Source organism: Ranitomeya variabilis, chromosome 2, assembly GCF_051348905.1.
Source record: "Ranitomeya variabilis isolate aRanVar5 chromosome 2, aRanVar5.hap1, whole genome shotgun sequence".
NCBI lineage: Eukaryota > Metazoa > Chordata > Amphibia > Anura > Dendrobatidae > Ranitomeya > Ranitomeya variabilis.
The window spans coordinates 1,060,209,616-1,060,353,794 of NC_135233.1; positions in this window are offsets into that span (position 1 = coordinate 1,060,209,616).

Consider the following 144,179-nt stretch of genomic DNA (forward strand, 5'->3'; position numbering starts at 1 on the left):
CATGCAGCATTACTGCTGTACAGGGTGGCTGGAAAACATACAAACGCCTGGGGGAGGGGGGACAGGTTCCCTTCAATTTCAGTTCTTGTGTCTGCGTGGCTTTTGCAGGACACGATGCCGGCTACACAGCAGGGGAACAGCTGGCGGTGCTGAACCCCACTGACACATTGGCTGGTGTTTTTCTCTGTGCAGCTAGCAGTACCGGGCACCAACTGGCGGTGTTAGAGCCCAGGGTCAGCAGGAGAAGAGGGAGCAGAGTGTAGGCCGAAGCCTGCACTGGCGGCAGCTTTGTGTCTGCGTGGCTGTTGCAGGACACGTTGCCGGCTACACAGCAGGGGAACAGCTGGCGGTGCTGAACCCCACTGACACATTGGCGAGGTGTTTTCCTCTGTGCAGCCAGCACTTCGGGGCACCAACTGGCGGTGTTGGAGCCCCAGCTCTGCAGGGGGAGCAGAGTGTAGGCCGAAGCCTAATTGAACCAATTTTAAAGGTAACCTTTAACCCCCCCTCAGGTGTTACAAACTAGAAGAGCCACGCCTTATGCAGCAGTAGTGCTGCACAAGTCAAAGGTTGCTCTTTTAATTTTGTTCCTTGCACAAGCTGAAGGAAACACGTACAACATTTTGGCCCTTATACAGTCAATCTGTCTTGGAGGCGGGAGTTCCCTTCGTAATGAGACGCAGCACAGCTGGCAAAAATACCACCTTGGTGCGGCCTCCTGAGCATCGCATTTTGAAGTACAGGAGTCTGCGTTGTTGCGTTATCCCTTGGCCATGCGCTGCCCGTCTTCTGACATCATTTCATGTTGGCTGGTGCGGTTCGCGATGCCCATGAATCCCAGCCCCGCAGTGTCTTTACAGTGTTTCACACTGCGGGGCTGGGATTCATGGCCTGGCGCAGTACATATGTTCGCCTCTCGCTCGTGTCTTTACACCTGCTACAGACTGTGCGGCGTCAGCTGATCCCTTATCGCATGCCATGGCCATGAAGCTGCACAGTCTGAAGAAGGCGGAAGGAGATGAGTGACAGCCTGACGAAGATATGCACTGCTCATGCCCGTCAATCACACCCTCGCAGTCAAAATAAATAAGACACCGAGGGGCATTGTGTCGGGCAGGGCGGCCGCAGAGGCGCAGCCAGCCAAACAATGATGCCAGAAGATGGGCAGCGCTATCAAGGGGGTTGCAGCGTGTCATTACAAATGAAAGTCAGACCTCTGGGACGGTTAAATGGTCACACAGAGGACACATTTTAGACGTGTTTTCAGTTCCACATGTGCGAGGAGAATAAGTTTATGAGCCACCTTGCACACATGCAGCATTACTGCTGTACAAGGTGGCTGGAAAACATACAAACGCCTGGGGGAGGGGGGACAGGTTCCCTTCAATTTCAGTTCTTGTGTCTGCTTGGCTTTTGCAGGACACGATGCCGGCTACACAGCAGGGGAACAGCTGGCGGTGCTGAACCCCACTGACACATTGGCTGGTGTTTTTCTCTGTGCAGCTAGCAGTACCGGGCACCAACTGGCGGTGTTAGAGCCCAGGGTCAGCAGGAGGAGAGGGAGCAGAGTGTAGGCCGAAGCCTGCACTGGCGGCAGCTTTGTGTCTGCGTGGCTGTTGCAGGACACGTTGCCGGCTACACAGCAGGGGAACAGCTGGCGGTGCTGAACCCCACTGACACATTGGCGAGGTGTTTTTCTCTGTGCAGCCAGCACTTCGGGGCACCAACTGGCGGTGTTGGAGCCCCGGCTCTGCAGGGGGAGCAGAGTGTAGGCCGAAGCCTAATTGAACCAATTTTAAAGGTAACCTTTAACCCCCCCTCAGGTGTTACAAACTAGAAGAGCCACGCCTTATGCAGCAGTAGTGCTGCACAAGTCAAAGGTTGCTCTTTTAATTTTGTTCCTTGCACAAGCCGAAGGAAACACGTACAACATTTTGGCCCTTATACAGTCAATCTGTCTTGGAGGCGGGAGTTCCCTTCGTAATGAGACGCAGCACAGCTGGCAAAAATACCACCTTGGTGCGGCCTCCTGAGCATCGCATTTTGAAGTACAGGAGTCTGCGTTGTTGCGTTATCCCTTGGCCATGCACTGCCCGTCTTCTGACATCATTTCATGTCGGCTGGTGCGGTTCGCGATGCCCATGAATCCCAGCCCCGCAGTGTCTTTACAGTGTTTCACACTGCAGGGCTGGGATTCATGGCCTGGCGCAGTACATATGTTCGCCTCTCGCTCGTGTCCTTACACCTGCTACAGACTGTGCGGCGTCAGCTGATCCCTTATCGCATGCCACGGCCATGAAGCCGCACAGTCTGAAGAAGGCGGAAGGAGATGAGTGACAGCCTGGTGAAGATATGCACTGCTCATGCCCGTCAATCACACCCTCGCAGTCAAAATAAATAAGACACCGAGGGGCATTGTGTCGGGCAGGGCGGCCGCAGAGGCGCAGCCAGCCAAACAATGATGCCAGAAGACGGGCAGCGCTATCAAGGGGGTTGCAGCGTGTCATTACAAACGAAAGTCAGACCTCGGGGACGGTTAAATGGTCACACAGAGGACATATTTTAGACGTGTTTTCAGTTCCACATGTGCGAGGAGAATAAGTTTATGAGCCACCTTGCACACATGCAGCATTACTGCTGTACAAGGTGGCTGGAAAACATACAAACGCCTGGGGGAGGGGGGACAGGTTCCCTTCAATTTCAGTTCTTGTGTCTGCGTGGCTTTTGCAGGACACGATGCCAGCTACACAGCAGGGGAACAGCTGGCGGTGCTGAACCCCACTGACACATTGGCTGGTGTTTTTCTCTGTGCAGCTAGCAGTACCGGGCACCAACTGGCGGTGTTAGAGCCCAGGGTCAGCAGGAGGAGAGGGAGCAGAGTGTAGGCCGAAGCCTGCACTGGCGGCAGCTTTGTGTCTGCGTGGCTGTTGCAGGACACGTTGCCGGCTACACAGCAGGGGAACAGCTGGCGGTGCTGAACCCCACTGACACATTGGCGAGGTGTTTTTCTCTGTGCAGCCAGCACTTCGGGGCACCAACTGGCGGTGTTGGAGCCCCGGCTCTGCAGGGGGAGCAGAGTGTAGGCCAAAGCCTAATTGAACCAATTTTAAAGGTAACCTTTAACCCCCCTCAGGTGTTACAAACTAGAAGAGCCACGCCTTATGCAGCAGTAGTGCTGCACAAGTCAAAGGTTGCTCTTTTAATTTTGTTCCTTGCACAAGCTGAAGGAAACACGTACAACATTTTGGCCCTTATACAGTCAATCTGTCTTGGAGGCGGGAGTTCCCTTCGTAATGAGACGCAGCACAGCTGGCAAAAATACCACCTTGGTGCGGCCTCCTGAGCATCGCATTTTGAAGTACAGGAGTCTGCGTTGTTGCGTTATCCCTTGGCCATGCGCTGCCTGTCTTCTGACATCATTTCATGTCGGCTGGTGCGGTTCGCGATGCCCATGAATCCCAGCCCCGCAGTGTCTTTACAGTGTTTCACACTGCGGGGCTGGGATTCATGGCCTGGCGCAGTACATATGTTCGCCTCTCGCTCGTGTCCTTACACCTGCTACAGACTGTGCGGCGTCAGCTGATCCCTTATCACATGCCACGGCCATGAAGCCGCACAGTCTGAAGAAGGCGGAAGGAGATGAGTGACAGCCTGGCGAAGATATGCACTGCTCATGCCCGTCAATCACACCCTCGCAGTCAAAATAAATAAGACACCGAGGGGCGTTGTGTCGGGCAGGGCGGCCGCAGAGGCGCAGCCAGCCAAACAATGATGTCAGAAGAAGGGCTGTGCCACCAAGGGGGTCGTTGCGTGTCATTACAAAGGAAAGTCACACCTCAGGGACGTTTTAATGGTCTCAGGGGACACATTGTAGACGTGTTCTGTTCCACGTGTGCAAGGAGAATAAGTTTATGAGCCACCTTGCACACATGCAGCATTACTGCTGTACAAGGTGGCAGTAAAACATACAAACACCTGGGGGTGGGGCGACAGGATCCCTTCAATTTCAGTTCTTGTGTCTGCGTGGCTTTTGCAGGACACGATGCCGGCTACACAGCAGGGGAACAGCAGGCGGTGCTGAACCCCACAGACACATTGGCTGGTGTTTTTCTCTGTGCAGCTAGCAGTACCGGGCACCAACTGGCGGTGTTAGAGCCCAGGGTCAGCAGGAGGAGAGGAAGCAGAGTGTAGGCCGAAGCCTGCACTGGCGGCAGCTTTGTGTCTGTGTGGCTGTTGCAGGACACATTGCCGGCTGCACAGCAGGGGAACAGCTGGCGTTGCTGAACCCCACTGACACTTTGGCTGGTGTTTTTCTCTGTGCAGCTAGCACATCTGGGCCCCAACTGGCGGTGTTAGAGCCCAGGGTCAGCAGGAGGAGGACAGGGGGAGCGGAGTGTAGGCCGAAGCCTAATTGAACCAATTTCAAAGGTAACCTTTAACCCCCCCTCAGGTGTTCCAAACTAGAAGAGCCACAGCTTATACAGCAGTAGTGCTGCACAAGTCAAAGGTTGCTCTTTTAATTTTGCTCCTTGCACACGCTGAAAGGAACACGTATAACATTTAGGCCCTTACACAGTCAAACTGATTTTGAGGCGTGAGTTCCCTTCGTAAAGAGACGCAGTACAGCTGGCAAAAATGCCACCTTGGTGCTTTGCGCGGCCTCCTGAACATCGTTATTTGTTGCACAGGAGTCTGCGCTGTCATGTTATCCCTTGGCCTTGCGCTGTTAGCGCTGCCCATCTTCTAACATCATTTCATGTCGGCCGTTGCGGTTTGCGATGACCATGAATCCCAGCCCCGCAGTGTCTTAACATTGTTAAAATACTGCGGGGCTGGGATTCATGGCCTGGCGCAGTACATATGTTCGCCTCTCTCTTGGGTTCTTACACCCGCTTCAGACTATGCGACGTCAGCTGATCCCTTATCGCATGCCACGGCCATGAAGACGCACAGTCCGAAGAAGGCAGAAGGAGATGAGGGACAGGCGAAGAAATGCACGGTTCATGCCCGTCAATCACACCCTCGCAGTCCAAATAAATAAGACACCGAGGGGCGTTGTGTGGGGAAAGGCGGCCGCAGAGGCGCAGGCAGCCAAACAATGATGCCAGAAGACGGGCAGCGCTACCAAGGAGCTTGTTGCATGTCAATACAAAGGAAAATCACACCTGAGGGACGTTTTAATGGTCGCAGAGGACTCATTTTAGACGTGTTCAGTTCAACATGGGCAAGGAGAATAAGTTTCTGAGCCACCTTGCACACATGCAGCATTACTGCCGTACAAGGTGGCTGTAAAACGTAGAAACACCTGGGGGAGGGGGGACAGGTTCCCTTCAATTTCAGTTCTTGTGTCTGCGTGGCTGTTGCAGGACACATTGCCGGCTACACAGCAGGGGAACAGCTGGCGGTGCTGAACCCCACTGACACTTTGGCTGGTGTTTTTCTCTGTGCAGCTAGCAGTACTGGGCACCAACTGGCAGTGTTAGAGCCCAGGGTCAGCAGGAGGAGAGGGAGCAGAGTGTAGGCTGAAGCCTGCACTGGCAGCAGCTTTAGGTCTGTTGTGTCTGCGTGGCTGTTGCAGGACACCTTGCAGGCTACACAGCAGGGGAACAGCTAGCGGTGCTGAACCCCACTGACACATTGGCAAGGTGTTTGGCTCTGTGCAGCCAGCACTTCCGGACAGCAACTAGCGGTGTTGGAGCCCGGGCTCTGCAGGTGGAGCAGAGTGTAGGCCGAAGCCTAATTGAACCGATTTCAAAGGTAACCTTTAACCCCCCCTCAGGGGTTACAAACTACAAGAGCCACAGCTTGGGCAGCAGTAATGCTGCACAAGTCTAAGGTTGCTCTTTTAATTATGCTCCTTTCACACGCAGAAAGAAACACGTATAACATTTAGGCCCTTAAGCAGTCAAACTGTTTTGGAGGCGTGAGTTCCCTTCGTAATGAGACGCAGCACAGCTGGCAAAAATCCCACCTTGGTGCTTGGCGCGGCCTCCTGAGCGTCGTTATTTGCTGTACAGGAGTCTGCGCTGTCGTGTTATCCCTTGGCCTTGCGCTGTTAGCGCTGCCCGTCTTCTGACATCATTTCATGTCGGCCGGTGCGGTTCGCGTTGACCATGAATCCCAGCCCCGCAGTGTCTTTACAGTGTTTCACACTGCGGGGCTGGGATTCATGGCCTGGCGCAGTACATATGTTCGCCTATCACCTGGGTCCTTACACCTGCTACAGACTGTGCAGCGTCAGCTGATCCCTTATCGCATGCCACGGCCATGAAGCCGCACAGTCTGAAGAAGGCGGAAGGAGATGAGTGACAGCCTGGCGAAGATATGCACTGCTCATGCCCGTCAATCACACCCTCGCAGTCCAAATAAATAAGACACCGAGGGGCGTTGTGTGGGGCAAGGCGGCCGCAGAGGCGCAGGCAGCCAAACAATGATGCCAGAAGATGGTCAGTGCTACCAAGGGGGTTGCATTGTGTCATTGCGTGTCATTACAAAGGAAAGTCACACCTCAGGGACGGTTTAATGGTCACAGAGGACACATTTTAGACGTGTTTTCAGTTCCACGTGTGCAAGGGGAGTAAGTTTATGAGCCACCTTGCACACATGCAGCATTACTGCTGTACAAGGTGGCTGTGAAACATACAAACGCCTGGGGGAGGGGGGACAGGTTCCCTTCAATTTCAGTACTTGTGTCTGCGTGACTGTTGCAGGACACGTTGCCGGCTACACAGCAGGGGAACAGCTGGCGTTGCTGAACCCCACTGACACTTTGGCTGGTGTTTTTCTCTGTGCAGCCAGCACATCTGGGCCCCAACTGGCGGTGTCAGAGCCCAGGGTCAGCAGGAGGAGGAGAGGGAGCAGAGTGTAGGCCGAAGCCTGCACTGGAGCAAGTTGAAAGGGAACCTTTAACCCCCCCCAGGCGTTTGTAGCTGAAAGAGCCATCGTGTACAGAACTAATGCTGGAAAAGGTAAACTTAGCTCTTTTAATTATGGTCCTTGCACATGCTGAACCTAACACTTATGAAAAGTGTCCCCTCCTACCGTGATACCATCTGGTAGGTGGAACTTTCCTTTGTGATGTGAAGCAGCACAGCCGTCATTCTCACCCCCTTGGCGCCGTGCGCCCCCTCCTCAGCATTGTTTGAATCTGTCACGGAGCCTGCGCTGTTATGTTATCCCTTGGCCAGGCACACTTAGCGCTGCCCATCTTCTGACATCATTTGGTGTCAGGCTGGCTGCGCCTGTGCGGCCGCGCTGGACGAGATCCCGCCTCGCAGTGTTGTCTAATGTAATCCCACCACGGGCCTGGGATCCGTGGCCATGCGCAGTGCATTTCCTCGCCTTTCACTCCCCTCCCTACGGCTTCTTCAGACTGTGCGGCGTCACGGCCGTGGCATGCTATTAGGGATCAGCTGACGGCGCACAGTCTGAAGAAGGCGTAGGGAGATGAGTGAGAGGCGGAGGTTCAGATATGCACTGCGCATGTCCATGGATCTCAGGCCCCCAGTGGGATGAAATCAGAAGACAATGCGAGGCGGGCTCTCGGCCAGCGCGGCCGCACAGGCGCAGCCAGCCTGACACCAAATGATGTCAGAAGATGGGCAGCGCTAAGTGTGCCTGGCCAAGGGATAACATAACAGCGCAGGCTCCGGGACAGATTTAAACAACGCTGAGGAGCCGGGGCACGGCGGGAAGGGGGTAGGAATGACAGCTGTGCTGCGTCATATTACGAAGGAAAGTCCCACCTCCGGGACGGTTTTACGGTATCAGTGGACACATTTTATAAGTGTTAAGTTCTGCGTGTGCAAGGAGCTAAACAAAAATAGCTACCTTTTCCTTGTGCAGCATTACTGCTGCACAAGGTGGCTCTTTCAGTAACAAACGCCTTGGGGGGTGGACAGGTTCCCTTACATTTCAGTTGTTGTGTCAGCGTGGCGGTCGCAGGACACATTGCCGGCTGCACAGCTGGGGATCAGCTGACGTTACTGAAACCCAATAACACTGGGTCGTATGTTTTGACTGTGCAGACGGCACTTCTGAGCCTCAACTGGCGGTGTTGGAGCCCAGGAATTTAAGTTCAGGTGGTAGAAAGATGAACACAACAGGAGACCTGGATAACGTAGACAGTCACCTAATTATTTAATCAGGAAGAGGAGTGGCAAATTCCTGCGAGATCCAGGCCTTGTTCATTTTCAGGAAAGTAAGCCGGTCAACGTTATTGGAGGATAGTCGCATGCGACGGTCAGTTAGTACACCACCTGCAGCACTAAAGACGCGTTCCGATAATACACTAGCCGCAGGGCAAGCCAGCACCTCCAATGCATACTGGCTTAGCTCTGGCCATGTATCCAGCTTTGAGACCCAAAACTTGAAAGGTGAAGAGCCGTCTGGGAGTACAGCAAGAGGGCAAGACATGTAGTCTGTCACCATCTGACGGAACCGTTGCCTCCTGCTGACTGGAGCCATCTGTGATGGTGTTGACTTTTGTGGTGGGCACAGAAAACTGTGCCACAGTTGGGCCATACTGCTCTTGCCTTGGGCAGAGGCACTGCTTCTGCTCCCTCTTTGTGCAGAGCCTCCACCACTGCCTGGACGCACTGAGCTGCTTTGTAATGCACTAGCAGCACTTCTCTCACTTGGAATGGAGAAGATGATGGAATTCACCAGTGTGTCTTGGTACTCCCGCATTTTTCGCTCCCGGTTCAACGGTGTGATGAGGCTTTCTACGTTGTCCCGGTAGCGAGGATCGAGGAGGGTGAACACCCAATATTCAGACATGTTGAGAATGTGGGCGATGCGGCGGTCGTTTCTCAGGCACTGCAGCATGTAATCCACCATGTGCTGCAGACTGCCAACTGCCCAAGAAACGCTGTCCCCTGCTGGAGGCGTGATCTCTGCCCGCTCGTCATCACCCCACCCTCGCTGTACACACTGAGTACTGGACAATTGTGTAACTCCCTCCTCTGGACGGATGTCTTCCTCCTCCATTGACTCCTCTTCATCCTCCTCACAAACTGTCCCCTGCCTACGCGTTTGTGAGGAACCACGTGGCGCTGACTGTCCAGAAGATGATGGAAATGTTGAATCCTCATCCTCCACCTCTTCCATAACATCATCCCTTAGCGCTTGCAGTGATTTTTCAAGCAGGCAGATAAGGGGGACAGTCATGCTGACTAGTGCATCATCTGCACTCGCCATCCGCGTGGAATAATCGAAGGGACGCAAAACCTGGCAGACGTCATTCATAGTGGCCCACTCTGTGGTTGTGAAGTCTGAACGGCGCGGAGTGCGACTTCTTTGCGCCTGATGCAGCTGGTACTCCATTACAGCTTGCTGCTGCTCACACAACCGCTCCAACATATGTAACGTGGAATTCCACCTGGTAGGTAGGTCACATATGATGCGATGTTCCGGCAGGTGGTGTCGGCGCTGCAGAGCCGCAATGCGCGCTTTTGCCGTGCTGGAACGCCGCAAGTGAGCACACTCTAGGCGGACCTTGTGCAGCAGTGCATCAAGATCCGGATAGTCCCTCAAAAAACTCTGCACGACCAAACTGAGCACATGTGCCAGACATGGGATGTGAGTGAGGTTGCCGAGGCCCAGAGCTGCCACCAGATTTCGGCCATTATCACACACTACCATGCCTGGCTGGAGATTCGCTGGCACAAACCACACATCGCTCTCCTGCTTGATGGCATTCCAGAGCTCCTGCGCTGTGTGGCTTCGATTCCCCAAAGAAATTAATTTCAAGACGGCCTGTTGACGTTTGGCCACGGCTGTGCTCATGTCGGTCGTAACAGGTAAACTTTCATCACGGGTCCATGTGGAGTTGGACTGTGACGGCTCCTGCAGCGATGATTCTGAGGAACTGGTGTAAGAGGAGGAGTCAATGCGTACAGAATGGATTCCTGCAATCCTTGGAGTGGGCAGGACACGTCCTGCGTCACTCGCACGATCTGTACCCGGCTCAACGACATTAACCCAATGGGCAGTGAGGGAAAGGTATCGCCCCTGTCCATGTTGACTGGTCCACGCATCTGTGGTGAGGTGGACCTTGCTACTGGCGGCATTCAGTAGTGCGTGTTTTATGTGTCCCTCCACATGCTTGTGCAGGGCAGGGACGGCTTGCCTGCTGAAGTAAAAGCGGCTGGGCACATTGTACTGTGGGACTGCCAATGACATCAAGTCACGGAAGCTGTCAGTCTCCACCAGCCTGAATGACAGCATTTCCAGTGACAGAAGTTTGGCAATGCCTGCAGTCAGAGCCTGTGCTCGTGGGTGGTTTGATGAGAAAGGCCGCCTTTTCTCCCATGCCTGTAGTACCGATGGCTGTAGACTGGGCTGGGAGTGTGTGGATGACTGGGAAAGTGGTGCTGCGGGTGGAATTACAGCGGGTCTCTGGACAACAGGGCCAGAGGTTCTTCCACGGCGATCCTGGGAGGAAGCCGAACCAGCGTGTGATCTGGAGGAAGAGGCAACATGAGCTGAAGAGGTGGTAGCTGCCGCTGTTGGTTGGCCTAGCTCTTCAGTGTGTTTTTCTAACAACGCCGCGTGCCTGGTCCGCACATGTTTCCACATGTTGGAGGTATTGAGGCTGCTGAAATTTCGACCTCTTTTGACTTTGTGATGACACACCTTGCATTTGACATAGCAAGTGTCATCTGCAACTGTGTCAAAAAAGGCCCAGGCACTGCAAGTCTTGGGAGCGCCCTTTTTGGCTTTTGGAAGAGACATGCTCCTAACGGGTGCCAAAGCGGAGGCTGCAGGATCCGCAGTCTTCCCCCTCCCTCTCCCTCTTTGGGCTGTACGGGGAATCTCTTCCTCAGAGCTGCTCCCACCACCTTCCTGTCCCTCATGCCAAGATGGGTCAAGGACCTCATCATCTACACTACCCTCTGCCCCCAACTGCTCCTCCTGGGTAGTCTCAGCAGCAGAGCACGCACCAGAAAGTGGCACCTGAGTGTCATCATCAGCGGATGCGGCCTGCGATGTGGTGACCGGAAGCACTGGCCCACCTGCCTCTTCAGAGGAAGAGAGAAAAAGCTGTTGGGCATCACTGCACCCTGCCTCTTCTTCCATTTCTCCAATGCTGCTTGGCTGGCCCCCTGTTTCCAAGCCAAGAGATTCAGAGAACAGAAGTAGAGACGGCTCCTGTCCTGGGCTCTCTGTCTGCCTGGACAATTTGGCAGGTGGTGAAGAGACAGATGGCTGCTCTCCAGTGCTCTGTGTCTGAGAGGATGTGGCACTAATTGAAGTTGATGCATTAGCTGCCATCCATCCGACAACGGCTTCAATTTGTTCTTCACGCAGCAGCGGTGTACGGCGCTCTGCGACAAAGCTGCACATGAAGGACTGTTCCCTGGTGAAAGTGGGTGCTGATGAGTCACCGGTGCCCGCAGCAGGCACAGAATCCCCACGTCCTTTCCCTGCTCCGCGCCCACGCCCACGTGCCTTACTCACTGCCTTCTTCATCTTGGTTGACTGATAAAGATAAGCAGAAAAGTACTAATGGCTTTGTGTGCTTATTCCTGAACAACTCCTAACAGGTATAAGAAACACTAATTTTATAAAGTGTGGACTAGACTTTAATATGAGCTAATGTGGCCTACACAAATGTTAAGTGGTGTCACTGGTGTGTTTGGTGAACTTTATTATTTATTTATTTTTTGGGGACTGAACTGACAACAGAGAGAGCTGCAGTTACACGGAGACCGTGCAGACAGCCGTAAACGGCGCTGCAAGGCCCAAAAACCCTCCTCTACGTTATCCTATGTAGTGTTTTTCCACAAGTTAGCTGGAGACGGGTGGAAAGACACTAATAGGAATTTTTTGAAAAAATGTTATTACGAGCAGGAACAAAACAAGAGTGGACCCTCTGGACCGTGGGGGAACTACCCCTGGGCGAGCGGACCTAGATAGGAAACCAACCCCTATACAGGGATCGTTTAGGAGCAAGCCCAGAGGTCTCTTACCCACGGTGGAGTACCAAGAGGGACGGCTCCAGGAAGGAAGACGGAAGAGGCTGGAGGAGAACAAGGCTGAAGGTGTTTTGAAAGGCTGGAAACCGGAGCAGGGAGACTGATGGAAAGAAACAAAGGAACAAAGACAAGGGAAGGAAGGAGCGGGTACTGGAAGGGAAAGGTGGGCAATGGTGAGACTAGACAAGGAACCAAACGGAGTAGGTACACAGCACAGTAGCGGAAGGGGCCAGACGCACAAGCAAAAGCTAATGACAATCAGGCACAGAGGAACAGGTGAAGCAGCCTTTTGTAGCAGGAGCAAGAACAGGATAGGATGAGAGAGACCCCATGACCTCAGGGGGCGGTGGCCGAGAGGCTGTACCTGCGTCCAGGAGGGAAGCTAGAGCGCCTGCATTGAGACAGGACACCAGCCGAGGACCTGGAGACCGGAAGTGCCGGGAAGGCAGAGGAGCGTGCAAACCGGGACGCAGCAGAGGTGGAATGAGAACGCAGGAGAGTGGCGGTTGTACCAGGCGCAACGCTGGAGAGGTGAGAACCGCGCCGCAGGAGAGTGGCGGTTGTAACAAATGTGCAGCAGCCTGCACTACTTAAAACAAAAGGAAAATTGATTTTACGGTATGACGCAGTGAAGAACCCTGAGCTGGAGACAACCAGGCTATGGCTGCTCACAGACCACAGAGCGAGCTGCAGTCACACGGAGACCGTGCAGACAGCCGTAAACGGCGCTGCAAGGCCCAAAAACCCTCCTCTACTTTATCCTATGTAGTGTTTTTCCACAAGTTAGCTGGAGACGGGTGGAAAGACACTAATAGGAATTTTTTGAAAAAATGTGCAGCAGCCTGCACTACTTAAAACAAAAGGAAAATTGATTTTACGGTATGACGCAGTGAAGAACCCTGAGCTGGAGACAACCAGGCTATGGCTGCTCACAGACTACAGGGCGAGCTGCAGCCACACGGAGACCGTGCAGACAGCCGTAAACGGCGCTGCAAGGCCCAAAAACCCTCCTCTACTTTATCCTATGTAGTGTTTTTCCACAAGTTAGCTGGAGACGGGTGAAAAGACACTAATAGGAATTTTTGGAAAAAATGAGCAGCAGACTACACTACTTGAAAAAAAAAAAAAAAAAAAAACAGTATGAGGCAATGAACCACCCTCCCTGAACTGAATACAACCAGCTATGGATGGCCTATGGCTGCTCTCAGACTAGAGAGTGGGCTGCACTCACACACACACACACACACAGACCTTGCAGATCGCTGTGAAAACAGCGCTACAAGGCAAAAGCAAGGTGAATAGTAGGTGAACACAGCGGTTGCTAAATTAGCCTTTGAAAAGCACAAAGAAGCAAATCGCTATCTCTAAACTGGCCCTCAGTCAGCAAACAGCGTCCTGTCACTAACTGAATTCACAGCAGAGTGAGCGCAAAATGGCGCCAGCGACTTTTAAACTGCATCATGACATCATTTCAGCAGCCAATCACAGCCATGCCAGTAGTTTCATGCCCTCCATGCTGAACAGGATGTGCCCACACTTGGAATCATTCTCATTGGCTGAATTTGTGCAGTTTGAATCTGGGAACTTCCGATTCCGGTATCCGATACGCGGCAAGTATCGGATCTCGGTATCGGAATTCCGATACCGCTAAGTATCGGCCGATACCCGATACTTGCGGTATCGGAATGCTCAACACTAGTGATTATATCAGATCCTGATACAGCATTAAGCAGTTTATGAAATTCTGACCATGAGAAATTGGTCCATTTTTGCACCTTATTAGATGTGTTTAAGGTTTTTGTACTTACATTTTATAGTTTTTATGGATTGTACATCAATAAAATTTATCAGATTTTAGGTGTGCGCATCAATATTGTATTTCTTTTTTGTGATAATATCGAATATCATTGGAGTATCTGGGTGCTAGGATATGCTCTGAATTTATCGAGCATTGGCTATTCCATGGATTGACCATTCTGATCACCGCCCTACATGTTTGGTGCAATAAACATGTACAGATTACCTTCACTATGGTGAAGACCAGAGACCTGTCGAAGGACACCAGAAACAAAATTGTAGCCCTGCAAAAGGCTGGGAAGACTGAATCTGCTATAGTCAAGCAGCTTGGTGTGATGAAATCAACTGTGGGAGCAATAATAAGAAAATGGAAGACATACAAGACCACTGATAATCTCCCTCGATCTGAGGCTCCACGCAAGATCTCACCCCACGGGGTCAAAATGATCACAAGAATGGTAAGCAAAAATCCCAGAAACACACGGGGGGACCTAGTGAATGACCATCAATAACACACTACGCTGCCAGGGACTCAGATCCTGCAGAGCCAGACATGTCCCCCTGCTTAAGCCAGAACATGTCCGGGCCCGTCTGACGTTTGTTAGAGAGCATTTAAATATCCAGAAGATTATTGGGAGAATGTCATATGGCCTGATGAAACCAAAGTAGAACTGTTTGGTAGGAACAAAACTTGTCGTGTTTGGAGGAGACAAAATGCTGAATTGCATCCAAAGAACACCATATCTACTGTGAAGCATGAGGATGGCAACATCATGCTTTGGGGCTATTTCTCTGCAAAGGGATTAGGATGACTGATCCATGTCTTTAAAAGAATGAATGGGGCCATAGATAAAGACCTTTCCCAAAACCACAAAAACTCTTTTCTTTATTGGACATCCCCCCAAAGGGCCACGGACCGGGTCGGGCCACCATGACATCCCCCGAACCGAAGGACCCGGTGCCGAGTACCCCATTGCCCTTACGTGGGGGCGCTCCATCCAAACTTTGGCATCATGAACAGGATCTACTTAAGCCTGAAAATCGGGTCATGTGCACCTAAGAACTGTGCCAGAACTGTATTTGAACTGTGATTTGCTTAAAGACTGTGTATTGCCATTTGCCGCCAAAATTCCTGCCAAAACCACTGCCATTACAGCGCCACGAGGAGCACAGGAGAAGAAGAAAGACGTGGAGTTGTGGGCGTGAATGAACTGAGAAGCGCGAAAAACAATGGCCGCCTAGTCTAAATATCTCTGTACCTTGAGGACGTGTCCGTCAGCAGCCGAGATCCGCCTCCTGATCCTCAATGGTGGGTGGAGACAAAGAAAACAAAACCGCCCAAGAAGAAGAGAGTGGGAAAAGGACCAGGAAGAGGCCAGCCATGTGGAGGATGCCATGGCGAGCCACCCAGGGCCAGAGTGTGGGGTCGGAGCAGAGGACTCCCCCAGCCACCTGGAGAGACACCGCGGCCAGGCATCACCATTTGGCCCTGACTTCCTGGAAGAGCTCAGTGACCAACTCCTGCGGACGCAGCTGTGCACTGAGGCCGGGTGGAAGAAGACCTTCATCGGGAGCCTCACCAGATGTCTGTTGGCAGCCTCGTCTGGTCCGGAGCAAGAAAGAAGTTCCAGCGCTCCGAAGCCAGAAAGCAAGGCCCTGCCGGAAAGCGAGATGCTGCAAGCAGAGATGACAACGCCGCAGCGCAAGGCTCTGCAACCAGCGTTCCAGACCCCAGCGGAGACGGAGCAGACCGGCACCGGAGGGACCGCATCTGAAGCAGGTATGAAGGACGACCCTGCCCTGACGACCGACACCACTCCAGTGACTGCTAGTGCCACAACTGCTGACTCCGTTCCAGTGACTGATCTTGCAGCAGCCGCTACCTTTGCTGCAGCAAATGTCCATTCTCAAGCTACGCAGACTTCCATCACTGTGCATGATCTGACAATCCACGAAAGACAGACTAATGGTGTTTTTCCTGCACCGGGTGTAACCCTGGATTCTGCCCTTCCCAGGCCAAGAAGGGTTGTGTGCCAGGTAAAGCCCTTGCAGTTATTCAAATAAACCTCGAAAACACCGACAAGAATGTACATAGTTAACTGTTCCTTCTTTGCTGCTTTACAATTACTGAACCCGTCTAGGGTTAACTCTTAATGGGGTCCCCTGTTTAAAGGGATCCTATGTTTTTGCACAAGTTTTTCTATTTCTTTTAATGAACTGCAGAATCATGGACTCTTGCATGATCGCAAACTGTCCTTGTAAATAGTTTGCACCTTCTTAAAGGTGCTTTCTACTGGTTTTACAAAGGAGGCTTTTACAGAGACTGCCTCTTAACAGAAACTGCTGTTAATTATGCTGTAAAAATAACCGCTTTGCCTTACAGACCTGAAGAAAAACCCCTTGGTGCGGCAGATTTCCGGGTCAGGATTACATGTCTTGTAGCCCACCCAAGACCAACGTTCGGTGTTCATAACGCGTCCCTCATTTTGCATCATGTCACCTTTGAACTGACTTGAATATTGATGATGTGATTTTTTGCCTTACCTCAGAAAAAGACTTGGGTTTCCTCTTAAAGGGAATGTTAGTTGTTGCACTTTCCTTAAAAGTGATAATGTTGCCTTGAATAGGTAGATAGTAATAATGTCTACATAGCTGATAGTATGTAGCTAAGCTGAAGAAAAATGCAGTGAGCCGGTAGGGGTGGATAGATAGTCCTGCATGTGAAAGAGGGAATAAAGAAAATGTTAATTGGTACTTTAAGGTTTTATGGTAGTACACCCTTAGAGGGTAATTGCACTAATACTTGTGTTTCATAGTCAGCTAACAACCGTTTTCTACTTGCACTTAATAGATAGTATACCTGTACGGGTAATAGTAATTTATAGTTATGCATCTGTATTGTCTGTATTAGTCATGTAAATATGTTATTGTTTGCAATGTTCAAGTGTTCTCACCTCCCATAAAGGGAAGCATAGCTATATTAATTTGTTTTATAGCATTTCAAAATTTTGCATGTCTTTTTGCTAATGTATTGTTGTTTTCTTTTCCCACTCCGGGGGTACAGGATTTAACGGGGGGGGGGGGTGCAGCACCCCAGAGTCCTGGTTGTTGCAGTAATGTCATTCTTCCACCAGAGGGGGTGATATTACATCTGATGGCAATAAAGGAGATCTTCCTACCAGGTATCACAAACCATACACCACACTTCACACTCCAGACTACCAGGGGGAGCCTTGCTCCTATCTACTAGGGCACTCCTCACAATAGGGTAAAACTGGTGGGTTGGATAGAAAGTTAGTCAGAGGCTGACTGGGCTTTGCCCAGGCAACACCTGTCAGGCAGACAGGGAGAGGAGGAACATCTGAGCTGCAGACAGAGGATCTGTCACGATCCATGTTTGGATCTGTGGCAGATCTGATTTCAACCTTTTTTCCTTTCTGGTCATTGGGGGTTAATGCAGTTCTCCCCCCGGTGGCCACTGGTGTTATTGCATTGCATTACTGCTGGGTCAGCTGATGTTTGTGACCACTCCCCTCATCCTTTATAAGGTCACCTGGTGCATCAGCTGACTGTTGGTTATACAGGTCCTTCTGGAGATCAACCTCACAGTAGAAGCTCCCTGGTGTCAGCCAAGTTTGTTGTTTGGAGCTCAGTTTCTGTACTTTCTGTGTTGTGGAGTCTGCAGCGACGTGCACAAACTATGTTCTGAGTTTTGTTACTTTGTAGTTTGTGCATTCACCTTTTTGTATTGTGTTCCCCTCACTCTCATATTGTTTATTCCTGTTTATTGCTTCGTGGTGCTGTTTACACTGTTCACCTCCTGGGGTGGGGGTTTAGTTCAGGGTTTATTAGGAGACAGGGACAGGTCGGTGACTTGGGCCTCCCTACCTTCAAGGGTACCCCAAAGTTAAGGAAAGACAGGGCTTCACTTAGCATGAGGGGCAGTTCAGGGGCCCAGATTCCTCATCTTCTGTTGTCCTGTTTCTGCCCTGTGACAGGGTCCCTGACAGGGGTAGGATCCTGTCAGAGGCCTAGACAGAAAGCTATGGAGCTGCGCCTGCCCCACGTGCGGCAGCATCCTAAGAAAGGACACAAAGAGAATTGTATTGTAGCGGGTGAGAAGCGAAGTCATAGCACAAGGAGATAAAACCAGAAGGAGTTCTGCCCTGTAATAGGCTGCCTCCTTCTGAGGCGCAGAAGCCGGTAGCCAGAACACCGAGGGAGTAATAGACTCTACGCTTTACTTCAGAGACTGGCAGGACAGTTAATTCCACGTTGGCTGCCTGACCTACACCCAGGAGGCATGGTGGCAACTTGTGGGGGCTGGGGCATCGTAGGGTCCCTGTAAAAAGCCTCAGGCCACCAGTCATACGGGTTTGTCCTATCCATACCATCTGGGGGACAGAGAGGAAGAGAAATCACATCTACAATAGTTGTGAGGACCTTACCGAGAAGCTCAGCAGGGGGGTACTACAACACACTGGCGCTAGAGGAAGGCTACTGATTTCCACCTGGATAAGGGGACTCTGGATTTGCCTTCAGACCGGCCGGACTCTGCCTACCCTGTGGTCTGTACCCTGGACTGTGGATGCTGAAGCCTTCAGTAAAGGTAAATGCAGCGCCCCAGAGTCCTGGTCGTTGCAGTACTGATGCTCCGCCGCTAAGGGGGGCTATGGTACGTCTGGTGGCACTGAAGGAGTTCACCTGACCAGGTATCACAGACACCAATACACTTCACAGTCTGGCCTCCAGGGGGAGCTAAGGGTGCTATGTATTAGGCCACTCCTCACAATCTGGTAAAACTGGGGGTTAGATAGGAAGTTAGTCAAAAGCTGACTGGGTTGGAACCAGGCAACATCCTGTGGCAGAGGGTGTTGCAGGGGAAGATTCAGGGGGGTCCCTGTCAGGGGTGGGATCCTGACAGAGGCCTAGCGAACTGAAAGAGCGTTACGGGACCGCACCTGCACTTCATCGCGGCGGTACCCCAAGAAAGGACAAGAAGCGAGGTTTATTGTGCTGAGTGAGAAACGAGATCAATGCAACAAGGAGAATCACCAGTAGGAGTTGTGCTGTAAGACGAGGCAACATCCTACTGAGGCGCGTAGCCGGTGGCCGGAAACGCCGAGGAAGTATTGAGCTCCAGGCCTTACTTCAAACCTACGGCAGGACAGTCAGTTATAGGCGGGCTGTCTCACTCAAATCACCTAAGAAGACATAGGGGGCAACATTTGGAGAGGGGCGACACTAGGGTCCCGGAAGAGCTCCGAGCCTACCCGTCATACGGGTGCGTCCTAGCCATATCATCTGGGGGACGAAGAAGAACATCATAATCGAGTTGTGAGGGAACTTCAGAAACAGACACAACAGTTGTGGGGACTATCCCGTAAGCACAGCAGGGAAGGTCCACAACACACAAGCGCTAGAAGGTAGGCACAGATTTCCACCTGCAAAGGGAACTCTGGAGGTGCCATCGGACCGGCCGGACTCAGGTAGCCCGGTTAACCGTATTCTGGACTGAGGATCCTGAAGCCTTCAGTAAGGAGGTAAAGAGACTGCAACCTGGTGTCCTCGTTATTCACCGCGACCTGCACCACACCACAACATCATCACGTTCTCAACTTTCACTGGACGCCCCTCAACAGGGTCACGGACCGGGTCTAGCCACCGTGACAACCCCAGAACCGAGACAGAGAGGCCCGGTACCGGGTACCTCTCGGCCCTGCGGCAGTGGGGGCGCTCCAACTTGGCGTCACGAACAGGATCTACTTAAGCCTGAAGAATCAGGTCATGTGTGCCTTGGAACTGTGACTTATTGCAATGACTGTGCATTGCCACTTGCCGCCAGAAGTTCCCACCAAAACCGCCGCCATTACAGCGCTAAGGAGAGCGCAGGAGAAGAAGAAGGGCGTGGAGTGGGCGTAGACAAGCTGAAGAGCGCGAAAGACGATGGCCGCCCAGTCTAAATATTATTGCACTGCGAGGACGTGTCCGTCAGCGGCTGAGATCCGCCTCCTGATCCTCAATGGTGGGCGGAGGCAGAGGAAACGAAACCGCCCACGAAGGAGAGAGCGGGAAAAGGACGAGGAAGAAGGAGCGGACCACGTGGAGGACGCCATGGCGAGCTGCCCAGAACCGGAGCGTGGGGTCGGAGCAGAGGACTCCCCCAGCTACCCGGAGGGACACCGTGACCAGGCCTCACCCGCTGATACTGACTTCCTGCAGGCTGGAGTGGATGAGCTCAGTGACCAACTCCGGTGGACGCAGCTGAGCACTGAGGCTGGGTGGAAGAAGACCTACATCGGGAGCCTCACCAGACGTCTGTCGGCATCCTCGTCTGGTCCAGAGCAAGAAAGAAGTTCCAGCGCTCCGAAGCCAGAAGGCAAGGCCCTGCCGGAAAGCGTAATGCAGCAAACGGAGATGACAACGCCACAGCGCAAGGCCCTGCAACCAGCGTTCCAGATCCCAGCGGAGACGGAGCAAATCGGCACCGGAGGGACCGCATCTGAAGCAGGTATGAAGAACGACCCTGCCCCGCCAGCAGAGGACCTGCTGATAGGCCCCATCGCGGCACCCCCTCTCCCTGGGACCTATAAACTCCAGCCCCTTACACCCTGGGATCAGGCCCCGGGTATGGAGCACTTTTTAAAGGCCCCGAGCTCGCCGATCACCTTGCCGGGCGAGGTCTATGCGGAGCTACGGCCGCCAGAGCAAGAGTAAACCTCGATGCCATGGATATGTACATAGTTCATTTAACTGTTTGTCTTGTTGCTTGTTTTTGCTGCTAATACCCGACCTGGGTTATTCTTAAAGGGATCCCTTTGTTTACCCGGGATCCCTATTGCTTTTTATTTTTGCTTTTATTTTCCTTTTTGCTCCTTGTTCACCCATGTTGCAAAGACTACCGAATCATGGACGGTGAATGATTCACAAACTGTTTTGTAAATAGTTTGCACTTTCTTAAAGGTGCCCTCTACTGGTTTTACAAAGGAAAGGACTCTTTGCGAAGAAACTGTTCTTGGAAACAGCAACGGAGTCCTTGCTGTATACGAACTTGCAGCTTGAGAAGTTGCACTACCTCCGAGAGACTTGGTCCCCTCTTAAAGGGGACGTTCACCAATAGCACTTAAAGTCAAATAATGCTTACATGTCAAAGTTATATGTAGATAGCTAGTTAATTGTAAGAAATGTTTAATAATGTGTTAGAAAATGAGGACAGGAAGTGAACCCGTACGGGGTTAGTCGGTGAGTCCTCCTAGGAGCAATACAGAGATGGCTCAGTGATCTTGAACTGAGAGAAGGTTGATAAGTTCTATACTGTGTATAGTAGCAGAAAGGCAGTAGGCCCGGGCGAGAAGGGGCGGTCCTGCAACAGATCGAGAGGCAGTAGGCCTGGGGCAGATAGACAGGCGGTCCTGCAGATGTAAAGGTGGAAAATGAAGAAAAGTTGATTAGCCTTATAGTGTTTTATAAGAAGGTCTTTAGTGGATTCAGCATATATGTCCTTAAAGGCAATGTTAAATTATTGTTCAGAAATTGCACTAAGTAGAATACCCGGTTGGGTAAGAGAAGTTATTTATAGTATGATATTTAAAATATTTAACCATGTTTGTAATGTTCAAGTGTCCTCACCTCCCATAAAGGGAAGCTCTGTTCAAATTTACTTGTTATTGCATTTCAAAAATTGTATGTCTTTTTGCTGACATGTATTGTTGTTTTCTTCCCAGTCCCGGAGTACTGGATTTAACCGGGGGGAGTGCAGCGCCCCAGAGTCCTGGTCGTTGCAGTACTGATGCTCCGCCGCTAAGGGGGGCTATGGTACGTCTGGTGGCACTGAAGGAGTTCACCTGACCAGGTATCACAGACACCAATACACTTCACAGTCTGGCCTCCAGGGGGAGCTAAGGGTGCTATGTATTAGGCCACTCCTCACAATCTGGTAAAACTGGGGGTTAGATAGGAAGTTAGTCAGAAGCTGACTGGATTGGAACCAGGCAACATCCTGTGGCAGAGGGTGTTGCAGGGGAAGATTCAGGGGGGTCCCTGTCAGGGGTGGGATCCTGACAGAGGCCTAGCGAACGGAAAGAGCGTTACGGGACCGTGCCTGCACTTCATCGCGGCGGTACCCCAAGAAAGGACAAGAAGCGAGGTTTATTGTGCTGAGTGAGAAACGAGATCAACGCAACAAGGAGAATCACCAGTAGGAGTCGTGCTGTAAGACGAGGCAACATCCTACTGAGGCGCGTAGCCGGTGGCCGGAAACGCCGAGGAAGTATTGAGCTCCAGGCCTTACTTCAAACCTACGGCAGGACAGTCAGTTATAGGCGGGCTGTCTCACTCAAATCACCTAAGAAGACATAGGGGGCAACATTTGGAGAGGGGCGACACTGGGGTCCTGGAAGAGCTCCGAGCCTACCCGTCATACGGGTGCGTCCTAGCCATATCATCTGGGGGACGAAGAAGAACATCATAATCGAGTTGTGAGGGAACTTCAGAAACAGACACAACAGTTGTGGGGACTATCCCGTAAGCACAGCAGGGAAGGACCACAACACACAAGCGCTAGAAGGTAGGCACAGATTTGCACCTGCAAAGGGAACTCTGGAGGTGCCATCGAACTGGCCGGACTCAGGTAGCCCGGTTAACCGTATTCCGGACTGAGGATCCTGAAGCCTTCAGTAAAGAGGTAAAGAGACTGTAACCTGGTGTCCTCGTTATTCACCGCGACCTGCACCACACCACAACATCATCACGTTCTCAACTTTCACTGGACGCCCCTCAGCAGGGTCACGGACCGGGCCTAGCCACCGTGACAATCCCAGAACCGAGACAGAGAGGCCCGGTACCGGGTACCCCTCGGCCCTGCGGCAGTGGGGGCGCTCCATAAAGAGACTGCAACCTTGTGTCCTCGTTATTCACTGCGCCTCTCACCATCCATCATCTACACTCTGGGAAGCCCTGGGGACACACTTCACCTGTGGGAATGTATACTATCTTGCTGCCATAACATCACTCCAGCAGACCCCTAAGCGGCATCGGTCACCCTGACCGAATACCACAGGTGGCGTCATGAACATTTCCCCTTTAAAGACCTTTCCCAAAATCATAAAAACTCTTTTCTTTATTGGACGTCCCTCAAAGGGCCACGGACCGGGTCGGGGCACCGTGTCATCCCCCGAACCGAAAGAACCCGGTGCCGAGTACCCCATTGCCCTACTCTGGGGGCGATCCATTTGCATGTAAATATGTATGTTTACATGGCTGCATGCTAATGGGTGCCCAGGTATAAATCCTACACAGGTGCCCTTCACTATCAATGTCCATCCCTTCAGCTATCATTATAGCACTGAGAGCTCATCAGCAGTGAAGAAGTCAGTTTCCTGCACTTGGAGGCAGTGCTACTTATCCCTTATAAAATCTTTGCTTGCAATTCAGTAGCGCTCAGCACATACAGTATTAGCACAGTCACAGTGCCTGACAGAGTGCACATTGACTGACTGTTGCAATGATGATGATAAGTGCTGGATTAATAGAGAGATTCACAGAGGGATACCCTACCAATCGAGCGCTGAGTGCTCATCACAAGCAGAGCAATCAGTTTCCTGCACTAGGAGGCAGCTTCGCTTAGCCCTATAAAACCATAAAGTAAACATGATGATCCTGAATCATCAAGACTTGCCAAGCTTTAGAAAAAGACATGGACCAGACATCCAAAACTTATACATTGATCTATTGAAGCTAACCAAACATTTTCAAAACTGAACACAAGGTTCTTAGTTAACTTTCTGACCTAACTGTATGAAGCCCACTGCCATGCCAAACCCCTTAATGGGTCTCTGTCTCTGATCTTAAATGTGCAGTGCCATGTGTCCACCACCTTTGAAGCAATACCACATATGCATAAGGAGCAACCCAGATGCCCCAAAGGACCAATGTTGCAAGGCAAAGCCCCTGCGGCTCCAGGCTACACTACCTCACATGCACAACATCACAGCAGCGACTGCCACACAGCACCAACACTAAGTAAAATGAGCTAAAAAACTCACCTTCCACATGGTCTCAGAATAAGAGCTAAACTAAAAATAGGAACCTAGAACTTGGAGGTGTAGTCCCAGTAGAGGAGGTGAACATGGCGGTTCAGGTGAAAGAGACAAGGGAAGAGTAATCCACCACTGTTTTATGCAACTGACTTAGAAGAACCTAGAATTAAAAAAATAGCAATCTAGAACTAGGAGGCGTAAGTCCAAGTGGAAGAAGAGGTAGACGTGGTGGTGTAGGTGGAAGAGAGGAATAATACAACAATGATTTAGTGTTTTCTTTAATGGAACTAGAACTGTAATGGAAGGCAAGGGAGAAGTAATTCAACACTGTTTGTGTGTTTTTGGGGGGGTATTTTTTTTTTTTTATTAAACTAATGTGAAAGAACATAGAATGAACCAAAAATAAACTAGCAAGCTACAACCAGGGTGTGGAGGTCCAACTGTGGAGGAGGAGGTGGAGAAGGTGGTATTGGCAGCGTAGGTGGCAGAGGTGGAGGAGGAGGTAGCCACCACAGTTATTTTGTTTCTTTATTTGGGGAGGTACGCAAATTAAATGATTGGCAAGTAGAGTTGAACACTGGATGGGTATAGTTGTCTAGTCAGCCAAAGATATGGATAAGTCCTGTGGAATCCACACTTGCTTCATTTTATTGTTTAATATTAGCTTCCACACATTGGCTGTGGACAGGCAGATGTGTCTATCTTTGATCACACCCCGTGTCATTCTAAACACACATTCTGACAGTACACTTGGGCAGGCCAGCAGCACCAAGGCATTAAGGGAAAGCTCAGGCCATGTGTCCAATTTGGAGACATAATGGTAAATGGGGCAGACCCATTAGTTAGTACATGGAGATGTGTGGACAGGTACTCTTCCACCACGTTGTTGTAACGCTGCCTCCTGTTAATACGGACCATAACAGAAAATAGTGCCTGACGTTATGGCATGCCCATAACGTTTTGCCACATTTTGCCAAGTTTTGCTAATCTTGCCTTCCGAGGTGGTTGCAGTTCCCCATCTGCATTGGAGACTTTGTCCTTCGCCTCTGCCTTGTTCTTCCACTGAATCCCGTTATCAGGTGTGAAAGCAGTCAGTAGTTTCTCTTCCAGCATATGCTTGTATTCATGCAATTTGTGACTGTTGTTCTTATAGCGGGGATCCAGCATGGTGGGCACCCAGTAATCAGCACTGGTAAGAATATGGGCAATTCGGTTGTCATTAAGCAGGCACTGCAGCATGTATAGGCTCAGGTGTGCCAGGCTGCCAACAGGCAATGATAACATGTCCTCAGTGAGAGCTGTATTGTCGGAGCCCTCTGTATCTCCCAAGCCATACTCCAGTAATACCCGTGAGCTGCCTTGAGAGCCATCCTCCTGGGAACATGGTTGGTCCTCCTATTCTCTTCCTCCTCATCCTCCTAACCTCTCCCCTTGCTGTACAGTAAAGTACCTAGCCAATGTTGGGATGGTAACCCACCCTCTGAGCCATGTGTGGATGACAGGCCTGATAACGGTGTGAACTGGCCCTGCTCCTCCTGCTCCTATTCCTCATGAGCCAGCACCTCATACATCATCACCTGAATTGGTTTTATTGAGCAGGCATTTCAATGGTATAGCAACACTGATATTGGCGTCATCAGCTCTAGCCATAGTGAAGTATTCGAAGCAGCCCAACATGGCACACATGTCCTTCATGTAGGCCCACTCATTGGTGGTGTTGTTCCACGGAGTGATCTGTCATGCTTTTTAATGTGTGTTCTCCACTGCACCTCATGCTAGGAATTCAGATGCCTCATCATACAGGGGGTGCTCAGGTTCAGAAGATTTATGCCTTGCTGCAGGCTCTGATGGCACAGCAAGTAAAACACCAGTCAATTGTCAGCACATTGCCTGAAGAAATGCCACACCAAGGAGCTCTGTTGAGCTGGATTTAGTGTGCTCATTTCAGCTGGGGGCGGGGAGTAGCAGCCAATGTACTAGCTAGGGGTTGTCCACTGTGCCTTTGCACCCTGCTCCCTGTTTTGCTGTGCTGCTGGGGCAGTGTGACCACCTCCACTTCCTCAGAACTGCACCCATCACTAGGCTGGCCTTCACTCCATGTGGGATCTAGGATCTCCTCATCCCCTGCATCAAATTCGACCCAGTACTCACCCCTGCCCTCCTTATCAATCTGCCCACCGCAGAAAGATGCTAAAGTTGGCAACTGTGTTTTGTCATTGTCTGAGATGTGCTGAGGTTGTCCACTGATGGTGTGCACTAGCTCTCCCCCATGCTCCTCCTCCGACCTAACAAGTAGTTGTGCATCAGAGTGCTCAGTTATTAAAAAGCAGAAGAGGCTGCTACATGACTTGGGACTAATACTGCTTGGCTAATTTGCAAGGAGGTGAGGCAGAAGCCAGATGACCATGGTCCTCAAGTGCCAACTCTGCACTTTCTGCAGTGGACCAGGTGTAAGATAATGCGAAGGAACTGGAGGCACTCTCAGCCATCCAATCTAACACCTTTTCAACATCTTGTGGTCTCCCCATTCATGCAGCGCTACTCAACAATATAAAATGACGCAGAATGTCCTGTTTGCTGCATGCACCAAAGGAACAGGTGGGGTGCAGAGAACACACAGCGGCAGTTTGGCACAGTACTCTCACAGATATGGGTGTAGAGTACACACAGCAGCTTTTTGACAAATTACTCCCACAGATGTGGGTGCAGAGTATATACAGAAGCTTAAAGGCACAATATTCCCACAGATATGGGTACAGAGTACACACAGAGGGTTTTTGGCAGAGTGCACACATACAAAATTTAATACAGTTCCTCACTCCAGCTGTGTCCTGTCCCTACAGCCTTTCAACAAACTTTATTTAGTATCCGAACCAGAACAGTAAAAAGGACATCCAGTACAAAGTTAGTGTTCAGGGTTCGGTAACGGAAACTAGGTACCCGGTACGAACACCGAACTTTACAGTTCAACTTCCTCATCTCTACTAGTTACAAACAGCCTTTCCACTGTTTAACATATTTGTTTCCCTACATATATTACATGGTGGAAAAATTTTCTATTCAATAATGCATCTATTATTTTAACTAACAAGTAGAAGATATTTATATTTTATTGTCAATAACAGTGAAAACAAACTTGTTCAAACTTTAATTAATCAATCCCTATTAAATAAGTCATTGAGCAGTAAAATAATTAGTGTCACGGTGTTTTGAAGCTCTCATTGTAAAATGCATTTATTTAAGTCTTAGGTTTAGTGAAGTCTTTCTTCTTTTAACTCTCATAGACACAACCGCAGGTGGTGCTCTTTAATGGAACAGGATTCCTTCTGCCAGGATTTTATCGCAATCAGAAGAGTCATAGTTGTAGAGTCACACAAATTGTATAATAGCTCAGATGTGCTGCTACTGTGATAATGAAGGTGCCTGTCTCTGAACTGTCACCAGAAGGTGTTGTAATGCTTAGTAAAACATATTAGTCCTATCCTATATTGTTTTGTCTTTATGTACATTTTTCTGGTAAACCAATATACCGTAATAGACAATTAAAAAAAATGGAAAACATACAGATGATAAAACTATATGCAACTATGTATCTTTATTAGATTAGTGGGTTTTTCCCATCTTGGAAAATTATCACTTATCCATAGATTAGGTCAGGCCTGCACAACATACGGCCCGCGGCTGCAAGCGGCTCATCGAAGGATGTTGTGCCGCACGGGATGCGCCGGCTACTTCTTCCCATATTTAAAAGTATACACGTCTTTCAGATGTTAAACATTGTGGCTGGGGCAGAGAAGAGCGCTTCAGCTCCCGCCCCGTTGTGCAGCAACGTGATGAGGTTAGCACGCTGCTGACATCATCACATTGCTGCCGGCGCTGGAGCTACACAGGGAAAGGAGACATTAAGCACTGGTAAGCGCTCTATGGATGAGCAGATTAACGATTCAAATTCATGTTATTTTAGATGAGTGGCCAAGGGAGGGAAGGGATATTTTATAGAAGTGCAGTGTGTTGGGGGTATTTTATAGAGGGGCAGTGTGGAGGGGTAATTTGGAGAAGGACGGTGCATGGGGGTTTATAAAGAGAGGCAGTGGGGGGATATTTCACAGAAGGGAGTGTGTGGGGGGATTGTTTTTTGCTGTAAGCACAGATGGGCAATTATTGATTTAGGGGCAGAGTATTTGAGATATTTTTATTTATGGAACAGTATAATGATGATTTTATTTTTAGGGGCATCATGTTGGGATGTACTGCTTAAGACGTAGAAGAGACAAGTCTGCAGAGGGAAGCTCTGAACATGGAATCTCATCATGACATCTGTGCTAAATGGAGATACAAGGGATGGGAATGACTCCAATCAGAGAAGATTGTTTTTTGTGATACTGTCTACATTTAATTAGTGCTGTGGTTCCTGTATGGTCTGCAGTCTGATGATGGCTGGTAACTAGTGTTGAGCATTCCGATACCGCAAGTATCGGGTATCGGCCGATACTTGCGGTATCGGAATTACGATACCGAGTTCCGATATTTTTGTGATATCGGAAATCGGAATCGGAAGTTCCCAGTGTATGGTTCCCAGGGTCTGGAGGAGAGGAGACTCTCCTTCAGGCCCTGGGATCCATATTCATGTAAAAAATAAAGAATTAAAATAAAAAATATGGATATACTCACCCGTCCGGCGGCCCCTGGACCTTACCGCTTTTAACCGGCAGCCTCCGTTCCTAAGAATGAGGAGTTTAGGACCTGCGATGACGTCGCGGCTTGTGATTGGTCACGTGAGCGGTCACATGAGCGGTCACGTGACCAATCACAAGCCGCGATGTCAGCCGCGACGTCATCTAAGGTCCTAAACTCCTCATTCTTAGGAACGGAGGCTGCCGGTTAACAGCGGTAAGGTCCAGGGGCCGCCGGACGGGTGAGTATATCCATATTTTTTATTTTAATTCTTTATTTTTTACATGAATATAGATCCCAGGGCCTGAAGGAGAGTTTCCTCTCCTTCAGACCCTGGGAACCATCCAGGATACCTTCCGATACTTGAGTCCCATTGACTTGTATTGGTATCGGGTATCGGTATCGGCGATATCCGATATTTTTTGGGTATCGGCCGATACTATCCGATACCGATACTTTCAAGTATCGGAAGGTATCGCTCAACACTACTGGTAACACTAACTCCCAGCATCTCTTTACCATTGTTAAGGACATGCTAGGAATTGTGGTCTCATACAATACAAATGTATATGGGGTTGATCTGACATTACAATTGATCACTGTACTCAACTTAGCACTGCTTTCGTGTACTGATGGAGGTTCTTTCGCTGCATTTATGTACTGACTAGCAATGAGCGAATACATTCGTCACTATTCGTTACTCGCATGAATAGTATGCTATTCGGGCTATTCATTATTTGGCGAGTAATTAGCTATTCGCCTTGGTATATTCGAGTGACCCGCTCAGCATGTTTGGCGCTTTATTTGCAGCCAATTGACTTGCTGGGTAGGATTTCCAATAACAGTAATACCATAGCCATCTTTGTTGTGGCATTACTGTGATTAGCTGGCCTTACAGCATCATAGGGGATATTTAAGCCTTACCGGAGTCATCTTGCATACATTGCAGCCGGAATCAGCGTAGGGAGAGCGTAGTGTGAGCGTAGGGAAAAAGAAAGCAGCTTATAAGTAGCGTTTTCTAAGTTCAAAAAGTTCATTTAAGAGCTACTTAGAGTAAAGAATAAGATTAGTTCTCTGTTAGGTCTAGATAGTGTAGGGAGAGATTTTATACCAGGGAGAGGGAAAGGCAGGCAAGATATTAGCATTGTAAGCACATGCTGCAGATCTCTGCTAGGTGGCAGAGTTTGATATCCAGTACCAGTATATACTAAACAGCTCTTTTTAAAGCTAAATAATTTTCCTCAATACCAGCATACACTAAACAGCTTTTTTACAGCTAAATAATATTCCTTGCCTATTGCTGAAATAGCTTATATTTATCTAGCAGTTGTGCATGCTCACATATGCAAACATCACTACTTACAAGTAATTTAACTTAGGGTACTGTCACACAGTGGCACTTTTGTCGCTACGACGGTACGATCCGTGACGTTCCAGCGATATCCATACGATATCGCTGTGTCTGACACGCAGCAGCGATCAGGGACCCTGCTGAGAATCGTACCGGAAAATAAGAGCAGAGCACAGCAGTGACATCACCGCTGTGATCTGCTTTCACTTTACGGCCGGCACTCAGTCAGTGCGGGAAGCAGACTGCAAGGGACCTGACGGACACCGGAATGTGAGTATGTACTGTTTGTTTTTTTTTACTTTTACGATGGTAACCAGGGTAAACATCGGGTTACTAAGCGCGGCCCTGCGCTTAGTAACCCGATGTTTACCCTGGTTACCCGGGGCCTTCGGCATCGTTGGTCGCTGGAGAGCGGTCTGTGTGACAGCTCTCCAGCGACCACACAACAACTTTCCAACGATCACGGCCAGGTCGTATCGCTGGTCGTGATCGTTGAAAAGTTGCAGAGTGTGACAGTACCCTTAGTCTGCGGTTGGCGTGTGTAATTAAGCCTATAGCAAAATTACTCTGCTATTGTTGAAATAGCTTACATTTATCTAGCAGTTGTGCGACAGGCGTAAAGCCTGCTGACATATGCAAACGTCACTATTTACCAGTAATTTACCTGAGCCTCCTGTTGCCGTGTGTAATAGAGCTGATAGCTAAAAAAAATTACCCACACATTGCTAGATACAGTTAATTTGTATATAACACCTCTGTGAGGGTATTTGTGAAAAATAAAGCCAGGAACTTTTTTCCTTCCTCCCCCAAGAAGACTTATGTCCCCAAAGCTGGCCATTCTGAGGTACTGTTTACATTCCCTTGCAACTATTCTGGCCTCTCAACGTGCACCATTAAAGAGGGTTATGAGGAGGTAGAGTGCAGTAATGCACAAATATTAATGAACATTATGGATACAGACGGTTTCAGAAAGCTGATGGCCATCACAGTCCCCCAGTACCAGTTGCCCAGTCATGTGCGCCCTCTAAACACAGTTCCCGGTCCTACAACTGAACCTTGGTGGACACCGACTAGTGTTGAGCGATACCTTCCGATACTTGAAAGTATCGGTATCGGATAGTATCGGCCGATACCCAAAAAATATCGGATATCGCTGATACCGATACCCGATACCAATACAAGTCAATGGGACTCAAGTATCGGAAGGTATCCTGGATGGTTCCCAGGGTCTGAAGGAGAGGAAACTCTCCTTCAGGCCCTGGGATCCATATTAATGTAAAAAATAAAAAATTAAAATAATAAATATGGATATACTCACCTCTCCGGCGGCCCCTGGACCTTACCGCTGTTAACCGGCAGCCTCTGTTCCTAAGAATGAGCGCGTGAAGGGCCTTCGATGACGTCGCGGCTTCTGATTGGTCGCGTGACCGGTCATGTGACCGCTCACGCGACCAATCACAAGCCGCGACGTCATCGAAGGTCCTAAACTCCTCATTCTTAGGAACGGAGGCTGCCGGTTACATCGGTAAGGTCCAGGGGCCGCCGGAGAGGTGAGTATATCCATATTTTTTATTTTAATTCTTTATTTTTTACATGAAGATGGATCCGATTCCGATTTCCGATATCACAAAAGTATGTGTGTGAGTGGGAGATACTGAATGTCCTGTCTGTTTGGTACGATGAGACCCAACAAAGAGCCAAGCCTGTAGTGTCAACAGATCAGAAAGACTGTAGTAAGAGGGAATGGTGCACAAAAGCACCCACGGCCAAAAAAAAACATGTTGTGGAACTTCAAGTCATGTCTGAAGAGGTGGAGGATAATAACACACAGTTGCCATCAGGTAGCCTAAAATCGCAACTAAGAAGGAGGATTATATTGATGAATTGGAAGAAGACGTGGTCGATGATGAGGCCTCTGATCCTACCTGGCATGGTGGCATGCATAGCAAGCACAGCAGTGGAGAGAGGGATGGTCTGTAGCAAGAAAACAGGCAAAAAGAGGTAGTGGTTTGACGAGAGGGATAACTCAGTCAACTGTTTTACAAAGCCCCAGCACTCTGCTAGATAACAAGCAAAGAGTGCATCGTTCCCCTGTATGGCAGTTTTTTCCAATCTTCCTTTAGACAAAACAACTGTAATTTGCAGCATCTGCCATACCAAGCTGAGAAGAGGCAAGAACACTGGCAACTTGAGCACCACCAGCTTGCAGAATCACATGGCAGCCAAGCACCGCAGTAGGTGGCTGGAACACCTGGGTACAAAATCTGTGTCTGAGTGTGGAACCACTCTGCCACTTCCCCTGTGTTACAGCCTTCCGAATATGCTGTCCAGGAAGCAGGCGCTGATGCCTCCTGCCCACAACCTGCAGTTGCACAGACACAACAGTAAGCAACCACGTCCAGTTTGTTGTTCCCAGCACAGAGTTCAGTTCTCCCTGCTCTATACATTTAACAGGAAGCAGAAATATCCACCCACCCACAGGTCCAAACATTAAACTCCCACAGTGCCAGATTGCTAGACTTGGAAATGTTGCTGTTTTACCTTGTTGGAACTGAGTCTTTCTGCAACCTCTGGGTGGTGGCAGGCCCATGGTACTCGCTTCCTAGCTGCCACTATTTTTCTTTGTATGCTGTCCCCACATTACAGAAGCACGTGTTACACAATGTCAGCCATGCTCTGGCCAATGCTGTCACAGGGCAGGTCCACCTAACCACAGACATGTGGATCTTGTGGACAGGGACACTACATTTCCCTGATTGCACACTGGGTGAACCTGGTGTAGTCTATGACAGGGTCAGAGGCTGGGACATCACACATCTTACCTACATCAAGAATAGCAGGTCCAACTTCCATCAGGGTGTAAGTCTCCTTGTATAACAGTTCCTGTCTCTCCTCCTTATCATCATCCTTAGCTGAACTAGCCTCCCCATCACTCTCACGCTGGGAGCTCTGCACCACTGCCTTGGTGAAGCAGCAGCATGTTCTGCTGAAGCTCAGAATGCAGCAGAGCTGTTGAAAGAGATTAAAGACCAGACTGATCAATGACTCTTCCCTCTGAACCTCCAACCAGGTCTGGTTGTGTGCGATAATGAGCGTAACTTGGTGGCAGCTGTCAAGCTCAGCAAACTGGTGCACGTTCCATGCTCGTTCACCTGCTGAACTTTGTTATACAATGTTTTTTTAAAAACAGACCCTGCCTTCCAGATCTACTTGCCAAGCAACGCCTTGTCAGCACCCATTTACAAAAGTCATTTCAGCCTTTCAACGGTCTGGCGGCACTGCAGCAGCACTTTAATTTGCTTTATCTTGCTAAACTTGGTTGCACAATGGTTTTTAAAAATATATCCAGACTTGCCGGATCTACTTGCCAAGGTACACCGTGTCAGCACCCAATTTCCAAAAGTAATCTCAGGCTTTCACTGTTCTGGTTGTTCTGCAGCAGCGCTTTAATTTGCATCATCAAAGGCTTATTTCTGACCTGCCCACAGGCTGTAATTTGACCTTTCATATGTTGACAAGTCTTAGTTAGCAGCAAAGGGCAGTGTCTGAATTCCAGCTTCTCAATGCCCATCAGAGTAACATTCAGCCCCCACACATAACAACTGCCAAGTGAGTGTGGATCACTGACATATGTGAGGTTCCTCCAAGCGCTTTGAGTACTGCCCCAAGATGGTGAGCGCTGATAATTCTATTATCAGCATAAACATCCCGCTGGTCTGTCTATTACAACGTTTGCTGCAGAATCTCAAAGAAGAAGATATGAATGCTGAGCAGGTGGCTATGGAGCAAGATTTTACATTGGTTGATAACACACAGCCAAGCCTCCGACAATACTCTCAGGCCATATTGGGTCATGATGATGAACAGGAGGAGGATGAGGAGGAACAGGAGTTGTTTGTCTGCACTACAGAGGGGACTTCCAATCTCAGCTTCATGCCTGTCCAGCATTGATGTTAAAGAAAGTCTAGCACTCAACTTCAGCAATAGTGGAAAATTTATTTGTAGCATTCGAAACGTTTCAGTCCATCTGGACTTTCATCAGTCACGTGCCAATCCTAATCAGTAAGAAAGGGTTACCAGAGGATATCTAGGTATACATGGAATATGCAGTAGCGCCACCGTATTATCGGGTGAAATTAGCGAAATAAGTCGAAGCTTCAGCTGAGTCCCAATGTAGTGGGGCGTAGACCACAATAACTGTTGCAGCACCCGCAGGCTCATATGGCCGGTGTCGATGGATAGTCTCAGACTAGCTAATTTCACCCGATAATACGGCGGCGCTACTGCATATTCCATGTATACCTAGATATCCTCTGGTAACCCTTTCCTACTGATTAGGATTGGCACGTGACTGATGAAAGTCCAGATGGACTGAAAAGTTTCGAGTGCTACAAATAAATTTTCCACTATTGCTGAAGTTGAGTGCTAGACTTTCTTTAACATTAATTGTACGGTTTGGGATCCTAGTCTATGCACCACACTATAGCTGAGCACACGGTGTTTTCATTCATGTCCAGCATTGATGGCCTGAAGAAGAGGAGGAGACAAGGCGTCATGAGGAGGAGAGGCTGGTTAGTGTTCATCCTGGTGAGGACACTGAATGTTTGACTCTTTGTAGTCTGCAACCCATGGCACATTTCATGTCAAGATGCCTTTCCCAAGACCGTTGCATGAAATACATTTTGTCCACCATGAAATACTGGCTGTGCACCTTTCTTGTCCCACAGTATAAGGAGAAATTTCCTTCTTTCATGTCAGAGTCAGCTGTGCCATTTTCAGTGCATGCATACCAGAGGGCCGTTGTTGAATATATTACTCTCAGACAACCTGATGGCAGAGGTACTGGCTCTTTTCACCCACAAGGATTACAGGGAAGGGACACGCACACCAGGTGCAACTCAAGCGGGGGGAAAATGTCTACCCACTGGGCCATTTTCATGAAGCCGTCACATCAGCAAGGGCTATCTGTGGGTGTAACTATGATAAGAAGGGAGAAGTTGACCAAGATGGTGGAGTACTTAAGTGACCATACCAGCGTCCTTCCTGATCATTCAGTGTCCTTTAACTATTGGTTGTCCAAGCTGCACACTTGGCCTGACCTCTCATTGTATGCCTTGGAGGTGCTGCCATGCCCTGCCGCAAGTATGTTGTCTGAGCAGGTTTTTAGTTCAGCCTATGCAATCATAACAGATAGGCGCACATGCCTGTCAATGGAAAATGCAGACAGGCTGACTCTTGAAATTGAACAAGGACTGGATTTCCGAGGATTTTGTAAGCCCTACGACTGAAAGTAACCGAACCTAAATGCAATCCAAATGTTCTTTTTATAAATTGTCTTAACATCCATCTCTTACCATGCAAAACCATTTCTTCTGGAAATCATGTCCTACTCCTCCTGCTTCTTCAACAAGTACTTAACGGTCATATATGTATACCCCCCCCCTGCGGGTAATGTTTTTAAATTTGTAAACCTTTGTACATTGTGCAATAGTGAAGCTTGTACTCCTTATCTCTGGCGAAATTAATTGTGTGGTACACATCACGATCTCTTTGGAAACCCTTGTAAATTGTGCAATGGTCAAATTTCTACTCTCAATCTCTATATATTCTATTATTCTAACAAAATTTTTTATTGTGTTGCCCTTTTCACAGTCTCTTTCAATGTGTATCTGGGAGCCTGATGTTGATTTTAGGGTCTGCACTTGGAGACTGTGGAACAGCACAATTGGCATGCTGTGGCCTTTCAAGTCCTTTACCCAAGTTCTGTAACAGTGCCCATCAATGCATTAATATGCTCCTCACACTTCTTCAGGTTTCAGCCTTTCACAGAATAATAGTATGAGTAATGAAATATGCTCTATATATATGATGCTAGTTGAAAAATCTTACCCACACATCCTTTTATAAAGGGACATTCAACATAATACCTCTGTTAGCATACCCCCTATACTGTTGACATACACAGCTCCGCAGTAGGTGTGTGGAACGTCTGAGTACAAAATCTGTGCCTGCGAGTTCTGACCCTTCCCCTGTGTTACGTTCTTCCCAATCTGCTGTCCAGGAAGGAGGCACTGAAGCCTCTTGCCTACAACCTGCAGTTGCACAGACCCAACAGTCATCAACCACGTCCAGTTCATTGTCCCAGCACAGTGTTCAGTTGTCCCTTGTCAGCATATATGTCTCTTCCCAAATTGTTACTTACAAAGCATAAACATATTTGTTGGCACTTTACATTGTCTGGTGCTGGCCAAAGATCATTCCTGGCTTTCCCAGGCCCTAAGTGACACTTGTGTCTCTTTATTAAACTGTTGCTTCCTTTACATTTTCTAAATTTTGGTAAAAATAATTGTGGTGCGGGTATTGGCCAGTTTCTGTACATTTTAAGCAGGCCTAAGAGACTGGGTTAATATGCTCCATAGACCTCTTCAGGCCGCAGCCTTACAAATATTGGAACATGGTCATTGCCACGCTAAGGCCTTTTCTTGAGCTCTGCAGTGCTGCCTGTCACCTGAGTAATGCACTCCACAGACCTCGACACTCTCTGGGACATATCCTGTAATTGCTTTGTTTTTGCTCAAATCCATGCAAAGGAGAAATTCTCTCTGTTTCATAGTTTCCAGAAGAAGTGCGTAGGCTTGTGAAGATTGGTCAATGGCACTCCTGTCTCTTTCCCTTTACTAGGTTGCTTTTAAGTGAATTGATGCTTGTACATGTTCCTGACATGGTTTCAGGCCTGACAGGCTGACCACAATACAGGCCCTCGCTTGCATACACTGTATTCAGAATTTAATTCTAATGCTTTTGGTGTCTGGTAGAATCCAGTTTATTGACATAATCATACAGCTCCCCAAACTCCTGAATTATATTCACTATGAAAGTGTCTCCATTGGGATCCGAAGGCCAAAATGAACTGTGGAGCTCAAAAAACTGAGGTTTCACGGCACCTGCTGGACCTCTGAAAATGTGAAGCAATAACATAATTACAGGGCGGTGGAAGTGGTGGTGGGCAAGGCACAAAATTCAAATGGGCATGTTTTAGCTGGCATTGTAAACTGCTGGGGAATATGTATTCCACTATCTAGTAGTGTTGAGCATTCCGATACCGCAAGTATCGGGTATCGGCCGATACTTGCGGGTATCGGAATTCCGATACCGAGATCCGATACTTTTGTGGTATCGGGTATCGGTATCGAAACAACATTAATGTGTAAAATAAAGAATTAAAATAAAAAATATTGCTATACTCACCTCTCCGACGCAGCCTGGACCTCACCGAGGGAACCGGCAGCGTTCTTTGCTTAAAATGCGCGCGTTTCCTGCCTCCCGTGACGTCACGGCTTGTGATTGGTCGTGTGCCACCCATGTGGCCGCGACGCGACCAATCACAGCAAGCCGTGACGTAATTTTCAGGTCCTGAATGCCTAATTCTAGGCATTCAGGATTTTAAAATTACGTTCCGGCTTGTGATTGGTCGCGTCGCGGTCACATGGGCGATGCGACCAATCACAAGCCGTGACGTCACGGGAGGCAGGAAACGCGCACATTTTAAAATTACGTCACGGCTTGTGATTGGTTGCGTGCCGCCCATGTGACCGCGACGCGACCAATCACAGCAAGCCGTGACGTAATTTTCAGGTCCTGAATGCAGAATTAGGCATTCAGGACCTGAAATTACGTCACGGCTTGCTGTGATTGGTCGCGTCGCGGTCACATGGGCGGCACGCAACCAATCACAAGCCGTGACGTCACGGAAGGAAGTAAACGCGCGCATTTTAAGCAAAGAACGCTGCCGGTTCCCTCGGTGAGGTCCAGGCTGCGTCGGAGAGGTGAGTATAGCAATATTTTTTATTTTAATTCTTTCTTTTACACATTAATATGGATCCCAGGGCCTGAAGGAGAGTTTCCTCTCCTTCAGACCCTGGGAACCATCAGGGTTACCGTCCGATACTTGAGTCCCATTGACTTGTATTGGTATCGGGTATCGGTATCGGATTAGATCCGATACTTTGCCGGTATCGGCCGATACTTTCCGATACCGATACTTTCAAGTATCGGACGGTATCGCTCAACACTACTATCTAGCTAACAATTTTGAATGAGGGAGGGACCTTCCAAATGTAGGAGTGAGAGCCCTCCCAAATGTGTGATACAGGGCCACCTGAGAACCCTTCCCAAACTCAGGTTTCATGGCACCTGCTGACCCTCAGAAAATGTGAAGTGAAGGCCACATAATGACATGGCGGTGGACATGGTGGTGGTTGTGGGCAAAGCTCAAAATTTAAATGGACATGTTTTAGCTGGCATTGTTAAGTGCTGGGTAATATGTATCTCACTATCAAGCTACCAATTATGAATGAGGGAAGGACCTCCCAAATGTATAAGTGAAGCCCTCACAAATGTAAAAGGAAAAACTAAAACCAAAAAGCTGCATGTGAATAAATACTAAGGGGGAGGTTTTTTTTTTTTACTTTTATTTTGCGATATATACAATTAATTATGAAGGAAAAAATGTTTCTTAGCATTTTTCCTGTAAAAACAATTTAGGTTTTGTTTATTAGGTTTTCTTATAAATCAATAAAACTGGCACAATAGTCCACCAACAATATTCCCAGAAACCATATGTGAGTCAGAAAGGCATGCAGGCATCTTCTTTATGATGTTCCCATTTAGTGTTAACACTTTCCCATCCATTTCAGCTTCTTTTCTCAGGCCCCCAGGCCTGTTTGTTGGAGCCAGCAGAAAAATATTCGGCTTTCCCATTGACTGGTATTGTATTTGTTATTCGGTACGAATACTCGAATATTAATATTTAATTAATATTAGAAATTATTCGGACTGAATTTCCCGAATCCGAATATTTCACTATTCGATCATCACTAGTACTGACTGTATTTCCGGTGCTGCATTCATATTCTGTCAGTGTTTCTGGCACTGCAGTCATGTACTAATGATGTTTCTGATACTGCATTCATGTGCTGATGGTGTTACTTTTGCTGCATTCATGTATTGACGGTGGTTCTGGTGCTGCGTTCATGTACTGACATTGGTTGTCCTGCTGCATTCATATTCTGTCAGTGTTTCTGGGGCTGCATTCATGTACTAATGGTATTTCTGGCATTGCATTCATGTACTGATGGGGTTTCTTTTGCTGCATTAATATATTGATGGTGGTTCTGGTGCTGCATTCCTCTACTTACGGAATTCTGGTGCTGAATTCATGTACTGAAGGTGTTTCTGTTGCCATTCATGTACTGATGGTAGTTCTGGTGCTGCATTCATGTAATGATGATGGTACTGATGCTCCATTAATTTAACAATGGTGTTTCTGGTGCTATATTAATGTGCTGACAGTGGTTTTGATCTTGTACACACGTAGAAATCCATAATGTGTTTCATGACATTTGTTTCAGAAATTTGAGATTATGTGAGATTATGAGGAGGAATTGGTAAGTTTCTGCTTCAACAAACTCAGATTAATTTAGCATGTGTTCACACTGGTTTTTTTTTAAGCAGTAACTAAGCTGAAATCTTCCAAATCCTTCTCAAATACTTAAATTTGATCATGGTGATGTATTACTGCCCTGACGGTTGTTCTGGTGATGTATTCATCTACCTACTCCTTTAAAAAAAATTGCAGCCTTTGGGATTGGTTCAGTTTGTCAATGGGGCACTTGGACCAAAAATTGTTGTGCACAACTGGAAAAAGTATAGGTTGTTGATTGCTGGGGGTCTGACCCCTAAGCCGTCAGCAGTTTGCAAGAATTGAGCTCTGAAATCTCCAACTACTCTATTCTAGCGTGACATGACAAAGCCACGTCCCAGTAGACAGGTCCCCAGTGATAATAGCTTGTCCACATGCAGCATTTACGGCACTGTATTTTGGAATAATTGTTTCTGGTGGAAAATATGCAGTGCTTTACAGTAATAGCAATTCTTTCAGTGTTTTTAACACAGTATCTATCTATTGACATCAAAATGGCTTGCACAAAAAATACATCAGTTCTGTGGCTATAGCCTATGTTTTTCATGCAGAAAATACATCACAAAAGTAGTGTGAACAACATATAGACTAACATGTTGACCCATGGGAATGAAAAAACCCTATGTGGCAGACACTAATAGTGCCATATTAGAGAAAAATTCCTTCCCGTCTCCATACGGCAATCGGACTAGTTCCCTGAGTCAACGCGCTATGACAGAATCTAGTGCACATAACCTGTAGCATTACATTTATCAAGAAAAGCATTCAGGCCCTTCATGAATTTTAGTAGTGAACATAGATGAGTGAACATGCTCAGTGATACTCGATTATCACTTGAGTATCACGTTCCTCGGATGTACTCATTAGTCGTTGAGTATTATGCGGTGCTCTATGTAAAGCTCGAATCCTCACCCCGCATTCTTGGCACCTGTAACACAGCCAATAAGCCTCCAGTAATTGTCTGCGCATAACTGTAATGCCATATACATCTTGTTTATGGCATTACTGTGTTTAGCTGGCCGTGCAACAACATTAAGGGTTATAGAAGAACAGGAGCCGCCTGGCTCGGCACACTGATTCCATTGCACAGCTCTTTGACACTTAGTATTGGAGAGAGAAAGAGCTTGTCTAGGCCCGTGTGTGCACAGTATAACAAATCAGAGGCCTGTAGTGTTGATACTGGTGCTGAGGCTGAACCATCATAGTAACAGCTCTTCTAAGGGCTAAAACTTTGTTTTGCTCTTTGCATCACATCCAATCTACATTTAGCCTAGGGAGGGTGTTATGATCCTAGTGGCTTAGGATCACAAATCTAACCAGCTAAGTAGAAAATAATAGGACAAGCTCTGGGGATGTGGTAACTGGACTAACCGCAAACCTGATCCTAACCGCATACACTATAGGCAGCCGTGGAGCGTTTCCTGAAATCCTAGACGTCTCTTCACAGCCTGAGAAACTGACTACCCCTAAAGAGAAAGTAAAGACCTCACTTGCCTCAGAGAAATCCCCCAGAGATATAGAAGCCCCCCACAAATAATAACGGTGAGTTAAGAGGAAAAGATAAACGCAGAGATGAAACAGGTTAAGCAAATGAGGCCCGCTAACGCTAGATAGCAGAAAACAGCAAGGGATCTGTGCGGTCAGTAAAAAACCCTATGCAAAAATATCCACGCAGAGAATGCGAGAACCCCCACACCAACTAACGATGTGGGGGGAGCAACTCAGCACCCCAGAGCACCAGCAAGCAGGGAAATCACATATTAGCAAGCTGGACAAAAACTCATCATATACTAGGAAACATCTTGAACACAGATGAGCAAAAACAAGCAAACAGAACTTAGCTTCTCTTGGAGAGACTGATAACGGATGGAGACAGGAGCAATCAGAATAGCACTGAATACAACGGCAACAGGCAAGGAATGAAGGACCAGGTGGATTAAATAGGAAACCTAACTAGCAGATGACAAGACAGCTGATCCTGCCAGAAACCTGCAAAATAACAAAAAGAGCCACCAGGAGGAGCCCAAAGAGAGAACTCACACAGTACCACTCATGACCACAGGAGGGAGCCCGGAAACAGAGTTCACAACAGGAGGGACAGAGAGTCGCAGGAGCAGGGAGAGTGACAGAATACAGTCTGTAGACAGGGATTAGGGCTGTGCAATCCGTTGGCAAATATATAGTTGCAACTTGTTTTGGGGGGATGAAAAAATTGAATATATTTTGATCCATCAAGTAGTATGTGCTTTGAGATCATTTTTGTGTTATATAACAGTCCCAAAAAATCCTTGAAATATTTTCCTGGGTTAAATTTCTCACCCATATACTTTGCATGGAGTACATTTTTGTGATCTATAAAAGTGAGAAAAAGTGTTTAAAAATTTTGTAGGGTTATGTTTCTCAGCCATACAGTATTATGTGGTCTGGGTACATTTCTGTGATCTCTAAAACTGAGAAAAAATATTTACATTTTTTTTCGGGTTCCATTTCTCAGCCATACAGTATTACGTGGTCTGGGGTACATTTCTGTGATTTATAACACTCCCAAAAAGTGTTAACATTTTTTACTGCATTCAATTAGTCATTCATACAGTGTAACATGCTCAGTGGATAACAAAGATGGCAGACGCATGTGAGACTCCCGAGGGAAGGGAGCATGATGAACTCTTCTTGAGGAATGAACAGGCCTGGGAGTTGCGGCTCGAGACAATGCTACTACCATCCTCAAGAGATTGCATTGGCCTTGGGGTTCCCCACCTCCTATGTGGGAGCAGCGTATGGTGCAGGTGACACAGAGAGCTGTTGCCCATTTCTATATGTCGGGGGCTCTGGCACTACATGAAGCCAGGTCACTTACAAACCATGGACATGGGAATCGGGGTGGAGGCAATCGCACTAGCCTCAAGAGGAAGGAGAAGAAGAACTGAACACCTGAAGAGGATTACGGCATTACCTAGCTTATACTTTTTTACTGGCTTTGTACTTTGTGTAAAGCCTTTATGAGTGCAGGAATACAGCAACTACACTTTGATAAATATTTTAATGAGTCCTGCAAGTTGTTACATTTCATTGATTTATGGATGACTATCCTTATAGTTTTTTCCTTTCTTTGCACTTTGTGCAAGGGCTTTGAGTGTAGGAGTACATAAAGTACATTTTGAAAATATTTCCATGAGGCCTGACAGTTGTTGCCTTACTGGCTTTGCACTTTCTGCAAATCCTTTATGAGTGTATAAATACATAAAGTACACTTTTAAAATATTTACAGCAACATCTTGGAGGCAAGTCCCTGGTAAAGCAAAAAACAAAATCCACCAAACACATAGTTGGTCATTTACAAAAACTGTCCTTGTGACCCATGACAACTAATCGGAGCTTGGCTTTCATTTCCTAAATGATTGTAGTAACTTGAAAACTGTGCTGTGTTTTGTTCCATTGGCCAACTTGTATGTTTTGAAAAATATCCTCAATATATGCACAATAATAACAATTCAGCCAACCACACAAGAACAGACACAAAAGGATAACGAATCCCAAGGAGGTCTTCTTCAGGCACAGGAACATTAGGCAGTAAAGATGGTCATACACATTAAATGGTCGTTGGCCAAACGATGCTTGGGCCACTCTTTCAGGCTGACAGTCACATCACCTTCTCCCATACTGCAGCGTTTGTTCAGCCGAGTGCTCCTGTGTTCTATATGAGAAAGCTGCAGACTGACAAGTTGGCTGGCGGCTTATATCTGGGAGAATCATATGATCGGCAGTCCAAAATCGGACATGTCCAATTGACATCTCTCCTGATGATCAGTACGCCGGCTCCAGCATACACATTAGACACTTGGCCAACATTAGTCTAATGAGTTAGGGGCCCTTACGATCCATTTTGAGTTTCGCCTTGGGGCTTCATCCTGCACACATATTTCTAAAGTTTGTTTCCGAGTATACAAATCTAATATAGAAATAGAATCACAAATACAGAGCAAACCTTCTGGCATACAACTATATACAACAATGTGACCGATAAAATCATCCAAGTGTCATCTATAGAAATAAATAGCAAAGCTAAGAAGTTTTCTAGCATTGACATCCTGATTTACAATCCAGAACTCTGCATGTCATTCCCTCTGTAACGCATCGACTTCAAGCCCCGTACCAACACAACACATTTCTCTCAATTTTCTTCAGCGCCGTATGCTGCTAGGCTGCAAAGACAAAAATAATATGTCATCGGATCTCAAGGGATGAGTGTCCTGTTTGGGTTTGGCGAGATATCCAGAGATTTAAATATATGGAAATATTTTTGCATTACTGCCGTGTGTCACCTTTGAAGCACAATGACATTTTGTACTCTTGTCAGCTATAATTGTCAGCCCCATTTAAAAGTGATAAGTCTGGCTATTAGAGAGCAGTGTGTCGGAAAGCGATATTATTTTTTTTTTCGTTAGTGGAAAATATAATTCTAAACATAGTTGACAGCTCTATACTGGAGAGGGGGGGGAGGAAGCGCGGTCCTTCAAAATAGGGCAATATATTTGTAATAATCTCTTCTTTTGGCCATGTATCTTCTTTATTGTTCCTCATAAACAAGCTATTGGATCTTTTTTGGCTCGCGGTGAAAAAAATGAAAGAATTTCCTCTCTTCCTTCACCTCCGTTATCTCGTAATTGTCTTGTTCGGAGAAGCAGGGAAGGGCAATATAAATGTCTATGCTCCCTTCTACTTGATGTCCTTTTCTAGAAGTGCTTCCCCTATATCTATGTAATGGTAGTTGTTTTCTGAAGAGAGGCTAGATGATTTATACATATTTAGGTTTAGCTTCCGTGAGGCATCTTTTTTTCTTTGATTTTAGCATTTTTTTTCTTTGAATTGTGAAAAGTAGCACACATTTCAAAATATTATTTTGGGGACATAGATGGTGATGGAACTGTGGTGCATTTGCCACGGGTCTCACATCAATGCAAAAAAATATATACAAAAGTTTTTATTAAAAAAAAGCTATTGCTTAATAGTTTCATAGTAAAATATGTTGGAAAAAGACATTTAAATATAACATTCAAGCCAAAGAGTACATACGTATAAGGATAGAAAAACATATGTATATCAAATATACTCTAAGATGGACATAGTTACATGGACGACTCGGAATAAATACAGAAACACAAAGAACAAAAAACGAACTAATGCCCAAATGATAATATAATTAGTTTATTAATGGAAAAATTACACCAATTGGTAGGGGGGAAAAAGAAACCAAAAAAATGGCACAACACCATGGAGACAGAGCAATGTAATAAATATTATAAATACAGTCCTAAAATATTTAGAATAGTGGCAAGATGTGATTGAACATTGGATGGTTTATTTGTCATCTGCCACAGAACTGAAATATATATACACATATGCATGCACACTAAAATATTTTGTGACTGAAATACATATACTACTGCAAATGCAGTGAGTGGCATGCATATATACAGGTCCTTCTCAAAAAATTAGCATATAGTGTTAAATTTCATTATTTACCATAATGTAATGATTACAATTAAACTTTCATATATTATAGATTCATTATCCACCAACTGAAATTTGTCAGGTCTTTTATTGTTTTAATACTGATGATTTTGACCTACAACTCCTGATAACCCAAAAAACCTGTCTCAATAAATTAGCATATCAAGAAAAGGTTCTCTATACGACCTATTACCCTAATCTTCTGAATCAACTAATTAACTCTAAACACATGCAAAAGATACCTGAGGCTTTTAAAAACTCCCTGCCTGGTTCATTACTCAAAACCCGCATCATGGGTAAGACTAGCGACCTGACAGATGTCAAGAAGGCCATCATTGACACCCTCAAGCAAGAGGGTAAGACCCAGAAAGAAATTTCTCAACAAATAGGCTGTTCCCAGAGTGCTGTATCAAGGCACCTCAATGGTAAGTCTGTTGGAAGGAAACAATGTGGCAGAAAACGCTGTACAACGAGAAGAGGTGACCGGACCCTGAGGAAGATTGTGGAGAAGGACCGATTCCAGACCTTGGGGAACCTGAGGAAGCAGTGGACTGAGTCTGGTGTGGAAACATCCAGAGCCACCGTGCGCAGGCGTGTGCAGGAAATGGGCTACAGGTGCCGCATTCCCCAGGTAAAGCCACTTTTGAACCATAAACAGCGGCAGAAGCGCCTGACCTGGGCTACAGAGAAGCAGCACTGGACTGTTGCTAAGTGGTCCCAAGTACTTTTTTCTGATGAAAGCAAATTTTGCATGTCATTCGGAAATCAAGGTGCCAGAGTCTGGAGGAAGACTGGGGAGAAGGAAATGCCAAAATGCCTGAAGTCCAGTGTCAAGTACCCACAGTCATTGATGGTGTGGGGTGCCATGTCAGCTGCTGGTGTTGGTCCACTGTGTTTCATCAAGGGCAGGGTCAATGCAGCTAGCTATCAGGAGATTTTGGAGCACTTCATGCTTCCATCGGCTGAAATGCTTTATGGAGATGAAGATTTCATTTTTCAGCACGACCTGGCACCTGCTCACAGTGCCAAAACCACTGGTAAATGGTTTACTGACCATGGTATTACTGTGCTCAATTGGCCTGCCAACTCTCCTGACCTGAACCCCATAGAGAATCTGTGGGATATTGTGAAGAGAAAGTTGAGAGACGCAAGACCCAACACTCTGGATGAGCTTAAGGCCGCTATTGAAGCATCCTGGGCCTCCATAACATCTCAGCAGTGTCACAGGCTGATTGCCTCCATGCCACGCCGCATTGAAGCAGTCATTTCTGCCAAAGGATTCCCGACCAAGTATTGAGTGCATAACTGAACATTATTATTTGATGGTTTTTTTGTTTGTTATTAAAAAACACTTTTATTCGTCCCCCTGACGAAGGCTGACGCCGAAACGCGCGTCGGGGACTGGCACATCCAGGAGACGGCAGCAGTTCAGGTAACCTCTGCTCTGGGCACCTTTATCACCCCTATTGCTTTGATTATATTTATTACTCTTAACACGCACAACCTATTAAGGGGTGCATGTATTATTGGCGCCTGCTATTCTCTGAGGTAGGACCTGTCTATACGGAAGTATATCTGGCTATACATATATACAAAAAATCTTTTTCTTGCATTATACGTACAATTCTTTGCTGGATATATCCATTTATTTATTTATATATATATATATATATATATATATATATGCATGCCACTCACTGCATTTGCAGTAGTATATGTATTTCAGTCACAAAATATTTTAGTGTGCATGCATATGTGTATATATATTTCAGTTCTGTGGCAGATGACAAATAAACCATCCAATGTTCAATCACATCTTGCCACTATTCTAAATATTTTAGGACTGTATTTATAATATTTATTACATTGCTCTGTCTCCATGGTGTTGTGCCATTTTTTTGGTTTCTTTTTCCCCCCTACCAATTGGTGTAATTTTTCCATTAATAAACTAATTATATTATCATTTGGGCATTAGTTCGGTTTTTTGTTCTTTGTGTTTCTGGAAAAAGACATTTGTAGAACCTGATGAACCGATCTTGATTAATTGCAATGATTTTGTTTAACCTCCTTCAGGAACGTATATAGAAATCATGAAGGTCCAAAGTAAAAGCCATAACTGAGACCCTCTTTACACTCCTCACTTATAAAAAAAAATGATTCTGTATCGTAGGTGGGGTCACAGCGCTTACGTGCAGTAAAAGAAGAACATACCTCCTAACTAAGTTTATGAATTTGATCAATTTTCTATAGATTTATTGCTATATTTTATTTGTTAAACTCCTAACATTTAAACACCATTTATTCTAGTTCAGCTTGTGATAATTGTGTTGCATTGTATTCAATAGCCAGAGCAGGTTCAGCGGTAATTCATTTAAAAAATATATATATTTTTTTGTTAAAAATGAATATTTAGAAGAAAAAAAATCATTATTCCTTTTGAAAAGTATAAAAAGTCTAACAATGTAGTGTGCTGTTACAGAGGCTATTGCTCACTACTAGTGATGGGCTGACTCGTCAGGTTCTGCCGAACATTTAAAAACAGGTTTGGTTTGGGTACCAGAACAGTACCCAAACTGAAACCCAGACCCCATTCAAATGAATGGGTGGTCCAAACATCCGGTGTTACCCACTCTGTCATCGACTCTGATCAGCGGTCAGAGCCAGGCGGTTCCTACGCAGTCATACAGATGGCTGCATGTGAGCCAGCAGCTGTGACCAGCGGTAAAAAAGTTACCTCTGGTCACAAGCATCGGTTGATGATAGAAGCGGTATACGATAAGAATATTCATCAATAAATGAATCAAATTAAAAACTGGCCTGGGGTCCTCTCCTATTCTTGCTTACCAGCACAGGCAAAACTGGCCAGAAAAGGCACATCTTTTAGGGAGTTGATGTCAGTTTTGTAATGTCAGCTGACATCAAGCCAACTATTCTATTACTACTAACCCCATAATCAAATGTAATAAAAACACAGACACAGAGAGAAGTCCTGTATTTGAAATAAAAACACAGTCTCCTTTATTTGGAAGAAACACTCCACACTCTCTTTCACCTATGTATTGAGGTAAAATTAAAAATTATTAAAAAAACACCTGTCCGCTGATAATCCATTTGCCCAACGAAGAGGCCAACTCTGCTTTATTTGGATGCGATCACTCAGCCATGAACACAGGAGACATTGAGCTGAGCCTGAGAGCGTGGCCTGCTCTGGATAAAGGTATAGGGAAGGCCTTGGAGTATAAGATTTTTTTTTTAACAACTTCCCAGACTGTGCAAATTGAATCGCAAATCAAATTTTGCTTAATCTAACTTTTTCAATTAATCTTGAATAATTCTTTATTTCTTACAAATCAAATTGATTCACTCATCTCTCCTTAGGTTTCATACTGAGCATATGGAGGATCATTCATCCAAGCAATTTTGCCAGAATTCTGGGATAGATTGCTTTGAAAAGATATTAAATTGTTGCGTAACTCAAAGTAGCAAAAAAATATGGTTACCTTGGGTGATTTCACGCTCTGCCAAAATGGGTGGCAATGGGTCATGGTGGTGGCATAATCCACAGCTCGTCTACTTCATGGTAAACTGAATTGTTCCTTTCATTGGAAACCTTATACCAGTCGGGGACTAGCGTAAGATTTCTGACATGTTGCATGTGTGGAAGGTCAGTTCACTTAGCTGCTCCTCGAGGTAGACACTGGACCACTTCTGGTTAACACCTTCATGACCTTGGGATTTTCCATTTTTCCGTGTTCGTTTTTCGCTCCCCTCCTTCTCAGAGCCATAACTTTTTTATTTTTCCGTCAATATGGCCATGTGGGGCTTATTTTTTGCGGGACGAGTTGTACTTTTGAACGACATCATTGGTTTTACCATGTCATGTACTAGAAAATGGGAAAAAAATAAAATTCCAAGTGTGGTGAAATTGCAAAAATAGTGCAGTCCCACACTTGTTTTTTGTTTGGCTTTTTTGCTAGGTTCATTAAATTCTAAAACTGACCTGACATTATGATTCTCCAGGTCAGTATGAGTTCATAGACACCTAACATAACTAGGTTATTTTTTATCTAAGTGGTGAAAAAAAATTCCAAACTTTGAACTTTGCTAAAAAAAAAAAAAAATGGCGCCATTTTCCGATACTCATAGCGTCTCCATTTTTCATGATCTGGGGTCGGCTGAGGGCTTATTTTTTGCTTGCCGAGCTGGCGTTTTTAATGATTCCATTTCGGTGCAGATATGTTCTTTTGATCGCATGTTATTGCATTTTAATGCAATGTCACGGCGACCAAAAAAAACACGTAATTCTGGCATTTCAAATTTTTTTCTTGCTACGCCGTTTAGCGATCAGGTTAATGCTTTTTTTATTGATAGATCGGGCAATTCTGAACGCGGTGATACCAAATATGTGTAGGTTTGATTTTTTTTTTATTGATTTATTTTGGGGCGAAAGGGGGGTGATTTAAACTTTTATATATTTTTTTTTCACATTTTTTTTTACTTTTTTTTTACTTTTGCCATGCTTCTATAGCCTCCATAGGAGGCTAGAAGCTGGCAGTACTCGATTGGCTCTGCTACATAGCAGCGATCATCAGATCGCTGCTATGCAGCAGAAATGCAGGTGTGCTGTGAGCGCCGACCACAGGGTGGCGCAAACAGCTGCCGGGGATCAGTAACCATAGAGGTCTCAAGGACCTCTATGGTTACTATTCAGAAGCATCGCTGACCCCCGATCATGTGACAGGGGTCGGCAATGAGCTCATTTCCGGCCGCCCGGCCGGAGGCGCTGGTTAAATGCCGCTGTCTGCATTTGACAGCGGCATTTAACTAGTTCAGGCTGGTTTCACACTTGCGTTTTGATCTGCAGCATTTTAGCACTAAAAAACGCATGCGTTTTTTTCCTATACTTAACATTAAAAAACGCATGCGTTTTTTAGCGTGCGTTTTGACGCGTTTTCGGCAACGCATGCGTTTTTTGACGCATGCGTTCATTTGCAGAAATGCAACGTAGTATTTCTAGCGGCGTTTTGCCGCAAAAAAACCGCATGCGTTTATTCGCTGCAAAAAAATGCATTGCTGTCTATGTAAACGCATGCGTTTTTAAGCACATGCGTTTGCTTGCATTAAAATCGCATGCGTTTTTACCGAAAAACACAAGAAAACACAAGAAAAATCAAGAAAACCCTAACCCTAACCCTAACCCTAAACACAAGAAAAAACAAGAAAACCCTAAACCTAACCCTAGGGTTACTAGGGATCCTAACCCTAAACCTAACCCTAACCTTAAGGTTAGGATCCCTAGTAACCCTAGGGATCCTAACCCTAACCCTAACCCTAGGCATCCTAACCCTAACCCTTAGGGTTAGGGTTAGGATCCTAACCCTTAGGGTTAGGGTTAGGATCCCTAGGGTTAGGGTTAGAATCCCAAGGGTTATGGTTAGGGGTAGGGTTAGGGGTAGGGTTAGGGTTTGGATCCCTAGGGTTAGGGTTAGGGTTAGGGGTAGGGGTAGGGTTAGGGTTAGGGTTTGGATCCCTAGGGTTAGGGGTAGGGGTAGGGTTAGGGTTAGGGTTTGGATCCCTAGGGTTAGGGTTAGGGTTAGGGTTTGGATCCCTTTATCACCTTGATGGTGGGGGGTGGCTTATCAGTGACCTGGTGACCAGGATATTCTAATAAAAAGCTACCCCTAACCCTAACCCTAGGGATCCTAACCCTATCCCTAACCCTAACCCTAGCTAATTCTATTAATAGTGTGTTTTCTAGTTGATTCTGATGATTGGCAGCTGTCACACACTTCTAAGCATGCGTTTCAAAAACGCAAACGCGGGAAAAAACGCATGTAAACGCAGGAAAACGCGCTAAACATTTTACTCCCTCCAGCCACACCCTGGAGGTTGGGATATGGTGGGTAAGCATCCCGTCCATCTCTCACCTACTCACCATGAAAGCCAGGCCCATATTGTGACTGGATTGCTCTCAGCACATATCATGCTGGAGAAAACACTTACGGCTTTCACATCATAAAGGAAAGCAACCTTTGCAACACATATCTCCCCTCACGTAGGGCACCAGTGACCCTGTCACACATGTCACTCGTCAGATGTTCCCAATACATTAAGAAGTGAGCCCCTGCTAATGATTCAGGACTCGAGCATTTGACTCCCACACACCCTGTCATCAAGTCTATCATTTGTTGTTGTTCTTTCCATTGGCTGAATCTGACCCTTTCAGGCACAAGAGTAATGCTACTAAGGGAGAATAACTCCAGGGGGGTATTCAATGCCATACAGAAGGGTGGCATCATGTAATGGCATATGCAGGACTTAAAGGTGTAGATATTCTATAAAGTCATCATGTTGCCCTGGGCAGATTCTATGTTTACATTTTTGTTCCCCTGTAGATGAAGCCTAATAAGTACATTAAGACAGGAAGTAGTTGTAGTTTATACTTAACTTATTCTTATCTCAGTGATAGGAAAGTCTATCTTCACTGAATACAGATTTTTCCTGTGAATTGAGAATTTTGAGAATGAAGCAGATTTCTCTAATAAGATATTTTACAAAGTTTCTTATTTTCTTCAGTTTTATTGATTCATAAAATAAAAATGAAAATGATGGTTACTCTAAAAATATAAGGTTTTCTGCCATGCAGGGGCCTATATAGAAATCACGGGGCCCCAAATCAGAAATTCTAAATTGGCCCCCCCTCCAACAACAATAAAAAAATAATTAATATTTGGTGAGGTCATACAAGAGCATATCTCACTACTTGGCAGCCTTTAACAAATATTTTTTGCTCTTTGTGAAGCCATAGATTCCCCTTTCATTGCACCCTTAAAGTTTAATGCCAACAAAAGTGCCCCAAAAACACTGTATGATATCCCCACAGTGAATTTATCCCCAGTACCCCCCACAGACAGTATGATGACCCGACTGACCTTACTGTACCCTATTTTCAACTTCCCTGGAAAAGTGTGGTGACCCAACACAGTATGATCCCCAACAGTGATCCCCACACTGTCCTCCATGCAGTATAATGGGCCTACATACAGTTTAATGGCCACACACTTCACCACACTGTATAATGATCCTCACTAGTCCTCCATGCAATGTAATGGTCCTCACACAGCCCTCCACACAGTATGATGGACCCCACACATACCTTCATAATAATTGAATAATTGCTTGCATACAGCATAATGGCCTTCACATAGCCCTTCATAAAGAATAAAGGCTCCAGCATAGCCACCTCAAAATATTATAATTGCTGCCACAAAGACCTCCATGTATTATAATAGCACACACATAGTCCTCCATATAGAAAACTGCATCCCATATTCCTCCATACAGTATAATGCACTCCCAATAGTCCTCCATATAGTATAATGCACTCCCAATAGACCTCCATATAATATAATGAAGCCCATAGTCTTCCGTATAATTTCATGCACCACCTATAGTCCTCAATATAGTGTAACGCACTTCCCATAGTCCTCCATAAAGTATAATGCACTTCCCATGGTCCTCCTTATAGTGTGATATGTTATGATCCTAGTGGCAAGAATCGCAACTCTGACTAGCTAAGAAACTGAACTCTGGGGAAGTGGTAACTGAATTGACCGCAACCTGATCCTATCCGCAAACAACTATAAGCAGCCGTGGAACGTTACCTGGAAATCCTAGACGTCTCGTCACGGCCTGAGAAACTGACTATTCCTAGAGAGAAAGTAAGTCCTCACTTGCCTCAGAGAAATGACCCCCAAAGATATTGAAAAGCCCCCCACAAATATTAACGGTGAGTTAAGGGGAAAGCACATACGCAGAGATGAAATAGATTTAGCAAATGAGGCCCACTAACACTAGATAGCAGAAAATAGGAAGAGAACTGTGCGGTCAATGAAAAACCCTATTCAAAATATCCACGCAGAGATTGCTCGAGCCCCCGCACCAACTAACGGTGCGGGGGAAGCAACTCCGTACCCCAGAGCTTACCAGCAGCAAGAAATCACATATTAGCAAGCTGGACTAAACTCATCATAAACAGAAATCATATTGCAGACAGATGAGCAAAAAATAATCAAACAGAACTTAGCTTTTCATGAAGAGACAGAAAACCAAGATAGTCAGGAGTAATCAGAATAGCACTGAATACATCGACAGCCGGCAACAAGTGGAGGTGAAGCAGAGCTAAATAGGAACCTCCCTAGAGAATAACGAGGCAGCTGATCAGCCACAGACCCGCAAGATAACAAACAAAGCCACCAGGTGGAGCCCAAAAGTAAAACTCACGCAATACCACCTGTGACCACAAGAGGGAGCCCGAAAACAGAGTTCACAACAGTACCCCCCCCCCTTGAGGAGGGGTCACCGAACCCTCATCAAAACCCCCAGGGCAATCAGGGTGAGCCACATGGAAGGCACGAACCAAATCGGCCGCATGAACATCAGAGGCGACAACCCAGGAATTATCTTCCTGACCATAGCCCTTCCACTTAACCAAATACTGAAGCCTCCGTCTAGAAACACGAGAATCCAAGATCTTCTCCACCGCGTATTCCAATTCACCCTCAACCAGCACAGGGGCAGGAGGCTCAACCGAAGGAACCACAGGCACCACATACCTCCGCAACAACGACCGATGGACCACATTATGAATAGCAAACGATGCTGGGAGGTCCAGACGAAATGACACAGGGTTAAGGACTTCCAAAATCTTATAAGGACTGATAAACCGAGGCTTGAACTTAGGAGAGGAGACCTTCATAGGAACAAAGCGAGAAGACAACCACACCAAGTCCCCAACGCGAAGTCGGGGACCCACACAGTGACGGCGGTTGGCAAAGCGCTGAGCCTTCTCTTGTGACAGCTTCAAATTGTCCACCACATGATCCCAAATCTGATGCAACCTATCCACTACAATATCCACTCCAGGACAGTCAGAAGGCTCCACCTGACCCAAGGAAAAACGAGGATGAAACCCCGAATTACAAAAAAAAGGAGAAACCAAAGTAGCAGAACTAGCCCGATTATTAAGGGCAAACTCGGCCAATGGCAAAAAAGTGACCCAGTCGTCCTGATCAGCAGAAACAAAACATCTTAAATATGTTTCCAAGGTCTGATTAGTTCGCTCGGTTTGGCCATTCGTCTGAGGATGGAAGGCCGACGAAAAAGACAAATCAATGCCCATCTTAGCACAAAAGGTCCGCCAAAATCTAGACACAAACTGGGATCCTCTGTCGGAAACAATATTTTCAGGGATCCTGTGCAAACGAACCACATTTTGAAAAAACAGTGGAACCAACTCGGAGGAGGAAGGCAACTTAGGCAAGGGCACCAAATGGACCATCTTAGAAAAACGATCACACACCACCCAGATGACAGACATTCTCTGAGAGACAGGGAGATCTGAAATAAAATCCATGGAAATGTGCGTCCAAGGCCTCTTCGGACAGGCAAAGGTAACAACAAACCACTGGCACGAGAACAGCAAGGCTTAGCCCGAGCACAAATTCCACAAGACTGCACAAAGGAACGCACATCCCGCGACAAGGAAGGCCACCAAAAGGACCTGGCCACCAAATCTCTGGTACCAAATATTCCAGGATGGCCCGCCAACACCGAATAATGGACCTCGGAAATGACTCTACTGGTCCATCTATCTGGGACAAACAGTCTATCCGGTGGACAACGATCAGGTCTATCCGCCTGAAACTTCTGCAACACTTGTCGCAAATCTGGGGAGATGGTGGACAAAATCACCCCTTCTCTGAGAATACAAGCCAGCTCTGAATCTCCAGGAGAGTCAGGCACAAAACTCCTAGACAGAGCATCAGCCTTCACATTCTTCGAACCAGGCAGGTACGAGACCACGAAATCAAAACGAGAGAAAAACAATGACCAACGAGCCTGTCTAGGATTCAGCCGCTTGGCCAACTTGAGATAAATCAGATTCTTGTGATCAGTCAAGACCACCACACGATGCTTAGCTCCCTCAAGCCAATGTCGCCACTCCTCAAATGCCCAGTTCATAGCCAACAACTCCCGATTACCGACATCATAATTCCACTCGGCAGGCGAAAACTTTCTTGAAAAGAAAGCACATGGCTTCATCACAGAGCCATCAGAGCTTCTCTGCGACAAAACAGCCCCCGCTCCAATCTCAGAAGCATCAACCTCGACCTGGAAAGGAAGAGAGATATCTGGCTGACATAAGACCGGAGCAGAAGAAAACCGGTGCTTCAGCTCCCGAAAGGCCTCCACAGCCGCAGGAGACCAATTAGTAACATCAGAACCCTTCTTGGTCAAATCCGTCAAAGGCTTAACAACACCAGAAAAATTAGCGATGAAGCGACGGTAAAAATTAGCAAAACCCAAGAACTTCTGAAGACTCTTAACAGATGTAGGCTGAGTCCAGTCATGAATAGCCTGAACCTTGACTGGGTCCATCTCAATAGTAGAAGGAGAAAAAATGAAACCCAAAAAAGAAACCTTCTGGACTCCAAAAAGACATTTTGAGCCCTTCACAAATAAAGCATTGGCACGCAGGACCTGAAACACCATCCTGACCTGCTTAACATGGGACTCCCAATCATCAGAAAAAAACAGAATATCATCCAGATACACAATCATAAATTTATCCAGATATTCGCGGAAGATGTCGTGCATGAAGGACTGAAAGACAGAAGGAGCGTTAGAAAGTCCAAAAGGCATCACCAAGTACTCAAAGTGGCCTTCGGGCGTATTAAATGCAGTTTTCCATTCATCACCCTGCTTAATACGCACAAGGTTATAAGCACCACGAAGATCTATCTTGGTGAACCAACTAGACCCCCTAATGCGAGCAAACAGATCAGATAACAATGGCAAAGGATACTGAAATTTGACCGTGATCTTATTTAGAAGGCGATAATCAATACAAGGTCTCAGGGAACCATCCTTCTTAGCCACAAAAAAGAACCCCGCACCAAGAGGGGAGGAGGAGGGGCAAATAAGTCCTTTCTCCAAAGACTCCTTTATACACTCACTGGCCACTTTATTAGGTACACCTGTCCAACTTCTTGTTAACACTTAATTTCTAATCAGCCAATCACATGGCGGCAACTCAGTGCATTTAGGCATGTAGACATGGTCAAGACAATCTCCTGCAGTTCAAACCGAGCATCAGTATGGGGAAGAAAGGTGATTTGAGTGCCTTTGAACGTGGCATGGTTGTTGGTGCCAGAAGGGCTGGTCTGAGTATTTCAGAAACTGCTGATCTACTGGGATTTTCACGCACAACCATCTCTAGGGTTTACAGAGAATGGTCCGAAAAAGAAAAAAAATCCAGTGAGCGGCAGTTCTGTGGGCGGAAATGCCTTGTTGATGCCAGAGGTCAGAGGAGAATGGGCAGACTGGTTCGAGCTGATAGAAAGGCAACAGTGACTCAAATCGCCACCCGTTACAACCAAGGTAGGCCTAAGAGTATCTCTGAACGCACAGTGCGTCGAACTTTGAGGCAGATGGGCTACAGCAGCAGAAGACCACACCGGGTACCACTCCTTTCAGCTAAGAACAGGAAACTGAGGCTACAATTTGTACAAGCTCATCGAAATTGGACAGTAGAAGATTGGAAAAACGTTGCTTGGTCTGATGAGTCTCGATTTCTGCTGCGACATTCGGATGGTAGGGTCAGAATTTGGCGTAAACAACATGAAAGCATGGATCCATCCTGCCTTGTATGGAGCATCTTTGGGATGTGCAGCCGACAAATCTGCGGCAACTGTGTGATGCCATCATGTCAATATGGACCAAAATCTCTGAGGAATGCTTCCAGCACCTTGTTGAATCTATGCCACGAAGAATTGAGGCAGTTATGAAGGCAAAAGGGGGTCCAACCCGTTACTAGCATGGTGTACCTAATAAAGTGGCCGGTGAGTGTATAACTCCGCATAGCAGCATGCTCCGGCACTGACAAATTGAAGAGTCGTCCCTTAGGAAACTTACTACCAGAAATCAAATTTATAGCACAATCACAATCCCTATGAGGAGGTAGAGAACTGAGTTTGGGCTCATCAAATACATCCTGGTAGTCCGACAAAAACGCAGGGACTTCAGAAGGAGTGGATGAAGCAATTGACACCACAGGAGCGTCGCCATGAATTCCCTGGCAACCCCAACTTGACACAGACATTGCTTTCCAATCCAGGACTGGATTATGAGTCTGCAACCATGGCAGACCCAACACGACGACATCATGCAAATTATGCAGTACAAGAAAGCGAATCACCTCCTGATGAACAGGAGTCATGCACATGATCACTTGCGTCCAGTACTGAGGTTTATTCATAACCAATGGTGTAGCATCAATTCCCCTTAGTGGAATAGGGAATTTTAAAGGCTCCAAAACAAAACCACAGCGCCTGGCAAATGACAAATCCATCAGACTCAGGGCAGCACCTGAATCCACAAAAGCCATAACCGGGTAAGATGACAGGGAACAAATCAGGGTAACAGACAAAATGAACTTAGGCTGTAAAGTACCGATGGTGACAGACTTACCAATCTTTTTTGTGCGCTTAGAGCATGCTGAGATAACATGAGCTGAGTCACCACAGTAAAAGCACAACCCATTTTGCCGTCTATAATTTTGCCGTTCACTTCTGGTCAGAATTCTATCACATTGCCTAGACTCAGGTGTCTGTTCAGAAGACACCGCCAAATGGTGCGCAGGTTTGCGCTCCCGCAAACGCCGATCAATCTGAATGGCCAGAGTCATTGACTCATTCAGACCTGCAGGCGTAGGGAACCCCACCATGACATTCTTAATGGCTTCAGAAAGACCTTTTCTGAAATTTGCAGCCAGGGCACACTCATTCCATTGAGTAAGCACCGACCATTTCCGAAATTTCTGGCAATACACCTCTGCTTCATCTTGCCCCTGAGAGAGGGCCAACAAAGCTTTTTCAGCCTGGTTCTCAAGATTAGGTTCCTCATAGAGCAATCCAAGGGCCAGAAAAAACGCATCCACACTGAGCAATGCAGGATCCCCTGGCGCCAATGCGAAGGCCCAATCTTGAGGGTCGCCGCGCAAGAAAGAAATAATAATCTTAACTTGCTGAACGGAATCACCAGAGGAACGAGGTTTCAAAGAAAGAAACAGCTTGCAATTGTTCTTAAAATTCAGGAACCTAGATCTATCTCCAGAAAACAACTCCGGAATAGGTATTCTAGGCTCTGACATAGGACTGTGAACAAAAAAATCCTGAATACTTTGTACCCTTGCAGCAAGATAATCTACACTGGAGGCCAAACTCTGGATATCCATGTCAGCAGCTGAATTCAGAGCCACACCAAGATTAAGAGGAGGAGAGAGGCTAGACACACAGCAGCTAGACACACAGAAACAAAAACAAAAAAAACTCAAGGCTTCTCTTCTTCTGCTTCTGCCATGCAATTAACACTTTACGGGCCGGCTGTACTGTTATGATCCTAGTGGCAAGGATCGCAACTCTGACTAGCTAAGAAACTGAACCGACGACTAGCTCTGGGGAAGTGGTAACTGAATTGACCGCAACCTGATCCTATCCGCAAACAACTATAAGCAGCCGCGGAACGTTACTTGGAAATCCTAGACATCTCGTCACGGCCTGAGAAACTGACTATTCCTAGAGAGAAAGTAAGTCCTCACTTGCCTTAGAGAAATGACCCCCAAAGATATAGAAAAGCCCCCCACAAATATTAACGGTGAGTTAAGGGGAAAGCACATACGCAGAGATGAAATAGATTTAGCAAATGAGGCCCACTAACACTAGATAGCAGAAAATAGGAAGAGAACTGTGCGGTCAATGAAAAACCCTATTCAAAATATCCACGCAGAGATTGCTCGAGTCCCCGCACCAACTAACGGTGCGGGGGAAGCAACTCCGTACCCCAGAGCTTACCAGCAGCAAGAAATCACATATTAGCAAGCTGGACTAAACTCAAAATAAACAGAAATCATATTGCAGACAGATGAGCAAAAAATAATCAAACAGAACTTAGCTTTTCATGAAGAGACAGAAAACCAAGATAGTCAGGAGTAATCAGAATAGCACTGAATACATCGACAGCCGGCAACAAGTGGAGGTGAAGCAGAGCTAAATAGGAACCTCCCTAGAGAATAACGAGGCAGCTGATCAGCCACAGACCCGCAAGATAACAAACAAAGCCACCAGGGGGAGCCCAAAAATAAAACTCACTCAATACCACCTGTGACCACAAGAGGGAGCCCGAAAACAGAGTTCACAACAGTAATAGCCTTCTCATAGTCCTCCACATAATATAATGTACTTCCTATAGTCCTTCACATAATGTAATGCACTCCCATTCTCTTCATTTAGTATAATGCACTTCCAATAGTCCTCCATGCTGTATATAATGCACCCCCGTAATCCTCCATATAGGTTAATGAACTCCCACAGTCCTCTATATAATACAATGCACTCATCATATTCTTCAATATAGTATAATGCACCACACAGCCCTCCAGATAGTATAATGCACTTCCCATTGTCCCCGTATAGTAAAATGCACCCCATAGTCCTCCATATAGTATAATGCACACCATAGTCCCCCATATAATATAATGCACACCATAGTCCCACATATAGTAAATTCACCCCTATACTCATTCATAATGTCATGATTCTTCCCTTCAACATGTCATGGGCAGAATAAATGACAACTCAGTCACCAAATCGGGGGCAGGGATGTGCTGAGCTGTCAGAGTGTTGATTAACAGCTCAGTCCATCTAATCGGAAACTGGGCTGGGCTTCTTGCAGGTGCTTCCTGTTTCTTATTTATCTCTTGCTACTTAGCTGAGCTCTCAGCCCAGATCTCTGCCAACTGTAACATTTACTCTCTGGTGATATTTGCCTGGTATTTTGTGCTCTATTAATTGATTTATTCTGACTTCGGACCATGTCCTGTCTTTGCCATAGTCTTTTCCGTTTGCTTATGACAAGCTCTCTTGGTATCTGACCCCGGAAAGTTAGACTATCCTGCCTCACAGCTTGCCTGTGGGACACTTGCTGGGTTTGTCGTTAATAATCAATATTAAGAATTCAATAAGACATCTCTGTTCTTATATACTCCTGGGTATCATCGTCATTTTGATTACTTTGCAATCTTAAAAGTATGTACTCCAAAGACTGGTAAATCCATAGAAGTTAAAGCTTGTCTAGTCTGAAATAAGAGAAAACATGAGAAGGGCACAGGGTAGGCAGACCTATTCCGCTAATAAGAGATGCATGGATGGGTCAAGGTTTGCTGCTGGGGGCAGGGTGTGGATATCTACCAGAGATAACATAGAAGTTAAAGCTTGTCTAGTCTGAAATCAGAGCAAACATGAGAAGGGCACAGGGTAGGCAGACCTATTCCGCTAATAAGAGATGCATGGATGGGTCAAGGTTTGCTGCTGGGGGCAGGGTGTGGATATCTACCAGAGATAACAAACTTAACGTCCCCTTTGCTAGGTTTAGACTAGTGGTGCATAAATCTGTGGATCCTCAAATTTCCTGAAATTCACATTTTCAAGCAAATAAAACACTTTAAACTTCAATTTGTGGTTTGCATAAAAAAAACTTGCTCAGGACCATATCTCACACTTGTGAAGCATCAGAAAGCAGGCTATTGTCATTTTGCATTGCCACACAGGTCTCCCCTAATGTCCTGCAACTATGACCTCTTATGGATTAGCATACCTTTTATAGGGTGGGGGTGACTAAAAGAACTTACACACTACAGGAGAGAGATTTAACCAATGAAGATGGAAAACGATTCTGCCGTACATACTGTGCTCCACTGAAAACTATCGTACCTTGGCCACTGATCATCAGTTCCCAGTGGAACACAGTAGGTACAGCAGAGTTGTTTTCCATCTCCAAAGTTACTGGGTAAGGGCTCATTTCAACTTGCGAGAAAAACAGACGAGTGCAATCCGATTAAAAATCGGATTGCACTCGGACCAATGTTATTCAATGGGTGACATCTCATCTGCGATTTTTTTCTCAGCTGAAATCGGACTGAGAAAAAAATCGTAGCATGTTGCGTATTGCTGCGATTCTCAGAAGAGACTCACCAATGTAAGTCAATGGGTGCGAGAAAAAAAATCGCACAGCACTCGCACCATGCAAGTTCTGTCCGATTGTTACGCACCGGTGTCCTTTGAAAAGCCGGTAATTCAGCGCAGTGTACAGTAAAATCACACTGACAGGTTAGAATAGAATAGATATATACACATAGAATAGGTATATATATATATGTCAGTGAGACACCTATATATACTGTATATACTGTATATATATATTTATATTTAATGCAGCGCTAGATAGAAGAAAAGCCAGTAATTCAATTGCCAGCTTTTGCTATCTCCTTCCCAAACCCGACAGGATATGAGACATGATTTACATTCAGTAAACCATTTAATATCCCTTATTTTATTACATATTCCTGACTACTAATGTAAGAAGTGTCTTTGTGTAAAATTTGGTGGCTCTAGCTGTTAAAATAAAGGGTTAAATCACGGAAAAATGGGCGTGGACTCCTGCGCAATTTTCTCTGCCAGAGTGGGAAAGCCAGTGATTGAGGGCAGATATTAATAGCCTAGGGAGGTACCATGGTTATAGGACCCCCCCTGGCTAAAAACATCTGCCCCCAGCCACCCCAGAAAAGGCACATCTGTAAGATGCGCCTATTCTGGCACTTGGCCACTCTCTTCCCACTCCCCTGTCGGGTTTGGGAAGGAGATAGCAAAAGCCGGCAATTGAATTACCGGCTTTTCTGCTATCTTGCTATCTAGCGCTGCATTAAACATAAATATATATATATAGGTGTCTCACTGACATATATATATATATATGTATATATACCTATTCTATGTGTATATTTCTATTCTATTCTAACCTGTCAGTGTGATTTTACTGTACACCGCGCTGAATTACTGGCTATTCAAAGGACACCGGTGCGTAAAAATAGGACAGCAATACGGATGTCATATGGATGTTGCGATAAAAAATCGCATGACACTCGCATGACAATCGCATGATTTACCTCCGTTTTTTTGGTCCGTAAATCAGACCTTTTTTTCTCTCAAGTGGAAACGAGCCCTATGTCTTTCTCCAGTAGAGGGTACGCTTCTTTAGTTAGCAAAGTGCTCTCTTTCTCTCTCCTGTAAAGTGAGATTGTGAAGTGAAGTGTACATTGATTTTCCAATGTTTTTCACAAATCCTTTGCTAAAAAAATATCTTTTACCTGTGCACCCTGTTAATCGTCCCCCAACCTGTGTTAGTTGAAGGCAGACTTAAGGATGAAGTGAAAAAAATCATTATCTACTATATAATCATCTAATTCTGTCTGTTTGTCTATAACGGAAATCCCGCGTCGCTGATTGGTCGCACCTGCCGCCCGTGACCAATCAGCGACAGGCGCAGTCTGGCCGCGAATTGGCGTGGGATTTGAACCACGCTTCGCTGATTGGTCGCTATATTACCCGGAAAATCCAGTGTATTCATTGCATTATTCTTAAATCTTCATAAATAAACTACATACATATTCTAGAATACCCGATGCGTTAGAATCGGGCCACCATCTAGTTCACAGATAATAAAGCTATCCTTTCAGTACATTGTTCGATTGAAAGTCTATGGACCAGAGTAAAGATCATGGAAGTAAAGATCATTTTTATCAGACATCTTCAATTGTCTTTCCCTGGTAAGTCTGGTCCTAAGTGTCCAGATGACCCTAATAAAAGGGGTGGGGTACCACAACATCTGTGCCAGTTCCTGTCCTCTGTTTCTGATTCGGCTGCAGTGCTGTGCTGTGCGTTGCTATATGTGAACGCAACAGTCCTGTTTTATTCCTGGTGTTGAGGGAGGATCTAATGTGACCCTTCATGGTTGACCTTAGTGATTTTCAAATTAATTAACAGGGCGTTGCCGGCAACTGAGAATGACCAGACGGAGACATATCTCTGTTTGGGAGAATCAAAGGAGATTCCTAACCCCCGTTTATTGTGTTGCACTTTTATCATGTTAGCAAATTCTACTTCAACCAATAGTATAAAAACGCACTTTCAGCACTTAACCTATAAAAATTCAGGAAAAACTTAACCTATGAAGATACAGAAAAAATGGAAACTACATATATGGTCGTGTCTTTTTGGCATAAAAAAAGCATACTAACAGGTGCCTCAGAGTCTTATATAGCGATACACCCCCGAGTCCCTTCCTTGGCTCAAGTTAGAACACTCAAGGTCTTTATACCAATTATGAACCATAGCTTAATTAAGTAACAAAATTTTATCTTTGCGAGAAACAAGACAGAGTTACAAGCAAAAAAAAATTAAGCCTTTAGTTTTGTTCTTAGTTTAACCCTTCACACTGGGACTTTTGTTGCTGTTAAAATTTTTTCTTGTCTGGGTTTGAATAATCGTTCCTGAGAGCTCTGGGTGGGGTTGTCTGCCATTCAAACCCCTGAACCTCTGACTTTCACTGTCAATCAATAAGTTCAGTTTACATGGTCTGTAGCCCTAGTCCTTACTCCTGATTTATTCCGTTTTCTGTCATCGGCTTGTATTTTTACCACCCACTTGCTTTCTGATTTTATCCTTGACATGACCTCTTAATATTGGACCTGTGTGATGATCTTCCTTGCAGCCAGCATGCTCCACCGGTCAGCTGCTGACTTTGTGGCCCTTTACCCACGGGTCAGTGTGAAAGTACACATCTGTTTACAGTGGTTAAAGGGTAAAGGCCAGGTTAACCCCTGAGATGTGGAAAACAGAATGGTTTGCACTAAGTCTGTCGGTGGAAGCTCTAGTAACAGCGGCCGTTTTCCATGATCAGTGCATCTGTGACACCAAGTCTCTGTCACTCCAGCTATATTACTTGCCCAGCGCTTACTTCTGCTTGACTGACAGCTCCGTCATTTGAAATCACACAGTTATAGAGTTGTTAGTCAAGAAAGAGGCAGCACTGGGCGGGGAATAGAGAAGAGGAGATCAGAATCCTGGAAAGTTCTTCTACATGTGAGGTGACGTGTTATTCTCCTTATGAAGAAGAAGGTACACTTCAAAACGTGTTGAGAATAAAACTTCATAATCTATTCCACTATCTCAAGTTTTTTCTAACGTCTTGATAGGTTGACATGCCAGCAGCACAACATATCCACTTCTCCACATCTCTTCATTTGTAAGTTGAATCTACCAACCTGAGGAGCAGCAGCAGCTGGACCTTGTATTTTTGAGCCCGTCTAAGTGTTGTGTCAAAACACCACCAGTCTTCCACTTTTTATCTTAGTGGGAGAGTTTGTAGCTTTTTGATGTTTTTTTTTTTTTCATTATCTTTTTATCTAGTTTTATTTTTCTGCCTATCTGCATTGAAAAACTGATGTTATTCCCCATATATATGCATATAAAGTGAAATATACTTATACTTTGAAGTATACTTAGAATTTTTCACTCTTTGTTTCATTGTAGCCATTTGGTGAATTCAAAAAAGTTTATTTTTTTCATCTGCACCCCATCTTGACTGAAAAAACAGAAATGTAGAAATCTTTGCAAATTTAATAAAAAAGAAAAACTGAAATATCACATGGTCATAAGTATTCAGACCATTTGCTTGGACACTCATATTTAAGTCACATGTTGTCCATTTCCTTGTGAACCTCCTAGAGATGGTTCTACTCCTTCAATAGAGTCCAGCTGTGTTTAAATAAACTCATAGGATTTGATTTGAAAAGGCGCACACCTGTCTATATAAGACCTCGCAGCTCACAGTGCATGTCAGACCAAATGAGAATCATGAGGTCAAAGGAACTGGCCAAGGAGCTCAGAGACAGAACTGTGGCAAGGCACAGATCTGGCAAAGGTTACAACAGAATTTCTGTAATAATCAAGTGGCCTCCTTAATCCTTCAATGGAAGAAGTTTGGGACCACTAGAAGTCTTCCTAGACCTGGCCGTCCAGCCAAACTGAGCAATCGTGGGAGAACAGGCTTGGTGAGAGAGGTAAAGAAGAACCCCAAGATCACTGTGGCTGAGCTCCAGAGATGCAGTAGGGAGATGGGAGAAAGTTCCACAAAGTCAACTATCACTGCAGCCTTCCACCAGTCAGGCCTTTATGGCAGACTGGCCCAACGGAAACTTCTCTTCAGTGCAAGACGTATGAAAGCCTGTATAGAATTTGCTAAAAAAAAACACATGAAGGACTCCCAGATTAAGAAATAAGATTCTCTGTTCTGATGTGATGAAGATAGACCTTTTTGGTGATAATTCTAAGCAGTATGTGTGGAGAAAACAAAAAAAAAATGAACTTTCTTGAATTTACCAAATGGCTGCAATGAAACAAAGAGTGAAAAATTTAAAGGTTTCTGAATACTTTCCACACCCAATGTATAATATATATATATATATATATATATATATATATATATATATATATATATATATATATATATATATAAACAGGAAGCTGCCAATCAAATATACAGAGCTCAGCATTAACAGCATTTTCTACATTTATAGAAGAGAAAACAATGACTTTATCAAAGCTGCACAAGCAGTCCAGTACTTGATACATCACTAATAAGGCTCTATGCCCTAAGATCATGCTTCTGTAAAATTACATAACAGTAATCTGCCTTCAAATTCTGACAAAGTAAATAAAATAAATAAAATAGTCTCATAACTGAATACATTCAGGTTGTAGAAAGAATAAAGTGAATCTATGATTAGCAAGAATACAAACAAACCCCCCCCCCCCCAGTATATCCTCCGTGCTCTATGTGCGCACACTTAGGCACATTTCACCTGCTGGATGTTGAGTACAGTTATAGATGGATTATTTAATAGACAGTCACATGAATAACGCAAACATAATAACACTGATGCTGAGAACTTGCAAATGTGACGTGAAGTATACAGCTTAACCATATTTTGCATCTCACAATAAGCCCCACAGTATGGGGCAATCCAAAGAGTTTTATACACAAAGAAAGCATTTCTTATTTCAACATCAAGTAAAATATATCACAAAAGAAATGTAAATTCCATCACTGGCTGAACTTAAATAGACGTTCAGCACATTCCAGGCACAAGAAATCCAGGACCTGAATGTACAGCAAAGGCCATTTGGGAAGGTCGTGGTAAAAGCGTTGTGCACTGTTGTTTATTTGTACAAGTATGTTGGGGACATGATTTTGTGGCATCTACTACTATATAAGGTTCTCCTCCTTGCTCTAAGACTGGCCCATTCTCCTGTCCATAAAATGTCCACTGGCATAAAGCTGAACTATTACTAGATGGCAGCAGAGGCATATTGCCAATGGCAGCAGGCCACGTGGCTGCTATGTGGCTGATAGAAGCGGGGGCAGGCCCTGTGCCAGTGAAGGTGTCGATCCCACTCTTGCCCGTTATCACAAGTTTAACTGTATTGGCATCCTGGATGCTGATGCTGTTGAAAGTAATGATGAAAGAGGGAACATCAGCACAGCACATCGCAGCGGTTGTGATGACGTCAATGCATGATGCCCGCTGCGTTGAGCTGCATCACTTCAGAGAAGTTACTGCAGAGACCGTGTTAGCGGAGGAATGATGAGGAAAGTATTGTGTGAACTTTCAATTGTAGTGGTAATGGAGGACTATGGGGGTGCTTTATACTATATGGAGGACTATGCGGAGTGTATTATGCTATATGGAGGACAAAGAGGAGTGCATAATACTATATAGAGGGCTATAGGGAGTACAGTATACTGTATGGGGGACTCTGGGGACAGCATTATATTATATGGTGGACTATGAGGGATTCATTATACTAAATAGAGGACTATAGGTAGTCATCATGAATAATTTCTAATATTTGTGTATTCGTACTGAATAATTAATCCAATTCAATTCAATGGGAAAGGCGATTATATTATACTATATGGAGGACTATGGGTAGTGCAGTATATTATATCAAGGACTATTGGAAGGGCTCTATATTATATAGAGGACTATGGGAATTTCATTATACTATATGGAGAATTATGGGAAGTGCATTATACTATATGGAGCGCTATGGGTTGCATTATACTGTATTGAGGTATATTGGGAGTGCAGTATATTGTATGAAGGACTATGGGGTGCATTATATTATATGGAGGACTATGGGAAGTGCATTATACTATGTGGATGACTGTTCGGAGTGCATTATACTGTATGGAAGACTATGGAAGATGCATTATGATGTGTGGAGGGCTATGGGGAGTGGATTATTCTATATGCAGGGCTATGGGCTGCATTATTTTGTTCCTTTGTCTTGGTTGTCTAACTCTCAAAATTTAAAGGGAACCTGTCACCAGAAAAAATTGCTTCATATTTTCTTGCAGGGAACTCGGTCAATAAAAACCACAGTACATGTGAACAGTCCATCCACTATAAGGCTAGTGTCAGACAAGCATAAATAATTTAATCCAAGAGAATTGGGCCGATTATGTAACTGACACTCTGATCAAACGCTCTTCCTGGTGTGATCGTAATGTAATTCAATTCTCTTGGATGAGGAGACAATGGAGAAAAAAAATTCTCCATCTTCTCCATTCTGCTGACCTGCGGAAATTGTACCTTACTTAGATATCATCTAAATGCAGTCCGATGGTTTCCACAGACTCATTGACTTGCATGGCAATTCGAATATCGGAGACAAATGGCACATGGTGTGATTTTTTTTCCCTGCACCAGCTCTGACCAAGGTAAAAATTGGACATGTATGTAAATGAGAATGTATTGCCGGCACCTCCCTCTGTTATTTGTTACAACTGAAATTCAACTTCTACCTGTATTTCTAGACACCGGACAACTACAGGAATATGGGTGCACACCAAACAGGGATAAGCAAATAATGTCCAAAATAGAAGAAAGAAGGTGGCACTCATCATCCATATTAAAACAGTCCCTTATTCAATCTATTAAAATGGGTACAGCAGGGGAGAGGTGGATGCCTTCTGTGGACGACGGCTGTTTCTTGCTAACTGCTAACCATTGAAGTGCAGTTCGCGTGAAACGGCCATCATCCATGAAGCATCCACCTCTCCCCCGCTGTTTTAATGGATTGAATAAAGGACTGTTTTAGTTTGGATGGTGAGTGTCATCTTTTTTCTTCTTTTGTGGACAAAAATTGGACATGTGCATGACCCATTTAATAACATTGATCTGGATACAATCCCACGTTTTACTGTATCGCACTTGGACTGAAGATATGGTCATGTGCACGAACCCTAATGGGTATGTGTTTAATCCACAAAAAACATAAATAGAACATGTATGTAAAAAAATGGACTTGGGAATGAAACCTAAATGTCAAGATTTGTGAAAAGCTAAGTCAAATCTACAGAATATAACTAATTTGAATATACTCTTATGACTTCAAATTGAAATGGAAAAGCAGGTCCTTCATTATGGGACTGATTTGGTACTCCTGTGTGGAAAGCTGTGAAGTGTGATCATTAAAATTGCAAAGTAAATAAAATAATACATCCTGACTGTGTGACCTGAAATCTACGCACCGATGAGTGAGAAATGAATTGTGCTCATGAGTGAATTCAGTCCTTCGGTATATCAGCTTTCCTAATGTTCTTGTTCCGACTCCCATGGTTTGCACAAATTGTACAACTCCTGCCTTTTTGCAGAACCCTGATGTTTGTAATTTATTTGTTCAATGTAGAACAATTTGGGCTGAGCAATAAAGCTCTTTGTAAAGGTGATTTATATTTTATAGCCTGGGTCCAATTTTTAAGCAATGCATTCAGCATTTATGTGCGGTGAGTGGCTCACCGGCTACGGAGCGGACACAGCCTGACCGCGGTCTTGTGTTTTTGGAGTACTGCACTGTCTTCAGGGGGTTTCATTAAGCTTGTCTTTCACAGCCAAGATAATAATCCTATTCTAGCTTTTATTTTTACTCTTCTAATGCTTAGAATCAAGTTCAAAAGGAGAATTGGGGAGTTTCCTAGAAACCTTATAGCATGTATTTGTTAAGTGAAGTTGTGTTCGTACTGGAAAACTGTCACCAAAAATGTGTAGCAACTAATGAGCCTAATGTTTCGACTTTGCTGGAAAATTGCATTGTTCTGCACGGGGATGGTCAATTTGAAAAGTAAGCATAATTGCCATGTCGTGTCGTGTGACCCTATCCATAAGTGAAAGCTCGACGATCCTTTAGACGTGATCTCCAACCTTTTTTTTTACATGTGGATATCGAACTATTGTATTTTTGGGGTTTTGTTTTTTACATTTCAATTTTTTCATCACAAGATATAAATGGCGTGGTAAAATTAGACGATGACAAATTTATAAAAAATACAAAAATATTTTATTACTTTCGCACACCAAAAATAATATTTTAAAAAAATCACTTTGTGTCTCCATTTTCTTAGATCCATAACGTTTTATTTTTTTTACAATAATGGAGCTGTGTATGGGTTTATTTTGTTTGGGTATGGAGCAACAAAATAACAAAATGAAAAGTTTGAACAGCAAGCGATTGCTATCTAACAACTTGCTAACTACAAAGCCCAAGGCATTTCAATCCTGACATACGTAGGTAATTAATATTTATAAGCTTTACAGATAATGAAGGAGTTGATCGCATTAATATGGAAGCTAAATTAAGATGTTTATTTATAATATTCTGCATCCGTAGTCGCGGTGCCAACTTGAGATCTGATGTCATTTCTGTTCCAAACACCTGTGAAGAATAGAGACCATCACCTGGGGCGAGAGGACGATTTATATGCCGTTCACTGACAGGCGTCTGCAGATGTTAAACTCTAGAATAGAAAAACTTCAGTGATATAAAATTCTGATCAGAGACATACAAATGATTACACGTAGTAAGCGGCTTAAGCATCAAAAATCTTTTATAAGATACTTGGATCTAGACTCGTCTTCTGCACTTATCAAAGCCTGTCAGCAAGCACATCAAATCCGCTCGGTTTGGATCAGACATTTCTATATTTCAGTTAAATGCTGTGCATCTGTATCTCTGCCGCTGTGATTGAACAGGAAATAAACAAAGATTAGCATAAAGGGCTAGGTTACAGGAAAATGGACAAGGAGATTAAATTGTATTTTTATCTGCATTCATTGGAGGTTCTGCATTTCTGCAAGACTAGGCAGACTGAGAAGTGATATTGTTCAAAAAAGGTAAAAAGGTTGAAAAATGTAAAAGGGGATGAAATGAACACTAGTTCTTTCTTTCATGAACAACCCCACACCTGTCTATGGGGCGTGTCTGTTGTGAACTCTGTTTTTGGGCTCCCTCTTGTGGTCACAAGTGGTACTGTGTGAGTGCTGTCTTTGGGCTCCCTCTGGTGGCTCTTTGTGTCATTCTGCAGGTCTGGGGCTGGCTTCAGCTGTCTTGTTATCTGTTAGCTGGTTTCCTATTTAGCTCACCTGGACTTTCAGTGGTTGCCTGCTGTCGATGTATTCAGTGCTATTTTGATCTCTCCTGAATTCCTTCGTTATCAGTCTCTCCAAGAGAAGCTAAGTTTCTGTTTGGTTATTTTTTGCTCATCAGTGTTCAATATGTTTCTTGGTTATTTATTTGTCCTTGTCCAGCTTGCTAATATGTGATTTCCTTGCTTGCTGATAGCTCTAGGGGGCTGAGTTCTCCCCTCACACCGTTAGTTGGTGTGGGGGTTCTTGAATTCTCAGCATGGATATTTTGTATAGGGTTTTTTACTGACCGCACAGTTCCCTGTCTGTCTTCTGCTATCTAGTATTAGTGGGCCTCATTTGCTGAATCTGTTTTCATTTCTACGTTTTGTATTTTCCCCTTACCTCACCGTTATTATTTGTTGGGGGCTTCCTATATCTTTGGGGTCATTTCTCTGAGGCAAGTGAGGTCTTACTTTCTATCTCTAGGGGTAGCAAGTTTCTCAGGCTGCGTCGAGACGTCCAGGAATTGCCATAACAAAGAAAAAGGAGCCACTCAAGAATTTAATGCACACCGCCCAAAATGAGTATCAAAAAAGAACAACTTTAATGGTAAGAAACAATGTTAAAAACAATTAAGAACAATCACAAAAACAACCCCCCCATCAGGCCTGTTCAGGAATGATCAATGCATAAAGCATATGTAAACATGACAATGTACACAGCACACTATGTGAAAATGTGCGCCATGACAACACACTGCAGCAAACCCACAAATGGCAAAAATAAATATTAATAAATAGCCACTGAATTATGTGGCGATGCCATATGCCACATGCTGCCCATATATAAGGATGATAGGAGCCAAAAACCCCTATGTGAGCCAGCAGCTGGAAGAAAGCAGTGTGAAGGAAGGCTGCCCTATAATCACCTATGATGAGGATGGTAGCCAGGCAGCCAAATCAAGAACAGGACCGTCAGGTGGGGGGTTCCAACGCGTATCGCGGCTGCAGGGGCCGCTTCATCAGGGGAAGTACTCACCACCAAAAGGAACATCCTTATATACATGGTGCTGTGATGAGCGCTAACCGGTTCTGTCGTTTCCGGTCCACGGCTACACACCTGTTAGCGCTCATCACAGCACCATGTATATAAGGATGTTCCTTTTGGTGGTGAGTACTTCCCCTGACGAAGCGGCCCCTGCAGCCGCGATACGCGTTGGGACCCCCCACCTGACGGTCCTGTTCTTGATTTGGCTGCCTGGCTACCATCCTCATCATAGGTGATTATAGGGCAGCCTTCCTTCACACTGCTTTCTTCCAGCTGCTGGCTCACATAGGGGTTTTTGGCTCCTATCATCCATCCAAAAAATCATCATGATGACTGTTATTTCTGTGCAGTGCAAGTGCAAGGATTCAATAAGCATAAGAAACGAAAATGGGAGTAACATGGAATCTGCAAGAAGGCCTGTCCCTCATTGTGAAGATGTGCCTGTACCTGTGTTTACCATAAATAACAGTCATCATGATGATTTTTTGGCTCTCTCCACACCATTGGAACACCAAATTTGAAGCTTTTTCTTTGTCCTTTGCTCCATTTTCGTAATAATTCGATACATGCTTTGCACACTATGTGTGGTGCCCAAAACTTGTCTTGGTCCCCAAGCATAACCCCAAAATAGGCAAAATACACTTTTTTTACGAAGTCTGTTATGTTTCTTCTATGTTTTGGCAGTGTGTATTCACCACAAATGTAACAGAATGAGTCTGGATCGTTAAGACAACTTCTTCTTGATGAGTTCATGCTTTTCACTGGAAAACAGACAACAACATAAAGTTAGTGCAAAAATCAAGCTATGAACAAACTTTTAGAACACTAATTAACACAAAACTATATTGAGAACTGCTCAGTTCAAGTACTAATCCAAAGAAATTAATGAGATGATGCGTCGCATTTACCAACAAGTGCTATAAATAAGATACCAAAAATCTCAAAAACTTGAGCCAATCTGGCAAAACTGATGACATATTCAGAATCAGCACCCCAAAAATACCCTAAATTCGATGAAATATCTTTGGCACCAAAAATGCTGTTGACCAGTGTAATTCTTGTACATTTATGTATACACCATCCAAATGAAGAGGACTGTTATTACTACCACCCTTATTGCAATAGCAACATAAGATGGTACATAAAAGGTTAAAAACAAAATTATACCAATGAGGAACTACAGTGAACTATACACTGCTACAAGAGACAACTTTGTGGATAATCAATATTTAGACCCCTGTTCTGTCACAATTGCTGTGGTGCTGTCCGTTTCTTCTTTTGCATTTGGACTTTATACTGGGATGGATCCCCTGGTGTGGACGGGCACCCTGTTGTCCATAGAGACGTTATTAATTTAGGGTGCGGCCTGACTTCCAATTTTTTATTTTTGGTGTTGTTTGGGTCTGGTTTTGGCCTGCACTCTTATTTTTCTAACATGGATATATGTGCTGGTATAAGCAATGGTGAACCAGCTTCTGCCTGTTTTTATTATACTGATAAGGATGCTGCAAGAATTATATCGAATGCTGAAGTTGATAATTCATATCTGAAACAGCCATCCATTGAAATGTTGAAAATGAGATGGGAAACGGAAAGGAGAAGAATTATTTCATTGGAGCTACATGCTGGAACACTGGTGGAGTACTTTAAGGCCAAGAGAATCCCTAGCGGGTTAAGGCCTAGTTTAAGACCTACCCTGTTACCTAATAACACAGTTTTGTGCTAAATTTGAAGCAATTAGTAACAAGTATGCCTTTGATATTATGCTTCTAAATATAGAGTTCCTGAGGAAGGAAATTGAAGGCTTAAAAATTAAACAGGATGAAACGAAGAGTGCCATCCTGGCCATTACCTCAACGGATGAGTTGGGCCACATCAACTCTAAATTGGAAGAAAATCTGTCTAGATTCAGAACTGGACTGGAGGAGACCAAAAATCTAAATGGTTCAGGGATCTGGACGATTATAATAACAATAGAGTATATGGTTGGCAATTTAAGAACTCCATGCACAATAAACCGTTATCTGGGCCTGGACGCCCTAGAGGTGCCCCTAAGAGAACAAGGAGACCCCGGAGAGGGTCAAATGCGCAAGCGGCTTTTGGTTTTACAGGTGGTGAATCTGACTCCACAGACGAGGGCGGTGTGGCAAGTACGACTCGTTTTTTATCCAAGGAGACGGTGATATCCCCAGGAGACGGAGTGGCCACAGGGGTGGCAGGAAACATAGGAAGAGAGAATCAAGGCTTGGTGACGAGATCCAAAGGGAGGAAGAAATAAGTACAAGTCCTTCCCTGGTGGTAAATATTTCCTCACTAACCCTCTCAGATTCACAGGTTAAGATGCTCTCTAAAGGTCTCTCTTTTTGCCCCACTAGTGGGGCGAATTGGTTTAATATCGACAATGACCTGTATCTTTTTTTCAGACGTTTGAAATTGGCTGTATTCTTTTCAGGAAAAGAGGGGTCTGTGGCCTTGACTCCCCATACACACCTCTCTCTAGACATGTTTGGTCTCCACAATAAAAGTGATTTTGTGCCTCCAGTACAGGATCCGGTTGTGGAGACGTTTTGTAAATTGGTAAAAACAGATATAGCTAGATTGAAATGTGAGAGGAGGAGATTAAATTCGAATCTGACATATGCTGAGCGAAAAGAGATTGGTAACTTGAAGAACAACAAGTCCATCACCATCAAGGCGGCTGACAAGGGCGGTGCCTTGGTGGTGATGGATACTGCTCAATATATGGATGAGATAAGGTCACAACTCTCTGATACAGAGGTCTATGAGAGGCTGCTGGTGAACCCAACCCAGAGGTTCAAATTGGAACTAGACTTGTTAATCGAGGAAGCGCTAAATAGCGGCTTAATTGATGATAAATTGGCCAAATATCTGGTGGTTGAGTATCCGGTGGTTCCCGTCCTGTACACCCTGCCAAAGATCCATAAGGACCTTCAGAAACCCCCTGGCCTTCCGATTGTGTCGGGCAGGGGGTCTCTCTGTGGTAAAGTAGCAATCTTTTTGGATCATCTATTGAGGAAATTTGCGGTTGCCGCACCATCCTATGTAAAGGATACGAGTGATTTTATTGGGTCCTTGGAGGGTGTACGGGTCGAGGAGTCCACTTGGCTGGTGTCATTTGATGTTACATCCTTGTACACATCCATTGAGCACTTCAGGGGGTTGTCTGCTGTCGGTGTGGCGCTGTCCGGCTCCGACATGGCTCCTGAGTGTGCACGATTCGCCCTGGAGCTTCTGGAGTTCATCCTAGGGAGGAATTTTTTCCTCTTCGGTGATGACTACTTCCTGCAGCGCCGCGGGACAGCCATGGGGTCCAACGTGGCCCACACTTATGCTAACATCTACATGGCTGTCCTGGAGGGCGAACACGTGTACACTTCACCATTCTGGGGTCATGTTAGGGGCTGGCGGCGCTACATTGACGACATCTTCTTGATTTGGGACGGTGACTATGGTGAGTTGACACAATTCCATTCATTTTTGAATAACATCTACCCTGGGTTGGGGTTCACCATGGAGTGCTCTCAGACCAAAATGCAATTTTTGGATACATATGTCAATAAGAATGATGGATTTTTACAAACTGATTTGTTTGTCAAACAGACAGACAGAAACAATATCCTACATTTCTCTAGTGAGCACCCACGAAAAATGGTAGAATCTCTTCCTTGGAGCCAGCTTCTGAGAGTCAGGAGGATTGTCTCAAGCGACTCTATTGTAGATATGAGGCTTAATGAAATGTGCCAAAAATTTCTCATGAGAGGATACCCTGAGAGGGATGTAAATAAATTCAAAATAAAAGCACTCGCTAAAAATAGAGCTGAACTCCTGACTCCTGGAGTGGCTACTGAGGTTAAAAAGAGGATACCATTTGTGACAACATACAATGGGTCGAGTGGTTTGATTTCGGATATAATTCGGAGACATTGGTCAGTATTAGCAAGGGGGCACACTAGTGTGAGTGAATTTCAGCTGCCCCCATTATTCTCATATAGGAGGAATAAAAATCTGAAGGATGAGTTGGTTACATCGGATGTTGGCAGCTCAAGGAGGGACCTACAAACTACTTTGAGCCGTCCGAGCCTGGGTAATTTTCCCTGTCTCGGATGTGCGTGCTGTAATAACCTGATTAAAGGGGCAGTGTTTTGTCATCCCCATACGGGGAAAGAATATATGATACGGAAACGCTATACGTGCAAAAGTAGTTTTGTGGTCTATATCCTGAGCTGCCCCTGTGGTCTGTACTATGTAGGGGAGACCACGATGGACGTTAAAGCCAGGATCTCAAAACATAAAAGTACTATAAGAACAAAGCTCGTTGACCTTCCAGTTCCTAGGCATTTTCATGAAATGGGACATTCGGTCACTCAACTCAGATATCGCGTTATTGATGATGTACCTATATTAAGACGGGGTGGTGATCGTGTCTCTTTCCTTAAGAAAAAAGAGCTAAAATGGATATATGAGCTCGACACCCTTTATCCCAGGGGTCTAAATATTGATTATCCACAAAGTTTTCTCTTGTAGCAGTGTATAGTTCACTGTAGTTCCTCATTGGTATAATTTTGTTTTTAACCTTTTATGTACCATCTTATGTTGCTATTGCAATAAGGGTGGTAGTAATAACAGTCCTCTTCATTTGGATGGTGTATACATAAATGTACAAGAATTATCTCTAAAAAAAATTTTGTGATAGCCATAAGTAGAGTATACTGCTACTATGTTTCGCTACTGTTGGTATAAGTGTGTCCCTGATCCTTCTATATATACCGTCCCTTCCATGAATATGGACACTGTTATAATGGTAATATTTCAGGATGGTTGTTTCCTTTTCATCTGCTGTCTTTTATTTCAGGTCCATCTTGGTGAGCCTGAATTTGATATATGTGTGCAGGAGTTGATTAACTCTCATGGCCACTCTAAGCTGAATGTGCCTGCCCTCGTCAGATCGCAAATGCTAAGCAGCTTGAGGCTGGGCAAGTACCAGCATGGGAGACTGGCTGGGAATTAATACCCGATTGGTTTTGCTGCACAATATGGACCTGGAATGAAAGAATACAATTGGGAGTTTTTTATTTATATGGTCAGACTGCTCTTTGCGCATCAATGCGACTTGGAGAGAAGGAATGCTGAGAGAGCGCTCCTGTCATGCACACCTATGGCAGATTTGTTTTTGTTTTCTTTGTGCTGCTGTTATATCGGATCTGTGACATGCGCACAAGACTCCTGCAAACCGATGATGTCATGGACATGTGTGCGGCGATGAACGTTCCTGTCCTGCGCACCTTTGATCCTGGTGTGGTGTTGTAATTTCGGATCCGTGACATGCGCATAAGACTCCTGTAAGCCGATGACGTGCGCACAGTGATGGACATGAGTGGGCGTACTCATTGGAGATGACTAGTGTTGAGCGATACCTTCCGATATCGGAAAGTATCGGTATCGGAAAGTATCGGCCGATACCGTCAAAGTATCGGATCTAATCCGATACCGATACCCGATCCCAATGCAAGTCAATGGGACGAAAATATCGGAATTACAATAAACCCTTTATAAACTTGTAGGTTCATTCTACATGAAGGAAAACAACTAAGAATAATGTAGGATGTATTGGGGGAGGTGGCGGAGACATTAAAGGCACAGAGGTTTAGCCCAATCAAATAGAATAGCAGGATTTTTATTTTTTTTTATGACGTTCGGCGTTAGAAAGATTTTGACTGTTATTTTTTTTTATTTTATTTTGTCAGATATTGATGTTTCACTACTTCCACGCCCTTCACCTTCTTTTTTACTTCTCCCACACTTTCTTCTTCATTATCCTCATCATCAGCTTCTTTGACATCAACTTCTTCACCTTATTCATCTTCTTCTTCATCTTCTACCTATTATTTTTTTTGTTACATTGTTCATATTCTTTTTATTTTACTATTATCGTCTTCATATTCAACTTCTTCATCATATTCTTATTTGTGACAGGCATTCCCGTAGTTGTTATCTATAAAAGTTTGAAGATTACACCTTCCGTTCTGCCTGTCACAAAACAGTTACATTTGTCCGCGTTCAGTTTGGCCTGCAGCATCAGGCTTTATCCAGGGGCACCACGAGGAGGAACGGACTCACCCCCATACACTGCTTAGTCTTCTTCTGCTTATAATTTAGATAATATCTTTTGCTCTGATATTTAGTCTTATGCTTAATGTTCTTCTGCTCTTTGTTCTGCAGCCTCTTGTTCTTCTGCTTCTCGGTCTTCCAGGTCGTCGTCGTCTCCAGGGTCGTCGTCTCCGGGGTCGTCGTCATCGGGGTGTTCTTCAGGGTCATCGTCTCCAGGGTCGTCGTCATCACGGTGGTTGTCATCTCCGGGGTCGTCGTCATCGGGGTGGTCTTCAGGGTCATCGTCTCCAGGGTCGTCGTCATCACGGTGGTTGTCGTCTCTGGTGTCGTCGTCATCTTAGGGGTGGTCTTCCGGGTCATCGTGTTTAGTCTCTTGAAGTTGGAAATGTAGCAGAAGGTACAAGAAGGCTGAGAAAATGCCGAGAAACAGCTGATGGAACTGGAACTCGGATGGCTACCCGAAGGTCCAAGAGCCAATGGAACTACCGAGGACCAGCTGACGTTACTGGAACCCGGTTACTAAGCAGGAGGTACCCGTGCCTGAAAGCACTACCAAGGACCACCTGACGTTGGTGGAACTCGGATACCCAGAGGGAGGCACCTAAGCCAAAGGCTCTGCCCGGAACCAGCTGACGGTACTGGAACCAGGATGGGGAGCAGAAGGTACAAGAGCAAAAGACACTGCCGAGAACCAGCTGACGGTGCTGGAACCCGGATGGGTAGCCGAAGGTCCAAGAGCCAATGGAACTACCGAGGACCAGCTGACGTTACTGGAACCCGGTTACTAAGCAGGAGGTACCCGTGCCTGAAAGCACTACCAAGGACCACCTGACGTTGGTGGAACTCGGATACCCAGAGGGAGGCACCTAAGCCAAAGGCTCTGCCTGGAACCAGCTGACGGTACTGGAACCAGGATGGGGAGCAGAAGGTATAAGAGCAAAAGACACTGCCGAGAACCAGCTGACGGTGCTGGAACCCGGATGGGTAGCCGAAGGTCCAAGAGCCAATGGAACTACCGAGGACCAGCTGACGTTACTGGAACCCGGTTACTAAGCAGGAGGTACCCGTGCCTGAAAGCACTACCAAGGACCACCTGACGTTGGTGGAACTCGGATACCCAGAGGGAGGCACCTAAGCCAAAGGCTCTGCCCGGAACCAGCTGACGGTGCTGGAACCAGGATGGGGACCTATTCAAGCTTGTCTTCCTAGAGCCCCAACTGGCGGTGTTAGAGCCCAGGGTCAGCAGGAGGAGGAGATGGAGCAGAGTGTAGGCCGAAGCCTGCACTGGCGGCAGCTTTGGGTCTGTTGTGCCTGCGTGGCTGTTGCAGGACACGTTGCCGGCTGCACAGCAGGGGAACAGCTGGCGGTGCTGAACCCCACTGACACATTGGCTGGTGTTTTTCTCTGTGCAGCTAGCAGTACCGGGCCCCAACTGGCGGTGTTGGAGCCCGGGCTCTGCAGGGGGAGCAGAGTGTAGGCCGAAGCCTAATTGAACCAATTTCAAAGGTAACCTTTAACCCCCCCTCAGGTGTTACAAAGTAGAAGAGCCACAGCTTATGCAGCAGTAGTGCTGCACAAGTCAAAGGTTGCTCTTTTAATTTTTCTCCTTGCACACGCTGAATGAAACACGTATAACATTTAGCCCTTTATACAGTCAAACTGTGTTGGAGGCGCGAGTTCCCTTCGTAATGAGACGCAGCACAGATGTCAAGAATCCCACCTTGGTGCTGGGTGCAGCCTCCTGAGCGTTGTTATTTGCTGTACAGGAGTCTGCGCTGTCGTGTTATCCCCTGGCCTAGCGCTGTTAGCGCTGCCCATCTTCTGACATCATTTAATGTCGGCCGGTGCGGTTCGCGATGACCATGAATCCCAGCCCCGCAGTGTCTTAACATTGTTAAAACACTGCGGGTCTGGGATTCATGGCCTGGCGCAGCACATATGTTCGCCTCTCACACTCGGGTCCTTACACCCGCTTCAGACTGTGCGGCGTCAGCTGATCCCTTATCGCATGCCACAGCCATGAAGCCGCACAGTCTGAAGAAGGCGGAAGGAGATGAGGGACAGGCGAACTGATGCACTGCTCATGCCCATCAATCACACCCTCGCAGTCCCAATAAATAAGACACCGAGGGGCGTTGTGTGGGTCAGGGCGGCCGCAGAGGCGCAGGCAGCCAAACAATGATGCCAGAAGACGGGCAGCGCTACCAAGGGGGTTGCAGCGTGTCATTACAAAGGAAAGTCACACCACCGGGACGGTTAAATGGTCACACAGAGGACACATTTTAGACGTGTTTTCAGTTCCACATGTGCGAGGAGAATACGTTTATGAGCCACCTTGCACACATGCAGCATTACCGCTGTACAAGGTGGCTGTAAAACATACAAACGCCTGGGGGAGGGGGGACAGGTTCCCTTCAATTTCAGTTCTTGTGTCTGCGTGGCTTTTGCAGGACACGATGCCGGCTACACAGCAGGGGAACAGCTGGCGGTGCTGAACCCCACTGACACATTGGCTGGTGTTTTTCTCTGTGCAGCTAGCAGTACCGGGCCCCAACTGGCGGTGTTAGAGCCCAGGGTCAGCAGGAGGAGGAGATGGAGCAGAGTGTAGGCCGAAGCATGCACTGGCGGCAGCTTTGGGTCTGTTGTGCCTGCGTGGCTGTTGCAGGACACGTTGCCGGCTGCACAGCAGGGGAACAGCTGGCGGTGCTGAACCCCACTGACACATTGGCTGGTGTTTTTCTCTGTGCAGCTAGCAGTACCGGGCCCCAACTGGCGGTGTTGGAGCCCGGGCTCTGCAGGGGGAGCAGAGTGTAGGCTGAAGCCTAATTGAACCAATTTCAAAGGTAACCTTTAACCCCCCCTCAGGTGTTACAAAGTAGAAGAGCCACAGCTTATGCAGCAGTAGTGCTGCACAAGTCAAAGGTTGCTCTTTTAATTTTTCTCCTTGCACACGCTGAATGAAACACGTATAACATTTAGCCCTTTATACAGTCAAACTGTGTTGGAGGCGCGAGTTCCCTTCGTAATGAGACGCAGCACAGATGTCAAGAATCCCACCTTGGTGCTGGGTGCAGCCTCCTGAGCGTTGTTATTTGCTGTACAGGAGTCTGCGCTGTCGTGTTATCCCCTGGCCTAGTGCTGTTAGCGCTGCCCATCTTCTGACATCATTTAATGTCGGCTGGTGCGGTTCGCGATGACCATGAATCCCAGCCCCGCAGTGTCTTAACATTGTTAAAACACTGCGGGTCTGGGATTCATGGCCTGGCGCAGCACATATGTTCGCCTCTCACACTCGGGTCCTTACACCCGCTTCAGACTGTGCGGCGTCAGCTGATCCCTTATCGCATGCCACGGCCATGAAGCCGCACAGTCTGAAGAAGGCGGAAGGAGATGAGGGACAGGCGAACTGATGCACTGCTCATGCCCATCAATCACACCCTCGCAGTCCCAATAAATAAGACACCGAGGGGCGTTGTGTGGGTCAGGGCGGCCGCAGAGGCGCAGGCAGCCAAACAATGATGCCAGAAGACGGGCAGCGCTACCAAGGGGGTTGCAGCGTGTCATTACAAAGGAAAGTCACACCACCGGGACGGTTAAATGGTCACACAGAGTACACATTTTAGACGTGTTTTCAGTTCCACATGTGCGAGGAGAATACGTTTATGAGCCACCTTGCACACATGCAGCATTACCGCTGTACAAGGTGGCTGTAAAACGTACAAACGCCTGGGGGAGGGGGGACAGGTTCCCTTCAATTTCAGTTCTTGTGTCTGCGTGGCTTTTGCAGGACACGATGCCGGCTACACAGCAGGGGAACAGCTGGCGGTGCTGAACCCCACTGACACATTGGCTGGTGTTTTTCTCTGTGCAGCTAGCAGTACCGGGCCCCAACTGGCGGTGTTAGAGCCCAGGGTCAGCAGGAGGAGGAGATGGAGCAGAGTGTAGGCCGAAGCATGCACTGGCGGCAGCTTTGGGTCTGTTGTGCCTGCGTGGCTGTTGCAGGACACGTTGCCGGCTGCACAGCAGGGGAACAGCTGGCGGTGCTGAACCCCACTGACACATTGGCTGGTGTTTTTCTCTGTGCAGCTAGCAGTACCGGGCCCCAACTGGCGGTGTTGGAGCCCGGGCTCTGCAGGGGGAGCAGAGTGTAGGCTGAAGCCTAATTGAACCAATTTCAAAGGTAACCTTTAACCCCCCCTCAGGTGTTACAAAGTAGAAGAGCCACAGCTTATGCAGCAGTAGTGCTGCACAAGTCAAAGGTTGCTCTTTTAATTTTTCTCCTTGCACACGCTGAATGAAACACGTATAACATTTAGCCCTTTATACAGTCAAACTGTGTTGGAGGCGCGAGTTCCCTTCGTAATGAGACGCAGCACAGATGTCAAGAATCCCACCTTGGTGCTGGGTGCAGCCTCCTGAGCGTTGTTATTTGCTGTACAGGAGTCTGCGCTGTCGTGTTATCCCCTGGCCTAGCGCTGTTAGCGCTGCCCATCTTCTGACATCATTTAATGTCGGCTGGTGCGGTTCGCGATGACCATGAATCCCAGCCCCGCAGTGTCTTAACATTGTTAAAACACTGCGGGTCTGGGATTCATGGCCTGGCGCAGCACATATGTTCGCCTCTCACACTCGGGTCCTTACACCCGCTTCAGACTGTGCGGCGTCAGCTGATCCCTTATCGCATGCCACAGCCATGAAGCCGCACAGTCTGAAGAAGGCGGAAGGAGATGAGGGACAGGCGAACTGATGCACTGCTCATGCCCGTCAATCACACCCTCGCAGTCCCAATAAATAAGACACCGAGGGGCGTTGTGTGGGTCAGGGCGGCCGCAGAGGCGCAGGCAGCCAAACAATGATGCCAGAAGACGGGCAGCGCTACCAAGGGGGTTGCAGCGTGTCATTACAAAGGAAAGTCACACCACCGGGACGGTTAAATGGTCACACAGAGGACACATTTTAGACGTGTTTTCAGTTCCACATGTGCGAGGAGAATACGTTTATGAGCCACCTTGCACACATGCAGCATTACCGCTGTACAAGGTGGCTGTAAAACATACAAACGCCTGGGGGAGGGGGGACAGGTTCCCTTCAATTTCAGTTCTTGTGTCTGCGTGGCTTTTGCAGGACACGATGCCGGCTACACAGCAGGGGAACAGCTGGCGGTGCTGAACCCCACTGACACATTGGCTGGTGTTTTTCTCTGTGCAGCTAGCAGTACCGGGCCCCAACTGGCGGTGTTAGAGCCCAGGGTCAGCAGGAGGAGGAGATGGAGCAGAGTGTAGGCCGAAGCCTGCACTGGCGGCAGCTTTGGGTCTGTTGTGCCTGCGTGGCTGTTGCAGGACACGTTGCCGGCTGCACAGCAGGGGAACAGCTGGCGGTGCTGAACCCCACTGACACATTGGCTGGTGTTTTTCTCTGTGCAGCTAGCAGTACCGGGCCCCAACTGGCGGTGTTGGAGCCCGGGCTCTGCAGGGGGAGCAGAGTGTAGGCTGAAGCCTAATTGAACCAATTTCAAAGGTAACCTTTAACCCCCCCTCAGGGGTTCCAAAGTAGAAGAGCCACAGCTTATGCAGCAGTAGTGCTGCACAAGTCAAAGGTTGCTTTTTTAATTTTGCTCCTTGCACACGCTGAAAGGAACACGTATAACATTTAGGCCCTTACACAGTCAAACTGATTTTGAGGCGTGAGTTCCCTTCGTAAAGAGACGCAGTACAGCTGGCAAAAATGCCACCTTGGTGCTTTGCGCGGCCTCGTTATTTGTTGCACAGGAGCATCGTTATTTGTTGCACAGGAGTCTGCGCTTTTGTGTTATCCCTTGGCCTTGCGCTGTTAGCGCTGCCCATCCTCTGACATCATGTTATGTCGGCCGTTGCGGTTTGCGATGACCATGAATCCCAGCCCACCAGTGTCTTAACATTGTTAAAACACTGCGGGGCTTGGATTCATGGCCTGGCGCAGTACATATGTTCGCCTCTCGCTTGGGTTCTTACACCCGCTTCAGACTATGCGGCGTCAGCTGATCCCTTATCGCATGCCACGGCCATGAAGACGCACAGTCCGAAGAAGGCGGAAGGAGATGAGGGACAGGCGAAGAAATGCACCGTTCATGCCCATCAATCACACCCTCGCAGTCCCAATAAATAAGACACCGAGGGGCGTTGTGTGGGGCAAGGCGGCCGCAGAGGCACAGGCAGCCAAACAATGATGCCAGAAGACGGGCAGCGCTACCAAGGAGCTTGTTGCGTGTCAATAAAAAGGAAAATCACACCTGAGGGACGTTTTAATGGTCGCAGAGGACTCATTTTTAGACGTGTTCACTTCAACATGGGCAAGGAGAATAAGTTTCTGAGCCACCTTGCACACATGCAGCATTACTGTCGTACAAGGTGGCTGTAAAACGTAAAAACGCCTGGGGGAGGGGGGACAGGTTTCCTTCAATTTCAGTTCTTGTGTCTGCGTGGCTGTTGCAGGACACGTTGCCGGCTACACAGCAGGGGAACAGCTGGCGGTGCTGAACCCCACTGACACATTGGCTAGTGTTTGGCTCTGTGCAGCTAGCACATCTGGGCCCCAACTGGCGGTGTTAGAGCCCAGGGTCAGCAGGAGGAGGAGAGGGAGCAGAGTGTAGGCCGAAGCCTGCACTGGAGCAAGTTGAAAGGGAAACTTTAACCCCCCCCCCAGGCGTTTGTAGCTGAAAGAGCCATCGTGTACAGCACTAATGCTGGAAAAGGTAAACTTAGCTCTTTTAATTATGGTCCTTGCACATGCTGAACCTAACACTTATGAAAAGTGTCCCCTCCTACCGTGATACCGTCCGGTTGGTGGAACTTTCCTTTGTGATGTGACGCAGCACAGCCGTCATTCTTACCCCCTTGGCGCCGTGCGCCGCCTCCTCAGCGTTGTTTGAATCAGTCCTGGAGCCTGCGCTGTTAGGTTAGCCCTTGGCCATGCACACATTTTGCGCTGCCCGTCTTCTGACATCATTTGGTGTCAGGCTGGCTGCGCCTGTGCGGCCGCGCTGGCCGAGATCTCGCCTCGTACTGTCTTCTGATTTAATCCCACTGGGGGCCTGAGATCCGTGGCCATGCGCAGTGCATATCCTCGCCTCTCACTCCCCTCCCTACGGCTTCTTCAGACTGTGCGGTGTCACGGCCGTGGCATGCTATTAGGGACCAGCTGACACCGCACAGTTTGAAGAAGCCGTAGGGAGATGAGTGAGAGGTGGAGGTTCAGATATGCACTGCGCATGTCCATGGATCTCAGGCCCCCAGTGGGATTAAATCAGAAGACAGTACGAGGCGGGATCTCGGCCAGCGCGGCCGCACAGGCGCAGCCAGCCTGACACCAAATTATGTCAGAAGACGGGCAGCGCAAAATGTGTGCATGGCCAAGGGCTAACCTAAGAGCGCAGGCTCCGGGACTGATTCAAACAACGCTGAGGAGGCGGCGCACGGCGCCAAGGGGGTAAGAGTGATGGCTGTGCTGCGTCACATCACAAAGGAAAGTTCCACCAACCGGACGGTATCACGGTAGGAGGGGACACTTTTCATAAGTGTTAGGTTCAGCATGTGCAAGGAGCACCACGAAAAGAGGCACTTTTTCCCTTTGCATCATTACTGCTGCACAAGGTGGCTCCTTCAGTAACAAACGCCTGGGGGGGGGGACAGGTTCCCTTAAATTTAACTTGTTGTGCCTGCGTGGCGGTCGCAGTACACGTTGCCGTATACACAGCAGGGGAACAGCTGGCGGTGCTGAACCCCACTAACACATTGGCGAGGTGTTTGGCTCTGTGCGGACAGCACTTCTGGACGGCAACTAGCGGTGTTGGAGCCCAGGGACAGGAGAGGGAGGTGGAGGTGGAGGAGATAGGAGGGATTGCCACACACACAGCAGGGGAACAGCTGACGTTACTGAACCCCAATAACAGAGGAGGGACTGTTGACTGTGCGTACAGCACTACTGGACGGCAACTAGCGGTGTTGGAGCCCAGGGACAGGTGGAGGAGGAGGAGGTGGAGGAGGTAGGAGGAGGTAGGAGGAGGTAGGAGGGATTGCCACACACACAGCAGGGGAACAGCTAACGTTACTGAACCCCAATAACAGAGGAGGGACTGTTGGGACTGTGCGGACAGCACTTCTGGACGGCAACTAGCGGTGTTGGAGCCCAGGGACAGGTGGAGGAGGAGGAGGTGGAGGAGGTAGGAGGGATTGCCACACACACAGCAGGGGAACAGCTGACATTACTGAACCCCAATAACAGAGGAGGGACTGTTGGGATTGTGCGGACAGCACTTCTGGACGGCAACTAGCGGTGTTGGAGCCCAGGGACAGGTGGAGGAGGAGGTGGAGGAGGTAGGAGGGATTGCCACACACACAGCAGGGGAACAGCTGACGTTACTGAACCCCAATATCAGAGGAGGGACTGTTGACTGTGCGTACAGCACTACTGGACGGCAACTAGCGGTGTTGGAGCCCAGGGACAGGTGGAGGAGGAGGAGGTGGAGGAGGTAGGAGGAGGTAGGAGGGATTGCCACACACACAGCAGGGGAACAGCTGACGTTACTGAACCCCAATAACAGAGGAGGGACTGTTGGGACTGTGCGGACAGCACTTCTGGACGGCAACTAGCGGTGTTGGAGCCCAGGGACAGGTGGAGGAGGAGGAGGTGGAGGAGGTAGGAGGGATTGCCACACACACAGCAGGGGAACAGCTGACGTTACTGAACCCCAATAACAGAGGAGGGACTGTTGACTGTGCGTACAGCACTACTGGACGGCAACTAGCGGTGTTGGAGCCCAGGGACAGGTGGAGGAGGAGGAGGTTGGAGGAGGTAGGAGGGATTGCCACACACACAGCAGGGGAACAGCTGACGTTACTGAACCCCAATAACAGAGGAGGGACTGTTGGGACTGTGCGGACAGCACTTCTGGACGGCAACTAGCGGTGTTGGAGCCCAGGGACAGGTGGAGGAGGAGGAGGTGGAGGAGGTAGGAGGGATTGCCACACACACAGCAGGGGAACAGCTGACGTTACTGAACCCCAATAACAGAGGAGGGACTGTTGACTGTGCGTACAGCACTACTGGACGGCAACTAGCGGTGTTGGAGCCCAGGGACAGGTGGAGGAGGAGGAGGTGGAGGAGGTAGGAGGAGGTAGGAGGGATTGCCACACACAGAGCAGGGGAACAGCTGACGTTACTGAACCCCAATAACAGAGGAGGGACTGTTGGGACTGTGCGGACAGCACTTCTGGATGGCAACTAGCGGTGTTGGAGCCCAGGGACAGGTGGAGGAGGTGGAGGAGGTAGGAGGGATTGCCACACACACAGCAGGGGAACAGCTGACGTTACTGAACCCCAATAACAGAGGAGGGACTGTTGGGACTGTGCGGACAGCACTTCTGGACGGCAACTAGCGGTGTTGGAGCCCAGGGACAGGTGGAGGAGGAGGAGGTGGAGGAGGTAGGAGGGATTGCCACACACACAGCAGGGGAACAGCTGACGTTACTGAACCCCAATAACAGAGGAGGGACTGTTGACTGTGCGTACAGCACTACTGGACGGCAACTAGCGGTGTTGGAGCCCAGGGACAGGAGGGGGAGGTGGAGGTGGAGGAGATAGGAGGGATTGCCACACACACAGCAGGGGAACAGCTGACGTTACTGAACCCCAATAACAGAGGAGGGACTGTTGACTGTGCGTACAGCACTACTGGACGGCAACTAGCGGTGTTGGAGCCCAGGGACAGGTGGAGGAGGAGGAGGTGGAGGAGGTAGGAGGAGGTAGGAGGGATTGCCACACACACAGCAGGGGAACAGCTGACGTTACTGAACCCCAATAACAGAGGAGGGACTGTTGGGACTGTGCGGACAGCACTTCTGGACGGCAACTAGCGGTGTTGGAGCCCAGGGACAGGTGGAGGAGGAGGAGGTGGAGGAGGTAGGAGGAGGTAGGAGGGATTGCCACACACACAGCAGGGGAACAGCTGACGTTACTGAACCCCAATAACAGAGGAGGGACTGTTGGGACTGTGCGGACAGCACTTCTGGACGGCAACTAGCGGTGTTGGAGCCCAGGGACAGGTGGAGGAGGTGGAGGAGGTAGGAGGAGGTAGGAGGGATTGCCACACACACAGCAGGGGAACAGCTGACGTTACTGAACCCCGATAACAGAGGAGGGACTGTTGACTGTGCGGACAGCACTACTGGACGGCAACTAGCGGTGTTGGAGCCCAGGAACAGGAGGGGGAGGTGGAGGTGGAGGTGATAGGAGGGATTGCCACACACACAGCAGGGGAACAGCTGACGTTACTGAACCCCAATAACAGAGGAGGGACTGTTGACTGTGCGTACAGCACTACTGGACGGCAACTAGCGGTGTTGGAGCCCAGGGACAGGTGGAGGAGGAGGAGGTGGAGGAGGTAGGAGGAGGTAGGAGGGATTGCCACACACACAGCAGGGGAACAGCTGACGTTACTGAACCCCAATAACAGAGGAGGGACTGTTGACTGTGTGGACAGCACTACTGGATGGCAACTAGCGGTGTTGGAGCCCAGGGACAGGAGGGGGAGCTGGAGGTGGAGGAGATAGGAGGGATTGCCACACACACAGCAGGGGAAAATCTGACGTTACTGAACCCCAATAACAGAGGAGGGACTGTTGACTGTGCGGACAGCACTACTGGACGGCAACTAGCGGTGTTGGAGCCCAGGGACAGGAGGGGGAGGTGGAGGTGGAGGAGATAGGAGGGATTGCCACACACACAGCAGGGGAACAGCTGACGTTACTGAACCCCAATAACAGAGGAGGGACTGTTGACTGTGCGTACAGCACTACTGGACGGCAACTAGCGGTGTTGTAGCCCAGGGACAGGAGGGGGAGGTGGAGGACATAGGAGGGATTGCCACACACACAGCAGGGGAACAGCTGATGTTACTGAACCCCAATAACAGAGGAGGGACTGTTGACTGTGCGTACAGCACTACTGGACGGCAACTAGCGGTGTTGGAGCCCAGGGACAGGAGGGGGAGGTGGAGGTGGAGGAGATAGGAGGGATTGCCACACACACAGCAGGGGAACAGCTGACGTTACTGAACCCCAATAACAGAGGAGGGACTGTTGACTGTGCGTACAGCACTACCAGGCAACAACTAGCGGTGTTGGAGCCCAGGGACAGGAGGAGAAGCAGAGGAACACAATGTAGGCCGAAGCCTGATTGGAGAAAGTCGAAAGGGAACCTTTAACCCCCCCACAAGGCGTTTGTAGCTGAAAGAGCCAGCTTGTGCAGCAAAAAAGATGCAAAAGGAAAAGGTGGCTCTTTTCATGATGCTCCTTGCAAACACAGAACTAAACACTTATAAAATGTGTCCCCTGATACCGTGTGACCGTCCCGGAGGTGGGACTTTCCTTCGTAATATGACGCAGCACAGCCGTCATTCCTACCTCCTTGGCGCCGTTCCCCGGCTCCTCAGCGTTGTTTGATTCCGTCCCGGAGCCTGCGCTGTTATGTTATCCCTTGGCCAGGCACACTTAGCGCTGCCCATCTTCTGACATCATTTGGTGTCAGGCTGGCTGCGCATGTGCGGTCGCGCTGGCCGAGAGCCCGCCTCGCAGTGTCGTCTAATGTAATCCCACTGCGGGCCTGGGATCCGTGGCCATGCACAGTGCATATCCTCGCCTCTCACTCCCCTCCCTACGGCTTCTTCAGACTGTGCGGTGTCACGGCCGTGGCATGCTATTAGGGACCAGCTGACACCGCACAGTTTGAAGAAGCCGTAGGGAGATGAGTGAGAGGTGGAGGTTCAGATATGCACTGCGCATGTCCATGGATCTCAGGCCCCCAGTGGGATTAAATCAGAAGACAGTACGAGGCGGGATCTCGGCCAGCGCGGCCGCACAGGCGCAGCCAGCCTGACACCAAATGATGTCAGAAGACGGGCAGCACAAAATGTGTGCATGGCCAAGGGCTAACCTAACAGCGCAGGCTCCGGGACTGATTCAAACAACGCTGAGGAGGCGGCGCACGGCGCCAAGGGGGTAAGAATGACGGCTGTGCTGCGTCACATCACAAAGGAAAGTTCCACCAACCGGACGGTATCACGGTAGGAGGGGACACTTTTCATAAGTGTTAGGTTCAGCATGTGCAAGGAGCACCACGAAAAGAGGCACTTTTTCCCTTTGCATCATTACTGCTGCACAAGGTGGCTCCTTCAGTAACAAACGCCTGGGGGGGGGGGGGGACAGGTTCCCTTAAATTTAACTTGTTGTGCCTGCGTGGTGGTCGCAGTACACGTTGCCGTATACACAGCAGGGGAACAGCTGGCGGTGCTGAACCCCACTAACACATTGGCGAGGTGTTTGGCTCTGTGCGGACAGCACTTCTGGACGGCAACTAGCGGTGTTGGAGCCCAGGGACAGGAGGGGGAGGTGGAGGTGGAGGAGATAGGAGGGATTGCCACACACACAGCAGGGGAACAGCTGATGTTACTGAACCCCAATAACAGAGGAGGGACTGTTGACTGTGCGTACAGCACTACTGGACGGCAACTAGCGGTGTTGGAGCCCAGGGACAGGTGGAGGAGGAGGAGGTGGAGGAGGTAGGAGGAGGTAGGAGGGATTGCCACACACACAGCAGGGGAACAGCTGACGTTACTGAACCCCAATAACAGAGGAGGGACTGTTCGGACTGTGCGGACAGCACTTCTGGACGGCAACTAGCGGTGTTGGAGCCCAGGGACAGGTGGAGGAGGAGGAGGTGGAGGAGGTAGGAGGGATTGCAACACACAGCAGGGGAACAGCTGACGTTACTGAACCCCAATAACAGAGGAGGGACTGTTGGGATTGTGCGGACAGCACTTCTGGACGGCAACTAGCGGTGTTGGAGCCCAGGGACAGGTGGAGGAGGAGGTGGAGGAGGTAGGAGGGATTGCCACACACACAGCAGGGGAACAGCTGACGTTACTGAACCCCAATAACAGAGGAGGGACTGTTGACTGTGCGTACAGCACTACTGGACGGCAACTAGCGCTGTTGGAGCCCAGGGACAGGTGGAGGAGGAGGAGGTGGAGGAGGTAGGAGGAGGTAGGAGGGATTGCCACACACACAGCAGGGGAACAGCTGACGTTACTGAACCCCAATAACAGAGGAGGGACTGTTGGGACTGTGCGGACAGCACTTCTGGACGGCAACTAGCGGTGTTGGAGCACAGGGACAGGTGGAGGAGGAGGAGGTGGAGGAGGTAGGAGGGATTGCCACACACACAGCAGGGGAACAGCTGACGTTACTGAACCCCAATAACAGAGGAGGGACTGTTGGGATTGTGCGGACAGCACTTCTGGATGGCAACTAGCGGTGTTGGAGCCCAGGGACAGGTGGAGGAGGAGGTGGAGGAGGTAGGAGGGATTGCCACACACACAGCAGGGGAACAGCTGACGTTACTGAACCCCAATAACAGAGGAGGGACTGTTGACTGTGCGTACAGCACTACTGGACGGCAACTAGCGCTGTTGGAGCCCAGGGACAGGTGGAGGAGGAGGAGGTGGAGGAGGTAGGAGGAGGTAGGAGGGATTGCCACACACACAGCAGGGGAACAGCTGACGTTACTGAACCCCAATAACAGAGGAGGGACTGTTGGGACTGTGCGGACAGCACTTCTGGACGGCAACTAGCGGTGTTGGAGCCCAGGGACAGGTGGAGGAGGAGGAGGTGGAGGAGGTAGGAGGGATTGCCACACACAGCAGGGGAACAGCTGACGTTACTGAACCCCAATAACAGAGGAGGGACTGTTGGGATTGTGCGGACAGCACTTCTGGACGGCAACTAGCGGTGTTGGAGCCCAGGGACAGGTGGAAGAGGAGGTGGAGGAGGTAGGAGGGATTGCCACACACACAGCAGGGGAACAGCTGACGTTACTGAACCCCAATAACAGAGGAGGGACTGTTGACTGTGCGAACAGCACTACTGGACGACAACTAGCGGTGTTGGAGCCCAGGGACAGGTGGAGGAGGAGGAGGTGGAGGAGGTAGGAGGAGGTAGGAGGGATTGCCACACACACAGCAGGGGAACAGCTGACGTTACTGAACCCCAATAACAGAGGAGGGACTGTTGGGACTGTGCGGACAGCACTTCTGGACGGCAACTAGCGGTGTTGGAGCCCAGGGACAGGTGGAGGAGGAGGAGGTGGAGGAGGTAGGAGGGATTGCCACACACACAGCAGGGGAACAGCTGACGTTACTGAACCCCAATAACAGAGGAGGGACTGTTGACTGTGCGTACAGCACTACTGGACGGCAACTAGCGGTGTTGGAGCCCAGAGACAGGTGGAGGAGGAGGAGGTGGAGGAGGTAGGAGGAGGTAGGAGGGATTGCCACACACACAGCAGGGGAACAGCTGACGTTACTGAACCCCAATAACAGAGGAGGGACTGTTGGGACTGTGCGGACAGCACTTCTGGACGGCAACTAGCGGTGTTGGAGCCCAGGGATAGGTGGAGGAGGAGGAGTTGGAGGAGGTAGGAGGGATTGCCACACACACAGCAGGGGAACAGCTGACGTTACTGAACCCCAATAACAGAGGAGGGACTGTTGGGACTGTGCGGACAGCACTTCTGGACGGCAACTAGCGGTGTTGGAGCCAAGGGACAGGTGGAGGAGGAGGAGGTGGAGGAGGTAGGAGGAGGTAGGAGGGATTGCCACACACACAGCAGGGGAACAGCTGATGTTACTGAACCCCAATAACAGAGGAGGGACTGTTGACTGTGCGGACAGCACTACTGGATGGCAACTAGCGGTGTTGGAGCCCAGGGACAGGAGGGGGAGGTGGAGGTGGAGGAGATAGGAGGGATCGCCACACACACAGCAGGGGAACAGCTGACATTACTGAACCCCAATAACAGAGGAGGGACTGTTGACTGTGCGTACAGCACTACTGGACGGCAACTAGTGGTGTTGGAGCCCAGGGACAGGTGGAGGAGGAGGAGGTGGAGGAGGTAGGAGGAGGTAGGAGGGATTGCCACACACACAGCAGGGGAACAGCTGACGTTACTGAACCCCAATAACAAAGGAGGGACTGTTGACTGTGCGGACAGCACTACTGGACGGCAACTAGCGGTGTTGGAGCCCAGGGACAGGAGGGGGAGGTGGAGGTGGAGGAGATAGGAGGGATTGCCACACACACAGCAGGGGAACAGCTGACGTTACTGAACCCCAATAACAGAGGAGGGACTGTTGACTGTGCAGACAGCACTACTGGACGGCAACTAGCTTTGTTGGAGCCCAGGGACAGGAGGGGGAGGTGGAGGTGGAGGAGATAGGAGGGATTGCCACACACACAGCAGGGGAACAGCTGACGTTACTGAACCCCAATAACAGAGGAGGGACTGTTGACTGTGCGTACAGCACTACTGGACGGCAACTAGCGGTGTTGGAGCCCAGAGACAGGTGGAGGAGGAGGAGGTGGAGGAGGTAGGAGGAGGTAGGAGGGATTGCCACACACACAGCAGGGGAACAGCTGACGTTACTGAACCCCAATAACAGAGGAGGGACTGTTGGGACTGTGCGGACAGCACTTCTGGACGGCAACTAGCGGTGTTGGAGCCCAGGGATAGGTGGAGGAGGAGGAGTTGGAGGAGGTAGGAGGGATTGCCACACACACAGCAGGGGAACAGCTGACGTTACTGAACCCCAATAACAGAGGAGGGACTGTTGGGACTGTGCGGACAGCACTTCTGGACGGCAACTAGCGGTGTTGGAGCCAAGGGACAGGTGGAGGAGGAGGAGGTGGAGGAGGTAGGAGGAGGTAGGAGGGATTGCCACACACACAGCAGGGGAACAGCTGATGTTACTGAACCCCAATAACAGAGGAGGGACTGTTGACTGTGCGGACAGCACTACTGGATGGCAACTAGCGGTGTTGGAGCCCAGGGACAGGAGGGGGAGGTGGAGGTGGAGGAGATAGGAGGGATCGCCACACACACAGCAGGGGAACAGCTGACATTACTGAACCCCAATAACAGAGGAGGGACTGTTGACTGTGCGTACAGCACTACTGGACGGCAACTAGTGGTGTTGGAGCCCAGGGACAGGTGGAGGAGGAGGAGGTGGAGGAGGTAGGAGGAGGTAGGAGGGATTGCCACACACACAGCAGGGGAACAGCTGACGTTACTGAACCCCAATAACAAAGGAGGGACTGTTGACTGTGCGGACAGCACTACTGGACGGCAACTAGCGGTGTTGGAGCCCAGGGACAGGAGGGGGAGGTGGAGGTGGAGGAGATAGGAGGGATTGCCACACACACAGCAGGGGAACAGCTGACGTTACTGAACCCCAATAACAGAGGAGGGACTGTTGACTGTGCAGACAGCACTACTGGACGGCAACTAGCTTTGTTGGAGCCCAGGGACAGGAGGGGGAGGTGGAGGTGGAGGAGATAGGAGGGATTGCCACACACACAGCAGGGGAACAGCTGACGTTACTGAACCCCAATAACAGAGGAGGGACTGTTGACTGTGCGTACAGCACTACTGGACGGCAACTAGCGGTGTTGGAGCCCAGGGACAGGTGGAGGAGGCGGAGGTGGAGGAGGTAGGAGGAGGTAAAAGGGATTGCCACACACACAGCAGGGGAACAGCTGACGTTACTGAACCCCAATAACAGAGGAGGGACTGCTGGGACTGTGCGGACAGCACTTCTGGACGGCAACTAGCGGTGTTGGAGCCCAGGGACAGGTGGAGGAGGAGGAGGTGGAGGAGGTAGGAGGAGGTAGGAGGGATTGCCACACACACAGCAGGGGAACAGCTGACGTTACTGAACCCCAATAACAGAGGAGGGACTGTTGGGACTGTGCGGACAGCACTTCTGGACGGCAACTAGCGGTGTTGGAGCCCAGGGACAGGTGGAGGAGGAGGAGGTGGTGGAGGTAGGAGGAGGTAGGAGGGATTGCCACACACACAGCAGGGGAACAGCTGACGTTACTGAATGCCAATAACAGAGGAGGGACTGTTGACTGTGCGGACAGCACTACTGGACGGCAACTAGCGGTGTTGGAGCCCAGGGACAGGAGGGGGAGGTGGAGGTGGAGGAGATAGGAGGGATTGCTACACACACAGCAGGGGAACAGCTGACGTTACTTAACGCCAATAACAGAGGAGGGACTGTTGACTGTGCGTACAGCACTACTGGACGGCAACTAGCGGTGTTGGAGCCCAGGGACAGGTGGAGGAGGAGGAGGTGGAGGAGGTAGGAGGAGGTAGGAGGGATTGCCACACACACAGCAGGGGAACAGCTGACGTTACTGAACCCCAATAACAGAGGAGGGACTGTTGACTGTGCGGACAGCACTACTGGACGGCAACTAGCGGTGTTGGAGCCCAGGGACAGGAGGGGGAGGTGGAGGTGGAGGAGATAGGAGGGATTGCCACACACACAGCAGGGGAACAGCTGACGTTACTGAACCCCAATAACAGAGGTGGGACTGTTGACTGTGCGGACAGCACTACTGGACGGCAACTAGCGGTGTTGGAGCCCAGGGACAGGAGGGGGAGGTGGAGGTGGAGGAGATAGGAGGGATTGCCACACACACAGCAGGGGAACAGCTGACGTTACTGAACCCCAATAACAGAGGAGGGACTGTTGACTGTGCGTACAGCACTACTGGACGGCAACTAGCGGTGTTGGAGCCCAGGGACAGGAGAGGGAGGTGGAGGTGGAGGAGATAGGAGGGATTGCCACACACACAGCAGGGGAACAGCTGACGTTACTGAACCCCAATAACAGAGGAGGGACTGTTGACTGTGCGTACAGCACTACTGGACGGCAACTAGCGGTGTTGGAGCCCAGGGACAGGAGGGGGAGGTGGAGGTGGAGGAGATAGGAGGGATTGCCACACACACAGCAGGGGAACAGCTGACGTTACTGAACCCCAATAACAGAGGAGGGACTGTTGACTGTTCGTACAGCACTACCAGGCAACAACTAGCGGTGTTGGAGCCCAGGGACAGGAGGAGAAGCAGAGGAACACAATGTAGGCCGAAGCCTGATTGGAGAAAGTCGAAAGGGAACCTTTAACCCTCCCCCCAAGGCGTTTGTAGCTGAAAGAGCCAGCTTGTGCAGCAAAAAAGATGCAAAAGGAAAAGGTGGCTCTTTTCATGATGCTCCTTGCAAACACAGAACTAAACACTTATAAAATGTGTCCCCTGATACCGTGTGACCGTCCCGGAGGTGGGACTTTCCTTCGTAATATGACGCAGCACAGCCGTCATTCCTACCTCCTTGGCGCCGTTCCCCGGCTCCTCAGCGTTGTTTGATTCCGTCCCGGAGCCTGCGCTGTTATGTTATCCCTTGGCCAGGCACACTTAGCGCTGCCCATCTTCTGACATCATTTGGTGTCAGGCTGGCTGCGCCTGTGCGGCCGCGCTGGCCGAGAGCCCGCCTCGCAGTGTCGTCTAATGTAATCCCACTGCGGGCCTGGGATCCGTGGCCATGCGCAGTGCATATCCTCGCCTCTCACTCCTCTTTCTACGGCTTCTTCAGACTGTGCGGTGTCACGGCCGTGGCATGCTATTAGGGACCAGCTGACACCGCACAGTCTGAAGAAGCCGTAGGGAGATGAGTGAGAGGTGGAGGTTCAGATATGCACTGCGCATGTCCATGGATCTCAGGCCCCCAGTGGGATTAAATCAGAAGACACTGCGAGGCGGGCTCTCGGCCAGCGCGGCCGCACAGGCGCAGCCATCCTGACACCAAATGATGTCAGAAGACGGGCAGCGCTAAGTGTGCCTGGCCAAGGGATAACATAACAGCGCAGGCTCCGGGACGGAATCAAACAACGCTGAGGAGCCGGGGCACGGCGCCCAGGGGGGTAGGAATGACGGCTGTGCTGCGTCATATTACGAAGGAAAGTCCCACCTCCGGGACGGTTTTACGGTATCAGTGGACACATTTTATAAGTGTTAAGTTCTGCGTGTGCAAGGAGCTAAACAAAAATAGCTACCTTTTCCTTGTGCAGCATTACTGCTGTACAAGGTGGCTCTTTCAGTAACAAACGCCTTGGGGGGGGGGACAGGTTCCCTTACATTTCAGTTGTTGTGTCAGCGTGGCGGTCGCAGGACACATTGCCGGCTACACAGCTGGGGATCCGCTGACGTTACTGAAACCCAATAACACTGGGTCGTATGTTTTGACTGTGCAGACGGCACTTCTGAGCCTCAACTGGCGGTGTTGGAGCCCAGGAATTTAAGTTCAGGTGGTAGAAAGATGAATACAACAGGAGACCTGGATACTGTAGACAGTCACCTAATTATTTAATCAGGAAGAGGAGTGGCAAATTCCTGCGAGATCCAGGCCTTGTTCATTTTCAGGAAAGTAAGCCGGTCAACGTTATCGGAGGATAGTCGCATGCGACGGTCAGTTAGTACACCACCTGCAGCACTAAAGACACGTTCCGATAATACACTGGCCGCAGGGCAAGACAGCACCTCCAATGCATACTGGCTTAGCTCTGGCCATGTATCCAGCTTTGAGACCCAAAACTTGAAAGGGGAAGAGCCGTCTGGGAGTACAGCAAGAGGGCAAGACATGTAGTCTGTCACCATCTGACGGAACCGTTGCCTCCTGCTGACTGGAGCCGTCAGTGATGGTGTAGACTTTTGTGGCGGGCACAGAAAACTGTGCCACAGTTGGGCCATACTGGTCTTGCCTTGGGCAGAGGCACTGCTTCTGCTCCCTCTTTGTGCAGAGCCTCCACCACTGCCTGGACGCACTGAGCTGCTTTGGAATGCACTAGCAGCACTTCTCTCAGTTGGAATGGAGAAGATGATGGAATTCACCAGTGTGTCTTTGTACTCCCACATTTTTCGCTCCCGGTTCAAAGGTGTGATGAGGCTTTCTACGTTGTCCCGGTAGCGAGGATCGAGGAGGGTGAACACCCAATAATCAGACATGTTGAGAATGTGGGCGATGCGGCGGTCGTTTCTCAGGCACTGCAGCATGTAATCCACCATGTGCTGCAGACTGCCAACTGCCCAAGAAACGCTGTCCCCTGCTGGAGGCGTGATCTCTGCCCGCTCGTCATCACCCCACCCTCGCTGTACACACTGAGTACTGGACAATTGTGTAACTCCCTCCTCTGGATGGATGTCTTCCTCCTCCATTGACTCCTCCTCATCCTCCTCACAAACTGTCCCCTGCCTACGCGTTTGTGAGGAACCACGTGGCGCTGACTGTCCAGAAGATGATGGAAATGCTGAATCCTCATCCTCCACCTCTTCCACAACATCATCCCTTAGCGCTTGCAGTGATTTTTCAAGCAGGCAGATAAGGGGGACAGTCATGCTGACTAGTGCATCATCTGCACTCGCCATCCGCGTGGAATAATCAAAGGGACGCAAAACCTGGCAGACGTCATTCATAGTGGCCCACTCTGTGGTTGTGAAGTCTGTACGGCGCTGACTGCGACTTCTTTGCGCCTGAAGCAGCTGGTACTCCATTACAGCTTGCTGCTGCTCACACAACCGCTCCAACATATGTAACGTGGAATTCCACCTGGTAGGTAGGTCACATATGATGCGATGTTCCGGCAGGCGGTGTCGGCGCTGCAGAGCCGCAATGCGCGCTTTTGCCGTGCTGGAACGCCGCAAGTGAGCACACTCTAGGCGGACCTTGTGCAGCAGTGCATCAAGATCCGGATAGTCCCTCAGAAAACTCTGCACGACCAAATTGAGCACATGTGCCAGACATGGGATGTGAGTGAGGTTGCCGAGGCCCAGAGCTGCCACCAGATTTCGGCCATTATCACACACTACCATGCCTGGCTGGAGATTCGCTGGCACAAACCACACATCGCTCTCCTGCTTGATGGCATTCCAGAGCTCCTGCGCTGTGTGGCTTCGATTCCCCAAATAAATTAATTTCAAGACGGCCTGTTGACGTTTGGCCACGGCTGTGCTCATGTCGGTCGTAACAGGTACACGTTCATCACGGGTCCATGTGGAGGTGGACTGTGACGGCTCCTGCAGCGATGATTCTGAGGAACTGGTGTAGGAGGAGGAGTCAATGCGTACAGAATGGATTCCTGCAATCCTTGGAGTGGGCAGGACACGTCCTGCGCCACTCGCACGGTCTGTACCCGGCTCAACGACATTAACCCAATGGGCAGTGAGGGAAAGGTATCGCCCCTGTCCATGTTGACTGGTCCACGCATCGGTGGTGAGGTGGACCTTGCTACTGACGGCGTTCAGTAGCGCGTGTTTTATGTGTCCCTCCACATGCTTGTGCAGGGCAGGGACGGCTTGCCTGCTGAAGTAAAAGCGGCTGGGCACATTGTACTGTGGGACTGCCAATGACATCAAGTCACGGAAGCTGTCAGTCTCCACCAGCCTGAATGACAGCATTTCCAGTGACAGAAGTTTGCAATGCCTGCAGTCAGAGCCTGTGCTCGTGGGTGGTTTGACAAGAAAGGCCGCCTTTTCTCTCATGCCTGTACTACCGATGGCTGTAGACTGGGCTGGGAGTGTGTGGATGACTGGGAAAGTGGTGCTGCAGGTGGAATTACAGCGGGTCTCTGGACAACAGGGCCAGAGGTTCTTCCACGGCGATCCTGGGAGGAAGCCGAACCAGCTGCGTGTGAGCTGGAGGAAGAGGCAACACGAGCTGAAGAGGTGGTAGCTGCCGCTGTTGGTTGGCCTAGCTCTTCAGTGTGTTTTTCTAACTCCGCCGGGTGCCTGGTGCGCACATGTTTCCACATGTTGGAGGTATTGAGGTTGCTGACATTTTTCCCTCTTTTTACTTTGTGATGACACACCTTGCATTTGACATAGCAAATGTCATCTGCAACTGTGTCAAAAAAGGACCAGGCACTGCAAGTCTTGGGAGCGCCCTTTTTGGCTTTTGGAAGAGACATGCTCCTAACGGGTGCCAAAGCGGAGGCTGCAGGATCCGCAGTCTTCCCCCTCCCTCTCCCTCTTTGGGCCGTACGGGGAATCTCTTCCTCAGAGCTGCTCCCACCACCTTCCTGTCCCTCACGCCAAGATGGATCAAGGACCTCATCATCTACACTACCCTCTGCCCCCAACTGCTCCTCCTGGGTAGTCTCAGCAGCAGAGCACGCACCAGTAAGTGGCACCTGAGTGTCATCATCAGCTGGTGCGGCCTGCGATGTGGTGAACGGAGCCACTGGCCCACCCGCCTCTTCAGAGGAAGAGAGAAAAAGCTGTTGGGCATCACTGCACCCTGCCTCTTCTTCCATTTCTCCAATGCTGCTTGGCTGGCCCCCTGTTTCCAAGCCAAGAGATTCAGAGAACAGAAGTAGAGACGGCTCCTGTCCTGGGCTCTCTGTCTGCCTGGGCAATTTGGTAGGTGGTGAAGAGACAGATGGCTGCTCTCCAGTGCTCTGTGTCTGAGAGGATGTGGCACTAATTGAAGTTGATGCATTAGCTGCCATCCATCCGACAACGGCTTCAATTTGTTCTTCACGCAGCAGCGGTGTACGGCGCTCTGCGACAAAGCTGCGCATGAATGACTGTTCCCTTGTGAAAGTGGGTGCTGATGAGTCACCGGTGCCCGCAGCAGGCACAGAATCCCCACGTCCCCTCCCTGCTCCGCGCCCACGCCCACGCCCACGTGCCTTACTCACTGCCTTCTTCATCTTGGTTGACTGATAAAGATAAGCAGAAAAGTACTAACGGATTTGTGTGCTTATTCCTGAACAACTCCTCCTAACAGGTATAAGAAACACTAATTTTCTAAAGTGTGGACTAGACTTTAATATGAGCTAATGTGGCCTACACAAATGTAAAGTGGTGTCACTGGTGTGTTTGGTGAACTTTATTATTTATTTATTTTTGGGGGGCTGAACTGACAACAGATAGAGCTGCAGTCACACGGAGACCGTGCAGACAGATGTAAACGGCGCTGCAAGGCCCAAAAACCCTCCTCTACGTTATCCTATGTAGTGTTTTTCCACAAGTTAGCTGGAGACGGGTGGAAAGACACTAATAGGAATTTTTTGAAAAAATGTGCAGCAGCCTGCACTACTTAAAACAAAATGAAAATTGATTTGGCGGTATGACACAGTGAAGAACCCTGAGCTGGAGACAACCAGGCTATGGCTGCTCACAGACTACAGGGCGAGCTGCAGTCACACGGAGACCGTGCAGACAGCCGTAAACGGCGCTGCAAGGCCCAAAAACCCTCCTCTACATTATCCTATGTAGTGTTTTTCCACAAATTAGCTGGAGACGGGTGGAAAGACACTAATAGGAATTTTTTGAAAAAATGTGCAGCAGCCTGCACTACTTAAAACAAAATGAAAATTGATTTGGCGGTATGACGCAGTGAAGAACCCTGAGCTGGAGACAACCAGGCTATGGCTGCTCACAGACTACAGGGCGAGCTGCAGTCACACGGAGACCGTGCAGACAGCCGTAAACGGCGCTGCAAGGCCCAAAAACCCTCCTCTACGTTATCCTATGTAGTGTTTTTCCACAAATTAGCTGGAGACGGGTGGAAAGACACTAATAGAATTTTTTTGAAAAAATTAGCAGCAGACTACACTACTTGGAAAAAAAAAAAAAAAGAACAGTATGAGGCAATGAACCACCCTCCCTGAACTGAATACAACCAGCTATGGATGGCCTATGTGGCTGCACTCAGACTAGAGAGTGGGCTGCACTCACACACACACACACACAGACCTTGCAGATCGCTGTGAAAACAGCGCTACAAGGCAAAAGCAAGGTGAATAGTAGGTGAACACAGCGGTTGCTAAATTAGCCTTTGGAAAGCACAAAGAAGCAAATCGCTATCTCTAAACTGTCCCTCAGTCAGCAAACAGCGTCCTGTCACTAACTGAATTCACAGCAGAGTGATCGCAAAATGGCGCCAGCGACTTTTAAACTGCATCATGACATCATTTCAGCAGCCAATCACAGCCATGCCAGTAGTTTCATGCCCTCCATGCTGAACAGGATGTGCTCACACTTGGAATCATTCTCATTGGATGAATTTGTGCATTTTGAATCTGGGAACTTCCGATTCCGGTATCCGATACGCGGCAAGTATCGGAATACCGGTATCGGAATTCCGATACCGCAAGTATCGGCCGATACCCGATACTTTCGGTATCAGAATGCTCAACACTAGAGATGACACATCGAGAAATCACTCCTTGGATTGGTGGACTGCTGAACATTGCATGCTGGGGAGGTGGCGGTCACATGATGCGAGAGCTGGAGAATCGATTGGACTGTTACCGCTATGAACACTCCCATGCTGCTATGGCAATCACTGATGCTATGCTCTGATTGGTGCGATTGGTGTTGTTTACACCATGGACTCTGGGGATGTTTATGTGGATTTATGGGCGCAATTCAATAGTAGAGAACGATCAGAGTAAGTTGAACTATGTTAGTAGTTAGTATATACAGAGGGCTGGTTATTGTTTATTGTTTTTTACTGTGTATATGTCTTTTATATTTAATGTCGTTTTTTCTAATTGCACATGGCTACCCCATTGGTTACTAGTTAATTGATGGGTTGGGTCAGATGGTATATAATGGTGGTTTTATGGTCTTTTCACTATGCTTGATAAAGGTCTCAGGACTGAAACGTTGCAGAAGGCAGAATAAACACGTAAGCTGTTCTGTCACAATTGCTGTGGTGCTGTCCGTTTCTTCTTTTGCATTTGGACTTTATACTGGGATGGATCCCCTGGTGTGGACGGGCACCCTGTTGTCCATAGAGACGTTATTAATTTAGGGTGCGGCCTGACTTCCAATTTTTTATTTTTGACAATTTGAAGTTGTCACAGGAGAAGGCTCAGCGCTTTGCCAACCGCCGTTGCGGTGTGGGTCCCCGACTTCGTGTTGGGGATTTGGTATGGCTGTCTTCTCGGTATGTTCCTATGAAGGTCTCCTCTCCTAAATTCAAGCCTCGCTTCATCAGTCCTTATAAGATTTTGGAAATCCTTAACCCGGTGTCATTTCATTTGGACCTCCCAGCGTCGTTTGCCATTCATAACGTGTTCCATAGGTCTTTGTTGCGGAGGTATGTGGTGCCTGTGGTTCCTTCTGTTGAGCCCCCTGCCCCGGTGCTGGTTGAGGGCGAATTGGAGTACGTGGTGGAGAAGATCTTGGATTCTCGTATTTCTAGACGGAGGCTTCAGTATTTGGTTAAGTGGAAGGGCTATGGTCAGGAGGATAATTCCTGGGTTGTCGCCTCTGATGTTCATGCGGCCGATTTGGTTCGTGCCTTCCATGTGGCTCATCCTGATCGCCCTGGGGGTTTTGATGAGGGTTCAGTGACCCCTCCTCAAGGGGGGGGTACTGTTGTGAACTCTGTTTTTGGGCTCCCTCTTGTGGTCACAAGTGGTACTGTGTGAGTGCTGTCTTTGGGCTCCCTCTGGTGGCTCTTTGTGTCATTCTGCAGGTCTGGGGCTGGCTTCAGCTGTCTCGTTATGTTAGCTGGTTTCCTATTTAGCTCACCTGGACTTTCAGTGGTTGCCTGCTGTCGATGTATTCAGTGCTATTTTGATCTCTCCTGAATTCCTTCGTTATCAGTCTCTCCAAGAGAAGCTAAGTTTCTGTTTGGTTATTTTTTGCTCATCAGTGTTCAATATGTTTCTTGGTTATTTATTTGTCCTTGTCCAGCTTGCTAATATGTGATTTCCTTGCTTGCTGGTAGCTCTAGGGGGCTGAGTTCTCCCCTCACACCGTTAGTTGGTGTGGGGGTTCTTGAATTCTCAGCGTGGATATTTTGTATAGGGTTTTTTACTGACCGCACAGTTCCCTGTCTGTCTTCTGCTATCTAGTATTAGTGGGCCTCATTTGCTGAATCTGTTTTCATTTCTACGTTTTGTATTTTCCCCTTACCTCACCGTTATTATTTGTTGGGGGCTTCCTATATCTTTGGGGTCATTTCTCTGAGGCAAGTGAGGTCTTACTTTCTATCTCTAGGGGTAGCAAGTTTCTCAGGCTGCGTCGAGACGTCCAGGAATTTAGGCACGTTCACCGGCTACCTTTAGTGTGTTGGTTAGTATCAGGTTGCGGTCAGTCCAGTTACCACCTCCCTAGAGCTTGTTCTATGTTCAGTAACTTAGCTAGTCCATTCTGTGATCCTCAGCCACTAAGGATCATAACACGTGTCTAGTATTGCAGCTTAGCCCTCGGACAGGAGTGCTTCCATTTTTGGAATAAAGCAATTATGTTATTCTAATCCTAAATACTAACTGCCCTTTTTACTTTAAATTGTGTTCTTAAAGGGAATATTGCAGCAGCTTTTTCATATGAAATATAAGAGCAGCATGACATAGGGGCAATGAGCCTGATTCCTGAAATGTACCATTTACTGGGATAGTTTGAAGCAGTTTTGATGCAATCTCTATTTTCTCTACTGTAGATCTAACAGTGGTAAGAATTCTGAGCTCTGTATGACCCCACCCACAATACTGATTGGTGCCTAGCTAGCTACCAATCAGTGATGGGGGCGGGGTTACACAGATTAGCTGGACTGGTAGGCATGAGACACCTAGTCCTGCAGTGATAATCTCTTACTGATAAAATACTGATCATATTGAAGCTAAAGCAAGCTGCTGAGCAACTGACACAACCCAGGAATCAGATTTTCTGACTCTACGTCATAATGCTGCTTTCAGATTAAATAGCAAAAAGCTGCTGACAGATTCCCTTTAAAAGTTATGGCTGTATGTATTACTCAACGTTTCATGCTCTAAGGTCAGACTCATATGGAAAACACTGTGGTATTCTTTTGTGGAATTATTGCTGCTGCCATTTGGACTGATATCAATTCGGACATTTCAGGGACTCTATAGCCATGCAGTAGTAACAGTTGGCATTAGGAATGAGTGGATAGGCCAAAATTCGAATTATCCTAAAATTTTCCTTGTAGCATTGATTTACAGCAATATTATTCTCCACAAATTGAATGTCCCTTATTATGCTCTGGGGCAGTGTTCACCAACTCGAGTCCTCAAGGCCCTTCAATAGATTATGTTTTCAAGATTTCCTTCATATTGCACAGGTGATAATTGCATTAACAAAGACTAGAGTTATGGAACACTGCTTGGTGGTCTTTCCAGACTCCAGAGAATACTAAACATAAGATGTAAAGCAAACAAAAACTTATACTCGTCCCTACGCTCACCTGTCCGGCCCCCTAACTGCTTACTGCTCACCGTCTAGTTTGTTGAACTGCCTCTCTTTTCTCTGTTGTATGCCACATGTCCCAGCCTGTTCACTCTAGGCCAGGACTTCTGGTCTCAACCAGGCCTTGGCGGTCACTGCATGTTGCACATTGTAAGGTCATGGATGTGTAATGTGCAGTGACCTCCGAGACCTGGTCATGACTGGAAGTCAAGGCCTAGATTGAACAGGCCAGAGTTACGATGAAAGAAAGCAGCGACTACGAGAACCTCATTGCCTGCTCTCTGGTCCTATTCATTCTTCAATCTACTCACTCTAAGCCAGGACTTCAAGCCATGACCAAGCTTCAGGAGGTCATTGTGCCACACATCCGTGACTTCACAAGAAATGGGGCTCCTAACTGGAGAATGAAGAGGCAGCTGAGGACTGGCCGGCAAGCATCGAGCAGCAAAGGGGCCCTACAAATGAGTGGTGGGGTGCGCATACGTTTTTTTAAGCTTTTTCTGGCTGTCTATGGTTTAGCAATATGGTCAGTAGCGAGAAGTGAATTTACAAAAATGCAGATTCTCAAAAATCCAGATTTGTTTTTTTTTTTATATTTGAGTAGAATTCTATTCCACTTAAATAAATGTACTCATCTCTAATTGGCACACATGGTGACTAAGGTTAACACTTATGGAACTCTAAGTAACACAAGAGGACACTAGTTTTCTTTAATGAGCGCAATTTAGCAATTTTTCAAAGCCTTGTGGCTAGAACCATGACTGGTAATTATAAGAGCTCTGTTTGGCACTTATTGAGAACTGATGTCTGGTTTCTCGTGGGAACGTGATGCCAATATTCTAAAAGTACCATATGAAGGACTGCCAATGTAGGGCTCTATTTTTTTTTGTTTATAATGTTGAAATGTATGCACTAGGTGACTTAATTCATTTCTTATTCTCCTTAGGGAGGATCTAAGGGGTAAAGTTTCTCAAACCTGGCATAGGGAGATTTATATTCTATGTAGTGCTCCCTGGAAATAAAAATCTAAAATTAATCTATTCACAGAAGAAGGAAATAGGGTCTGTAGTGCCGTCTATTAAAGTAGCTATCCTACAAGTTAACGGTAAGCCTTTAAAGATCTATTCCTCATGACTTATAGGTTATGAGGCCAAATGAGAACCTTCTCCAAAAGATCCTCAATCATGTGGCCTGGCAAAGGTCAACATTGACTTGTAGGATTACTACCTTACTTCCAATAGGTGGTACTAGAGACCCTGTTCTCTTCCTTTGTGAAAAGTCTATTTGCAAAACTGATGAGTTGGATCTTTCGGTGTCGACATGACGTCAGCGTTGCAGACAAACGACAGAGCCAGGGGCAGTAGCGGAGAGTCCATGGTGAATCAGGGTAGGAAAAATAATAATTTATTTTCTTAGAAAGTAAAAAACCTCTTTAATCCTTCATTTTTTAGTGTGTCTTTAAATTCAACAAATGTAAATATCAAACTTGATAATAATATAGAACATTTATTAAAAAAAATAAAAAAATAAAAATAAGCATGAAGCCTCCATTACGACCAGATCTTGGTCCACATGGCCTATTCATAGGACTGAACTGTAGGAGAATAATGCTAATTGCTTCTTGGGGGTTTTCATATCAGGCCCAATAGATGTAGTGAAGTATGGAAGAAATATTGTTATTGAATCTCTACTCACATCTACAATGAATTTATGTGATTTGCGTCTCATAGTTAAAGACTTTATTTCTGACCGTTTCCTTGAGGGAGACTTGTAATTAATCTCTCTGCACCCATTCAATCCTCTCTTTTAAATGAGTTTTCTAATTATGACTGTAGTGGAGTCTTCTAAACTATTCCTCAACTTTTTTTTGCCAGTTTTAATTACTTTTAGTTTTGCTGTTTCTGAGTAAAATCTAACACTGTGACCTACATCCATAAATGTTAATTACGGCGTGTACCCAGTCATAGCTGTGCAGAATTGGTCCTATTTATGTGCATGTCTGCGAAATAAACATTTTCTTTATGGATTTGCTTGTCAGAATTAATATTTAGTAAATGTCAATTTAGTTGAATAAAAGCCAAATGCATGGAGTCAACCCACAAATACCATTTTCCAGGGTAAAAAAAAAATGGAAAAGTAGAAATAGTAAAAAAGCTAAACATTTTCTCTTGCATGGTCACAATTAATAATGGAATACAGACTAAAGGGTTACGCTCATTGTTATCATACAGTATGTTATCACTTTTTACGCTCATTGTTATCGTATGTGATCACTTTTTAGCTCATTGTTATCGTATGTGATCACTTTTTACGCTCATTGTTATCGTATGTGATCACTTTTTACGGCCCGTTTTGCCGCAACCAATCAGTGACTTGGGATTTCCGTGACAGACAGACAGAAAGATGGAAGTGACCCTTAGACAATTATATAGTAGATGAGTGTATGTGTGTTTGTATGTGTGTGTATGTGTGTGTGTATCAGCCATGCCCACTCCACCTTGCCACACCCAATCACTAAACATCTTTCATTTCACCAGAGCTGTTTAAAAGAAGCTGAGCTGTGATTGGTTGCTATGAGCAACAGTTTTCCCATTCCACAACACCTCAGCAGACACTGACCGGGTGGGAGAAATCTAGCATCACGGGGAACATAAGCTCCCAGCCATTGTCTGCCCCCCAGACATGACAGAAATGAATCACTCCCTCTATTACTGCCGCGCTATTGGTACCAGCGTAGAAAAGCGCACACAGAGCCGCACTGCCAGGTAACATAACAGCACATCTCCAGGAACTCCCTGCTCAGCGCCACCCAGCTTGGGACTATGGGATGGAGGATGTGTGATGGGCTGGCTATATGGGAATGGGACTATGGGATGGAGGATATGTATGATGGCTATATGGGCACAGAACTATGCGATGGAGGGTGTGTGATGGCTATATGGGCACAGGACTATGGGATGGAGGATGTGTGATGGGTATATGGGCACGGGACTAGGATGGAGATATGTATGATGGTATATGGACACTGGACTGTGGGATGGAGGATGTGTGATGGGTATGTGGGCACGGGACTATGGGATGGAGGATATGTATGATGGGTATATGGGCACTGGACTATAAGATGGAGGATATGTATGATGGGTATATGGGCACTTGACTATGGGATGAAGGATGTGTGATGGGTATATGGGCACTGGATTATGGGATGGAGGATGTATGATGGTTATATGGGCACAGGACTATGGGATGGAGGATATGTGATGGGTATATGGGCACTGGTCTCTGGGATGGAGAATGTGTGATGGTATATGGGCACTGGACTATGTGATGGAGGTTATGTTTGATGGGTATATGGGCACCGGACTATAAGATGGAGGGTATGTATGATGGGTATATGGGCATGGGACTATGGGATGAAGGATATGTGTGATGGGTATATGGGAACGGGACTATGGGATGGAGGATATGTATGACGGATATATGGGCATGGGACTATAGGATGGAGGATGTGTTATGGGTATATGGGAACGGGACTATGGGATGAAAGATATGTATGATGGGTATATGGGCACTGGACTATGGGATGGAGGAAGTTTAATCGGTATATGGTCACTGGACTATGGGATGGAGGATAATCATTATAAATTGTTATAACTAACCACAGTTAGTTGCTATGCCCGGGCAATGCCGAGCTCTTCAGCTAGTTTATAGTAATTAGCAAATTGTCTCTTCGGAGAGAAAGGGGACTAGAACTCTAGTGCCACCTATAGGAAGTAGCAATCCTAGAATTCAATGTTGACCCCTTAACCACCCTTGTCACATGACGGGATAAAAGCCAAACCAGAATCTCAATTTGCAGACTGTGTTTCAGGGTGCTGCCCCTCGTCAGGGCAAAGTGCGATATCTGGTTTGGCTAGGTGAGAGGCATCTGACTGGGATCCAAAGGGTAACGTTTTTGCCACTGGGAGTCCACATGTGGACCCCTTGGAAAACTTGTCTCTAAGTATTCCGCCTAGTTTCTATCTTTCTTCGCATCCTCAAGCGCGGTATCTATTGGCTTAACAGGTATATTGACATACAGGGGGGCACTACCCTGATTGATTCCAGCAGCTGAGGATTGCTGGTTCGAGGGTGAGCGCCAGTGTTATTGTTTTACTTAACTTCAAATAAATTATGAAGTTCCGTTAATTTCTGCGCATTACAATGCTTTAATGATCTGTGTTTGGAACACCCCTTCAATGAGAAGATGGCACATGAAAAGAAAATGGAGGTGCCCATAGGTTTAGTACATATAAGGAGGATGGAGAATAGATAAAGGATAATTTTATTGGAGGCTCACATATTGTGGTTGTGCTACGGTGCACCACAAATACGGTGGAACTGCAGCTACTGTCCATGTCTGCTAGATTGGTTTGCCAAGCCCTAGTTGACTGTGAAGAGCCCAAGTAGCAATGCAATATTGGTGGAATAACCACTTGCCTCAGTAGATAAGGCCAATTCCAATGGTACACAAAAACACCAGAGTGTCAAGCTGGATAAGTTGATGCATAAGTTAAATAGTTAAATGACCTGGCATACTTAGAGTTATTCCCTTCTCTGCATTTTACGGTCAAGATGGGAACAGCTGCTTCTAGGTCTCAACTACCAAAAGTGGGACTTACGAAAACATCTGAATTCAGCTGCGCTATGTTACTTGTGTAACTCCCATAAAAGTGGATGAAAGGTACGGTAACAGTGTAGCAAGGCGAGCTACTTTGTTGCTGCAGATTCCGAGTTGTGAAAGTTGTTCACAGGAGCGTAGCAAAATTTGTCCCAAGTTTCTTCCATAAAACAGGTTTTTTTTAGTCCAATTGTCATCCATATAGCATCTATTTTCATACATCAGCAGTTATTAAAACTTATCAGAGCAAATACAGTTTCCTAGGTTATTATTTACAACGTATCGGTAACAATTGAATGCTATGCGGTTTATTTGTGTGGGTTTCAATTTTTTTTGCGCACCCTTAGGCTTGAATAGTCGAGTCTTATCTTAGATATGGAAGAGACTAGTGAGTACTGCGATTTTTTTCACTTACAGATTTGGCTGTGGAAAAAAAAATACACATCTTAACAGTCCCATTGAATAACATTTGTCCAAATTTTGTCATCTTTTTCATGGACAGCACTTGGGCCAAAAACACGGTCATGTGACCTTGGTCTAACTTTGATAGATGTAATGCCTATATATTTCTATTGGAGTTGCCCAAATTGTGTGGTGCAGCTGCGTTAACTTGTTTTGGTAAGGGCGGGACCAAGAAACAGTTACTCCCATCTTGGACTTGAAAGGCAGAGAAGAAAATAACTGTGTGTTTACCAGGTCTTTAAATTATTTAACTGATACCTTAACTTATCCACCTGGGTTCTGAGTAAATTTTTACTCTAGATTTTTCTGTATGTACTGTGGCTAGTGGTGTTTCCACTAGTATAGTGCAGTTATTCTTGTCTCTGCAACGTCTGTCAGCAATTTTAAAGAGGATTGGTCACTAGTAGACATGAGCAGGTGAGGTAAAATTCTAATTTTCTTGTTCGCCTGGCATTTCCTAGAAATTTCAATTAGCAGAGAAGTAATTCTCCACAAATTTAATGTCCCTTAATGTATAGTCCCAAGAGCATAATAAACGTGTTATGTAAAAAAATATATATGCTTCCATTACTCTCCAGCCCCTCTACTCCTTACTGTCACCCATCCGGTCCTCGTTGCATCTTAAGATCTCCTCTTGGAGTACCAATATTTTTCTGATAAGGCCCAAGAGGGTTCTGAGTCATGACTCCTTGGTAAAGACCATAAAATTAGCAGTAAATCAAAGTGGCACATATCTCTGGAATAGTAGGGTGGATTTAAAAAAACGGAATACTACTTAGGGAAGAAGCCAGAATACATAAAATAAGAACCCAAACTGGTCACTTTTGACACGGTGAAAGGTCATCTTTAAGACTTAATCAACAGGGCAGTATTATGATTCCCTGTGGAGATGACAAAAAGATTCACACTTTCCAGGTCCACTTTGGTACTCCGTGGCAGCCAACCAAAAGCAGTAAGTGCCAACTTCCTCGGTCAGGACTGAAATGCTCTGAAATGCCCACATCTTCCATGACAATGTCAGTATTAAGTTTTTACTATGTCATAATTTTGCCGTAGCCAGTGATTTCAAGTGGTGCCCAGGATACTGGCTTTCAAGTGTTGGCTGAGGGAATTTGAACTTTTCTGGTCCAATTGCCTCTGCGCGCCGAAGTGTATATCGAACCACGGTTGTCAACTGTCTGAAATTCCAGGACAATCTGTAAGAACGCAACACTTTTTTTCCTGTCCATAAAAAAATGAATGTATTCCTGACTTCTTAGAAGCTGTAGAAACTTCTATAGATTAATTTGACTGTAATTTTTATCATTTTTCAGTGAATGCAGTTGATGTTTTATCAGAATTATGGGCTATTACGGGTTATCATACAGTATGGTGCCCAGATTAAAGTGTCATATTCAGTAGCAGCCAAATAACGCTTCTATAAAAGTTGTCTTAATAATACAGCTATCCAAAGCTGCTGCCAATATTCATTGTACAAATACTATCCTGGTTTCTAAACCTCTGATATACAGTAAGTTTTTAAGGGGAAACACAATGGTAGTATTCTTCAGCACAACATTGTGTCTGCTTTCTGCACCCTTTGAACTTAGGAGAAGCACAACCAAAGACTCAGTAACCTTTCACAGAATTTATTACAACCACTGTTGTACTATGTTGTGGAATCCCAGGTTCATTTTTCTACACTCCTAGGTCTGTTGTAAGGTTGACCTTTCAGTTTTCTTTGCCCATAGCGTTTATATTTCCAAACTATCGTTGTTGTATACAACAATCAAATATCGAACCAGTTAGGGACACTTAGTTCCAGCTCAGTGCCGTGACCCTAACTGCAGTCATGGGGAATAAATGATCCTAGAGGGAAAATGTACTATCCGCTGATGCCGTCTTTGAAAATGACAGAGAGAACAGAATTCACAAAAATTCTCTAATATGTATACTGTAACAGATAAATTATGTGAAGGAGTGCTTATTTATTTTTGGGGGTTTGTGCGGTATAACAAAGTGCTCTTAAAAGAGGCATTGATGGTCCAGTGGATATTGTCAATTTCAATTTTATCCAGTAGAATACTATGACAGTGTCTTGAACCTGGATTGAGAAATGCTACCACTCCCATAGTCCTTTCTCTCCAGTATTACATGCAATATTGAGTTCTGGAACTATTGGGGATCCTGGAGCAAGAAGCCATGATGATTAAAAGGAGGCATCAGCATTAGATCTGAGATCTAAATTATTTTTTTTTGCTAGTCTAAAGTCCGAATTTTTGCATGAGGACATATTCATTCTGGAGCCTTGTCTAGAAGCTGAATACATTTTGGGTTTTGGTCTTAGTTCTGATATTATTTGTTTAGGGATCTTTTCTGAAGCCTGATTTAATGTACGAGTCTTCTCTGAGTTGTCTCCCTCCAAAAACTCCTTTTCAAATAGGCTCAGTTACCTTAAAAACACTTCATTTGATCTCACCGGGTCCAGAGTTGTACCTCTGCCTCTGTCTGTGGCTGCAAGGATGATTTCACGTCAACTGCACTGCGGCCAATCACTAAGCTCAGTGTATCTGCTAATGTAGATGGCAGAAGTCACCAGAAGGGGAGGGTTTCTTTTTAGTTGCTAAAAAAGATGGTGGTCTCAGACCATGTATAGACTACTGAGAACTTATCAAGCCTGTTGGTTCACTAAACTTAATCTCAGGGCCAGGGATCTTATATTCTGATCCATATAAAATAAGGAGATGAATGAAAGGCAGCATTTAACATAACTGGGGGTCAGTAGGAGTAACTTGGGATGCCTTTCGGGTTAGGCATTGTACCAGCTGTATTTCAAAATTGTGTTAATGGTCTATTCTGAGATCAATGGTCAATATGTGGTTGTCTATCTGGATTACATACGTACTGTATTCCAAAGACTCAGATAATTTTTTATTTGCTAAACTTGAAAAATGCATGTTCTTAGTTCAAGAAGTAAATTTCATGGAGTATATTTTGTCGACTAAAAATTCTGAATAGACTCCTCAAAAGTCGAAAATTTAAAGAGTGGGTGCAACCTAAATCTCTGAAGGCCCTGCTACATTTTCTTGGTTTTGCTGACTACTACTGTTAATTTATTAATAGTGTTGAGCGATACCTTATGATACTCAAAGGTATCGGTATTGGATGGTATCGGCCGATATCCGAAAAATATCGGATATCGCCGATACCAATACCCGATACCAATGTAAGTCAATGGGACACAAGTATCGGAAGGTATCCTGGATGGTTCCCAGGGTCTGAAGGAGTGGAAACTCTCCTTCAGACCCTGGGATCCATATTCACGTAAAAAATAAAGAATTAAAATAAAAAATATGGATATACTCACCCCTCCGGCGGACCCTGGACCTTACCGATGTAACCGGGAGCCTCCGTTCCTAAGAATGAGGAGTTTAGGACCTGCGATGACGTCGCGGCTTGTGATTGGTTGCGTGAGCGGTCACGCGACCAATCACAAGCCGCGACATCATCGAAGGTCCTAAACTCCTCATTCTTAGGAACGGAGGCTGCCGGTTACATCGGTAAGGTCCAGGGTCCGCCGGAGGGGTGAGTATATCCATATTTTTTATTTTAATTCTTTATTTTTTACGTGAATATGGATCCCAGGGCCTGAAGGAGAGTCTCCTCTCCTCCAGACCCTGGGAACCATACACTGGGAACTTCCGATTCCGATATCACAAAAATATCGGAACTCGGTATCGGAATTCCGATACCGCAAGTATCGGTCGATACCCGATACTTGCGGTATCAGAATACTCAACACTATTTATTAAACATTTTTCAAGATTGCCAAACCACTTACTGATTTGACCAAGAACTGTAACCAACTGGAATCCTGTGCCATTTTTGCCCTGTCTTAGTTAAAAGACCATTTCTCATCTGACATTGTATTGGTCTTGTAAGATCTAGATCTTTCTTTTGTATTAGAGATTGATGCCTCAAAGATTGGAGTGGGAGCAGTTTTGTCACATGGTTCATCGTCTTTCATTCAATTCCGTCCTTCTGCATTCTTTTCAAATAAATTTACATCTGTCGAAAAAAATTGTTATTGGCATTTGGAAATTTTTAGCAATCAAGTGAGCCTTCAAGGAATAGCGCCACTTCATCGAAGGTGCCAAAGATGCATTCACTGTTATCACAGCCCACAAAAACCCTGTGTAACAATTATGAAGGTACTATGGAATCTGAATGCATAGGATAAAACGAATCTGAGACCAAAGTTGTGACAAGTAAACTGTATTAGCAACCAAGGAGTATAACATAAACTAACAGAGACAATCCTGAAATTACAGTCCAGTACAAAAAACATAAAAGGAACAGCATCCCATCCAGGTGATGAAAGATAAAAAAGCTTTATTCTGCCGTGATGCAACGTTTCGACCATAATAGGTCTTTGTCAAGCGTAATCCTGAAATTACAGTGAACTGCCAACAGCACAAAACGGAAATGTCCAGCAACTATGTTAGCAGAGTGTGACCGCTAATACAAGCAAGTCCAGCAGTTATATAAAGCAGAGTGCGACCAGCACTTATACACTGTGTGCAGAATTATTAGGCAAGTTGTATTTTAGAGGATTACTTTTATTATTGATCAACAACTATGTTCTCAGTCAACTCAAAAGACTCATAAATATCAAAGCTTAATATTTTTGGAAGTTGGAGTAGGTTTTTTTTTAGATTTGGCTATCTTAGGAGGATATCTGTTTGTGCAGGTAACTATTACTGTGCAGAATTATTGGTCAACTTAATAAAAACCAAATATATTCCCATGTCACCTGTTTATTTTCACAAGGTAAACCAATATAACTGCACAAAATTTAGAAATAAACATTTCTGACATGCAAAAACAAAACCCCAAAAAATTAGTGACCAATATAGCCCCCTTTCTTTATGATGACACTCCGCAGCCTTCCATCCATAGATTCTGTCAGTTGCTTGATCTGTTTACAATCAACATTGCGTGAAGCAGCCACCACAGCCTCCCAGACACTGTTCCGAGAGGTGGACTGTTTTCCCTCCCTGTAGATCTCACATTTTATGATGGACCACAGGTCCTCTATGAGGTTCAGATCAGGTGAACAAGGGGGCCATGTCATTATTTTTTCTTCTTTGAGACCTTTACTGGCCAGCCACGCTGTGGAGTAGTTGGAAGCATGTGATGGAGCATTGTCCTGCATGAAAATCATGTTTTTCTTGAACGATACTGTGATGGAAATATATATCATATAGATCTCACTTGCGTATATACTCCTATATAATTATATATACTCATGTATACTCATATATCCACAGCTAATATATACACTATAATCAATTGCTTAAAATGGCTGACAAACTGATATAAGCTAGACAGACTGTTTGAAGATTTCCAGCCATAAAGCAGAACAGCACCAGATGTACTAAATGGTGATCAGATGTCTCAACTTTGTCCTAGATGCAGAAAGATGCAGAGAGCTACATTTTAGTTGCTTAATCAGCATTCATATGTGCATTACTCACAATATTCCATATATATTTAGATAACCAATAACAGAGGAGCTAGACAATATGGTAATTAACTAACTACCCCTAACCACCTCCTTTCTATATGCAATTATAAAACCATGTATGTACAATAAATCATCAGTATTGGTGAAATGTTATTGTCAGTGGTGCACAGTGTCATTCTTGAGCGCTCAAAATACTCAGTCTTATTGAAAATGGCTGCAGCACACACATGGATAGATTTATCCAAACCAAATTTCCATAACAATACCGACTTCTTGAAGAAGTTGTCTTCCAGAAACTGGCAGTAGGTCTGAGAGTTGAGCTTCACTCCATTCTCAACCCGAAAAGGTCCCACAATTTCATCTTTGATGATACCAGCCCATACCAGTACCCCACCTACACCTTGCTGGCGTCGGAGCTCTCTGCCCTTTATTGATCCACCCTCTGGCCCATCCATCCGGCCCATCAGGAGTCACTCTCATTTCATCAGTAGATAAAACCTTTGAAAAGTCAGTCTTAAGATATTTATGGCCCAGTCTTGATGTTTTATCTTATGTTTCTTGTTCAAAGGTGGTCGTTTTTCAGCCTTCCTTACCTTGGCCATGTCCCTGAGTATCGCACACCTTGTGCTTTTTGTTACTCCAGTAATGTTGCAGCTCTGAAATATGGCAAAACTGGTGGCAAATGGCATCTTAGCAGCTTCACGCTTGATTTTCCTCAATTCATGGGCAGTTATTTTGTGCCTTTTTTGTCCAATACGCGTCTTACGACCCTGTTGGCTATTTGCCATGAAATGCTTGATTGTTCGGTGATCACGCTTTAAAAGTTTGGCAATTTCAAGACTGCTGCATCCCTCTGCAAGACATCTCACAATTTTGGACTTTTCAGAGCCTGTCAAATCTCGCTTCTGACCCGTTTTGCCAAAGGAAAGGAAGTTGCCTAATAATTAAGCACACCTTATATAGGGCATTGATGTCATTAGACAACACCCCTCCTCATTACAGAGATGCACACCACCTGATTTACTTAATTGGTAGTTGGCTCTCAAGCCTGAACAGCTTGGAGTAGGACAACATATATAAATAGTATCATGTGATCAAAATACAACTTGCCTAATAATTCTGCACACAGTGTATGTGGGAGTCCAGAAATATGCAGACAGTGGAACAAACACCTTTCATGGAATTCTAGAAATATGCAGGTGGTGTACAGCAAGGAGAAGGTTTTCCAGTGTACTTCTTTTAGGGCTGAAAAGTCCAGCTAAAGTCCTGCACCGCAGCCTGCACAGACTCAGTCTAAGAATTAATACTCTGATAATAATAGTGTCAAAGATTCTTACGGACCACAGCAGTTCTAGAAATGTATAACTCCTCTCCTTAGAAGTCTGGACAATAGGAACTGCAGCCAGGATCAGGAAGCAGCACAGAGGACTGAAGGCAGCTGATAGTGATGAGGCAGAGCACCGAGTAACGAGCAGATATAGGAGCTACAGAAGCAAGCCAGGAGGAAGCCCAGGAGCCAACAGCAACGAAATACTCAGGCAAGGAGTATCTCCTGACCCGGACTTAAATAACAGGACTGACAGGAAGTTCAAGGACAGGGCGAAGTACTAGACTCCATCTTGGGCAAGGGCAAAACAGGCTCCATGGAACATCCGGAAACCTTACACCTTGCATATCTTAAATTGGCTAAAAGACTAAATCTTAGGAAAGCTAGATGGGCTTTGTTCTTATCTAGTTTTGATTTTGTTGTGATATTTTGACCTAATGCTAAAAACATTAAAGCCAATCCTGAGTTTCTATACACTCCAAACTGAGAACTTAGAACAAGCCTCCATTTTAGCTGAGGATATAATTGTGTCTTCGGTTTTTCTAGATCTTATTAAGGAAATACATGAAGCTCAAGAGTTTACCCTTGACAGTACCAATTCTCCATATTTATTTGTCCTTCCCCATTTTTGTCTACAAGTACTCCATGAGTCTCATGATTCTGACCTTGCAGGTCATATTATTCTACTACCATTTTGGTGACCATCCATTGCCCAGGATTCTGAGAAATATGTTCATGCTTGTTACATTTGTACCTGAGTAAAACACACCAGACACATGTAGCAGGACTTCTTCTGTCCTTACACAACCATAAAAGTGCAAACATGTCTGTTTTTTATTCTAGTCATTGATCAAAATACTCATGTAAGTCTGTTGGTCCATGAAAATCATGGACAATATATGGTGCCATTGATGTGTCATCCATGTTCTATGTGTTTTAAAATTGTAAGGCTATGTGCTCACGTTGCAGAATAGAAGCAGATTTTTCCTCATCAAAACCACACACCCTTGCCAGGGAAAATGCATGCGGATTTTGATGCATTTTTCATGAGTTTTTTCTAAGTGTTTTTGAGGACAAATAAAGTTGGGACAAAAAAAGGCTATTATGAGGTCATTTCCTAGTCCAACCCCTCTTCTCCAGTTTATGTTCTTGTTGGATTCAAGATGCCGCAAGCGCTGCCCCAGCGGTGTCTCTGCCAAGAAAATATGAAGATTTTGCTGCTTACTAGTGTTGAGCATTCCGATACCGCAAGTATCGGGTATCGGCCGATACTTGCGGGTATCGGAATTCCGATACCGAGATCCGATACTTTTGTGGTATCGGGTATCGGTATCGAAACAACATTAATGTGTAAAATACAACATTAATGTGTAAAATAAAGAATTAAAATAAAAAATATTGCTATACTCACCTTTCCAACGCAGCCTGGACCTCACCGAGGGAACCGGCAGCGTTCTGTGCTTAAAATGCGCGCGTTTCCTTCCTTCCGTGACATCACGGCTTCTGATTGGTCGCGTGCTGCCCATGTGGCCGCGACGCGACCAATCACAGCAAGCCGTGACGTAATTTCAGGTCCTGAATGCAGAAATAGGCATTCAGGACCTGAAATTACATCACGGCTTGCTGTGATTGGTCGCGTCGCAGCCACATGGGCGGCACGCAACCAATCACAAGCTGTGACGTAATTTTAAAATGCGCGCGTGTCCTGCCTCCCGTGACGTCATGGCTTGTGATTGGTCGCGTCGCCCATGTGACCGCGACGCAACGTAATTTTAAAATCCTGAATGCCTAGAATTAGGCTTCCAGGACCTCAAAATTATGTCACGGCTTGCTGTGATTGGTCGCGTCACGGCCACATGGGCGGCACATGACCAATCAGAAGCCGTGACGTCACGGAAGGAAGGAAACGCGCGCATTTTAAGCACAGAACGCTGCCGGTTCCCTCGGTGAGGTCCAGGCTGCGTCGGAGAGGTGAGTATAGCAATATTTTTTATTTTAATTCTTTATTTTACACATTAATATGGTTCCCAGGGCCTGAAGGGGAGTTTCCTCTCCTTCAGACCCTGGGAACCATCAGGAATACCGTCCGATACATGAGTCCCATTGACTTGTATTGGTATCGGGTATCGGTATCGGATTAGATCCGATACTTTGCCGGTATCGGCCGATACTTTCCGATACCGATACTTTCAAGTATCGGACGGTATCGCTCAACACTACTGCTTACTTTACTAACTCTGCTGCACCACCACAGCGAGCAGGCAACATATTGTCACTAGATTTTTTATCTGTTTAATATTTGGATGTATTCCATAAATTTCAAATGTGTCATTCTAAGCTTGGCTTATATGTCTTTAATTTTTTTTGCTTTTCTAATTTTTTTTTTCTTTTCATGTTTTTGGCCACAGGAGGGAGCTACACATCACTGCACCTCCAAATTAGGGTTGGTAAATCCACCATTTCAAGAATCGTGAGGTGCACATGTACAGTCATCTGGCAGAAGTTGCAGTCCATCATGATGCCTTGCCCAACCGAGGAGACTTGGCTTCAGGTCGCAGCAGGCTTTCAAACTGAGGCCAATTTCCCCAACTGCATAGGTGCTGTCGATGGCAAACATGTGAGAGTGCAGAAGCTACCACGATCAGGATCACGCTTCTTTAATTATAAGAAGTATTTTTCTGTGGTCCTGATGGCGGTGGCTGATGCACATTACAAATTTGTTGCCATTTATGTTGGTGCCTATTTCAGTTCTGGGGACTCTCGGGTGTTGCAAACATCACAGATTGGACTGCAAATTCTTCTAGATGGCGGAATGCTCCCAGCCCCATGACCTTTGCTGGGTTCCACACATCCAGTTCCCTTTGTGATGTTATCGGATGAGGCATTTCCCTTAAAGATCAACCTGCTGCGCCCATACCCACGAAGGGCACTGGATGACTGGCGGACAATTTTTAATTATCGGCTGAGCCATGCACAAAGATATGTGGAATGCACCTTCGGAATCATGTGTAGTCAGTGGAGGATCTTTCACACTGCCATCCAGTTAGATCCAGAGACCGTTGACACTGTAATTAAGGCATGCTGTTTACTCCACAACTACGCTCGCGAATACAGCACAGAGGTAGATGAGGAGTCACAGCTGTCTGAATTAATTGCAGTTGACAACTTGGGTGAAGGAAGGCAATCCAACTCGGGTGTGCATGTGCGAGAAACCTTCACTGACTACTTCATAAGTCCTGAAGGTGCCGTGCACTGGCAATACTCCTGTGCTGATATTGAGCAGCCTGAACAGCATGATGATGCCTAACCACAAGCGATCAAGGCTGGTTTTTCTTGCAAAATTATTGAACCCAAAAAAAGTTAATAAAAATGAATCCTATATTAAACTAAAATCTATATCTCTGTGGAGGGGTTGTAGATTTTAGTCTAACAGAGGATTCATGTTCCCATACAGATGATGAATTTATTCTAAGTGAGGAAAGGCATTGCTAGGCGCTGGTATACGAGAAATGCCTTATCGAGGCTATCAAGTACACATGAATTGGCCAATTTATGCACTAAACTTTCTCAATTTTTCATATTTCTAGTGCAGTAATGAAATTCAATTTTCATTTTTCATATTTGCAAGTTTTGGCGCTACAGTGTGTTGCCAATTTCTAAGAAAGACATACGCAGATTAACACGCAAGCACTTCCGCAGGGCCTGCTAAAGCAGTGGACTTCTGAGACTGGCTACAAGTTGGTCTCTTAAAATCACATCAGGGGTCCCACACCCACATCATCCCACTTGGTGATTTCCACATGAATCCCTTGTAAGGCGTTCAGGTACTGGGTCACAGACTCCCCCTCACTCTGTAAGTAGCTAAACAGGTGCATGCGCAATTCCCCAACATCCATGGGATCCCCATGCATCTCTTCCAAAATTTGCAACACCTTGGTGAAAGTGTTCCACTCATGTAGGGGCCAAAACATAACAGAACATCTGGCTTCTCCGTCCAGGGCCATCACAGAAATCTCTGCCTGCATAGTGGGACTCATAGGGTGCATTCTCAGCATTCCCTTCACTCGCTAGGTCCAATCTCACAGCAGTGAATTGCTTCCCGTAAATTTTGGGAGATCGTTGAGCTTGGCCCCAGTGGCAAGCTAGCCCTCGGGGCACCCATGGCCACTTGGTCTGCTGTCTCTGCACTTGTAGACTTCATCCTGCCAACTACGCCAAGTGTATGCAGAATACGGGATGCAGTGACAAACGGGAGGCAGAGCAAGGGTTAACAAATTTAATTAACAATAATGGTACTCCTCACAGGGAAATAAACAGTTAAACTGGGAAAGAATAAAGGTGAATAGCAAAAATAGCAACAGTTCATTTAGTGAACTTATCATGTCTATGGTTTCCTCAGCTGCAAATATTCGGATGAGGGTAGTAGTCCTTGCGGCTGTCGATGAAATGTCCTCAAGGGGGATCCAAGGTAACAATCCGTCTTCTGGTGGCAGCTGTCAGTCTCCTGCACCTTCTGCTGCACCCCCGTCCATAAACACGCGTGGCCGAAGCAAACAAGGCCGCAAAAATTCCTGTGCCAAATGGGAACAGGAGCGAAGTTACTGGCAGGGAAGGCCGCATGATTCCGTCCGGTGCTTGGCCTTCTCTCCTCTGCTCATGTGCGGCACTCTCTGTCACTCAGCGCACGGTACCTCTCTCCTCAGCAGCCCTGCTGGAGATGGTGGGGACCAACCAATGCAGCCTGACGCAGCGCCGGTACTCAGGCGACGGAGCACGCTGCTCACCCGGGTGCATGCTGCTGTTAGTTCCCGCCAAACTGCCGGCTGCTGCATGTACTTTTCTCTCAGCTTCCAGCCAGGTTCTCTGTCTAAACATGACCTCACTGCCCAGGTCATGGGGCCTGTCCGGTCCCCTATTCCTTCCCCCAGGAAACATGGAACACAGCCTCGACAGTTCCGGACCCGGCTCAGTACAGGTACCCGCAGCCTGGTCTTCCTCCTTACACTGGCATCTAAAAATATATATGCATTCTCTGTACTATCATTTAGTGCTAATTGCGTGTTTCTGCTGTCACATATTTTATGTCTTCACCATTCTCCTGATACTGATGTTACTGTCTTTTTCAAGTTATCTTTACGTGATTATTACAATTTTAAATATGTTCAATTAAATTTATACTTTTTATAAGAAGTAAGCTTTATACTTTTGGGGGGGGGGGGACATTGGCTCCAGTCTTTTCTGTGACATTGTCCCCATTGTGTTGGGAGCTTCCCCTATGGACTATGGTCCTTACTTATGGTTCTGGCATATTTTGTACAAATGTGTTATCAGCACATATTTTTCAGCAGAAATGTGGCCTTGTTTCAGGACCATGGTATTAGCACAAAAAATTCATATTTTCAAATGTGGACTACTGCCTAGTTCAAAATATTACCAGCACAAAATATTTTTTAGCAAAAATTTCCTCTGCTTTCTGAAGCACAGTGATAGCATGAAAAATTTATATTCTCAAATGTGGACTACTGGATGGAGCATAAATATGAGTGCCAAATTATTAGATACTGAAATGTCCCCTGCCTTCTGGAGTACGGTATTGAAACTAACAATTTAGATTTTTAAATGTTGACTCCTGGATGGTGCAAAAATATGAGCACAAAATTATTAGATAATGAAATGTGCCTTTCTTTCTGGAGCATGCTATTAGAGCAATTTAGATTCTCAAATGTGGACTCCTGGCTCAAGCACAATATTAGCAGTACAAAAGAGTCATTTGCTGAAATGTGCCCTGGTGTCTCTGGACCACACAATGAGCAAAAACAATTGATCTGCTGGAAGGTCGATTTCACAGCCACACAGGAGCCTATGTATCTGAATTAGCTGACTGACAATCAGTATCCTGGATATCTTTCTGACTATCCAGTAGCAGCAGTAGGAGCTGCCTCTTTGCACTGTTACACTAACAAGATGGCACCAAAAGAACATGTCCGCTCTTTATATTGAAAAGGACATGTGACTTCAGCAGCCAATGACACAAGCCCTTGTGTCTGGACTTTCTAGATGTTTTCTACACCCTGATTGGCTGTCTGAATCTACACACATCCCCATCCCCTCCCCTCATCAAACACGCCCCCCCCCCTCCGCTCATCATAAAGCACCACTATCCTAACCAAAGTTATAACAAAAGCATTAGCGGAAAAGTGATCATGTAACAAACTTTGGATACATTTTGCCAATTTTTAGTAAAAATGCTTGGGTGCCTGAACACGAATCCGAATGTGCTACATTTGTGCCAAAGTTGAGATTGGTGAACGTTTTCCAAACAAGTTTGCTCATCTCTAGTCAAGATCTTCTCAAAAGCATCAAATTTATTAGGTAAGTATAAAAATATGTGACAAGCATGTCACAACTCAGGAGAGAATTATATTGTTGCAAACGCATTTCAGATTGTGCGTCATTAATCACTGCATATGTAAAAGACAAATTGATCAGTGTTATATGTCATATCCTGTTGGGACCACATGGTCAAACCAATCCAATCAGAAAAGGCCATATATACATATTTAAAATAGTTAAGACATTTAAAAACAAATTGAATTGGAAATTTGTGAGAAATACACAGGAGGAGAAAAAGCAAAAGTCACTCATAATGATAAATGAGATCCAATGCCCATGTTGTGTGGCATTCTTGTGTTCAATATGTAGATCCATCATGATTCCCTGTTTACTAATGTCCTACGGTGATCATTAGAGATGAGCGAACTTGTCGTGAAAATGTTCGTCAATCTCAAATTCGGCACGAACGTAGCACATTCAGGTTCGTGTTTGGTTTCCAGAGCATTTTTCCTCAAAGTCTGCAAAATTCGGTCACAGTTCAGTAACAGTTCCACTAATTCTTTTGTTTTCACTTTTTCTGGGATATGACGAGTGGGAGACATGTTTTATGAGGGGAGGAAGTTTGTCTAGGTCAGAGGCGCTGCGAAGTGTAATTCTTTTTCCTTTAATAACTTAATGTGTGTACATTCCAGCAGCCAATCAAGGGACAGAAACCATCCACATCGTCATGACGCAAGGTCTTCTGTGATTGTTTGCCGAAGTCTCATGTCTCTGTCCATATAAAAAGTGGACATTTTGTTTTGCTGTCACCATTTTCTCAGTGTCACAGTGCAGAGAAGCCACTCCTGCTAGTGCTTCTGCTGCTGAAAGTGATCTTGTCAGTTAGCTAGTCCTGTGTGAAATGGATCTTCCAGCATCTAACTAGATTGTTCTAAACCTGTGTTGCAGTCTCAGGAGGCCCCATTTGCTAATCAAAATCTTTTGGGCAAAAACTGTTCTGTAGTGAGAATCAGGAGGCCACATTTCTGCTTAAAAATAATTAGGCCTAATATTGTGGTTCAGCCAAGAGGCCCAATTTGCTAATCCAAATTGTTTGGGATAAAACTGTTCTGCATTGAGGAATCAGGAGGCCACATTTCCTCTTAAAAATCATGGTGAAAGGGGGAATAGGCTTCATGTTCGACGTGTACAAGGGTTAGGTGTTAAGTTTAATGAAAGCGCAACTGAACAAACACTGTCTCGTCCTATCCACATTTCTGTGGAAATTGATGCCACTTTAGTGTTGAGTGACAATAAATTTTTGAAATGTGGAGACTTCAAGTTGGGTCTCCATCTGGTGGGTTGCCTGTAGTAGAAGGTGTGTCAGAGGCCTATTATACTGTCTAAACATTTGCCAAATCGAGCCGTACTGAAACTTGAAAGGTTTGCTAATCTCAAATCAGGAAGAGAATCTCTTATAATTTAAATATATGTATTAATTAAGGCTTAAACTGACCAACAGAGGAGATGGTGAATACTCAGGTGGGCCTCAAAGCCAGGTCTCTGCCTCTCATTCCCTATAGCAGCTCCGCACACATGGTTTCCACCCATCCGCTATATAGAAAGTAAAGGAACTTACACCTCACAAATACGCAACCAATTCCAATGTGACTAAGGGACTTGATAACAACCAATATGGACCCCTCACTCCCTTTCTGGATAGAACCGAAGGCAGGATTAGAGAGTGACCAATAAAATGAATAAAAGAATAATATATGGATTGGTAGGAGTTCACTGGGACCCATCAATTCTGATAACTGGCTTTGAAATGTCCTGTCTGGATAGATTGGTGGCCGTACATGTGCACATCTGCTCTATTCATTGTCTATGGGTCTGCTGGAGATAACCAAATACAACTTTCAGCTATCTCCAATATTCTTATAGACTATGACTGGAGCGGCCGTTCACATGCATGGCCACTGATCCATTCCAATATGGCATTTCAGAGCCCTTTTCTGATCCGTTTGACCCCTGGGACCCTACTGATCAGGAAGACATTAACGATCCAGTGGATTTTGCTACAGTTTTGTTCTTCTGTGGTCACTACGTGTGAACTTATCCTTCACAGGAAAGGCTATAATTTACACCTCTGGGATCCTTACCTGTATATTAATCTCCTTCTTCCAATTTCCATCCACTGCATTCTTCATTTAGATCTGTGGAGACGTGACCGCACGCAAACGTGGACATGTTCCCATTGTGGGGCATTGTTGGCAACAATAAATTGATGAACAGGAGTCAGGTGGTTTGTCCTGGGGCATGTATGTATTCTGGATCTGCTCTATATTTATATGAAGGGGACTGGTATGAAGTATGTGATTGTTTAGGGGTCTGGTATGGTGTCTTTGTTAATTCCCGGATCTGGTCTGGGTCTGTAATAATTTTTATGTTTGAAAGCTGAACTTATTTTGGGCTCTATGGCTGAATTTAATCTGGAAGGGTAGTTTTGGGGGAATTGATGAAAATGTCCTATGCCATACTAGCGATTAATGCACTGGATTGGTGGTGTTTGTAGGCATGCACTATGTGAATGGACGAACATAGGATAAAAAGTTCTCTTCCCTTGCAAGATCTCTTTTTAGAATCTCCTTAATGTCAAAATAAGGTGAGTAGGAATTGATATGAAGGGTAGACGCAATTTGCCTTATCTGCCGGTGAACCAAAATTACTTGCCTCAGACTCTGGGCAGGAGAAGTCAATGGCTGGGCAGAGGGAATGGACTGGTCTTGTCCTGGGCAATAGTGATTGATTGATCTGAAGTTCTAATTTCCTATTTTCAGACATAGCATCAGCAGTTTGGCCTCTAAACAATATGTTATAATGGACACATCAGCTGCTGCAGAACCTCTTTGACTCTTCTAGTTTAGCCCACGATTTGATGAGCAGCTTTATTTTTGCTAAAATATCTGTACACTGAATAACTGACGCCAAGAAGCATAACAAAAATACATCCTTTTGATGAGAATTTATTCCCAGTTAATGACATAGCACCAACGTGTTTTGCGGTGCTGCACTGGGATCATTTATTTTAAGGACAATTTGGAAGGAAGTCCTAATTTAACCTATCCGTATGTCTTTGGCATGTGGGAGGAAACCGGAGAACCTGGAGGAAACCCACGTAAACACGGAGAGAACGTGCAAACTCCATGCAGAAGTCCGTGGTCGGATTTGCTTCCACGACCTGGTGTTGGTGCAGACTCCAGTGCTAACCACTGAGCCACCGTGCTGCCCGCAAGATGGTAAGAAGACACTGCTATCGTGGGAGACCAAAATAGGATGTTCCACCAGTCTTCTGGATGATGTTGTCCATGTGCTGTCATCTTGTCCGGCCGACTTTATGGGTGATAGATCCCATCAGGTTGGGGTTACAAGAAAAAATTTGCTGTAACAGCGGCTGCCCACGTTCTCCTCAGTGTTTAGAGAATTCGTCCAACGTCTGATTCTATGGAGAGAGAAAAAGCTTATATAAAAGACTGGTCCAAAAGGTGCAAACACATCCAAAATCAATGACAGAGCCCTCCATGTCTGACTGCAGAATCGTAATGCAACTAACACATTAGCATAAAAATGCAAGAATATCCCATCGTTCAGTATCAGGCTCCGTCCATGGTTAATATGAGTCATATCTTACCTGCCCTGGCACCCTGAGCATTGGTATAGCACCGGGTAGTGGTGAATACTGTAATGGGTGGGAGGTCAGGATGGATTTGTGCCACCTTCTCACAATATTGCATCCATAGCTGGTTATGACCAAAGTCTCCATTGCCATCGATGAACCATCAATCTGAGGACAAAGCAGCATTTAATTACAACCAAGAGTAAAGACAAATGGAAAATGTCACTGCAGCAAATCCATAAATTGTGCCCTATATGAAGCCTACCTGCAGAATCGCAGATTTTATTTGATAACTGGATGATGGCGTAGCGCTGCCCATTATCCAGCACGAAGCTGGTGCGCCCGGCCAATTTGCGCAGCCTTTTATTCCAGCTGATATCCAAATCTGCAGGAAGCTACAGAGAAAAGGAGAAAATACAGAATATAGAGGTGGATGGATACACTAACCCTAGTTCTAACCCTCCATTCACTATCCCCCATATCACCCCATGCATACAGAATATAGGGGTTTATACTATATACACTGGATAAACTAACCCTAGCTCTAACCCTCCATTCACTATCCCCCATATCACCCCATGCCTACAGAATATAGAGGTTTATACTTTATACACTGGATACACTAACCCTAGCTCTAACCCTTCATCCCCGTATCGTCCTACAGTGTGTGTTATAACTGAATACCTGGTTCTCAAAGACAGTCCAGTTAAAAATGTATACAAACGTCGTATCAACTTCTGTTTGTTCTTATGGAAGTTGGTGACGTATTTGGATGTGGGAGAAGACAGATCTTTCATGAAACAGTTATTGATGGGACGCTCCTGTCTCCTGGTTAGAAAACATCAAAGATATAAACTATGGTCCTACACGACCTGCAGACACACAGCTGCCACCATTTCTGAGAAGATGCCAGTAACTGTGCCACCTAGTGACCAGACAACATGAACATGATCCAGATAATACGGATATATAAGAATACACTACCTCGCTGTCTCCTCCTGCACAATGATAAATTGGGAAGAACTGGGCTCTGAAGAAAAGAGCAAATATCATCATTTACTTCTATGTTGTTCAGTTTTCCTAAACAATAGAAAGTCTAATTTCTTATTTTACCGGAAGGAGTTTATGTTACTTCCAGACGCTTTATTACATACCTGACTCTGTATTTAGCAGGTGGGAACCAGAGCCACCACCTTCATCTCCAAGGCTCCTTGGAGACCACGGAATAAGTGGATGAGACTGAAATAAAGAAACACAAAGACCCAAACATTGAGAATTAAGATGCAGCGACATGGCAGTATAATCTAAGAATGCCGCGTCCATTTCTTCTTGAAACCCAAAGCTACAAACCGCGCTGGAGAGGACCGAGGGCTCACCTGATTTACATTCTCATCACTGCTGTCGTCCTGTATGTCTGGTATATATGTATATATATATATATATATATATATATATATATATATATATATACACTCACTGGCCACTTTATTAGGTACACCTGTCCAACTTCTTGTTAACACTTAATTTCTAATCAGCCAATCACATGGCGGCAACTCAGTGCATTTAGGCATGTAGACATGGTCAAGACAATCTCCTGCAGTTCAAACCGAGCATCAGTATGGGGAAGAAAGGTGATTTGAGTGCCTTTGAACGTGGCATGGTTGTTGGTGCCAGAAGGGCTGGTCTGAGTATTTCAGAAACTGCTGATCTACTGGGATTTTCATGCACAACCATCTCTAGGGTTTACAGAGAATGGTCCGAAAAAGAAAAAAAATCCAGTGAGCGGCAGTTCTGTGGGCGGAAATGCCTTGTTGATGCCAGAGGTCAGAGGAGAATGGGCAGACTGGTTCGAGCTGATAGAAAGGCAACAGTGACTCAAATCGCCACCCGTTACAACCAAGGTAAGCCTAAGAGCATCTCTGAACGCACAGTGCGTCGAACTTTGAGGCAGATGGGCTACAGCAGCAGAAGACCACACCGGGTACCACTCCTTTCAGCTAAGAACAGGAAACTGAGGCTACAATTTGTACAAGCTCATCGAAATTGGACAGTAGAAGATTGGAAAAACGTTGCTTGGTCTGATGAGTCTCGATTTCTGCTGCGACATTCGGATGGTAGGGTCAGAATTTGGCGTAAACAACATGAAAGCATGGATCCATCCTGCCTTGTATGGAGCATCTTTGGGATGTGCAGCCGACAAATCTGCGGCAACTGTGTGATGCCATCATGTCAATATGGACCAAAATCTCTGAGGAATGCTTCCAGCACCTTGTTGAATCTATGCCACGAAGAATTGAGGCAGTTCTGAAGGCAAAAGGGGTCCAACCCGTTACTAGCATGGTGTACCTAATAAAGTGGCCGGTGAGTGTATATATATATATATATATATATACGGTTATATGAAAAAGTTTGGGCACCCCTATTAATCTTAAGCTTAATGTTTTATAAAAATTGTTTTTTTTGCAACAGCTATTTCAGTTTCATATATCTAATAACTGTTGGACACAGTAATGTTTCTGCCTTGAAATGAGGTTTATTGTACTAACAGAAAATGTGCAATCTGCATTCAAACAAAATTTGACAGGTGCATAAGTATGGGCACCTCACCAGAAAAGTGACATTAATATTTAGTAGATCCTCCTTTTGCAAAAATAACAGCCTCTAGTCACTTCCTGTAGCTTTTAATGAGTTCCTGGATCCTGGATGAAGGTATTTTTGACCATTCCTCTTTACAAAACAATTCCAGTTCAGTTAAGTTTGATGGTCGCCGAGCACGGACAGCCCTCTTCAAATGATCCCACAGATGTTCAATGATATTCAGGTCTGGGGACTGGGATGGCCATTCCAGAACAGTGTAATTGTTCCTCTGCATGAATGCCTGAGTGGATTTGGAGCGGTGTTTTGATCATTGTCTTGCTGAAAGATCCATCCCCTGCGTAACTTCAACTTTGTCACTGATTCATGAACATTATTGTCAAGAATCTGCTGATACTGAGAGGAATCCATGCGTCCCTCAACTTTAACAAGATTCCCGGTGCCGCCATTGGCCACACAGCCCCAAAGCATGATGGAACCTCCACCAAATTTTACTGTGGGTAGCAAGTGTTTTTCTTGGAATGCTGTGTTTTTTGGCCGCCATGCATAACGCCTTTTTGTATGACCAAACAGCTCAATCTTGGTTTCATCAGTCCACAGGACCTTCTTCCAAAAAGAAATTGGATTCTCCAAATGTGCTTTTGCATACCTCAGCCGACTCTGTTTGTGGAGTGCTTGCAGAAACGGCTTCTTTCGCATCACTCTCCCATACAGCTTCTCCTTGTGCAAAGTGCGTTGTATAGTTGACCGATGCACAGTGACACCATCTGCAGCAAGTTGATGCTGCAGCTCTCTGGAGGTGGTCTGAGGATTGTCCTTGACTGATCTCACCATTCTTCTTCTCTGCCTTTCTGATGTTTTTTCTTGGCCTGCCACTTCTGGCCTTAACAAGAACTGTACCTGTGTTCTTCCATTTCCTTACTATGTTCCTCACAGTGAAAATTGACAGGTTGAATCTATTAGACAGCTTTTTGTATCCTTCCCCTGAACAACTATGTTGAATAATCTTTGTTTTCAGATAATTTGACAGTTGTTTTGAGGAGCCCATGATGCCACTCTTCAGAGGAGATTCAAACAGGAGAACAACTTGCAAGTGGCCACTTTAAGTAGCTTTTCTCATAATTGCATACACCTGGCTATGAAGTTCAAAGCTCAATGAGGTTACAAAACCAAAAAAAAGTGCTTTAGTAAGTCAGTAAAAAGTAGGTAGGAGTATTTAAAACAAGAAAATGATAAGGGTGCCCATACTTATGCACCTGTCAAATTTTGTTTGAATGCAGATTGCACATTTTCTGTTAGTACAATAAACCTCATTTCAAGGCAGAAACATTACTGTGTCCAACAGTTAGATATATGAAACTGAAATAGCTGTTGCAAAAAAAAACAATTTTTATAAAACATTAAGCTTAAGATTAATAGGGGTGCCCAAACTTTTTCATATAACTGTATATATACTGTATATATAGATAACACAGTGGCTTACAAAAGTATTCACTCCCTTGACTTTTTATCTATTTTTTTACATTACTACCTGTGTGTAAATATTTTTGTTATCTGGTTTGTGTGTGATGCTTCAGCACTAAATAGTCTGTGTTGGTGAAGTGAGAAAAATATAGGCATAAATTAAATTTTTGGCATCAATTAACTAAAAATTTGCATGTACATATGTACTACTCACACCTTTTGCTATGAAGCCTCTAAAAATTTGTCACAGAAGGAAGTATTCCACCGTCAGCATTACAGATGAGCGAACCTTACAAGGATCGGTTTGGTTCAGATTCGGCGAATGGCCCGATGTTCACCGAACAGTTCGTCACACAGTTTGTCAAACAAAGCCGAACCCAATTGAATTCAATGGGAGACAAAACGAAATGCATAGACAACACCTTCAGGGGGGCCAAAGAGCTGTCAAAACAGCTCAAATTAGGGGCAGACACTAGGAAAAGTGGAATCAATTGACCCAGAGAACAAATAGTATAATTGTGCTGCATGGATGCATGGGACAAGTCCTGGACCAGCATTTCTAGCTGGAACATTGATCAGTAACAGGTGGATAAGTGACAGGAGTAGGCCTGCAGCTCTGAGAGGTCTGCCAAATTCAGGCAACACACATGATGGAGACCCAACTTGGAGTCCAAACATTTCCCAAAATTAGGGGCAAACATCAGGAGTAGTGGCATCAATTGATTCACAGTAAAAATTGTCTAATGGCGCAGCAGTCAGGCATGAGTCATACATCAGACAGGTCAGGCCCAGCATTTACAGCTTTGAAGTTAAGTTGAAATTAGGAGGTGGGTGAGAGACCAGTGTAGGCCTGCTGTGCTGGGAGCCCTGCCAAATTCGGGCAACACACATGAAGACCCGAATTGGGGGCCAAACAATTCCTAAAATTAGGGGCAGACAACAGGAAAAGTGGCATCAATTTATCCACAGTAAAAATTTGATAATGGCACAGCAGCATTCAGCCATGTGCCATGCATGAGGTATCAGGGTCTGGGCCAGCATTTATAGTTTTTAATTTAAGTTTAAATTAAGACGAGGTGGGTGAGGGACCAGGGTAGGCCTGCTTTGCTGGAAGCCCTGATACCTTATGCAACAGCTCAAACTGATTTTCTGCTCAGCCACACTCAGGTGGCACAAATATCAGCTTCATCGACTACTATTGTTAGAAACATTTAAGGATAGCAACACATGTAGTTGACTGAAAGTAAGTGCAGGCCTGCCAATCTGGGAACCCTACTGCTACAGCCAACACACATGAATGAAACCTAAGCTCGACTAACCTTCTTGGCAGCCACATAGCGGTATTATTATTATTTATTGTTATAGCGCCATTTATTCCATGGCGCTTTACATGTGAGAAGGGGCATACATAATAAAAACAAGGACAATAGTCTTAAACAATACGAGTTACCGACTGTTACGAGAGGACCCTGACTGCGAAGGCTTACAGTCTACAAGGGATGGGTGAGGATACAATAGGTGAGGGTAGAAAGGCTTGTGCAGCAATATGGTTATTGTAGGTTGTAGGCTTGTCGGAAGAGTGTTAGCACCATGTCGGATCCCTGCTCTGACAGGCAGGGTCTTCGCCGTGTCTCTTCACTCAACCATGCTGCAGACAGTTCTTCCCTTCCCCATGCTCTGCATGCTTCCAGACGGTTCTCTAGCCATGTCCTTAGGGCACGTGCGAGTGTACTCCTGCCCTCTTAAAGGGTCAGCGCATGCACTTGCTATTTCCTCCCCAGCCAAAGGCTGTGGGGCATTATGTATATATTGCTTCCTCCCCACTGGGGAGGTATCTGAGCAACCTTCCTGTTTACAGTCTATGTTGTGCAAGGTTGCATACCAGTGCAAGTCCCGCTTGCTGAACGCTAGTGCAAATCCTGCTTGCTGCACTCTAATGAAAATTCTGTCTGCTGCAACCTAGTGCAATTACTGCTTGCTGAACTCTGATGCAGACTCTGTCTGCTGCACTCTGACACAACCTCTGTCTTCTGCACTCTGACACAAACTCCTGCACTCGGATATGAACTTCGTCAGCTGCACTCTGATGCAAGCTCTTCCTGCTGCTCCATCCAGTCTGTACTTCTGGGTCCAGCTGCTGCATGATCGTTGGTCTGTCCTGGAGTGGCACCTGGTGTTCATCGGGAGCCAAGTCTAACCTCACCATCAGAGGCTCTAGTGAACAGTCAGGTGATCACTTAGTCACGCCCATCCAGGCTCTCCGCGGTCTGTGGCACAGTGGTTCCACAAACCATGTCTGTGGCAAAGAGGTGGTTCTTCAGGTTCCTTTTGAAGGTTCCCATGGAAAGCAAGAATATGATATGTTGAGGTACACAGTTCCAGAGTAGAGAGGATCTACGGGAGAAATCTAGCATGTGATTGAGGGAAGAGGAGGTAAATGGGCAGTAGAGAAGGAGATCTTGTGATGATCGGAGGTTGCACGCAGGTAAGTACTGGAAGACTAGGTCACAGATGTATGGAAGAGACAGGTTTTGGATAGCTTTGCGTGCCAAAGCTAGAGTTTTGAACAAGAGTCGCAGGACAATAGGGAGCTAGTGCTGGGATTGACAGAAGGAAGAAGCCGAGGAATAGTGGGGTGACGGGTGGATTAGTTGGGTAGCAGAGTTTAGGATAGATTTGATGGGTGCAAGAGTGTTACAAGGAAGGCCACAGAGCAGGAGATTGCAGTAGGTGAGGCAGGAAATAACGAGGGCATGCCCTCATGTTTTTTCAGATTCATGTTTTAGGAAGGTCCAGATCCAGGAGATATTTTGAGTTGGTGCCAGGAAGTGGAAAGGGCTTGGATCTCTGATTTGAAGTAGAAATGAGAGTGAAGCTCGCAGGACTGGGGACAGTGGGCAGCAATTGACTTTGAAGGATAGGTCAGTTGGGGGATTGCATTAGATGGTGGAGAGAAGATGAATTCGATTTTATCCATGTTAAGTTTTAGAAGTCTAGGAGAGAAGAAATATGAAGTGGCAGACAGACATTGTGGGATTCTCATTAGTACAGAGGTGACATCAGGTCCAGGGAGGTAAATCTGTGCCTCATCAGCATAGAGGTGATAGTGAAAGCTGTGAAACTCCTTGAGCTGTCCCAGGTCAAAGTTCTAGATGGAGAAGAGCAAGGGTCCTAGAACTGAACCTTGGGGGACACCGACAGATAGGGGGCAAGATGAGGTTGTGGTCTGTAAGTGGGAGACATTGGATGTCCAGTCTGTTAGGTATGAGGAGATTCAAGATAGGATCAAGTCTATGATGTCATGAGATAAGAAACTCTGTAGTAAGAGGGAATGGTCCATTGTGTCGAAGGCAGATGACAGGTCCAGGAGGAGTAGGACAAAGTAGTGTTGCTTGAATTTGGCAGTGAGTACCGGTAGGTCATTGTTGACTTTAGTCTGGGAAGTTTCAATGAAATAGTGTGGTCGGAAGCCAGTAAGTGGTCAAAGAGGGAGCAGGAGGAGAAGTGGGAGGTAAGCTCATAATGGATGTGCTATTCCAGTATTTTTGAGGCATAGAGGATAAGTGATATGGGACAATAGCTAGACATAGAGGATGGGTCAAGGGAGGGCTTTTTGAGGTTGGGTATGATCGAAGTATGTTTGAAGCATGAGGGGAAGACAACAGTTTTTAGTGACAGGTTTAAGAGGTGGGTTAGGGTTGGGATGAAGACTGTGGTAAGGTTTGGAAGGAGGTGAGACATGAATGGGTCAAGTTCACATGTGATGAGACGTTATTTAGAGAGTAAAGAAGAAAACTGATTTTCCGTGATGGTGGAAAAGTTGGTTTCGGAGGAGGAGAGTTGAATATAAATGAGCAAACCTGGCCCTTTTTTGAGACCGCAACGGATGACCAAACTCCCTTTATCTGCCAACTGAGTAAAAAAAAGACTGAGAAGAGGAAAAAAATCCAATAAATTGACTATTTCTTGCATGAACCGGTGCATGTGTGGCACCCCAGGAGTCCGGTTGCCACAGTGGCATTGCCTCCCTCACAGGGGGTGATGTCATGCCTGGAAGCAAGGAGGGGTCCCCTTACTAGGTAATACAAGCATCCAACACCTTCCTGACTCCAGACCAGAAGGAGGAGTTCTAACACCTGATTTCAGGGGAGCATCCCTATAAGTTCTGGCCTGGAGGTGGAGTTAGTGAGTCTAGTGAGGAGTCTGAGAGGGAGTGGAGAGCAGGCAAGTCGAGGAGAACCTGGGGAGTGGAGCTGCAGCCAGGACAGCATTGACAAAGAGGACGCCATAGTCCTTGGCTTTGTGGGTGCTGTACGCCCCGACAGCCGAATCTGGAGGGCAGAGAACTGCAAGCTCCCTGGCCACACTGAACGCCTGGAGGCACCACAGCAGACCAGGAGCCGGGGCTGCCAGTGAAAAGGCAGTGCTCATGATAGGCTCACGCTGTCTGCCATACAGGTTAAAAGCAACATGCAGGAGAGGACCTTGAACAGAGCTTAAAGCAGCAAGGACCTAAAAGAATAGCACAGAAGGAAGGCCTCCAAACCCACATGGCTAGGTGGACCCTAAGTTGCTTCCATGCTGCCTGTACCCCATCATCACCTGTTACTCATGTCCTGGACTGCACTTGCAACTAACAAGTAAAGGTAAAGGAAACAAACTGCAATCCTTGTGTCCTCCTGTCATTTCCTGCACCTTCAGTCCTGCACCCTATCGTTACGATCCCATACCAACTATACCGGTAGCCCTTGGGCTCTGCTCCACCTGGGGCGAGCAGAACCATCCAAGCTGCGTCACCATCAGCCCAACGGTCCCCTTAAGCAGCGTCGGCCATCCATTTCCGAACATCACAGGTGGCGTCACGAACTAACTCCCTATAGGCTCTATTTCCCCTTCATTTCAATAATTTGATTGGACGCCCAGGGCCAGAACCGGGTCACTGCTGCCGTGACCACCCCCTTAAGAATTGTCAGACCCGGCCCGAGTACCCCACGGCCCTAGCGGATGCGCCACATGCATGATCAACATGCGTTAGTCTGGGAATCTCACTGCCCTAAGAAGCGGGCTAGTGGACCTCGACAACCACTGGCTGCCCCATTAGCCACATCTGCTGCTTCTTTCTCCTCCATCAACATAGCAAGTTTTCTCGCACAGGTCTCCATCCACAGAACCTCCACTTGTTTATCCGCTACAGTCGTGGTGATTGACAGCCTGTCAGCTGTTACGGAAATGACATGCCTTCTGTTTTTGACTGATCTCAGACACCAAGCTCATCGCATCTTTCTCAATCCACAATAATATCCCCGCCTGCACCTCACTCACAGTACAGCAGTTTGTCGTGTTCACTAGTGTTGAGCATTCCGATACCGCAAGTATCGGGTATCGGCCGATATTTGCTGTATCGGAATTCCTATACCGAGTTCCGATATTTTTGTGATATCGGAAATCGGAATCGGAAGTTCCCAGTGTATGGTTCCCAGGGTCTGGAGGAGAGGAGACTCTCCTTCAGGCCCTGGGATCCAAATTCATGTAAAAAATAAAGAATAAAAATAAAAAATATGGATATACTCACCCCTCCGGCTTAGCGGTGTAACCGGGAGCCTCCGTTCCTAAGAATGCAGTGAGTGTAGGACCTGCGATGACGTCGCGGCTTGGGATTGGTCGCGTGAGCGGTCACATGAGCGGTCACGCGACCAATCACAAGCCGCGACGTCATCGAAGGTCCTTCACTCTGCATTCTTAGGAATGGAGGCTGCCAGTTACATCGCTAAGGTCCAGGGTCCGCCGGAGGGGTGAGTATATCCATATTTTTTATTTTTATTTTTTATTTTTTACATGAATATGGATCCCAGGGCCTGAAGGAGAGTTTCCTCTCCTTTAGACCCTGGGAACCATCCAGGATACCTTCCGATATTTGTGTCCCATTGACTTGTATTGGTATCTGGTATCGGTATCGGCGAGATCCGATATTTTGCCGGTATCGTCCGATCCAATCCGATACCGATACTTTCGAATATCGGAAGGTATCGCTCAACACTAGTGTTCACTAGGGTTGAGCGAAACGGGTCGATCATTTTCAAAAGTCGCCGACTTTTGGCTAAGTCGGCGTCTCATGAAACCCGATCCGACCCCTGTGCTTGTCGGCCATGCGGTACGCGACTTTCGCGCCAAAGTCGCGTTTCAATGACGCGAAAAGCGCCATTTCTCAGCCAATGAAGGTGAACGCAGAGTGTGGGCAGCGTGATGACATAGATCCTGGTCCCCACCATCTTAGAGAAGGGCATTGCAGTGATTGGCTTGCTGTCTGCGGCGTCACAGGGGCTATAAAGGGGCGTTCCCGCCGACCGCCATCTTACTGCTGCTGATCTGAGCTTAGGGAGAGGTTGCTGCCGCTTCGTCAGAAGCTGGGATAGCGTTAGGCAGGGTCCACTAACCACCAAACCGCTTGTGCTGTAGCGATTTCCACTGTCCAACACCACCTTCGGTGTGCAGGAACAGTGGAAGCTATTTTTTTTTTTTTTTCCCTCAGCGCTGTAGCTCATTGGGCTGCCCTAGAAGGCTCCGTGATAGCTGTATTGCTGTGTGTACGCCACTGTGGAAACCAACTGCTTTTTTCAAAGCACATATCCTCTTGTTCCTTTCTGCACAGCTATCTTTTTTGTTTGTCCACACTTTTTATTTAATTTGTGCATCAGTCCACTCCTATTGCTGCCTGCCATACCTGGCTTAGATTACTGCAGGGAGATAGTAATTGTAGGACAGTCCCTGTTTTTTTTTTTTTTTTTTTTTTTTGTGGGAGATTAAGATTGGCATTTCTGCTACAGTGCCATCCCTGTGTGTGCCATCTCTCACTGAGTGGGCCATAGAAAGCCTATTTATTTTTTCCGTGATTTGTGTTCTAAATTCTACCTCAACACAAAAACACTACATCAATCAGTGGTAGAAAAATATTGGCCTCAGTCAGGGCTTGTGTGCCACTGCTGTGTGTGCTATCTCTCATTCAGTGGGCTATAGAAAGCCTATTTATTTATTTATTTTTTTTCTTATTATTTGGTTTCTAAAGTCTCCCTGAAAAAAATAAAAAAATAAAAAAACAGTGGGAGAGTAATATTGCCCTTTCAGCTTGTGCGCCAGTCTTGACTCCTGGGTGTGCCACCTCTCTCTCATTCAGTGGGCCATAGAAAGGCTATTTATTTTTTTGGTTTTTTTAATATTATTTGGTTTCTAAAGTCTCCCTGAAAATAAAAGAAAAAAAACTTAAAAAAACAGTGGGAGAGTAATATTGCCCTTTCAGCTTGTGCGCCAGTCTTGACTCCTGGGTGTGCCACCTCTCTCCCTCTCATTCAGTGGGCCATAGAAAGCCTATTTATTTATTTTTTTAAATATTATTTGGTTTCTAAAGTCTCCCTTAAAAAACAAAAAATACATAAAAAAACAGTGGGAGAGTAATATTGCCCTTTCAGCTTGTGTGCCAGTCTTGACTCCTGGGTGTGCCACCTCTCTCTCTCATTCAGTGGGCCATAGAAAGCCTATTTATTTTTTTGGTTTTTTTAATATTATTTGGTTTCTAAAGTCTCCCTGAAAAAAAAAAAAACATAAAAAAACAGTGGGAGAGTAATATTGCCCTTTCAGCTTGTGTGCCAGTCTTGACTCCTGGGTGTGCCACCTCTCTCCCTCTCATTCAGTGGGCCATAGAAAGCCTATTTATTTATTTTTTTAAATATTATTGGGTTTCTAAAGTCTCCCTTAAAAAACAAAAAATACATAAAAAAACAGTGGGAGAGTAATATTGCCCTTTCAGCTTGTGTGCCAGTCTTGACTCCTGGGTGTGCCACCTCTCTCATTCAGTGGGCCATAGAAAGCATTTTTTTTTTCCTTGATTTGTGTTCTAAAATCTACCTCAACACAAAAACACTACATCAATCAGTGGGAGAAAAATATTGGCCTCAGTCAGGGCTTGTGTGCCACTGCTGTGTGTGCTATCTCTCATTCAGTGGGCTATAGAAAGCCTATTTATTTATTTATTTTTTTTCTTATTATTTGGTTTCTAAAGTCTCCCTGAAAAAAAAAAAATAATAAAAAAACAGTGGGAGAGTAATATTGCCCTTTCAGCTTGTGTGCCAGTCTTGACTCCTGGGTGTGCCACCTCTCTCTCTCATTCAGTGGGCCATAGAAAGCCTATTTATTTTTTTGGTTTTTTTAATATTATTTGGTTTCTAAAGTCTCCCTGAAAAAAAAAAAAACATAAAAAAACAGTGGGAGAGTAATATTGCCCTTTCAGCTTGTGTGCCAGTCTTGACTCCTGGGTGTGCCACCTCTCTCATTCAGTGGGCCATAGAAAGCCTATTTATTTTTTTTTTAAAATATTATTGGGTTTCTAAAGTCTCCCTTAAAAAACAAAAAATACATAAAAAAACAGTGGGAGAGTAATATTGCCCTTTCAGCTTGTGTGCCAGTCTTGACTCCTGGGTGTGCCACCTCTCTCTCTCATTCAGTGGGCCATAGAAAGGCTATTTATTTTTTTGTTTTTTTTAATATTATTTGGTTTCTAAAGTCTCCCTGAAAAAAAAAAAAACATAAAAAAACAGTGGGAGAGTAATATTGCCCTTTCAGCTTGTGTGCCAGTCTTGACTCCTGGGTGTGCCACCTCTCTCATTCAGTGGGCCATAGAAAGGCTATTTATTTTTTAGTTTTTTTAATATTATTTGGTTTCTAAAGTCTCCCTGAAAACAAAAAAAACATAAAAAAACAGTGGGAGAGTAATATTGCCCTTTCAGCTTGTGTGCCAGTCTTGACTCCTGGGTGTGCCACCTCTCTCTCTCATTCAGTGGGCCATAGAAAGCATTTTTTTTTTTTCCTTGATTTGTGTTCTAAAATCTACCTCAACACAAAAACACTACATCAATCAGTGGGAGAAAAATATTGGCCTCAGTCAGGGCTTGTGTGCCACTGCTGTGTGTGCTATCTCTCATTCAGTGGGCTATAGAAAGCCTATTTATTTATTTATTTTTTTTCTTATTATTTGGTTTCTAAAGTCTCCCTGAAAAAAAAAAAAACATAAAAAAACAGTGGGAGAGTAATATTGCCCTTTCAGCTTGTGTGCCAGTCTTGACTCCTGGGTGTGCCACCTCTCTCTCTCATTCAGTGGGCCATAGAAAGCCTATTTATTTTTTTGGTTTTTTTAATATTATTTGGTTTCTAAAGTCTCCCTGAAAACAAAAAAAACATAAAAAAACAGTGGGAGAGTAATATTGCCCTTTCAGCTTGTGTGCCAGTCTTGACTCCTGGGTGTGCCACCTCTCTCTCTCATTCAGTGGGCCATAGAAAGCATTTTTTTTTTTTCCCTTGATTTGTGTTCTAAAATCTACCTCAACACAATAACACTACATCAATCAGTGGGAGAAAAATATTGGCCTCAGTCAGGGCTTGTGTGCCACTGCTGTGTGTGCTATCTCTCATTCAGTGGGCTATAGAAAGCCTATTTATTTATTTATTTTTTTTCTTATTATTTGGTTTCTAAAGTCTCCCTGAAAAAAAAAAAAACATAAAAAAACAGTGGGAGAGTAATATTGCCCTTTCAGCTTGTGTGCCAGTCTTGACTCCTGGGTGTGCCACCTCTCTCTCATTCAGTGGGCCATAGAAAGGCTATTTATTTTTTTGGTTTTTTTAATAATATTTGGTTTCTAAAGTCTCCCTGAAAATAAAAGAAAAAAAACTTAAAAAAACAGTGGGAGAGTAATATTGCCCTTTCAGCTTGTGCGCCAGTCTTGACTCCTGGGTGTGCCACCTCTCTCTCATTCAGTGGGCCATAGAAAGGCTATTTATTTTTTTGGTTTTTTTAATATTATTTGGTTTCTAAAGTCTCCCTGAAAAAACAAAAAAAACATAAAAAAACAGTGGGAGAGTAATATTGCCCTTTCAGCTTGTGTGCCAGTCTTGACTCCTGGGTGTGCCACCTCTCTCTCTCATTCAGTGGGCCATAGAAAGCCTATTTATTTTTTTGGTTTTTTTAATATTATTTGGTTTCTAAAGTCTCCCTGAAAAAACAAAAAAAACATAAAAAAACAGTGGGAGAGTAATATTGCCCTTTCAGCTTGTGTGCCAGTCTTGACTCCTGGGTGTGCCACCTCTCTCTCTCATTCAGTGGGCCATAGAAAGCCTATTTATTTTTTTGGTTTTTTTAATATTATTTGGTTTCTAAAGTCTCCCTGAAAACAAAAAAAACATAAAAAAACAGTGGGAGAGTAATATTGCCCTTTCAGCTTGTGTGCCAGTCTTGACTCCTGGGTGTGCCACCTCTCTCCCTCTCATTCAGTGGGCCATAGAAAGCCTATTTATTTATTTTTTTAAATATTATTGGGTTTCTAAAGTCTCCCTTAAAAAACAAAAAATACATAAAAAAACAGTGGGAGAGTAATATTGCCCTTTCAGCTTGTGTGCCAGTCTTGACTTCTGGGTGTGCCACCTCTCTCTCTCATTCAGTGGGCCATAGAAAGCATTTTTTTTTTTCCTTGATTTGTGTTCTAAAATCTACCTCAACACAAAAACACTACATCAATCAGTGGGAGAAAAATATTGGCCTCAGTCAGGGCTTGTGTGCCACTGCTGTGTGTGCTATCTCTCATTCAGTGGGCTATAGAAAGCCTATTTATTTATTTATTTTTTTTCTTATTATTTGGTTTCTAAAGTCTCCCTGAAAAAAAAAAAAACATAAAAAAACAGTGGGAGAGTAATATTGCCCTTTCAGCTTGTGTGCCAGTCTTGACTCCTGGGTGTGCCACCTCTCTCTCATTCAGTGGGCCATAGAAAGGCTATTTATTTTTTTGGTTTTTTTAATAATATTTGGTTTCTAAAGTCTCCCTGAAAATAAAAGAAAAAAAACTTAAAAAAACAGTGGGAGAGTAATATTGCCCTTTCAGCTTGTGCGCCAGTCTTGACTCCTGGGTGTGCCACCTCTCTCTCTCTATTTGTGGGCCATAGAAAGCCTTTTTTTTTTTGTTGTTTTTTTAATATTATTTGGTTTCTAAAGTCTCCCTGAGAAAAAAAAATAAATAAATTAGGTGGGAGATTAATATTGACATTAGTGCTTGAGTGACAGTCCTGCGTGTGTGTCATCTCTGTGATTTTGTGCCACAGAAAACAGAGTGTGTAACATTGTGCCTGATTTTCCTTGTGGTCTCACCAACCTGTTAAGGGATAATGAAATCATACTGAAGTTATAGCTCACCGTGTAAGTTGTTTGACAGCAACAAATAAAGTTACTTTGGTTAAGATTTTAAAACAATGAGGAAGTCTGGTGCAAGAGGTCGTCGTGGGCGTTCATTGTCAGCTGGTAATGATGGTAGTGGTAGTGGAGCATCAGGTGGTCGTGGGCATAAAAATATTCCACCTAAGTCTGGAGCTGTGGAGCCAGTTTCGTCGTCAGGCTACACAAGGCCTCGAACGCTCTCTTTTCTGGGAGTAGGAAAACCGCTTTTAAAGGCGGAGCAGCAACAGCAAGTTTTGGCTTACATTGCAGACTCAGCCTCTAGCTCTTTTGCCTCCTCTTCCGAAACTGGTAAATGTAAAAGCAGCGCGTCGCTTGTGGATGTTCACGGTCAGGGACAAGTCGCTTCCTTGTCCTCCTCAGCAAAAACTACAACAAGAGAGAAGGATGCAGCAGGCGACACAACGGGTCACTCCATGGAGCTCTTTACACATACCGTCCCTGGCTTAGAAAGTGAAACATTTAACAGGCCATGCCCATTACAAGTAGATTCTGACATGGAGTGCACTGATGCACAGCCACAGCCAGAGTACTATGCTGCTCCTTTGACTCAGACCACCACATTGCCCTCTCAGGGTACAGATCCACAATCAGACCCTGATGAGACTATGTTGCCCCGCCACGAACGCTATACCACCGACCGACACAGTGACACAGACGAAGTTGCACACGAGCTCGAAGAGGAGGTAATAGATGACCCAGTTATTGACCCCGATTGGCAGCCATTGGGGGAACAGGGTGCAGGCGGCAGTAGTTCAGAAGCGGAGGTGGAGGAGGGGCCGCAGCAGGCATCAACATCGCAACAGGTTCCATCTGCCGGGCCCGTATCTGGCCCAAAACGCGTGTCAAAGCCAAAACCTGTTGGAGGACAGCGTGGCCATCCGGTTAAAGCTCAGTCTGCAATCCCTGAAAAGGGATCCGAGTCTAGGAAGAGCGCAGTCTGGCATTTTTTTAAACAACATCCAACTGATCAGCGCAAAGTCATCTGTCAAAAATGTTCAACTAGCTTAAGCAGAGGTCAGAATCTGAAAAGTCTAAATACTAGTTGCATGCATAGACACTTAACCACCATGCATTTTCAAGCCTGGACTAACTACCAAACGTCCCTTAAGGTTGTAGCACCCTCGGCCAATGAAGCTAGTCAGCAACGCAACATCCCTTCCGTCACTGTAAGGCCACCATTTTCCGCACCACCGGCAGTATCTGTGCAGGTTTCTTTGCCAGCCAAAAGCAGTCAGGGTCAGGGAACCACCAGTTTTGTAGGAGGAAATATTGCATCTAGGGCACCGGCGGAAACAATACCGTCTCCAACCGTCTCTCAGTCTGCCATGTACACCGGCACACCCGAAAGTTCCACGATCTCCAGCTCTCCAGTCCAGCTCACCCTACATGAGACTCTGGTTAGAAAAAGGAAGTACTTATCCTCGCATCCGCGTACACAGGGTTTTAACGCCCACATAGCTAGACTAATCTCGTTAGAGATGATGCCCTACCGGTTAGTTGAAAGCGAAGCTTTCAAAGCCCTGATGGAGTACGCTGAACCACGATACGAGCTACCCAGTCGACACTTTTTTTCCAGAAAAGCCATCCCAGCCCTGCACCAGCATGTTAAACAGCGCATCGTCCATGCACTCAGGCAATCTGTGAGTACAAAGGTGCACCTGACTACAGATGCATGGACCAGTAGGCATGGCCAGGGACGTTATGTGTCCATCACGGCACACTGGGTGAATGTGGTGGATGCAGGGTCCACAGGCGACATCAATTTAGGGACAGTTGTGCCTAGCCCACGGTCTAGGAAACAGTTGGCTGTAGGCGTTCGCACCCCCTCCTCCTCCTCCTCCTCGTCCTCCTGCAGAAGCTACAGCTCTTCCACAGAACGCAGTCTGCCAACCACTCCATCGGCAGATGACACTGTTGCACACCAGTTGTCCCATTATGGGCCAGCTACTGCCAAGCGTCAGCAGGCTGTATTGGCTATGAAGTGTTTGGGCGACAACAGACACACCGCGGAAGTTCTATCCGAGTTCTTGCAACAAGAAACGCAGTCGTGGCTGGGCACAGTAGATCTTGAGGCAGGCAAGGTAGTGAGTGATAACGGAAGGAATTTCATGGCTGCCATCTCCCTTTCCCAACTGAAACACATTCCTTGCCTGGCTCACACCTTAAACCTGGTGGTGCAGTGCTTATTGAAAACTTATCCTGGGTTCTCCGACCTGCTCCTCAAAGTGCGTGCACTTTGCTCACATATCCGACGTTCGCCTGTACACGCCAGCCGTATGCAGACCTATCAGCGGTCTTTGAACCTTCCCCAGCATCGCCTAATCATA